The 112,618-nt window shown below is 43.1% G+C and overlaps 2 protein-coding genes across 2 annotated transcripts; one reads left to right on the plus strand and one right to left on the minus strand.

Annotated features, from left to right (window-relative positions):
* Positions 1-24,876: 24,876 nt before the first annotated feature.
* Positions 24,877-67,785, plus strand: LOC121586313 (sorting nexin-27-like). Its single transcript, XM_045226300.1, has 13 exons — positions 24,877-25,231; positions 38,379-38,610; positions 43,990-44,182; positions 45,754-45,818; positions 45,940-46,044; positions 50,602-50,680; positions 51,006-51,169; positions 52,720-52,809; positions 53,170-53,319; positions 53,494-53,622; positions 53,858-53,917; positions 63,198-63,246; positions 63,923-67,785. The coding sequence occupies exons 1-13, from the start codon at positions 24,921-24,923 to the stop codon at positions 63,988-63,990; spliced, it is 1,695 nt and encodes a 564-aa protein (XP_045082235.1). The 5' UTR covers positions 24,877-24,920; the 3' UTR covers positions 63,991-67,785.
* Positions 67,786-71,640: 3,855 nt separating this feature from the next.
* On the minus strand, positions 71,641-100,809 carry LOC121586314 (neuronal acetylcholine receptor subunit alpha-7-like). Its single transcript, XM_041902913.1, has 10 exons — positions 100,460-100,809; positions 97,739-97,878; positions 97,473-97,517; positions 97,215-97,324; positions 97,023-97,102; positions 91,946-92,113; positions 91,612-91,806; positions 89,809-89,895; positions 87,257-87,366; positions 71,641-73,826 (listed from the first exon to the last, which is right to left on the minus strand). The coding sequence occupies exons 1-10, from the start codon at positions 100,509-100,511 to the stop codon at positions 73,131-73,133; spliced, it is 1,683 nt and encodes a 560-aa protein (XP_041758847.1). The 5' UTR covers positions 100,512-100,809; the 3' UTR covers positions 71,641-73,130.
* Positions 100,810-112,618: the final 11,809 nt, after the last annotated feature.

The raw sequence follows: 112,618 nt of genomic DNA on the forward strand, positions 1-112,618 counted from the left end.
TATACAGTGGGGAGAACAAGTATTTGATACACTGCCGATTTTGCAGGTTTTCCTACTTACAAAGCATGTAGAGGTCTGTAATTTTTATCATAGGTACACTTCAACTGTGAGAGACGGAATCTACAACAAAAATCCAGAAAATTACATTGTATGATTTTTAAGTAATTCATTTGCATTTTATTGCATGACATACAGTGGGGAAAAAAAAGTATTTAGTCAGCCACCAATTGTGCAAGTTCTCCCACTTAAAAAGATGAGAGAGCCTGTAATTTTCATCATAGGTACACGTCAACTATGACATACAAATTGAGATTTTTTTTCTCCAGAAAATCACATTGTAGGATTTTTAATGAATTTATTTGCAAATTATTGTGGAAAATTAGTATTTGGTCACCTACAAACAAGCAAGATTTCTGGCTCTCACAGACCTGTAACTTCTTCTTTAAGAGGCTCCTCTGTCCTCCACTCGTTGCCTGTATTAATGGCACCTGTTTGAACTTGTTATCAGTATAAAAGACACCTGTCCACAACCTCAAACAGTCACACTCCAAACTCCACTATGGCCAAGACCAAAGAGCTGTCAAAGGACACCAGAAACAAAATTGTAGACCTGCACCAGGCTGGGAAGACTGAATCTAGGTAAGCAGGTAAGCAGCTTGGTTTGAAGAAATCAACTGTGGGAGCAATTATTAGGAAATGGAAGACATACAAGACCACTGATAATCTCCCTCGATCTGGGGCTCCACGCAAGATCTCACCCCGTGGGGTCAAAATGATCACAAGAACGGTGAGCAAAAATCCCAGAACCACACGGGGGGACCTAGTGAATGACCTGCAGAGAGCTGGGACCAAAGTAACAAAGCCTACCATCAGTAACACACTACGCCGCCAGGGACTCAAATCCTGCAGTGCCAGACGTGTCCCCCTGCTTAAGCCAGTACATGTCCAGGCCCGTCTGAAGTTTGCTAGAGTGCATTTGGATGATCCAGAAGAGGATTGGGAGAATGTCATATGGTCAGATGAAACCAAAATAGAACTTTTGGTAAAAACTCAACTTGTCGTGTTTGGAGGACAAAGAATGCTGAGTTGCATCCAAAGAACACCATACCTACTGTGAAGCATGGTGGTGGAAACATCATGCTTTGGGGCTGTTTTTCTGCAAAGGGACCAGGATGACTGATCCGTGTAAAGGAAAGAATGAATGGGGCCATGTATCGTGAGATTTTGAGTGAAAACCTCCTTCGTAAGAAGCATTTCAAGGTCCTGGAGTGGCCTAGCCAGTCTCCAGATCTCAACCCCATAGAAAATCTTTGGAGGGAGTTGAAAGTCCGTGTTGCCCAGCGACAGCCCCAAAACATCACTGCTCTAGATGAGATCTGCATGGAGGAATGGGCCAAAATACCAGCAACAGTGTGTGAAAACCTTGTGAAGACTTACAGAAAACGTTTGACCTGTGTCATTGCCAACAAAGGGTATATAACAAAGTATTGAGAAACTTTTGTTATTGACCAAATACTTATTTTCCACCATAATTTGCAAATAAATTCATTAAAATTCCTACAATGTGATTTTTTTGATTTTTTTTCTCATTTTGTCTGTCATAGTTGACGTGTACCTATGATGAAAATTACAGGCCTCTCTCATCTTTTTAGGTGGGAGAACTTGCACAATTGGTGGCTGACTAAATACTTTTTTCCCCCCACTGTAAGTATTTGATCACCTACCAACCAGTAACAATTCCGGCTCTCACAGACCTGTTAGTTTTTCTTTAAGAAGCCCTCCTGTTCTCCACTCATTACCTGTATTAACTGCACCTGTTTGAACTCGTTACCTGTATAAAAGACACCTGTCCACACACTCAATCAAACAGACTCCAACCTCTCCACAATGGCCAAGACCAGAGAGCTGTGTAAGGACATCAGGGATAAAATTGTAGACCTGCACAAGGCTGGGATTGGCTACAGGACAATAGGCAAGCAGCTTGGTGAGAAGGCAACAACTGTTGGCACAATTATTAGAAAATGGAAGAAGTTCAAGATGACGGTTAATCACCCCCGGTCTGGGGCTCCATGCAAGATCTCACCTTGTGGGGCATCAATGATCATGAGGAAGGTGAGGGATCAGCCCAGAACTACACGGCAGGACCTGGTCAATGACCTGAAGAGAGCTGGGACCACAGTCTCAAAGAAAACCATTAGTAACACACTACGCCGTCATGGACTAAAATCCTGCAGCACACGAAAGGTCCCCCTGCTCAAGCCAGCGCATGTCCAGGCCCGTCTGAAGTTTGCCAATGACCATCTGGATGATCCAGAGGAGGAATGGGAGAAGGTCATGTGGTCTGATGAGACAAAAATAGAGCTTTTTGGTCTGAACTCCACTCGCCGTGTTTGGAGGAAGAAGAAGAAGGATGAGTACAACCCCAAGAACACCATCCCAACCGTGAAGCATGGAGGTGGAAACATCATTCTTTGGGGATGCTTTTCTGCAAAGGGGACAGGATGACTGCACCGTATTGAGGGGAGGATGGATGGGGCCATGTATCGCGAGATCTTGGCCAACAACCTCCTTCCCTCAGTAAGAGCATTGAAGATGGGTCGTGGCTGGGTCTTCCAGCATGACAACGACCCGAAATACACAGCCAGGGCAACTAAGGAGTGGCTCCGTAAGAAGCATCTCAAGGTCCTGGAGTGGCCTAGCCAGTCTCCAGACCTGAACCCAATAGAAAATCTTTGGAGGGAGCTGAAAGTCCGTATTGCCCAGCGACAGCCCCGAAACCTGAAGGATCTGGAGAAGGTCTGTATGGAGGAGTGGGCCAAAATCCCTGCTGCAGTGTGTGCAAACCTGGTCAAGACCTACAGGAAACGTATGATCTCTGTAATTGCAAACAAAGGTTTCTGTACCAAATATTAAGTTCTGCTTTTCTGATGTATCAAATACTTATGTCATGCAATAAAATGCAAAATTAATTACTTAAAAATCATACAATATGATTTTCTAGATTTTTGTTTTAGATTCCGTCTCTCACAGTTGAAGTGTACCTATGATAAAAATTACAGACCTCTACATGCTTTGTAAGTAGGAAAACCTGCTAAATCGGTAGTGTATCAAATACTTGTTCTCCCCACTGTACAGTGAGGGAAAAAAGTATTTGATCCCCTGCTGATTTTGTACGTTTGCCCACTGACAAAGAAATGATATAATTTTAATGGTAGGTTTATTTGAACAGTGAGAGACAGAATAACAACAAAAAAACGCATGTCAAAAATAAATAAATATCAATATAAATTGATTTGCATTTTAATTAGGGAAATAAGTATTTGACCCCTCTGCAAAACATGACTTAGTACTTGGTGGCAAAACCCTTAATGGGAATCACAGAGGTTAGACATTTCTTGTAGTTGGCCACCAGGTTTGTACACATCTCAGGAGGGATTTTGTCCCACTCCTCTTTGCAGATCTTCTCCAAGTCATGAAGGTTTCGAGGCTGACGTTTGGCAACTCAAACCTTCAGCTCCCTCCACAGATTTTCTATGGGATTAAGGTCTGGAGACTGGCTAGGCCACTCCAGTACCTTAATGTGCTTCTTCTTGAGCCACTCCTTTGTTGCCTTGGCCATGTGTTTTGGGTCATTGTCATGCTGGAATACCCATCCACAACCCATTTTCAATGCCCTGGCTGAGGGAAGAAGGTTCTCACCCAAGATTTGACGGTACATGGCCCCGTCCATCATCCCTTTGATGCGGTGAAGTTGTCCTGTCCCCTTAGCAGAAAAACACCCCAAAGCATAATGTTTCCACCTCCATGTTTGACGGTGGGGATGGTGTTCTTGGGGTCATAGGCAGCATTCCTCCTTCTCCAAACACGGCGAGTTGAGTTGATGCCAAAGAGCTCCATTTTGGTCTCATCTGACCACAACACTTTCACCCAGTTCTCCTCTGAATCATTCAGATGTTCATTGGCAAACTTCAGACGGGCATGTATATGTGCTCTCTTGAGCAGGGGGACCTTGCGGGCGCTGCAGGATTTCAGTCCTTCACGGCGTAGTGTGTAACCAATTGTTTTCTTGGTGACTATGGTCCCAGCTGCCTTGAGATCATTGACAAGATCCTCCCGTGTAGTTCAGGGCTGATTCTTCACCGTTCTCATGATCATTGCAACTCCACGAGGTGAGATCTTGCATGGAGCCCCAGGCCGAGGGAGATTGACAGTTCTTTTGTGTTTCTTCCATTTGCGAATAAACCCACCAATTGTTGTCACCTTCTCACCAAGCTGCTTGGCGATGGTCTTGTAGCCCATTCCAACCTTGTGTAGGTCTACAATCTTGTCCCTGACATCTTTGGAGAGCTCTTTGGTCTTGGCCATGGTGGAGAGTTTGGAATCTGATTGATTGATTGCTTCTGTGGACAGGTGTCTTTTATAAAGGTAACAAACTGAGATTAGGAGCACTCCCTTTAAGAGTGTGCTCCTAATCTCAGCTCGTTACCTGTATAAAAGACACCTGGGAGCCAGAAATCTTTCTGATTGAGAGGGGGTCTAATACTTATTTCCCTCATTAAAATGCAAATAAATTTATAACATTTTTGACATGCATTTTTCTGGATTTTTTTGTTGTTATTCTGTCTCTCACTGTTCAGATAAACCTACCATTAAAATTATAGACTGATCATTTCTTTGTCAGTGGGCAAACGCACAAAATCAGCAGGGGATCAAATACTTTTTTCCCTCACTGTATGACGATAAGCGGTTAAGAGGCAAGCCGTAATTTTGATTAAGACATGAGCGAGCTGAGACAGATGTAGCCTATATGCCGCCTATTTGTTCAGCACTTCAAATTGACAGCGACATAATTCAGAACATAATTCTTACAGTATTCTCCCTGTACACCAAGTCCGAATAGTAGACTAAATTAACAGGGGCACATAAGCAGACAATGAAAGCTCTTACAATGGGGGCAGGTAACAATATTCAATTATTACAGTTCTCTAAAACTGGCTATAGGCTAGATGTGCACAACCAAGTCAGAACAGTAGGCTAAGTTCTGAGGGAAAGGGACCACATTCTTAGGGTGAGGCATATGGGCTACTAACTGCTTGCTACACAATATACACTTAGTATTACTTTCTTAGCTACAGTATACACTTCTCCCTGGCATATTACATCACTTATGCAGCAGCATGCTAAACATATTTATGGACTCCCCATTGTTGTGCTGTACTCACTTGAACAGGAAGTTGGCACGGCAGTCCTTCTTGTGGGCAAACTTCTCAATTACTTTGTCATCAAAGTCTGGCATTCTCTGGCTGAAGTCATGCTGGATTGACAGCATGGCCAATGCATTTAACCTTTTCTGGCCCATGGAGTTGTGTATGAAGGTTTTTATCCTTTTAATGGTGGAAAAGTTTATCTCTGACTCGCCGGTTGTCATCGGAGTGGTGATGATGATTTTGAGAAGAGAGACTGTCTCAGACAAGGCCTCCTGCAGGTTGTTCTCGTAGAGTTTTTTCAATAAAGAAAGTTCTGTCTTTCCAGTGAGCAGCTCAGGATGCCGGTAGACAGTGAACAGCTCCCTTTTCAACTTATCCTGGTTGCCCACAGGCCGTAGCTTGGTAGCACACTGGAGTTCTGCAGTCGGAAAGGAATCCTTCAGTTGTGTTTGGACACCACTTACATTACCACTCATCGCCGCTGCCTCGTCGTAGGTTTGTGCAACCAGCTTCTCCTTGACATTCAGTGGTTCTAGGACTTGTTTGATGGTGTTGGAGAGGCCAACACCAGTTTTGTCCTTCACAAAAACCTCTCACACACACTGTTGTCTGGTAAGATGTAGCACAGCACTATTACCATCTGTGATTTACAGGAGACGTCAGTGGTCTCGTCTGCCTGTACAGACGCAAAAGGAGTCTCAGACACCTCCTTAGCTATAGCTTCTCTGTACAATTCATACATACAACCCAAAAGTTCATTTTTGATCGTGCTTGATGTACCCTTAAAAATTGGTTGGTCGTCATAATGCCTTTGTAGCCTGTAATCTCCTTCACGTATGCTCTCAAAAATACACCTGAAAACGCCTGGGTTCAAGGAGTCGGCTGACTCGTCATGGCCCTGCAGTGCTGTCTCACAATTGCCACACAACTTAATGCATGCTATAATTCTGGCAAGCATGTACCTATTCTCCTCCGTTTGTTGGTTGTGAAGGTAGATGGCTCGTGTATATGCGGTGTCTAGCTGAGCCACAATGTTTGATTTCCCCACTAATCCCAGTTTAACAGTGTTGTCTATATGTGATGCACAATTCTCATGTTTTGAGACCCTTTCAGACAGATGTTTTAAATCCTTTAACCCAGACTTGGACCGCACACCCTCTCCGCTGAATAGTAGGCAGGGGAAGCAAAATAGTGATTGGTTTGCGACGCTAGCACTGCTTCCTTCCAAACCACTCATTGTTGAATTTGCAATTTCCGACTTGTTGTGTAATGTTTATGTCCAATGAGCACCGAGACGATTTATCTCTATTTTCTCTTCATATGACAAGGATTGAAAAGGATTTGCCAGTAGATTGTTGACTTGATTCATGATGACTGCTAACTTCTAGCTAAGATTTTGAAAGTATGATGCTGACATGATCAGTCCAATCAAAGCTACAGTAGATATAACGTGATTTGACGTCATTTTATCTGCGGCCAATGACCTTGAGCCTTCTTGGATGGGAACTTCTAATGTAACTCTATGGCAGTATAGGATTATTTTATGTATCATTAAGGCAAATGTAGGGAGATGCCAAAGGTAAAATATAATAAACATGTTTGATATTTTATAATCCAGATGCATGCTTAAATAAGGAATATAGCCATGTAGTATATGCTGTGTTTTAAATGAATGTATGTGCTCTTTCACAAAAGCTCTCAACAGTATGCGTTACATTAGTTCTTTTTTAAGAAGGGGCCTAAGCCACGCAGCCAATACCTTCATATAGAAAAAAGCATTCATGACCTTTTGGAGTGGACATTGTGTGACAGCTGGACGTTGAAAAAGAAGGATGGTGCAGAACTAAAATAAGTTAGGAATTTGCCATAAGGGGGTAACTGTATTTGCCATGTACGCATGTTTGTGCATTTGTATGTGTATAAAAGGGATGTCTAAGCCAGAGAGAGACAGTTGTTCCATGGAACATCTCGGCATTTGTTATTAGATAATAAAGGTCTAATTTTTGGATTCACAAGCTCCCGTTTCTTGAGAGATATTTTTTAGTTAATTACTTTTGAGTTAAATATTTCTACGACATAAATGGCGAGCGTGGCCAGGAGTTGGAAACAGGGACCAGAGACGGTGAATCTGCGGTTGTGAAACGGCTTGGACGGACCATACAAACAAAAGCGGCCGCTTAAAAAAAAAAAGGTAAGCCAAGTTCTTACTTATATAGTATAAAGTTTGTGTGGTTCATTCCCGGGCCCGGCCTCAGCTGCACTATACCAAGTAGGTCTCTCCAAATTTAAGAACCAGAAAATTAGAGAATGGGAGCTTTTGGATTTAAAATGCATGTTAAATGATGAAAAGCCTCGAGGGTTGCAATAAGTAGAAAATAGTTTAAGTAGATCAGCTCGGTAGATGGATGGTCTGCTTGGGTTGGTATGAGTCAGTCATTGTGGTTGAGTGGGGTGGGTTATCTGTCTCGTTTGAGTTGATCATTTGGTCAGTATGATTGCATCTGTTTGACAAAACTGACTGTTTTGACGCGTCTTGTACTCGTCGGTGTCATTCGGTTGTTCGTCTGAACCGTTTGTTCAAGTCATTTGATTCAGTTGTTCGTCCTGCTGGTCATTCTGTTTAATCCATTGTGATTTGATTGGTTGTGGTCAAGTTGGATGATTCATCTGTCTCATTCGGGTTGCTCAACTGGACAGTCTGATCGATCTGTTTGATTCGATTGCTCAATTCGTGCATTCAATCATCGGGGTCACTCGGCTACTCATCTGATGCGTCTGTTCGATTCGGTCGATTCATTTGATTCATCTTGCTGATCACTTTGTCTGGGTCATTTCGGCACGGGTGGCTGTCCATCTGGTTGAGCGATTAGAGAATAACATGTTAGAAAGCCCTACGATTAACGCTTTAAAACGTGTCGGAGAAGTGAATCATTTTTTAGGACTGCTTAGGTAGGCTAAATCCTGTGGAAATATTGCTTTTTCTCTGTGTCGAGGAAGTGAATCAGAGAAGAAAGGCAGAATTTACAGGTCGCTTAGGAAAGCGTAGGATAGGTATAAGTCCGGGTGTGTCGAGGAAGTGTATCACCTAGGGGGCTAAATAAATATAAATCCTGCATAAAACTGTTTTCTTGTGTCGAGGAAGTGTATCAAGAAGGGGTTAAGTTTACAGGTAACTTAGAAAAGTGCGTGAAAGAGTGAGAGTGCAAGTGAGTGTGAAAATCTCTGTCCTTGGTGGGGAAAGGTTGACGCACCTTTCCTGGACCGTTACTTAAGTGTAACCTGGTAGGAAGGACGCACCCGGTCTCACACCAGTAGAGAAAGAGTGAATGGTGTGTGGATGCTCATAGAGGTAGGAACACACATAGCTGAGTGATTTAAAGCTAAGATAAAACACTAGCAAGGGGAAGATTCATGAGTTGTCCACACAAAGGAAAAGTGGACATCAGAAATATTATTTTATTATTACATAAAGAACATAGCTGAGTGATTTAAAGCTAAGATAAAACACTAGCAAGGGGAAGATTCATGAGGTGTCCACACAAAGGAAAAGTGGACATCAGAAGACATTATTTTATTATTACTTAAAGAAAATACCTGAGTGATTTAACGCTAAGATAACACACTAGCCAGGGGAGTATTCATGAGTTGTCCACACAAAGGAAAAGTGGACAATAGGAGTTATTATTATTATATAAAGAGACTGTCGAATGCCCATTAGTAATAAATAAGTTCTGACCAAACAATAATCAAGGAAGCACAAATAGTTTAACAATAAAAGTGAATACTAATATAAAAAGAATTAAGAAGGAGAAATAAAATAAATAAATAGGACAAATACTAAAATAGATTAAAAAGGAAGTTAAAAAATAAATAAATAATAATAATAATAAATAATAATATATATATATATATATATGATATACACTGCTCAAAAAAATTAAGGGAACACTAAAATAACACATCCTAGATCTGAATGAATGAAATAATCTTATTAAATACTTTTTTCTTTACATAGTTGAATGTGCTGACAACAAAATCACACAAAAATTATCAATGGAAATCAAATTTATCAACCCATGGAGGTCTGGATTTGGAGTCACCCTCAAAATTAAAGTGGAAAACCACACTACAGGCTGATCCAACATTGATGTAATGTCCTTAAAACAAGTCAAAATGAGGCTCAGTAGTGTGTGTGGCCTCCACGTGCCTGTATGACCTCCCTACAACGCCTGGGCATGCTCCTGATGAGGTGGCGGATGGTCTCCTGAGGATCTCCTCCCAGACCTGGACTAAAGCATCCGCCAACTCCTGGACAGTCTGTGGTGCAACGTGGCATTGGTGGATGGAGCGAGACATGATGTCCCAGATGTGCTCAATTGGATTCAGGTCTGGGGAACGGGCGGGCCAGTCCATAGCATCAATGCCTTCCTCTTGCAGGAACTGCTGACACACTCCAGCCACATGAGGTCTAGCATTGTCTTGCATTAGGAGGAACCCAGGGCCAACCGCACCAGCATATGATCTCACAAGGGGTCTGAGGATCTCATCTCGGTACCTAATGGCAGTCAGGCTACCTCTGGCGAGCACATGGAGGGCTATGCGGCCCCCCAAAGAAATGCCACCCCACACCATGACTGACCCACCGCCAAACCGGTCATGCTGGAGGATGTTGCAGGCAGCAGAACGTTCTCCACGGCGTCTCCAGACTGTCACATCTGTCACATGTGCTCAGTGTGAACCTGCTTTCATCTGTGAAGAGCACAGGGCGCCAGTGGCAAATTTGCCAATCTTGGTGTTCTCTGGCAAATGACAAACGTCCTGCACGGTGTTGGGCTGTAAGCACAACCCCCACCTGTGGACGTCGGGCCCTCATACCACCCTCATGGAGTCTGTTTCTGACCGTTTGAACAGACACATGCACATTTGTGGCCTGCTGGAGGTCATTTTGCAGGGCTCTGGCAGTGCTCCTCCTGCTCCTCCTTGCACAAAGGCGGAGGTAGCGGTCCTGCTGCTGGGTTGTTGCCCTCCTACGGCCTCCTCCACATCTCCTGATGTACTGGCCTGTCTACTGGTAGCGCCTCCATGCTCTGGACACTACGCTGACAGACACAGCAAACCATCTTGCCACAGCTCGCATTGATGTGCCATCCTGGATGAGCTGCACTACCTGAGCCACTTGTGTGGGTTGTAGACTCCGTCTCATGCTACCACTAGAGTGAAAGCACCGCCAGCATTCAAAAGTGACCAAAACATCAGCCAGGAAGCATAGGAACTGAGAAGTGGTCTGTGGTCACCACCTGCAGAACCATTCCTTTATTGGGGGTGTCTTGCTAATTGCCTATAATTTCCACCTGTTGTCTATTCCATTTGCACAACAGCATGTGAAATTTATTGTCAATCAGTGTTGCTTCCTAAATGGACAGTTTGATTTCACAGAAGTGTGATTGACTTGATGTTACATTGTGTTGTTTAAGTGTTCCCTTAATTTTTTTGAGCAGTATATATAGGTCATAAATATGAATAAAACGGCAGTAGAAATACTGAGTGCTAGGTATCCCTTAGGTAAGGGAGAAATAGCAAAAACATCTGAAAAATGGGAGAAACGCACCAGGAAAATGGGCACCAAATGGCCAGAAGGAGGAACATTTGATGTCACAGTGTGTGAGGAAATGGAAACACTGATAAAAAAACATAAAGCAAAAAACACAGGAAAGAAGAGAAGCGCCAAAAGAGAAAGAGAAAAAGAAGTACTCATCATGTTCAAAATGGAAGGAGAAGGATTGCTAAAGAACATGCAAGAAGCCAGAAACATGTTGAGAAAAGATGATGAGAAAACAAACAAAAAGAAAGCTGATTGGTCTGTGGGACCTCCACCACATGTTTGTGGACAATATCCCCAGGTGTCCGGAGTAATATCAATAAAAGGAGAAATAGAAATGGAAGAAGAAAGACCTTTGTTTACATCCTCCCAAAGGATGGAAAACGACTCAAAGAAAACAGAAGGAATCAAGCGAAGGGCAGAAAACAAGCCAAACAGATTGGAGCTGATGTAGAAATGGCAGATATTGAAGCAACAAACGAACTAATAGAGAAAGAAATGAACAGGATAAGGAGAATGTTGAGAGAAAAGGAAGAAAAAGAGAGGGAGCAAAGTGAGGTAAGACAGCGGACAGGCAGAGAGCTAGAGGAGGAAGAAGGAGCAGCAGCTGAAATATGGGGAGATTGTAATCAAGGTGTAAGGGAAGAAAGATTGCGGAATAGGAGAACATTAAGAAGACCTGAAAAATACAAGGGACAATATCCAATTCTAATAAAAGGTACCCAGGCTCACTATGTTCCGTGGGGATCACAGGACCTGGAAGGATTGGTTGCCCGTCTGCCAGATTTGCATGATGGGGCAGGAAAATGGATTTTTGAGGAACAAACCATGGGGAAACTGCTGGCTGTGGGGGATCTGAAGGCACTGTTGGCAAGGGTGGTTGGAAAGGCAAAAATGGAGGATATACTGGGGAACAGTGACCTGAGTAGAGAAGTGAGTGACCCACAAGGAGATGGGATGGACTTGATTCACACCGCCCTGAAGTCTGGCAAGCACTAAGACTGGAATACCCGACGAGAATTGACCCCAAGTCACTGAAAGGGGGGACACTGGGAGAAACTGAGAATCCAGCTGCCTATCTACATGAACAGATGAAACGATGGAGACTGGAAACAGAACGAGATCCAGAAGGGGACCCACTGATGACAACTCTATTCCGAAACTCAATAATAGAGGCCATGCCCCAATCAGTGAGGAGCAGGCTGGAGGATGTGGCGGGACTGACCTCAAAGACACACAAAGAATTCTGTGACCATGTGATTCATGCAGTAGAAAAACACAGAAAGGATGAACAGAGACTTATGGAGCAGGGGAGAGACAGTCAGAGGAAACTGACTCAACTCCAATTGGAAGAACTGACAAACAGAGGGAAGAAGAAAATCCAGGCCCCAGTAACAGCACCTGCGAATAAAACAGGAATGATGGCTGCGGTCACTCCAGAAGAGCCATATCTGCCTCCCGCGCCACAGGCCCAAGTACAACCCACAGCACCAGTAGTGAATGTGTATGCACAACAACCCTGGCAATGGAATAATAACAATAAACAGCTAAAATGTCAGCAAAATAATCAGAAAGGAGGAAATCGGGGCCCACAAGGGCCAACTGGAATTTGCTGGGGATGCCAGCAGCCAGAGCATAAAAACCAAAATAATTGGAAGCAACCTGACGGCTGGCAACAAAATCAGCAACAAATCCAAGGTCCTGTGAATCCATGGGCAGGGCCCAATCATGGGTACTAGGGGTGCCCAGAGAATCTTACCGGGGAGGGTCAGTTTCCAATACTAACTACACGAGCTGATCAAGAACCTATGTTGCAGGTTCAAATAGAGAACAGAGGCACACCCATGATGGTTGATACTGGAGCCACTTACACCTGTGTAAGTCCAAATTATGCCTCACACCTCCCCATGTCTGGCAAATATGCCAAAACTATAGGATTCTCAGGACAAACGCAGTTAATTCCAATGACAGCTCCAGTTCGCCTGACAGCGGATGACAAATCCGCAACCCTCCCTATACTTGTATCAGAACACACCCCTGTCAATCTATTGGGAAGAGATGCCCTATGCAAAATGGGTATACAAATTCAATGTTCCTCTGAAGGGGTAATAATAGACAGGGCAGGGTTAAACTTACAAATGGTAATGAAACAGGATACAGCAAATGTCTATTGGTTAGGGGATATTGAGACAGAAGTAGATAGGGTAGTCAAGAAATGGGGTAGGTTTATTCAGGCTCAGATACCAGAAGCAGAAAGAGGAAAGTCAGAATTTCACTGCACCATGCAATATGATCCTGTTGTGTCGAGAAAACGTTGCTAATTATGCTGTGAGACCAAGGAAATCCGCTGACGCTGTACTTTGATCATAAAGGTTTATTATATCAGAGTATTCCAGCTTCAATTTATGGATGTCTGCAGACACCCGGAGAACAGCCGACCCAAATTCAAATATGCTATTCTCACCGTCCTTTGTCCCAAACCATAGTATATATCCTATGTAATCTGATATGGGTGTTTTCCCTACAGACCACTCCCAGGAGTCCACACAACAGACTTCCTCTGCTTTAGGGTGCCCCTCTAAAACTGCTCTCCAGATGTCTCCCTGGGCCAAATTAACATTCTCTAAGCTACCATTTGCAAACATTAACAAAGTCATAAATTCCTCAGATACTACAATCCCTATCGTGATGATCTTTTAGAGCAACTGTGGTTGTTAAATGCAAATGGAAAATCAGTACCTATAATGTCTCAGTACATAATTATAGGAAAACAAGGAGCAGCGATGGAGGTGACGGACATGGATGGCTCAGACTTTGTAGAAAAATAGTACAATGTTTCTGAAGCTACCACACACATTACCTTGCTGGTAAACAAGGGAATGGAGGCCAAGGATTTGGGCCCCATGATGAAACGAGCAAAAACAATTCAATGGAACAAGACAGAAAATCCACTGATTTATCACTCAAAAGATAATGATCAAGATACACCATACTACAAGAATGACTGGGGACCCAAGGGAAGTGGAAGTTACATCCCAACAGCTAACACAGCTAGGGGAAGCAACAGAATTTGAGGACCAGCATGTAGTGTCGAGTTAACGTTGCTAATTATGCTGTGATGACAAGGAGGACCCGCTGACGCTGTATTTTCATCATAAGGTTTATTCATAACAAAGGGTTACAGCGTCGATTTACAGATACCTGCAGATACCCGGAGAATAATCGCCCCATCTCTAATATGATTATTCTGCTTCTCCTCTGTCCTAACTGTGGTATATATGCTATGTAATCTGATATGGGTGTTCCCCTACAGACCAATCCCAAGAGTCCACACAACAGACTTCCTCTGTTCTATGGTGTTCATCTAAAACTTCTCCCTCTAAAACTGAATAAACATCCTCTCAGGTTCCACTTGAAAACATTAGCAAAGTCATAATTCTTCATACACTACAAGCAAAAACAGGAAATGCAGAAAAACATACCTCATGAGGTATGGTCACAACATGATACAGATGTTGGATTGGTAAAATCAGCAAGTCCTGTGTTTGTCAAAACAAAGCCAGATGTTAAGCCCCCTTGGAGGGCTCAATATCATATGAAACCTGAAGCAGAAGAGGGCATCAGTGCCACAATTGAGGGACTGATAAAATCAGGAGTACTGATAGAAACGCAAAGTTGTTGTAATACACCTTTGTTGCCGGTCCTTAAAGCAGATGGGAAAAAGTGGAGGCTGGTACATGACTTAAGGGCCATAAATGATATAGTACAAGATTGGCCTGCTGATGTTCCAAACCCTCATACGCTACTCACCAATGTTCCCCCAGAAGCCAAGTACTTCACAGTGATTGACCTATGTGGAGCATTTTTTAGTGTGCCCCTGGCAGACACTTGTTTGCATTTACCTACAAAGGTAAGCAATACATATATACTCGGACGCCACAGGGATTTAAGCATTCTCCTCATGTGTTCAATCAGGTGTTAAGAACAGATCTAGAAGATCTAATACTTGAAGGAACATTGATCCAGTATGTGGATGATCTGTTGATCTGCGCTGCCTCCTTAGCACAATGCCATGCTGATTCTATGAATGTTTTAAAGCAACTGGCAGAAGGAGGACACAAGGTGTCAAAAACGAAACTTCAGTACTGCCGATCTCAAGTTGAATATCTAGGAAGAACAATTGCACATGGAACAAAGGCGATAGCACCAGGACAACTGGAAGGAATCAGCAAGGCACCACTCCCTCAAACAGTTGCTCAGATGATGACGTTCTTAGGGATGACTGGATTCAGCTCAGACTGGATAGAGGAGTATGCGATTAAAACTGCTCCTCTGCGAGAAATCATGAAAGAAGCAGGACAACTAGACCTCAGAGCAAGCCTGGAATGGAACAGTGATGCATTGACTGCGTTTGAAACAATGAAGAAGGAGATGCAGTCAGCTCCGGCTCTAGCAGCCCCAGATTACACAAAACCATTCTTGTTGTATGTGGCAAACAGATGTGATAGGTATGCAACAGCGGTACTTATGCAAGAGACATGTAGTGGAAGACGAAAACAACCTATTGCGTATTATACAGTGGGGAGAACAAGTATTTGATACACTGCCGATTTTGCAGGTTTTCCTACTTACAAAGCATGTAGAGGTCTGTAATTTTTATCATAGGTACACTTCAACTGTGAGAGACGGAATCTAAAATAAAAATCCAGAAAATCACATTGTATGATTTTTAAGTAATTAATTTGCATTTTATTGCATGACATAAGTATTTAATACATCAGAAAAGCAGAACTTAATATTTGGTACAGAAACCTTTGTTTGCAATTACAGAGATCATACGTTTCCTGTAGGTCTTGACCAGGTTTGCACACACTGCAGCAGGGAATTTGGCCCACTCCTCCATACAGACCTTCTCCAGATCCTTCAGGTTTCAGGGCTGTCGCTGGGCAATACGGACTTTCAGCTCCCTCCAAATATTTTCTATTGGGTTCAGGTCTGGAGACTGGCTAGGCCACTCCAGGACCTTGAGATGCTTCTTACGGAGCCACTCCTTAGTTACCCTGGCTGTGTGTTTCAGGTCGTTGTCATGCTGGAAGACCCAGCCACGACCCATCTTCAATGCTCTTACTGAGGGAAGGAGGTTGTTGGCCAAGATCTCGCGATACATGGCCCCATCCATCCTCCCCTCAATACGGTGCAGTCATCCTGTCCCCTTTGCAGAAAAGCATCCCCAAAGAATGATGTTTCCACCTCCATGCTTCACGGTTGGGATGGTTTTCTTGGGGTTGTACTCATCCTTCTTCTTCTTCCTCCAAACACGGCGAGTGGAGTTTAGACCAAAAAGCTCTATTTTTGTCTCATCAGACCACATGACCTTCTCCCATTCCTCCTCTGGATCATCCAGATGGTCATTGGCAAACTTCAGACGGGCCTGGAAATGCGCTGGCTTGAGCAGGGGGACCTTGCGTGCGCTGCAGGATTTTAATCCATGACGGCGTAGTGTGTTACTAATGGTTTTCTTTGAGACTGTGGTCCCAGCTCTCTTCAGGTCATTGACCAGGTCCTGCCGTGTAGTTCTGAGCTGATCCCTCACCTTCCTCATGATCATTGATGCCCCACGAGGTGAGATCTTGCATGGAGCCCCAGACCGGGGGTGATTGATCGTCATCTTGAACTTCTTCCATTTTCTAATAATTGCGCCAACAGTTGTTGCCTTCTCACCAAAATGCTTGCCTATTGTCCTGTAGCACATCCCAGCCTGGTGCAGGTCTACACTTTTGTTTCTGGTGTCCTTTGACAGCTCTTTGGTCTTGGCCATAGTGGAGTTTGGAGTGTGACTGTTTGAGGTTGTGGACAGGTGTCTTTTATACTGATAACAAGTTCAAACAGGTGCCATTAATACAGGTAACGAGTGGAGGACAGAGGAGCCTCTTAAAGAAGAAGTTACAGGTCTGTGAGAGCCAGAAATCTTGCTTGTTTGTAGGTGACCAAATACTTATTTTCCACAATAATTTGCAAATAAATTCATTAAAAATCCTTTCTGGAGAAAAAAAATCTCAATTTGTCTCTCACAGTTGAAGTGTACCTATGATAAAAATTACAGACATCTACATGCTTTGTAAGTAGGAAAACCTGCAAAATCGGCAGTGTATCAAATACTTGTTCTCCCCACTGTAGTTCTAAACTAGATTCTGTTGTCCAGGGATATCCACCCTGTTATCAAGGTCTAGCTGCATTACAATATGCATATGACAAAGCGTCCACAATTACTATGGGATACCCGGTAACAATACATACACACCATAAAATAGTGGAACTAATAGAACAAGGGAAGTTTGTCCTTACCAATGCTAGAACTTTAGAATACATGACCCTATTGACCTATCCAGATGTTTCCATTAAACGATGCAGTACAGTAAACCCAGCTGAAAGAATCCCCTTAGAGTTTGAGGGGCAAGCGCATGACTGTGTAGCAGATTCATTGACATTTACTCGACTAAGGCCAGACTTAAGAGTCAACCCCACTGTCCAGCCTGGGGGAAGAGTGCATATAAGAGTATTTTGTTGATGGATCCTGTTATAAAGATAATGTGGGAAATCATGCAGGTTATGCAGTAGGACAAAAACAAGGAGAATATTTCAAAGAGGTGATAGCAGAATACTGTCCACAGCCATGCTTAGCCCAGTTGGCTGAACTAAAAGCACTCACTGCAGCTTGCATCCTAGGAAAACGAAAAACTGTTAATATCTATACTGATTCAGCATATGCACATGGGGTGTGTCATTTATTTGGGGCAGTCTGGAAGCAGCGAGGGTTCAAGAAAAGCGATGGTACACTCATACAACACCACGAGCAGATTGTGGAATTAATGTTGGTGTTAATGTATCCCACTAAATTGGCGATAGTGAAATGTCAGGCGCATAGGAAAGGAAAAGGATTTATAACCAAAGGAAACAATGCAGCTGATGAAGCTGCAAGAAAGGCATCTAGATGCACCATCCCAGTGTTAACAGCACCAATGGTCATTATTGAATCCATACCACAGCCAGATGATATAATAAGGATGAAGGAAAGAGCAGGACCTTATGAACAGACTATGTGGCACCAAAGAGGGGCCACTAAAGATATAAAGGGATTATGGAGGTCTCATGAAGGAACCATAGTAGCACCCATTGTGTTGCTCAACTTACTGATAACTGATGCGCATGGTTTTGACCATTGCGCAAGGGGGGAGATAGTAAGGAAAATTAAAAAACAAGGATACTGGTCTCCATACCTACAGGCAACAATAGATGAGGCATTAGCAAGATGTGAGGTGTGTGCACAAAACAATGTAAGGAAAGGAATAACAACGCCTATAGGGCACATACCATTTCCTGAAGGACCATTTCGACACTTAGTCATGGACTATGTAGATATGATAAAAAAGGTAAATGGCAAAAGGTACATGCTAGTGATCATAGATAGATTCAGTAGATGGGTAGAAGCGGTACCCTCAGTAGATCTAGGATCAGGAACAGTAATCAAATTTCTAACCAGAGAAGTAACACCCAGATTTGGAATACCAACAGAAATCAGTTCAGACAATGGATCAGCATTTATTCAGAAAACAGTGAAGCAAGTATTACAGCAGCTAAGGATTAAGCAAAGACTAGGGTGTGTGTATCGGCCGCAATCTCAGGGGATGGTTGAGAGAATTCATGGTACCCTCAAGGCTAAACTGAATAAAATCTGTGCCAGTGCAAAGCTCAATTGGGTGGATGCACTACCACTAGCGTTGATGAGTTATCGCATGCAAACTAACAGAAATACGCATCTAACCCCGCATGAAATGCTTATGGGTCGACCCATGCCAGTGCCAGGTCTAAGAGGGCCCTACAAAGGACCCTCATTGGAACAATTATAGATGGAACTTAAAGCATATGTAAGACAACTAACTGCTATACATAAAGTGATCTATCTCCAGGAAAAAGGGCGAGAACCGGAACCTGGACCAGAGGAGCCAGGGCCGGTGATTCCAGGAGATCGAGTCCACATCCGAGTGTTTCGCAGGAAGTGGAATGAGCCCAGGAGAGAAGGACCATACACGGTGATCCAAGCGACGCCCACAGCAGTACAGGTGGAAGGAAGCACGACGTGGTACCATCTAAACCACTGCACCAGGGTCCCAAAGAGAACCGGTCTGCCGTCGGCGAGCCGTGGGGAAGCGGAGGATGTCGAGGCACCAGATGGAGTCCAAGAAGCAGAAGCAAGCACGAGTCCAAGTGCCAACGTCGAAGGACAACAGGCACTCCCTCCTGAAAATCCGGAGAGTAGGGAGGTGGGGCCTGATGATGTGGGGAATACTGCTGATAGGATACCTGCCATGGCAGATCCCCCAAACACAAGCAGAGACCCAGGGAATGGAGGGACAACAGGAGAAGGAGGAGGAAGCAATTTTTCTACCATTGAAGGAAGAGACTCCTCTGCTGTTGAGGAAAGGGAGTTTCCCACAATTGACTTCTTTGCCCTCACATGGTCTCCGACAATTTAAGAACTGTTGAATTGCTCTAACGGTACTAGCAGTTAACCTAGGAGAGATGGTGGTGAGTCTGCCTACAACTATACAATATTCCAGAAATAGTCTTACTGAGCCAGGAAGAATTGTTGTTGTGAATAAAGAACAAGTATCGCATACAGGATGGCCTAGATTGGGGAAATGTCAGATTGAAGGATATGCAATGTTTAGAATAAAATGCCTAAAAAATCATTGTGTAGAAGTAGAGCTAAAAGGGAATGGACATGGAAAAATAATGGATATAAAACAAGCCAAACATCTCATGATTTCATCAGTACTTAAGAAATTGGTTCCTGAAGCTAAAATAAGAAATAGAATAAAAAAGCACGTACCCTTGGAAATAGCTCGAAACAGTATTTCTATTCCAGCCCAAGTACTGACAGCTATGGAAACTCAAAAATCCTTTTCAATACGTAGGATAAAACCACTGCCAGAGAAATCACTTTGTGGGTGGGCTAATCATCAAACAAGAGGAGAAGCAATCTGGGATGAATATGGCTTCCAAATAGAAGTTAACAAAGGAGACACTAGTTGGGAAATTACTTTAAAGGAATTGACTCAATAAAATAAATCAAAGTACATATTGGAAATAGTTAGCGTTAAAGGGTTAGAAGGGAATAGTATAACAACAATGGGCATTGATCCTATTTCCAAACACCAATCTAGACAGGAAGAAGAACCTGAAATAGTTAATGTAACTATGATCGCTACCCAAGGACCACTAATTACTATAGCAGTAGAACCAACAAAGACAGGATTAGAAAAAATAGAAACAACTGGTTTTTTCCCAAATGTATGGGATTCTTTAACTAATTGGGGAAATCAGGAAAATAGACAATCTCCTTCAGCCCCAACAGTAATACCGAAAGTAATGAAAGCATCAACAAAAATAGAAAGGCTATGGGAGGGAGCCATGCAAAATGATTGGTACAAATGGGCACAATATTCAGCTAAAATAATTAATAGAAAAACTAATTGTTTAGTATGTGCTCCTTCTCCGTTAAAATAATTGATAGTAATACCAAGTCCACACAGTTACAAGGACTGTGCTAACTTTAAATGAAGCTACTGTCATCTTAAAAGAGGAGAAAGGCCCTACTGTCCTGCAGAATGTTTATCATTTTTGGGAAATCCCTATCATTACAGATTCTATAATCAAGTAGGATGGGGAGAGTGGTGTAAAAAAATAGATATCAGAATAGAGCCCAGAAAAATGGAAGCACCGGAAAAAATACCGTATAGACTATAATCAAAATTATGAATGCTACAATAAAACGGATGGGGAGCACGATTTGGGAAAATGTAAGGGAAAGTGTGAGACCACATGGCACCTAAATAAAGATATGGCAGCAGGATCAAGTACTGGGGTAATAGCTACAAATGGAGGGCCGGGTGACCCTGGGTAATGTGAGAAGCAAACACTGGCAATGCCATTGATTTTTCTTATGAGGATCAATCGGTGGCAGTGGCAGATTTATTTTGGGTATGTGGAGAACAAAAGATTAGAGCTACTTTGCCTAAAGGATGGAAGGGAGTATGTTCTAGAGTACAAATGCTTCAGGAGGTGGTTATATCAGAGAGGGAGGTAGACAAAACAACAAATAGGGATGCACAGAATAATAATAAAAGGGTAAAAAGATCATATGAACATGACCCCAATGTATATTTAGATGCAATAGGTCAACCCAGAGGAATTCCAAATAAATATAAGGCAAGAGATGAAATTAAAGCAGGATTTGAATCAATATTTGTCTGGATTTCAACCAACAAAAACCTAGAATGGATCAATTATATTTATTATAATCAACAAAGGTTTATTAATTACACAGACTCTGCATTATCAGCTCTAGGAGAGCAAGTACAGGCTACTAGTAGAATGGCATGGCAGAATAGGCAGGCTCTAAACTGGCTATTAGCGGGAAAAGGTGGAGTTTGTGTTATGTTTGGGGATGAATGTTGTACTTTTATCCCCAATAATACTGCCCTGGATGGTTCTTTCACTGAAGCAATGACTAAGCTCAAAGGACTACGAAAAGAGGTTAAGGATAATGCCCGTGTATGATGCTCATGTTTGGGACTGGATGGAATTAACTTTGGGAAAATGGGGTGCAATGTTTACAAAAATGGCAATAATGATAGGAATATCACTTGTAGTGATGGGAGTAGTGTTTTGTTGTATACTACCTCTGTTAAAATCACTTTTGATTCAAACCACAGTAAAACAAATGACTGTACAGACCATTGTTACTAGTTCAGCCAAAGAAATAAACCCAGTTCAGGGAGTTCCAGGACAGTATGTAAATGACTATGGGAAATGTTGTAATGTTAAAGGAGGACCAATGGACTGTCCATTTGGGAATCCTGAATGTTTGTATGGAGTCGTTCCTGGGGGTGGGTGGGCTTGCCATGGTTACAAAGCCCAATAGAAAAATTTGGAGGTTAATTTAGAGGAAAACCTTCCAGACTTGTAACCAATTCCTGACTGGGCTCTGGGTCCTCATCAGGATGGGTCAAGTAATGAGGAAGATATATTGGTTTAAATATATGCATGTAAAATGTAACCACATATGGCAAGGCTAAGAATAAGTAAATGCACATGCTTACATTCATTAAAAAAATTAAACTTTGTATATTTGGGACTTGTTGGAAGTTCCAAAAGTGGGTATTATATAGGAATATTTTATGTATCATTAAGGCAAATGTAGGGAGATGCCAAAGGTAAAATATAATAAACATGTTTGATATTTTATAATCCAGATACATGCTTAAATAAGGAATATAGCCATGTAGTATATGCTGTGTTTTAAATGTATGTATGTGCTCTTTCACAAAAGCTCTCAACAGTATGCATTACATTAGTTATTTTTTAAGAAGGGGCCTAAGCCACGCAGCCAATAGAATGATAGAATGAGAGGCTTCACATAGAAAAAAGCATTCATGACCTTTTGGAGTGGACATTGTGTGACAGCTGGATGTTGAAAAAGAAGGATGGTGCAGAACTAAAATAAGTTAGGAATTTGCCATAAGGTGGTAACTGTATATGCCATGTACGCATGTTTGTGCATTTGTATGTGTATAAAAGGGATGTCTAAGCCAGAGAGAGACAGTTGTTCCATGGAACATCTCTGCATTTGTTATTAGATAATAAAGGTCTAATTTTTGGATTCACAAGCTCCCGTTTCTTGAGAGATATTTTTGAGTTAATTACTTTTGAGTTAAATATTTCTACGACAGCAGCACCCAAGGGGCTTGAATTTTCGAGCTCGCCCCGTAGATTATGCGGTGATGTATTGTCCCCATGAGTGACAGAACACTGAGCCAATCACAGCGCAACTAGAGAACATTACCAACCCCTATGCTCTGTATTTCGGCTGGCTGCCCCACCACCACAGAAAGCACTGATCTAGGCTGAAACACCTGCGTTTTGGAGCTGCCTTACTCAAGAAAGCAAAAAAGAGACCATGTTTGTATGAGGCTTTATTAACTAAATATTTTTTACATTGTTTGCAAACTGATATGTGAAACCAAAAAATAATAATAAATAACCTTTTATTTTATTGTATTTTTTATAGCTAAACAGATGGGGCTCACCTGAATGACATGTCGCCACTGCATTGAAAGTGGCTAATATTGCGTTGATTTGATCACAATTGCCACAGTAGAGCAAAATGTTGATAGTGTGAACTAACTGTAGAAAGTTGAGTGAAATTCAATCTTGTGCTTCTCTGCAGGGACTCATTTCTTCTGCGTGGCAGTCCGAGGTGAGCTGCATGCTGCGAGCAGTTTAGAGGGAACATTGGTTTTGAACTATACTGTCCCGTCCTCCTAGGCTGCTGACCTGGTGCATTATCAGATGGGGCCAAAGTAGTGGAATAGTGATGATGTTTGAATATTTTTTTTCCCACAGTGTCCTGAATTCCTACTACAGAATAGTAGGCTGATACACAGTCAATACAGTAGGTGGCGGCATGCACCTGTAACATTTTGTTTGCAGACCGCCATAATACCGAAGAAGAGCACTAGTAGTGGTTCATGCTTGGCGACGCCATGGGCGGCCCTTTTCCTTCCTTCCTTTGTGTGTGGTGTGAGAGTGCCCATTTTATTATGTTGTTGGAGATAAGTAAATACTATATGCATATGCTGCATGTAGTTCACTACTCCCCAGCACTGCAAGCTAAATGTATTTTATAGGAGGTGTTATGGCCCTGGTCTCTAAGGGGTAACAGTAGAGTAACCATTGCCTTGTGTTTCCCTTTTCCAGCCATGCCTCAGTACTACTCCTACTCCCCAGCTGTGGGATCGGGCAGTAGCAGTCTACACTCCGACTTGGGAGGGGAGGGTCACTGTTGTGCGCATATGGGAGTACACCAGCAACTACATCAGAGGGTAAATGCCACCTAATCTTCTAATTTAGAAGAGGATGCTGCACTATAGCTGGGTTTAGACAGGCAGCCCAATTCTGATATTTTTCCCCTAATTGGACTTTTGACCAATCACATCAGCTCTTTTCACATCAGCTCTTTTTCAGAGCTGATCTGATTGGTCAAAATACCAATTGGTGAAAAGAAAAATCAGAATTGTGCTCCCTGTCTAGACCATCAAAATAACGCACATCTAACAGGCTTGAAATTGAATTTAATAGCAATGTGAGAGCATTTACTCACAAATCTTTATCCATATTTACAAATCATTTTGCATTTATTAAAATGTTTTAGAAATACAATTCAAGAGGTGTTTGTGTGTGGATAGTCAATTATACTTGTGTGTTGTGTTTTGTTTATGGTACACATTTGTGAGTTGTACTCTATCTCCATATGGGGTCTCGTGATGCGATCGAGGGGCGGGTTAATAACGAGGAGATAGTCTGAGGGTATTTCTGAGGGAGTTCTTTTACGCTGGCCGGGTTGAACTGTAATCACTTTTGCATGGGAAAACCATAGACATTAAAACCAGGGGAAAATATAATCCAACTACGTCACTTTTGTTCTGAGCCGACTTCGCGATAGGACAGAGCGGGGCACTTGGTTCACACCCGGGAGGTAGCCCATCCCCGGTTCCAAATAGAATGTAATCAACTTTCAGCCGGTGCAAAACACGCCTACACGGGCGAGATTAATCGAACTCTCTAATTATACTTGTGTGTTGTGTTTTGTTTATGGTACACATTTGTGAGTTGTACTCTATCTCCATATGGGGTCTCGTGATGCGATCGAGGGGCGGGTTAATAACGAGGAGATAGTCTGAGGGTATTTCTGAGGGAGTTCTTTTACGCTGGCCGGGTTGAACTGTAATCACTTTTGCATGGGAAAACCATAGACATTAAAACCAGGGGAAAACATAATCCAACTACGTCACTTTTGTTCTGAGCCGACTTCGCGATAGGACAGAGCGGGGCACTTGGTTCACACCCGGGAGGTAGCCCATCCCCGGTTCCAAATAGAATGTAATCAACTTTCAGCCGGTGCAAAACACGCCTACACGGGCGAGATTAATCGAACTCTCTATTGTTTTGAATCCACTAGACACCGACTGGAGGGGGTAGGCTTTGAGTAGAAGATGGCGGATGTTGAAGGCGATGAAATTCGGTCGGCTCTCCCTTCGGCTTCCAGTAATGGACCCGCTGCAGGTTCGGTAGTCGGTACCGGAGGCCAAAATGCTACCCAGGTGACGTCAGGTCCACGGATGGTTAGAATTGTAAAGTCGGAATCAGGATATGGATTCAACGTTCGTGGACAAGTTAGCGAAGGAGGACAACTGCGAAGCATCAATGGGGAATTGTACGCCCCTCTTCAGCATGTCAGTGCTGTTTTGCCTGGAGGGGCGGCGGACCGGGCTGGCATATCAAAGGGTGACAGGATTCTTGAGGTGTAAGTCAGCTTTCTTTACCCATAATAGCGGTCGTTCGCTAGCTACCATATCCACCAAGCCTGGCTAGTTAACGTTAGCAAGCTAGCTAGCTACGTCTAACCTAGCTAGCTAGGTTAATTGTCAACTCTACCTCTGATTTTTAAAACTAGTTAGCTAGCTGTCCAGAGTCAATATACTCAAAATATATACATAAGTATGTGGACACCCCTTCAAATTAGTGGTTTCGGCTATTTCTGCCACACTGTTGCTAACAGGTGTATAAAATCGAGCACACAGCCATGCAATCTCCATACACAAACACTGGCAGTAGAATGGCCTTACTGAAGAACTCAGTGACGTTCAACGTGGCACTGTCATAGGATGCCAACTTCCCAACAAGTCAGTTCCTCAAATTTCTGACCCGCTAGAACTGCCCTGGTCAACTGTAAGTGCTGTTATTGTGACGTGGAAATGTCACACAAGCTCACAAAGTTCACCGCCATTGGACTCTGGAGCAGTGGAAACGTGTTCTCTGGAGCGATGAATCACGCTTCACCATGGCAGTGGTTTGGCGGATGCCAGGAGAACGCTACCTGCCCCAATGCATAGTGCCAACTGTAAAGTTTGGTGGAGGAGGAATAATGATCTGGGGCTGTTTTTCATGGTTCGGTCTAGGCCCCTTAGTTCCAGTGAAGGGAAATCTTAACGCTACAGCATACAATAACATTCTAGACCAGGGGTAGGCAACAGAGATGCAGTGCCTTAACCCTAACCAACCTGGAAGACCAGGTGTGTGGAATTTAGTCAATCAATGGGCTCCTGAGTGGCGCAGCGGTCTAAGGCACTGCATCTCAGTGCTTGAGGCGTCACTACAGACCCCCTGGCTGTATCACAACCGACCGTGATTGGGAGTCCCATTGGGCGGCGCACAATTGGCCGTCATTGTAAATAAGAATTTGTTCTTAACTGAATTGCCTAGTTACATAAAGGTAAAATAAATAAAATCACTGAACTGATCAATTAGCTCAGTTGGTCAGGTGTGGTGCCTAGTTGAAACAAAATCCTGCCAGTACCTGCGGCACTCAAGGAACAGGGTTGCTTACCCCTGATCTAGACGATTCTGTGCTTCCAACTTTGTGGCAACAGTTTGGGGAAGGCCCTTTCCTTTTTCTGCATGACAATGCCCCGTGCACAAAGCGAGGCCCATACAGAAATGGTTTGTTGAGATTGGTGTGGAAGAACTCGACTGGCCTGCACCGAGCCCTGACCTCAACCCTATTGAACACCTTTGGGATGAATTGGAACGCCGACTGCAAGCCATGCCTGATCGCCAAACATCAGTGCCCGACCTCACTAATGCTCTTGTGTCTGAATGGAAGCAAGTCCCCGCAGCAATGTTCCAACATCTAGTGGAAAGCCTTCCCAGAAGAGTGGAGGCTGTTATAGCAGCAAAGAGGTGCCCAACTCCATAGTTATGCCCATGATTTTGGAATGAGATGTTTGACCAGCAGGTGTCTACATACTTTTAGCCATGTAGTGTATTTATCTGGGGAGGACATAGCTAGGTAGCACAGTTGTCAATGGACAATTATCATTGTTAGTTGCTGTAAATATGTACAGTACCAGTCAAAAGTTTGGACACACCTACTCATTCAAAGGTTTTTCTTTATTTTTACTATTTTCTACATAGTAGAATAATAGTGAAGACATCAAAACTATGAAATAACACATCTGGAATCATGTAGAAACCAAAAAAGTGTTTAACAAATAAAAATATACAGTGCTATGAAAAAGTATTTGCCCCCTTTCTAATTTTCTCTACTTTTGCATAATTGTGATACTGAATGTTATCAGATCTTCAACCAAAACCTAATAAACCTCATTGTCTTGCTGCATGACCCAGCTGCGCTTCAGCTTCAGCTCACAGACGGATGGTCTGACATTCTCCTGTAGAATTCTCTGATACAGAGCAGAATTCATGGTTCCTTCTATTAAGGCAAGTCGTCCGGGTCCTGAGGCAGCAAAGCATCCCCAAACCATCACACCACCACCACCATGCTTGACCTTTGGTATGATGTTCTTACTGTGGAATGCAGAGTTTGGTTTTCGCCAGGCATTACTGGAACCATGTCGTCCAAAAAGTTATACTTTTGAATCATCTGTCCATAGAACGTTCTTCCAAGAGTCCTGATGATCATCCAGGTGCTTTTTGGCAAACTTGAGTCAACTTTTTGGACGATGGGTCCCATTATGCCTGGCGAAAACCAAACTCTGCATTCCACAGTAAGAACATCATACCAAAGGTCAAGCATGGTGGTGGTGGTGTGATGGTTTGGGGATGCTTTGCTGCCTCAGGACCTGGACGACTTGCCTTAATAGAAGGAACCATTAATTCTGCTCTGTATCAGACAGGAGAATGTCAGACCATCCGTCTTTGAGCTGAAGCTGAAGCGCAGCTGGGTCATGCAGCAAGACAATGATCCAAAACACACAATCAAGTCTACATGAAAATTGCTAAAAAGCCACACATTTGAAGTTTTGGAATGGCCTAGTCAAAGTCCAGACCTAATCCCAATTGAAATGTTGTGGCAGGACTTGAAACGATTAGTTCATGTTTGATAACCCACACGTCACTGAGTTAAAGCAGTTGAGTGAGTGGACCAAAATTCCTCCACAGCGACGTGAGAGACTGATCAACAACTACAGGAAGCATTTGGTTGGAGTCATTGCTGCTAATGGTGGCACAACCAGTTATTGAGTGTAAAGGGGCAATTACTTTTTCACACAGGGGAATTGGGTGTTGCATAAATTTGTTTATGAAATAAATATGTAATTGTTGTGTTATTTGTTCACTTATGTTCCCTTTATCTAATATTAGGTTTTGGTTGAAGATCTGATAACATTCAGTATCACAAATATGCAAAAGTAGAGAATTAGAAAGGGGGCAAATAATTTTCATAGCACTGTATTTTAGATTCTTCAAAGTAGCCACCCTTTGCCTTGACAGCTTTCCATTATCTCAACCAGCTTCATGAGGTAGTCACCTGGAATGTTTTTCCAACAGTCTTGAAGGAGTTCCCACATATGCTGAGCACTTGTTGGCTGCTTTTCCTTCACTCTGCCATCCAACTCATCCCAAACCATCTCAATTAGGTTGAGGTCGGTGATTGTGGAGGCCGGGTCATCTGATGCAGCACTCATCACTCTCCTTCTTGGTCAAATAGCCCTTACACAGCGGTGTGTTTTGAGTCATTGTCCTGTGGAAAAACAAATGATAGTCCCCACTAAGCGCAAACAAGATGGGATGGCTTATCGCTACAGAATGCTGTGGTAGCCATGCTGGTTAATTGTGCCTTGAATTCTAAATGAATCACTGACAGTGTCACCAGCAAAGCACCATCACACCTCCTCCTCCATGCTTCACGGTGGGAACCACACATGCAGAGATCATCCGTTCACCTACTCTGCGTCTCACAAAGACACGGCGGTTGGAACCAAAAATCTCAAATTTGGACTCATCAGACCAAAGGACAGATTTCCACTGGTATAATGTCCATTGCTTGTGTTTCTTGGCCCAAGCAAGTATCTTATTCTTATTGGTGTCCTTTAGTAGTGGTTTCTTTGCAGCAATTCGATCATGAATGCCTGATTTATACAGTCTCCTCTGAACAGTTGATGTGTCTGTGACTTGAACTCTGTGAAGCATTTATTTGGGCTGCAATCTGAGGTGCAGTTAACTCTGCAGCAGAGGTAACGCTGGGTCTTCCTTTCCTGTGGCGGTCCTCATGAGAGCCAGTTTCATCATAGCGCTTGATGGTTTTTGCAACTGCAATTGAAGAAACTTTCAAAGTTCTTGAAATGTTCCGTATTGACTGACCTTCATGTCATAAAGTAATGATAGACTGTTGTTTCTCTTTGCTTATTTGAGCTGTTCTTGCCATAATTTGGACTTGGTATTTTACCAAATATGGCTATCTTCTGTGTACCACCCCTACCTTGTCACAACACAACTGATTGGCTCAAACGCATTAAGAAGGAATGAAATTCCACAAATTAACTTTTAACAAGGGACACGTGTTAATTGAAATGCATTCCAGGTGACTACCTCATGAAGCTGGTTGAGAGAATACCAAGAGTGTGCAAAGCTGCCATCAAGGCAAACAGGGCTACTTTGAAGAATCTCAAATATGAAATATATGTTTATTTGTTTAACACCTTTTTGGTTACTACATGATTCCGTATCTTTTATTTTAATAGTTTTGATGTCTTCACTATTATTCTACAATGTAGAAAATAGTAAAAATAGTAAAAATAAAGAGATAGATGTGTCCAAAGTTTTGACTGGTACTGTATATATTTTTTCTTGTTTCATTCACACCTTTTAATCACATTTCATAGTTTTAATTAAGATGGTCATACCATGCATGGATCATTTAGCTATTTGATTTAGAATTTTAGGACCCCTTTAGGTATAATTATTGTATTTAAAATAAAATATTGAGTTTGGACTTTACTACTATAGCCCATAGAAACTAATTAAATAACGCCTTCATAAATGTGACCCACTGTCTCTTCAGTCTTATGTTCCAAAATTTGAAATGTTTTAATTTATTTTTACATTGGATAAAAGTACAGACTCAGAGGTTCAAAATGGCATGTCATTCACTGTAGTTTGAGAACATGGGGAAGTAATGATGCTTTAAAAGTTGATTAAACTTTTATAATCCCATTTAGGAGAAAAGGGCATTCAAACATTTTGGTGTGATTTTCACACTTGCTCTACATTAATCCTTGGGAAACATATGTTTAGAAAAGGAATACTTTCACCAAATTGCCAAAATGGATTCTCTGAACATTCTCAGTTACCCCATTAGGCAAACCATTTACAGTATTAAATTGGCTATTGTTGTATAATAAAAATAACCTTTCATATTGAGCAGCTACAGTGCTGTTTGTTTAAACCCATTTAGCATCATTCACACCCTCTAAAACTCTGGAACTACCCATCTCTTAAATAATTAACATTGGAACACATGCAAATGTTGCCGTGTGCTAAAGCAGTGAGGTAGTGCTTAAAAAAACTATGAAAATATTTCTAGACTGAGAGCATATTTCTCAGCTGCCGTTTGGAGCAGAACATGTAATGTCCATGGCCTTTTCATTGCAACAGGCCTGATCTTCTTAAAAATATGTTTGCCGGGTTGTGTCCAGTCCGGGGGATGCTTTCACATCTCTGGGAGGAAGGACGTCAACATTGCACAGCAGCTGAAACCTGGTTCCAACTGAGTGAAAGCTCCTTGGCCACAACAACACCAGGTTCTAGACCATTAAAGCTGTAAAGGAGGAAAGCAGACAAAAACAGACAAGACATTAAAACATTGCATACCAGCAACAACATTAATTGACCCCCAAGTCCAAGCAATAAGCTCAAAGTACAAAGACAAATTACCTGAAGTGTTGCTTGTTCACCCTCGATCATCTCCTTGTACTGGTGGCGGAGAGTAGGTTTATGCTGAAAGACAAATACCAGAAAAATAGGTTAAAACATGAATTAATTAATGTCCTATAGCTTGTTATTGCCAGACTGCTACAGTTGTACTAAAGTGCCTTGTACACACTTAACCGGCTTCCAGCCCAACAATGGCAATGCAGACACAAGATAACTAGCTAGATTTAGAAAACATTTATCTTCATAATTACCAGCTGGCAAGATGTAAATGGTATGGCTATTTTCGGTAGCAAGCTAGTTAAACATGACAAACTGGCAAACATGAAAAAGATTATCGTCATGCATGCCTTAGCACCTCAGCAATCAACATTCACAGCAAAATGCAACTGGCCACCTCCGCTAGCTGTCTTAACATTGCTTCGTCCCGCAACAAGCCATTTTGTAAACATTGGCACGTTGCGGGACGAAGCAAGCTATAACTGTATCTGTATGCAACTCTCTAGCTAGCTAACAATTGCTAGCAATGAAAATGACTTTTTGATACAGTTGAGACAATAACGTAGCCATCTTGGCATTTTAACTGTAGACTTTTACCAGTGTATAGCTTATGATGATTCACGGCAGACTGAAACACTTTCAAAGTAATCCTTCCCAATCTACTTCAACCAGTGCAGACTGCTTTAGCCACAGAAGACAGAGCTGCGTTGATACCAGCAGCTGTATTCAGGACAACACTGGTATTGAAAGCTGTAGCTGCACTATCTCAACCAATGATGGCTAGGCAAGATTCAGTATTTTTTGGGGTATTTTTCCTCCCCAATTTCGTGATATCCAATTGGTAGTTATGGTCTTGTCCCATCCTGCAACTCCCGTACGGACTCGAGAGGCGAAGGTCGAGAGCCATGCGTCCTCCGAAACACGACCCTGCCAAGCCGCTCTGCTTCTTGACACACTGCTCGCTTAACCCGGAAGCCAGCCGCACCAATGTGTCGGAGGAAACACCGTACAACTGGCGACCGAAGTCAGCTTGCAGGCGCCCGGCCCGCCAAAAGGAGTCGCTAGAGCACGATGGGACAAGGACATCCCGGCCGGCCAAACCCTCCCCTAACCTGGACGACGCTGGGCCAATTGTGCACCGACTCATGGGTCTCCCGGTCACGGCAGGCTGTGACACAGCCTGCGATCCAGTGCCTTAGACCTTCCACTCGGGAGGCGTTTTCTGTGTTTTTAAACAGCTTTGTGATTTCACATTTGATTTACAGAATACTTATGAGTTTAAGGCACAGGAAAGTTCACAGATTCAAGAAGGCATTTGTGCAAAAAAAAACACATTAAGATGAAAAAAAAAAAACATTTACGTTCAAATGCCTCCTGTGAAGTAGTGACGTGTGACATATGCCCCGCTTTCTGTAACTGGTCACAAATGGCAAAGACTGAAAAAAAAGTTTCTTAAGGAATAAGGTTTTGAAGTGTATGGTTTACCTTCAGATAAGTCCCGTGACACTTGTGGGGGTCGTAGTGCAAAACGGAGAACACCATCCTGTTCTCCCCTTTCCAAAGTAGGGTCAGATTAGTTTGTAGCTCAAACTGTTCAGATGCTTCAAACAGAAGTCTGCACATCAGCGTTGCCGAATTCAGATGAGTCCTGTGGGGCTCGGACACTAGACATTTTTGTGAGAAGACTGATTTCTGGAATGTCTCATGGTCTGACAAACACCGCTGTAGCTCGACCATCTTCCATCGCAGATTCGGAAGGCCCACATAGGCGGAAGCAGATTGAGACGCAGCCCATGCCAAAAACTATGTCTAGCTTAAATTGACAGATTTATTTACAGTGGGGAGAACAAGTATTTGATACACTGCCGATTTTGCAGGTTTTCCTACTTACAAAGCATGTAGAGGTCTGTAATTTTTATCATAGGTACACTTCAACTGTGAGAGACGGAATCTAAAACAAAAATCCAGAAAATCACATTGTATGATATTTAAGTAATTAATTTGCATTTTATTGCATGACATAAGTATTTGATACATCAGAAAAACAGAACTTAATATTTGGTACAGAAACCTTTGTTTGCAATTACAGAGATCATACGTTTCCTGTAGGTCTTGACCAGGTTTGCACACACTGCAGCAGGGATTTTGGCCCACTCCTCCATACAGACCTTCTCCAGATCCTTCAGGTTTCGGGGCTGTCGCTGGGCAATACGGACTTTCAGCTCCCTCCAAAGATTTTCTATTGGGTTCAGGTCTGGAGACTGGCTAGGCCACTCCAGGACCTTGAGATACTTCTTACGGAGCCACTCCTTAGTTGCCCTGGCTGTGTGTTTCGGGTCGTTTTCATGCTGGAAGACCCAGCCACGACCCATCTTCAATGCTCTTACTGAGGGAAGGAGGTTGTTGGCCAAGATCTCGCGATACATGGCCCCATCCATCCTCCCCTCAATACGGTGCAGTCGTCCTGTCCCCTTTGCAGAAAAGCATCCCCAAAGAATGATGTTTCCACCTCCATGCTTCACGGTTGGGATGGTGTTCTTGGGGTTGTACTCATCCTTCTTCTTCCTCCAAACACGGCGAGTGGAGTTTAGACCAAAAAGCTATATTTTTGTCTCATCAGACCACATGACCTTCTCCCATTCTTCCTCTGGATCATCCAGAGGGTCATTGGCAAACTTCAGACGGGCCTGGACATGCGCTGGCTTGAGCAGGGGGACCTTGCATGCGCTGCAGGATTTTAATCCATGACGGCGTAGTGTGTTACTAATGTTTTTCTTTAAAACTGTGGTCCCAGCTCTCTTCAGGTCATTGACCAGGTCCTGCCGTGTAGTTCTGGGCTGATCCCTCACCTTCCTCATGATCATTGATGCCCCACGAGGTGAGATCTTGCATGGAGCCCCAGACCGAGGGTGATTGACTGTCATCTTGAACTTCTTCCATTTTCTAATAATTGCGCCAACAGTTGTTGCCTTCTCACCAAGCTGCTTGCCTATTGTCATGTAGCCCATCCCAGCCTTGTGCAGGTCTACATTTTTATCCCTGATGTCCTTACACAGCTCTCTGGTCTTGGCCATTGTGGAGAGGTTGGAGTCTGTTTGATTGAGTGTGTGGACAGGTGTCTTTTATACAGATAACGAGTTCAAACAGGTGCAGTTAATACAGGTAATGAGTGGAGAACAGGAGGGCTTCTTAAAGAAAAACTAACAGGTCTGTGAGAGCCGGAATTCTTACTGGTTGGTAGGTGATCAAATACTTATGTCATGCAATAAAATGCAAATTAATTACTTAAAAATCATACAATGTGATTTTCTTTCTAGATTTTTGTTTTAGATTCCGTCTCTCACAGTTGAAGTGTACCTATGATAAAAATTACAGACCTCTACATGCTTTGTAAGTAGGAAAACCTGCAAAATCGGCAGAGTATCAAATACTTGTTCTCCCCACTGTATATTACTTATTGACGCGTGGGTGTGTCAATACTCTTCATGATTTAAAATCTAGCTAGCAAATAGGGGTGTAACGATTCGTTTTAACAACGATTCGATTTGTATCACGATTCGTGGTTGTCGATACGATTCAAGGACGATATTGGTTCATTTAGAACGATACGATCCGAAACGATTCAGTGACTTGAAATCGATTCAGTAACCTTTTAGCCAAAAATTCAACCAGTGTGACTGAAATAAATACCTGGATACTGGACAGTGCAGGTGAAGTTTCCTAGATTCCTGTTTCTTGTAAGGACCGCAATGGTGGCTTGATAATTTCTCGCTCGTCGGCTTCTCCTCTGTCGTCCGCCATGCTATGTTTTGTTGTCTTTGCGCCTTTGCGCTGCTGCTGGCGCAGGGCGATGATGTCACGGATAGGCAGACTGAATCGAGTAATGTTTAAAGCCTTTATCATTAAAAGTGCTAAGAAAAAACGTCCATATAAAGTCTGACGTGCTTAAATCCAATGGGTTATTTCCTAGTATCGATACAATCGATTTATTACATTTTAAAACGATGTTAGATTGATATATGTTGTCCAAAAGGCCAACTCGCCGAGCACAGATTGATGTAGTTGGATCATAGGAATATAAATCGATACATCGATGTAGTAGATGGATCGTTACACCCCTACTAGCAAACGTTAGCTAGTGGTGCACAACTCCAGGATTTTTGGAGTCGACTCCAATTCTGACATGCAGAAATAGATGAGCACGCATACACACCACCTCATTTATTGCAGAGTCCTACTAGGAAGACTACATTTGCATTCTATGGACTGACATGAGGAAAATGCTGGCCATTTGCTCATCAACTTAGCATATAAAAGGCCTATTTTTGTTTGAATATAGGTGATATGTAGGATCTAGAATATTTCTGATATATCTGCTGTGCGCAGCCTTGACAGATAAGGTGAATGCACCAATTTGTAAGTCGCTCTGGATAAGAGCGTCTGCTAAATGACGTAAATGAAATGAAATGAATCCCATGGGATGATGTGGCGCACTCTACCCTGATAAGCCTATTCTTTGCAATGTTATAGCTCTCTTCAGCTCTTAGAGACATTGGCTATGTAATTATTATCCAAGCATGTACATTATTTGAGAGAAATTCTAACACAATTCATTTTTCCAAACTGCCCCCCTGTAATTCTTTTTTTCAAATTTAATTGTCTCTTATGACAGAATCCTGGAGGTTTTTATTCTAGAGGTGAAGATATTTCAATGTCATGTCTGCCGGCCACAATCCTCTCCCTCGCTGGCTCGCCTGCTCTTTTCTATTCACAATGAAAAATGCTAGTGTGTGTTTGGTCTTCGTTCTGTTGCGTGTAGAATAGCTCAGCCTGCTGATTGATAGCCCCTACTTTAGTGAACTTGCGTGAGACATTGCAAGCCAAGAAATGACAAAAACAGCTTTGCGATAGCCTATACATCATTTGATTACTGATGCACGGTTATGACTGTCTGCCTACTGGCCGACATGCCTGGCTATGCCCCTCTCCCTCCCTAGCTCGCTCTTTCTTTGCTGTGAAAGATGCAAGAGTTTTTTTCTCAGAAGTAGCTTACGGCAACTAGTTCCCTCCGTTGCAAAAATACTGAATCTTAGGAGTCGATTCCTAGCGGAAACAGTCGATGATTATTTTTGGAATCGACTCCCCACCACTAACGTTAGCTAGCAAATTGGCTAACTAGCTAGTTAACCTCACTACAGCAGTTGGCCGACACATCATCTGTAAGTAGTTAGCAAACCTTAGCTAGCTAGTACCCTTGCTAATTACGGTACAGCTTGAGCTAGCTAATTTGGCAGAGGTAGAGAGCTACGTTTGCGCAGTCGGTAAGTGATCTTAATCCTATGATCATGAGCTGAGTGTCAGTTGTTATTGGTTTTTTGCTAACATTAAGTTAATAAAAGGATATGTGAGATTATAAAGACAGGGCTGTCTCTCACTCCAGTGTCCTCAGGATAATGACAGTGCGGAGGTCAGTTATTCAACATGTCACTCAACCAGCTGTAGACAGTAACCCACTTAGCTGTGTGTGTTTTTGGGGGGGACTGTCTGACAGTCTACCATAACCAGGCTAATCACCCCAGTGACTTTATGTAGCCAGTAAATCATGCTTTGAAGTGTGTGTGTCCGTCCTATGGGGTGCTTGTAGTGTGTAAGTCTGTGTGTTTTCCCCTGCCATGGGCATTGTTATTGCCCTATTTCAGAGTGTATTTGTGTGCAAGTCGGTGTGTCTGGGTGGAGTTGAAACAGGCAAAGGCTGGACCCTTGAGACATTGTACAACAGTAATGTTTTTTTTGGCAAGGCCAGCACCTCAAGTCAGAATAGCCTATTTTAATCAAAACCTCGGAGAGAATTAACTTTTCATACCATCCTTTAAAAAAATGAGAGGTTTCAAAGGATATGATATTCCTACACAACATTACTGCATTTATGTAATTGCAGAAGCAGTGCAGTCCATTCAGGGCACAGATGTTTCTGCTTTTATTTGAATATTAGTTTCCCTTACTCTTGAGGAACATGAGTGGAAAATGGAAATTATACCAAACGTTTCTCTCTCAATGACAAAGCGAGAGAAAGAATGAGGAACAAGGTAGACCCAACTTGCGGCATCAACAGGTGTATGCGTCCCAAATGGCACCCTATTCCCTACGTAATGCACTACGGGCCCTGGTCGATATATAGGGAAGGAGGTGCCATTGGTATTGCCTTCCTAACACTAGGCTATATTTATATCATCAACTAGCCACTCTGCCTGTGTCATGTGATCAGTAGTGTTCATGTGACACATTAACCAGCTACTACTGCTTTCCCAGTGATTGGAAATAAACTTGATGTGTGTAGTCATCAAGTTATTCCCCCAGTGCTGACACCTCTAGCTCACATGTCAGTGGATCAGGCCTATAGGTTGACCAAAGTTGGTTTTGTTTGCGCATGCACACACACTGTTTTACTAGATGGCTTTAGGCTGATGTCAATCCCTCCTATTGATTGTGCGAAACTTAAAATGTAGGCAACGTTTTATTTTGCGATTTCAATTAATTTAGATCCACCCTTGTCAATGAGTGAAAATGTCTTATGAAGTAGCGTAGTAACAAGAAGTTGGACAACTCTTTCTTGGTACTGTCCCTTTTTATTTTGACTTCATCCCTATTCAGTTCCCTACCTTCTCGTTTCTATTTATGGGATTCATGAGATACATTTTGCAGATGCTTCACTGAATTGTTTTTCTGATCGATAGAAGGATTAGGTGTTACATCAAAGCTGTGTTGCGGAGAGAGGTTATCCTACACCAGGGATGGGCAACTGGCTGCCCTCAGATCAATCGAATCGAAATGTGGTTGTGCATCAGTCCCTCATGATTTTGTGGCCCCCACCCCCGTCAGTTGCCTACCCCTGACCTACACCCTCTATCCCTTTTTGTCTCCCATTCTTTTGAGTCCCCCTGAATAAGCTTGAGGAAAATTCTAATTTCCCCTCTAGTCTTGTTGCCTTTCGCTTTCTCTTTCATATTAAAGTCATTTTTTCTTCCATCTCCGCCCCACCTCTCAGCCTCTGTCTCAATCACCCTCACTGTTGTTTGGTATTACTGAAATTAATAAGTAATGATGGAAACAGTGTGTATGGCAGGCAGGTGCTCCCCTGCCCACCCTCCCTCACTCCACCCCCTTGGTTCTAAGAGGCATATTAGCCAATACACCTGATGCTGCTGCCATCTGGCCTCAGTACTGAGAGTTATGCTTGGGCGGTATACGGTAGGGATGTGACATTGACAATTTCGCTTAACGTTTAAACAGCCACTTTTTTTTAAATCGTGTTTCCATTAAAACTATTAAAAAAAGGTGTAGCATATTAAGCTGATTAAACAGCATGATCATTACACAGGTGCACCTTGTGCTGGGTACAATGAAAGGCCACTCAAATGTGCAGTTTTGTCACAACACACAATGCCACAGATGTCTCAAGTTTTGAGGGAATGTGCAATTGACAAGCTGAATGCAGGAATGTCCACCAGAGATGTTGCCAGAGAATGTAATGTTAATTTCTCTACCATAAGCCGCCTCAAACGTCGTTTTAGAGAATTTGGCAGTACGTCCAACCAGCCTCACAACCGCAGACCACGTGTATGGAGGATAGGCCTAACCAAAAACTACCACCATGAATAGGCATAACATGAGCACCACTGATCCCCTCCTGCCATCTCTCTCTCACTCTCTGCGTCCCACAGTAATGGGGTGAGCGTGGAGGGGGCCACCCACAAGCAAGTGGTGGATCTGATCCGGGCCGGGGAGAGGGAGCTGGTGCTGTCTGTGCTGTCTGTGCCTCCCCAGGAGGCAGACTGCCTGGAGGCCGGGGACGAGAGCGCCGCCCAGCTCAGCTACGACTACAGCGACAAGCAGGCCGTGCCCATCTCCATCCCCACCTTCAAGCACGTGGAGCAGCACGCCGAGAGGTTTGTGGTGAGTTAAAAATAGATTATAGTGAGGTTTCTGGCCAGCCTTGTTTGCTACAGATGTGGGCTTTTAGAAAAGTTTTGTCAATGTGTCTTTTGCAGTGCAGAGTACGGCCAAGCCAAAATGTGTAGGCCCGTGCCAGTTAACACATGTACAATGCAACCTATATTTATCCCTTCCCAGTTAAAGAATGTGTACGTGCAGGGCTCTAAATTAATTGTTAGCACTGGTGCTCCCAACAAAAAAATGTAGGAGCACAATATAACATTTAGGAGCACCAGAAAATATGATTTTTTTAAAATATATTGAGATCTAGGCTATATGAGTTCTAGCTACTTTTGAAGCACATGTTGTGCCCAACAAAGTAATCTGTTTTGCGGAGAACGCGGACAGAATCAGACTCCAGACATTAAAATTGAACGTATTGAATTTAGTAGGGAGTCAACTAAAGGTATTGAACCATGTTAATCATAAGACATGAACGAAATCCATCAGTGATTCGTTTTTTCCTGCAACTTTCTGAAACAGCACAGGAATGCCATTTGTGTGTGCGGTGCGCTTTGATCTACACTTTGTGTAGCTGTTAGTGATGATGCTAATGATAACCTTCTTCTGGTAGAGATGGAAAGGCATTCCCAAAAACGGTCTCAATTAAATGGTAACTACAAAGTAGCCTATGCCTACCTGGCAGAATATCATTATTATTTGCATCAATCTATTGACAATTTGTTTTGCAAACTTTGCAATCACATGAGCACTACAGAAACATCGCTAACAACACTCTTGCTGGTGGGCACTCAATGTTTTATATTTTTCCCAGACCTCAAAAGTATTCTCCTGATGTGGTTTAAGCATTGTTGTGGACTTAAAACATTACATTTAGTTTTTCTATCACAGAAAATGTGAAAAACAAAATGGAGAAACTGAATTTTGGGGGGGGGAATAAAAAATGTATAGGGCCCTACAAAAGTCCGGTGGACAGTTATTGCCCGGATGCTCCCGTACTGCCCGGATGCTCCCGTACTGCCCGGATGCTCCCGTACTGCCCGGATGCTCCCGTACTGCCCGGATGCTCCCGTACTGCCCGGATGCTCCCGTACTGCCCGGATGCTCCCGTACTGCCCGGATGCTCCCGTACTGCCCGGATGCTCCCGTACTGCCCGGATGCTCCCGTACTGCCCGGATGCTCCCGTACTGCCCGCGTCTGAGTGAAGGAAGCTGGGTGAACAGGCCATGGCTGGGGTCCCTGATTTATCTTCTTGGCCTTCCTGCGACATCTGGTGTTGTAGGTGTCCTGATGGACAGGCAGTGTGCACCCAATAGTGGGCTCAGCTGAACGCACCACCCTCTGTAGCATCTTGCGTCCCGCGGCGGTGGAGTTGCCGTGATGCAGCCCGACAGTATGGTCTCGATTAGTGCTCCTGTAGAACACTGTGAGGGCCCTCTGGGACAGGCTGAATTTCTTCAGCATCCTGAGGTTAGTCAGTACTTTGTTGAAGCACCTTTGGCAGCAATTACAGCCTCAAGTCTTCTTGGGTATGACGCTACAAGCATGGGACACCTGTATTTGGGGAGTTTCTCCCATTCTTCTCTGCAGATCCTCTCAAGCTCTGTCAGTTTGAATGGGGAGCATCGCTGCACAGCTATTTTCAGGTCTCTCCAGAGATGTTCGATTGGGTTAAAGTCCGGGCTCTGGCTGGGCCACTCAAGGATATTCAGAGACTTGTCCCGAAGCCATTCTTACATTGTCTTGGCTGTGTGCTTAGGGTAGTTGTCCTGTTGGAAGGTGAACCTTCGTCCCAGTCTGAGGTCCTGAGTGCTCTGGAGCAGGTTTTCATCAAGGATCTCTCTGTACTTTGCTCCGTTCATCTTTGCCTCGATCCTGACTAGTCTCCCAGTCCCTGCCGCTGGAAAACACCCCCAAAGCATGATGCTGCCACCACCATGCTTCACCGTAGGGATGGTGCCAGGTTTCCTTCAGACGTGACTCTTGGCATTCAGGCCAAATAGTTTAATCTTGTTTCTCATGGTCTGAGAGTCTTTAGGTGCCTTTTGGAAAACTCTGAGCGGGCTGTCATGTACCTTTTACTGAGGAGTGGCTTCTGTCTGGCCACTCATTTACATTTACAATTTTAGTCATTTAGCAGACGCTCTTATCCAGAGCCACTTAGTTAGTGAATGCATATGTGTGTGTGTGTATGTATGTATGTATGTATGTATGTATGTATGTATGTATGTATGTATGTATGTATGTATGTATGTATGTATGTATGTATGTATGTATGTATGTATGTATGTATGTATGTATGTATGTATGTATGTATGTATGTATGTATGTACAGTGGGGAAAAAAAGTATTTAGTCAGCCACCAATTGTGCAAGTTCTCCCACTTAAAAAGATGAGAGAGGCCTGTAATTTTCATCTTAGATACACGTCAACTATGACAGACAAAATGAGGAAAAAACATCCAGAAAATCATATTGTAGGATTTTTAATGAATTTATTTGCAAATTATGGTGGAAAATAAGTATTTGGTCAATAACAAAAGTTTCTCAATACTTTGTTATATACCCTTTGTTGGCAATGACACAGGTCAAACGTTTTCTGTAAGTCTTCACAAGGTTTTCACACACTGTTGCTGGTATTTTGGCCCATTCCTCCATGCAGATCTCTTCTAGAGCAGTGATGTTTTGGGGCTGTCGCTGGGCAACGCGGACTTTCAGCTCCCTCCAAAGATTTTCTATTGGGTTCAGGTCTGGAGACTGGCTAGGCCACTCCAGGACCTTGAGATGCTTCTTACGGAGCCACTCCTTCGTTGCCTGGCTGTGTGTTTGGGATCATTGTCATGCTGGAAGACCCAGCCACGACCCATCTTCAATGCTCTTACTGAGGGAAGGAGGTTGTTGGCCAAGATCTCGCGATTCATGGCCCCATCCATCCTCCCCTCAATAAGGTGCAGTCGTCCTGTCCCCTTTGCAGAAAAGCATCCCCAAAGAACTATGTTTCCACCTCCATGCTTCACGGTTGGGATGGTGTTCTTGGGGTTGTACTCATCCTTCTTCTTCCTCCAAACACGGCGAGTGGAGTTTAGACCAAAAAGCTCTATTTTTGTCTCATTAGACCACATGACCTTCTCCCATTCCTCCTCTGGATCATCCAGATGGTCATTGGCAAACTTCAGACGGGCCTGGACATGCGCTGGCTTGAGCAGGGGGACCTTGCATACGCTGCAGGATTTTAATCCATGACGGCGTAGTGTGTTACTAATGTTTTTCTTTGAGACTGTGGTCCCAGCTCTCTTCAGGTCATTGACCAGGTCCTGCCGTGTAGTTCTGGGCTGATCCTCACCTTCCTCATGATCATTGATGCCCCACGAGGTGAGATCTTGCATGGAGCCCCAGACCGAGGGTGATTGACCGTCATCTTGAACTTCTTCCATTTTCTAATAATTGCACCAACAGTTGTTGCCTTCTCACCAAGCTGCTTGCCTATTGTCCTGTAGCCCATCCCAGCCTTGTGCAGGTCTACAATTGTATCCCTGATGTCCTTACACAGCTCTCTGGTCTTGGCCATTGTGGAGAGGTTGGAGTCTGTTTGATTGAGTGTGTGGACAGGTGTCTTGTATACAGGTAACGAGTTCAAACAGGTGCAGTTAATACAGGTAATGAGTGGAGAACAGGAGGGCTTCTTAAATAAAAACTAACAGGTCTGTGAGAGCCAGAATTCTTACTGGTTGGTAGGTGATCAAATACTTATGTCATGCAATAAAATGCAAATTAATTACTTAAAAATCATACAATGTGATTTTCTGGATTTTTGTTTTAGATTCCGTCTCTCACAGTTGAAGTGTACCTATGATAAAAAATTACAGACCTCTACGTGCTTTGTAAGTAGGAAAACCTGCAAAATCGGCAGTGTATCAAATACTTGTTCTCCCCACTGTATATATATTAATTTTAAAAAAAATATTCCCCCGTGGGAAACGAACCCACATCCCTGCCGGCCAAACCCTCCCCTACCTTGGACGACGCTGGACCAATTGTGCGCCGCCCATGGGTCTCCCGGTCGCGGCCGGCTGCGACAGAGCCTGGACTCGAACCAGGATCTCTAGTGGCACAGCGCCTCCCCTGGCCTTAGACCACTGTGCCACTCAGGAGATGGTCACTCTACCAGAAATGTCTGATAGGTGGAGTGCTGCAGAGACGGTTGTCCTTCTGGAAGGTTTTCCCATCTCCACAGAGGAACTCTAGAGTTCTGTCAGAGTGACCATCTGGTTCTTGGTCACCTCCCTGACCAAGGCCCTTCTCCCCCGATTGCTCAGTTTGGCCGGGCGGCCACCTCTAGGAAGAGTTTTGGTGGTTCCAAACTTCTTCCATTTAAGAATGATGGAGGCAACTGTGTTCTTGGGGATCTTCAATGCTGCAGAAAGTTGTTGGTGTGTGCCTTTCCAAATCATTTCCAATCAGTTGAATTTACCACAGGTGGACTCCAATCAAGTTGTAGAAACATATCAAGGATGATCAATGGAAACAGGATGCACATGAGCTCAATTTCGAGTCTCATAGCAAAGAGTCTGAATACTTATGTAAATAAGGTATTTCTGTTTTTTAATATTAATACATTTGCAAAAACTTTCTAAAAACCTGTTTTTGCTTTGTCATTATGGATAAGGGCGTATGAGGTTCTCATGTAGTGGGAAAGCTGCATCTCCCTGGAAAACGTGGACTTGGCGTTGTTACCTGGCAGGACAGCTGATGGTGGTAAATCGAAGGTCTTCTGCAGCAGTTTGGATCCAAAATATCTATCTTGAAACACTCGGCGGTATGCCCCTACATCCGTCTGCGTATCTCGCCTATTTTATGTCTTGCTAGGTAAAGTAAATCTAAGTGAGACTCATTACGGAGGGAAAAGATCATGTAAAGAGAACTGTCATCACTTGGCTTTGTTTCTTTTTTGTTGTGAGTCGCTAATGCACATGAGTGGAACACTAGATACAACGCAAATTAACGGTTGTCTTTGGGACTAAATTTCAGATTCCACCTGCCCGACTGTTCAGTTTGTGTCACAGGCCATCGGGCAACCGTTAATGTCAACCCCTGAACCATGACTAACGAATCTGTGCTCGGGGAAACAACTGCAGGCTACAGCGAAGCCTTATTACAACAATTATCTTGGTGATTCTTTTTTTCTTCTAGGCGCACTGGTGCTCCCAAATTAAAAGTCCAGGTCGCACAGCAAAAAATTTAGGAACATATGTAACTAAAATGGTCGCACTTTAGAGCCCTGTGTACATGTAAAAGATGAGACAAGTGAATACGGTGCATAATTTCCCCAGTGTTCTGTCATATGATGCCTTCCCATTCACCTCGGTCTGTCCCCTACAGGTGTACAATGTGTACATGTCGGGCAGGCAGCTGTGCTCCAAGCGCTACCGGGAGTTTGCTATCCTGAATCAGAACCTGAAGAGGGAGTTTGCCAGCTACACCTTCCCCAAGATCCCTGGGAAGTGGCCCTTCTCCCTGTCTGAGCAGCAGCTGGACGCACGCCGCAGGGGTCTGGAGGAGTATCTGGAGAGGGGTGAGGTGGGAGAGGAGAATAAGGGAGCAAAGGTAGAGAAGGAGGTAGTGTACCTGTAGAGAAGTGAGGAGAGGTAAATAAGGAAAATACTCACAGAAGGTTCAGGATGGCAGCTTAATTCCCTTCAATAATGTGTAACGCTGACATGCGGATAGTGCCTATAGCTCCAGCACCACAGGCATCATATTACACAGATGTATATTTTACGTATACACTGAGTATACCAAACATTAAGAACGCCTTCCTAATATTGAGTTGCACCTCCCTTTTGCCCTCAGAACAGCCTTAATTCATCGGGGCATGGACTCGACTAGGTGTCGAAAGCATTCCACAGGGATGCTGGCCCATGTTGACTCCAATGCTTCCCACAGTTGTGTCAAGTTGGCTGGATGTCCTTTGGGTGGTGGACAGTTCTTGATACACACGGGAAATTGGTGAGCCTGAAAACCCCAGCAGCGTTGCAGTTCTTGACACAAACCGGTGCGCGTGGCACCTACTACCATACCCCGTTCAAAGACACTTAAATTTGGCCTCCCGAGTGGCGCAGCAGTCTAAGGCACTGCATCGGGTTCGATCCCGGGCTGTATCACAACCGGCCGTGATCGGGAGTCCCATAGGGCGGCGTACAATTGGCCCAGCGTCGTCCGGGTTAGGGGAGGGTTTGGCCGGGGGGGTGAGCTTTACTTGGCTCATCGCGCTCTAGTGACTCCTTGTGGCGGGCCGGGCGCCTGCAGGCTGACCCCGGTCGACAGTTGAACAGTGTTTCCTCTGACACATTGGTATGGCTGGCTTCCGGGTTAGGTGGGCGGTTGTTAAGAAGCGTGGTTTGGCGGGTCATGTTTCGGAGGACGCATAACTTGACCTTCGCCTCCTGAGCCCGATGGGGAGTTGCAGCAATGAGACAAGATCGAAAATTGGGGCGAAAAAGGGTGTAAAATACAACAACAACAACAAAAGACACTTAAGTTTGTCTTGCCCATTCACCCTTTCAATGACACACAATCCATGTCTCAATTGTCTCAAGGCTAAAAAATCCTTCTTTAACCTGTATCCTCCCCTTCATCTACACTGATTTGAAGTGGATTTAACAAGTGACATCAATAAGGGATCATAGCTTTCACCTAATCAGTCTTTGTCATGGAAAGAGCAGGTGTTCTTAATGTTTTGTATATCTGGTGTATGTTACTATTATTATTATTATTATTACGTGGTATTACACCCCTTCCATCTGTCAGTGCTGGAGATTAATAGTCAGTTGAGGAGAGATGAGATAATATTTAGCACGGGTTTTATTTTTGGAATGCCTGTGTGAGTTCATTGGAGGAAAAAGTAACACATAGCTGAGTGTTTGGAGAAGTGAGAAACCACGTATGCTGTAATGCAGTGTGTTGAACTTCGAGATAGAGAGCTGTCTCCTGCAGACGGATCGCGAATCATTGCAATACTTGTTGAATGCCCTTGAATGTGTATGTACCTCTTATATAACTGCAGTGACCATTGTGTCATACTTCAAAGTGTGCACGTGAATGCAATATGGTAAGATGACCTTTTGCTCTCTTCTTCTTCTGTAGTTTGTTCAGTGCGGGTGATTGGGGAGAGTGACATCATGCAGGAATTCCTGTCTGAATCAGATGAGGTACGTTTGTGCAGGCAGTTTCCGTAGCTGTGTGTGTTTGCAAGAGAGCGTCTTAAAATATATATATATATACACACACACACGCACACTGATGCTCACTCTTCCTTTCTGTGTTTGTCAGAATTACAATGGCGTGTCAGACGTGGAGCTGCGGATAGCCCTGCCAGACAAGACCACCATCTCGGTCAGGGTGCGCAAGAACAGCACGACTGACCAAGTCTACCAGGTATAGAGCAGTGCTGTGTTCCTCACTTCTAGTCCTAGAGGCAGGGCTCTAAGGTGTGACCATTTTGTTTGCGTATGCTCCTAAATATATTTGCTGTGCGACCTGATGTTTTTATTTTGGGAGCACCAGTGTGCCTATTGAAAAAATCACCCAATTGTAATGATTAGGCTTCGCTGTACCGTTGTTCCCGAGTGCCCTAGAGAAAATGGTCTCTGCCTAAACTCCTCAGACTAGCCAATTATTCAAGCCATTATTGGAGGGACAGCACAAAGCACGAATAGGGCAGAGAGGGAGAGGATTTGGCAGCCCCTGATAGGACCGGGCTGTGGTGCGTGCATTTTCCACCTCTCAAAACATGGTGCTAATAAAGTTAACAAAGCACTCGCTAGCTACTGTAATGAATAGCTACAGTGCCTTCAGAAAGTGGTCATAACCCTTGACTTATTCCACATTTTGTTACAGCTTGAATTCAAATGGATTAAATTGATTTCTCACCCATCTACACACCCCCATAATGACAATGTGAAAACATGTTTTTTGAATTTTTTTGAATTGCAAATGAAATACAGCAATATCTCATTTACGTAATTCACACCCGAGTCAATACTTTGTAGAAGCACCGTTGGCGGCAATTCCAGCTTTGAGTCGTCTTGGGTATTATCAGCTTTGTACAGATTTTCTCAAGATCTGTTACGTTAGATGGGGAACGGCGGTGAACAGCAGTCGTAGTCTTTCCACAGACTTTCAATGGGATTCTCCCTGTCTGTAATACCAACATGTTTCAAGCAGACCACCAAAGTCCCTGTGCCCAAGAACACTAAGACCCGTAGCACTCACGTCTGTAGCCATGAAGTGCTTTGAAAGGCTGGTCATGGCTCACATCAACACCATTATCCCAGAAACCCTAGACCCACTCCAATTTGCATACCGCCCCAACAGATCCACAGATGATGCAATCTCTATTGCGCTCCACACTGCCCTTTCACACCTGGACAAAAGGAACACCTATGTGAGAATGCTATTCATTGACTACAGCTCAGCGTTCAACACCATAGTGCCCTCAAAGCTCATCACTAAGCTAAGGACCCTGGGACTAAACACCTCCCTCTGCAACTGGATCCTGGACTTCCTGACGGGCCGCCCTCAGGTGGTAAGGGTAGGTAACAACACATCCGCCACGCTGATCCTCAACATGGGGGCCCCTCAGGGGTGAGTACTCAGTCCCCTCCTGTACTCCCTGTTCACTCATGACTTCATGGCCAGGCACGCTCCAACATCATCATTAAGTTTGCCGACGACATCATTAAGTTTGCCGATGATCAGGTTGTTGCCTGATCACCAACAACGACGAGACAGCCTATAGGGAGGAGGTCAGAGACCTGGCCGTGTGGTGCCAGGACAACAACCTCTCCCTCAACGTGATCAAGACAAAGGAGATGATTGTGGACTACAGGAAAAAGAAGAGGACTGAGCACGCCCCCATTCTCATCGACAGGGCTGTAGTGGAGCAGGTTGAGAGCTTCAAGTTCCACATCACCAACAAACTAACATGGTGCAAGCACACCAAGACAGTTGTGAAGAGGGCACAACAAAACCTATTCCCCCTAAGGAGACTGAAAAGATTTTGCATGGGTCCTCAGATCTCCCCTCCGTCTTTTATGCTGCTGCTACTCTGTTTATTATCTATACATAGTCACTTTAATAACTCTACCTACATGTACCTATTACCTCGACTAACCGGTGCCTCCACACATTGACTCAGTACCGGTACCCCCTGTATATAGCCTCGCTATTGTTATTTTACTGCTGCTCTTTAATTATTTGTTACTTTAATTTCTTTATTTTATTTTATTTAATGTATTTTTTGGGGTATTCTTTCTTAAAATTGCATTGTTGGTTAAGGGCTTGTAAGTAAGCATTTCACTGTTGTATTCGGCGCATGTGACAAATAACATTTGATTTGATTTAAAGTCTGGGCTTTGGCAGGGCCACTCAAGGACTTTCACATTCTTGTTCTCAAGCCATTCCAGCATTGCTTTGGCTGTATGATTGTCCTGTTGGAACAAATCTTTGCCCCAGTCTAAGGTTGTTTGCACTCTGAAGTGGTTCTCAAGGATTTTCCTGTATTTGGCTACATTCATTGTTCCCTCTATCCTTACCAGTCTCCCAGTCCCTGCCGCTGAATAGCATTCCCATAGCATGATGCTGCCACCACCATGCTTCACGGTAGGGATAGTGTTAGACGGGTGTTGAGCTGTGCCTGGTTTTCTCCAGACATAGCGCTTTGCATTCAGGCCAAAGAGTTACGTTTTTGTCTCATCAGACCACCAAATCTTTTGGCTTATGATCTGAGTCTTTCAGGTGCCTTTTTGCAAACTCCAGGCGTGCTGTAATGCATTTTTCTCAGGAGTGGCTTCGGTCTGGTCGCTCTCCCATAAAGCCCAGATTGGTGAAGTGCTGTAGAGACTTGTCCTTCTGGCAGGCTCTCCCATCTCAGGCAAGGAACTCTGTAGTTCTGTCAGTGGTCATTGGGTTCTTGATCACCTCCCTGACCAAGGTCCTTCTTGCTTGGTCGGACTTTCAGCTCTAGGCAGTCTGTCGTTCCATATTTTTCCCATTTCTCAATGATGGAGACCGCTGTGCTCCTGGAAACTTTCAACACTTTAGAAATTGTTTTATACCCTTCCGCAGATATATGCCTCATCACAATTCTATCTCAGAGATCTACGGACAGTTCTTTGGACTTCATGGTATAGTTTCTGCTCTGACATGCGCTGTCAACTGTGGGACCTTATCTAGACGGGTGTTTCTTTCTAAATCATGTCCAAACAATTGAATTGGCCACAGGTGGACTCTAATCAAGTTGTAGTGACATCTCAAGGATGATCAAAGGAAATTGGATGCACCTGAGCAAAATTTGGTGTGTCGTAACAAAGCGGTGTGAATACTTATGTAAATTCGATTTCTTTAAGTTTTAATACATTTCAAAACAAATGTAAATCTTTTCACTTTGTCATTATGGGGTATTGTGTGTAGATGGCTGAGGGGGGGAAAAAAACAATGTTTATCCATTTTGAATTCAGGCTAACAACAATGTGGAATAAGTCGAGGGGTATGAATACTTTCTGAAGGCACTGTAGATGCAGTTATGACGATTACAGAAACTGTGCAATGCTGGTGGACATGTTATTCGCCATTCTCTTGATTGATGGGCCGGCGCTGCTTGTAATAGACTTACGCGCCCTCATCTCTGCATTTTCAGCGCCACAGCCAACTTTCAACTGCTGGGCTACTGCTGTAGCTACTATTGTGGTCGCCAGTGTTGACAACAGAAATGCTACGGTCACATTTCAATAACTATCAATGTCGTTTAAAACGAGGTAGCTTACCTTTGGCTGGCTGTCATGTTCCAGTAAATTAGTTTATGATTGCATTTTTCAACTGTGACTATTATCCAACAAAGTAGGTAAGGTTTTAGCCACCATTTTAGCCCCCGCTGTGCATGGAAATGTAAAGCACAAGCCATTGATCATATAGGCCTATCAAGAAATAGATTTTTATTTCTAGTAGCAGATACCTATATTAATGAATAAGCAGGTCCATCTTATTTCTGGTATTAAGCAATGGGCTATCGATATCATACAAAATATTCATCCTTTTCCTGGCTATTTCTATGGCCTTTGCTATAGTAATATGCTGCAGTACCCTTTAAAGAGTGTATAATTTTCAATGTGATGCAACTCGATAGTTAAATAGTGCTTTAACACAATGTAGAAACCCAATATTCCACCAGTGACTTTGTAGTAAAAATAACATGTTTTTGTATCAACATTTTAGCTTTTAATAATATTCAAATGTCTTTACAAGTTATATATTAGTTTCTAGGGTACAACGTGCTTCAAAAGTATCTAGAATTCATATAGGCTATCAGTCAATTAAAAATATATTTTCTCTGGTGCTTATACGTTTTATGTTGTGCTCCTAGCTTTTTTTAGGTTGGAAGCACCATTGCTACCAATGACATTTTTTTAAATGTAAAGCCCTGCCTAGAGAGCAACAGTGTGTGCTGGCTTTCCTTACAGCCCTACAATACCTGGGGCCTGCGTGGCCTGTATTCACAAAGCATCTCAAAGTAGGTGTGCTGATCTAGGATCAGGTCCCACCGGTCTTATTATGAGATGAAAGGCAAAACTGATCCTGATCAGCACTCCTACTCTGAGACACTTTGTAAATATGGGCCATGTTCAGGAGACCGTAACATTACAGAACTTTCAGATATGATATGATTGCTGTGTCCGATTTATATGATGGGGACTCGTCAGCTCTATTAATTTAATTTCTATCTGCAACATTCAGTACACCACTGATACAAGTATATAAAAGACCCTGGTTATTTGAATCATCTGGTGGGTTAATGCTAGGCTGGGACAAAGGCTTGCACTCACAGGACCAGAGTATATAACACTAGATCAACATCAATGCATGCATGGCTCTTATGGGGCTTAAATATCAGTAACTGATGGGCCGCCACTGTACTTTCCCTCTCTCCATCCCCAGGCTTTAGTGATGAAGGTTGGTATGGACAGCATTATGGCCAGCTACTTTGCCCTCTTTGAAGTCATCAACCACTCCTTTGGTAAGACCATCCGTTTATTCATTCATTCCTCTGGAGTCCACAGCTAGTCCATGGACCTACCCTTTCACCTTTACTCTTCTGATCAGTACAGTTGCATCTCAGTAGTCTAAAGTGGCTTCCTCTCCATGTCTCCTTCCCTTCAACTGCACCGATCTAAAAATTGATATAGAAATTGAAATTAAAGTAGGCACCAAAACATGTTTCCGCCATGTCGTCTCCTCACAGCCTGTGTTTCCAGATCTGTGCTGACGACGAGAAGGAGACAACTCAAAACCTCTCTAGTCTATTGAGACGCACCCTTAACCTCCTCTCCCCCTTTCCCTAGTGAGAAAACTGGCCCCCAACGAGTTCCCCCACAAGTTGTACGTGCAGAACTACACATCGGCCGTGCCGGGTACCTGTCTGGCCCTCCGCAAGTGGCTCTTCACCTCTCAGGAGGAGGAGCTGCTCAGGGACAAACCTCTAGCCGTTCACTACTGCTTCCACCAGGTAAGGACTCTCTCGACTGTCCCTCCAACGATCTGTTGGCGGCTTAAAATACTCTAAACTTTGTAGTCCAGACCAATGTTCCCTCTAAGCTGCGTGCATTCACACAGCTCCCCTCGGACTGGCGTGCAGAAGAAATATCAGCCCATGCAGAGAAGCACGAGATTGAACTTCATTCAACTTTCTAGAGTTTTCACCTTTCGTTAACACTATCAACGTTTTGCTCTATTGTGGGAAGTGTGCTCGAATCAACACAAAATTAGCCGCTTTCAATGTAACGTACCGAAACAAAACGAAGTATGCAAGCCTTAGTATGCAAAACTAACTGTGTAAGATATTTTCTTGTAGGCAGAGCGAATTGGAGTAAGATTCGGTTGCATTGACAGGCACGACTCAGGCCCGTATTATACACAGACCGGTGCGCCATAACCAATTAGAGCTGCAGTAGGCCTATATGCAAATAGCCATTCCCATAGATGGATCTGTGCCATTCACTGGACTGTGTTTACAGCATGAGCGGCCCGAGTAGATGCGCTTGTTTTGAGATTAAAGTGAGAGCTGCATGTAGCCACTTGTGCACATTTGTTCATGTTCTTTGATAGTTAGTGAGTTATTAGCCCAGTTATATCTAATTTCTAGTCAACAATGGGGGAGTGGTTGCTTCCTACAAAAGCATAACACGTGTGCAATTCTAGCCATCTTTGAAAAGCGAGTCAGGTAAAAATAGCTTTTTTTATGTCTTAAAGGGGCAGTGTTGTATTTTGAGACTGTCTTGAATAAGCTAAGTAGCCAATAGGCAGAGGGTAGCATAATTTGTCTGATTCTCTGTAATAATGGTTTGGGAATAATAATGAATTTTATTTTGTAAAATGTTTTCTTGCATCAAACACCAACATTTTCAGTCACCTCCTTGTCTGAAGGACAAGTGGATAAACAGGTTAATGTCAAGCCCTGCATGTTATTATTTTCAAAAGTCTAATGGAATGTAGGCATTGAACACCACACATTGGCTGCTACTGTAGGCTGAATGATAGAACAGCTATTTATATGTTTAAATGTTATGGGATGCATTTCCTCCATTGTTTTTGACGGTAGGCCACTCTGGTAGGCCTACATTATGATCAAATAGCCACAGTAGCCAACTTGGCCACTGTTAAAACTGTAACTTAAAGCGGGTACAGCCTCAGTGTTCACAGTAAACGCATGCCGGAAGATGCACAGAATTCAGCAGACTTTAAATTTGCTCAGGGCCGAATAAAATGAGCGGGAACATTGTTCCAGACCTACTCTGTCATATAGCTAGCTATATGTTTTATTTGATGTTTGTTTTGCTTTTCAAGAGCTCTGAGATTCTGGGTCTGTAATGAAAAGCGCTATATAAGATGAAAAAATTATCTGGTGACTCTTATTACTGGTCCTGAGTCAGTGGTAGCCTACTGTCTCAATTCTGATCCGTGGTCAGTTTGAATGAGATTACATTTGCGTGCCGCTGCTCTGTGCTAGATTAGATGGAACGTGGTCTCTAACAAAAGCCCCTTTCTCTGTCTGCTAAGGCATTGGATGACGTGAAGAAGGGATTCATCAAAACAGAAGACAAGTCTTACCAGCTGACGAAACTGGCAGAGCAGCGCAAGATGGCCATGGTTAGTCCCTTTTCTAGTCTCTTGTTTCTATTCTCTTCCCATTGCAAGTGGTCCTCTGTAGCTCAGTTGGTAGAGCATGGCGCTTGCAACACAGGATAGTGGGTTCGATTCCTGGGACTATGCGCACGTAAAATGTATGCTTTTGATAAAAGCATCTGCTAAAAATTGCATATATTATAACTCGTATGTGCCTAACATAAAGTATGAGAATGTGTACAGTACGTGCCTTTCATGTTGCTGTTATATGTCCATTGCTGACATAAAATGTGTAGGTGTATTAATGTGTATATTGAATGTGTACGTGCCTGTTTGGTGCCTACTTGTATGGTTGATGGTGGTCTCTTGTCTTGTGTCTGTCAGTACCTGAGTCTGCTGCGCTCCTGTGAGGGCTACAACGAGGTCATGTTCCCCCACTGCGCCTGTGACTCCCGGAGGAAGGGCCACGTCATCACGGCCATCAGCATGCACCACTTCAAGCTGCATGCCTGCTCAGAGGACGGCACGCTTGAGGTGAGTGAGATTGGAGTATGTGTACACTGACTTATAGTGGTGTGTACACTGACTAAGAAGCGCTGCACACACCACACTATATCACACACAGAAGAAAATTAAAAACATGAGTGTGTACACGCTGGCTCATACTCTGTGTGTATGTACTTACCATTCTCTCTCCTGCCCCATCAGAACCAGGTGATAGCGTTTGAGTGGGCGGAGATGCAGCGCTGGGACAACGACGAGGAGGGCATGGCATTCTGCTTTGAGTACGCCAGGGGGGAGAAGAAGCCTCGCTGGGTCAAGATCTTCACACCATACGTGAGTCTAAAATACACAACAGACAAAACGCACTCGGACAGCTCACATAAAACACTGGGTTAAGATAATGGAATACAACAGGATATAGAAATTTAGGGTGTGGAGTCTGTCCCAAATGGCATACTACTTTTGATAAGGGCTCTGGGAATAGGGTGCAAATTTGGGTGTAGACATTGTTGATAAAAATCTATTTGGAGCAGTTCCTTCTAACAAAGTGCGTGTCGTCTCTCCCCAGTTCAACTACATGCACGAGTGCTTCGAGAGGGTCTTCTGTGAGCTCAAGTGGAGGAAACAGGTAAGAGTCGCACCCTTCCTTCTCCTCCAATACACAACAAGTTCTAATCTTTAGCAGTAATTTATGCTGTATCTGGAAAAGGACAGTCAGTTTCTGAACCCGAACAATGGCAAGTTGCCGTGGACCTGTCAGCAGAAAGTTTGAATTCAATAATGTTTTATATCGACTTTTCCCCCCCCCCAACCTAAATATGATAGACTGCTTGTGAATTCTGAAACATTGTAGGGCAGGCTACACATTTTTTTTTTTACATTACTTACAGTAGTTACAGTTCTATTTCTCGTGTGTTTCTGTTCTACTTCACATTTGTATGAATGTTTTTATAGTACCACTGATATTCATTACTGCATTGTTGGGAAAGGGCAAGCAAGAAAGGCATTTCATTGTAGGCTACTTGTGCACATGACAATAAAAACTTGATACATAGGCCTACTTCAATGTAAAAGATCAGCTGTTAAATTCGAATGTATACCAGTATTATAAATCATGATGCCTATGATATTGCAAAACTTGAAATATATACAGTACCAGTCAAAAGTTTGGACACGTCTACTCATTCAAGGGTTTTTCTTTATTTTTACTATTTTCTATATTGTAGAATAATAGTGAAGACATCAAAACTATGAAATAACACATATGGAATCATGTAGTAAACAAATCAACATATTTTTAGATTCTTCAAAGTAGCCACCCTTTGCCTTGATGACAGCTTTGCACACTCTTTGCATTCTCTCAACCAGCTTCATGAGGAATGCTTTTCCAACAGTCTTGAAGGAGTTCCCACATGCTGAGCACTTGTTGGCTGCTTTTCCTTCACTCTGCAGTCCAATTCATCCCAAACCATCTCAATTGGGTTGAGGTCGGGTGATTGTGGAGGCCAGGTCATCTGATGCAGCACTCCATCACTCTCCTTATTGGTCAAATAGCCCTTACACAGCCTGGAGGTGTGTTTTGGGTCATTGTCCTGTTGAAAAACAAATTATAGTCCCATTAAGCCCAAACCAGATGGGATGGCGTATCGCTGCAGAATGCTGTGGTAGCCATGCTGGTTAAGTGTTCCTTGAATTCTAAATAAATCACTGACAGTGTCACCAGCCTCCTCCATGCTTCACTGTCGGAACCACACATGCAGAGGTCATCCGTTCACCTACTCTGCGTCTCACAAAGACACGGCGGTTGGAACCAAAAATCTCAAATTTGGACTCATCAGACCAAAGGACAGATTTCCACTGGTCTAATGCCCATTGCTCATGTTTCTTGGCCCTAGCAAGGCTCTTCTTCTTATTGGTGTCCTTTAGTAGTGGTTTCTTTGCAGTAATTCGATCATGAAGGCCTGATTCACGCAGTCTCCTCTGAGCAGTTGATGTTGATGTGTCTGTTACTTGCAATCTGAGGTGCAGTTAATTGCCGATTTCTGAGGCTGGTAACTAATGAACTTATCCTCTGCAGCAGAGGTACAGTGGGGAAAAAAAGTATTTAGTCAGCCACCAATTGTGCAAGTTCTCCCACTTAAAAAGATGAGAGAGGCCTGTAATTTTCATCATAGGTACACCTCAACTATGACAGACAAAATGAGGGAGAAAAATCCTGAAAATCACATTGTAGGATTTTTTATGAATTTATTAGCAAATTATGGTGGAAAATAAGTATTTGGTCAATAACAAAAGTTTCTCAATACTTTGTTATATACCCTTTGTTGGCAATGACACAGGTCAAACGTTTTCTGTAAGTCTTCACAAGGTTTTCACACACTGTTGCTGGTATTTTGGCCCATTCCTCCATGCAGATCTCCTCTAGAGCAGTGATGTTTTGGGGCTGTCGCTGGGCAACATGGACTTTCAACTCCCTCCAAAGATTTTCTATGGGGTTGAGATCTGGAGACTGGCTAGGCCACTCCAGGACCTTGAAATGCTTCTTACGAAGCCACTCCTTCGTTGCCCGGGCGGTGTGTTTGGGATCATTGTCATGCTGAAAGACCCAGCCACGTTTCATCTTCAATGCCCTTGCTGATGGAAGGAGGTTTTCACTCAAAGTCTCACGATACATGGCCCCATTCATTCTTTCCTTTACACGGATCAGTCGTCCTGGTCCCTTTGCAGAAAAACAGCCCCAAAGCATGATGTTTCCACCCCCATGCTTCACAGTAGGTATGGTGTTCTTTGGATGCAACTCAGCATTCTTTGTCCTCCAAACACAACGAATTGAGTTTTTACCTAAAAGTTATATGTTGGTTTCATCTGACCATATGAAATTCTCCCAATCCTCTTCTGGATCATCCAAATGCACTCTAGCAAACTTCAGACGGGCCTGGACATGTACTGGCTTAAGCAGGGGGACACGTCTGGCACTGCAGGATTTGAGTCCCTGGCGGCGTAGTGTGTTACTGATGGTAGGCTTTGTTACTTTGGTCCCAGCTCTCTGCAGGTCATTCACTAGGTCCCCCCGTGTGGTTCTGGGATTTTTGCTCACCGTTCTTGTGATCATTTTGACCCCACGGGGTGAGATCTTGCGTGGAGCCCCAGATCGAGGGAGATTATCAGTGGTCTTGTATGTCTTCCATTTCCTAATAATTGCTCCCACAGTTGATTTCTTCAAACCAAGCTGCTTACCTATTGCAGATTCAGTCTTCCCAGCCTGGTGCAGGTCTACAATTGTGTTTCTGGTGTCCTTTGACAGCTCTTTGGTCTTGGCCATAGTGGAGTTTGGAGTGTGACTGTTTGAGGTTGTGGACAGGTGTCTTTTATACTGATAACAAGTTCAAACAGGTGCCATTAATACAGGTAACGAGTGGAGGACAGAGGAATCTCTTAACGAAGAAGTTACAGGTCTGTGAGAGCCAGAAATCTTGCTTGTTTGTAGGTGACCAAATACTTATTTTCCACCATAATTTGCAAATAAATGCATTGAAAAATCCAACAATGTGATTTTCTGGATTTTTTTTTCTCAATTTGTCTGTCATAGTTGACGTGTACCTATGATGAAAATTACAGGCCTCTCTCATCTTTTTAAGTGGGAGAACTTGCACAATTGGTGGCTGACTAAATACTTTTTTTCCCCACTGTAACTCTGGGTCTTCCTTTCATGTGGCGGTCCTCATGAGAGCCAGTTTCATCATAGAGCTTGATGTTTTTTGCGACTGCACTTGAAGAAACTTTCAAAGTTCTTGAAATGTTCCGTATTGACTGACCTTCATGTCTTAATGTAATGATGGACTGTCGTTTCTCTTTGCTAATTTGAGCTGTTCTTGCCATAATATGGACTTGTCTTTTACCAAATATATCCATCTTCTGTATACCCCCCCTACCTTGTCACAACACAACTGATAGGCTCAAACACATTAAGAAGGAAATAAATTCCACAAATTAACTTTTAAGAAGGCACACCTGTTAATTGAAATGCATTCCAGGTGACTACCTCATGAAGCTGGTTGAGAGAATGCCAATAGTGTGTAAAGCTGTCATAAAGGCTAAGGGTGGCTATTTGAAGAATCTCAAATATAAAATGTTTTTATTTAACACTTTTCTGGTTACTACATATAGCCTATTATTGAACATCAATGAGCAAATTTCAGGTCTGCAGAGCGAAAAACTTGAACGTTATCAAATTTCTGTGCAACGTCCGGCTTGCGTGTACTGTGAACACTGCTTTAAGTTAGTTTTAACAGTGGCCAAGTAAGTTAATGTGGCTATTTGATTATAATGTAGGCCTACCAGAGTGGCCTAACATCAAACAATGGAGAAAAATGCATCCCATAGCATTTTAACATGTAAATGGCTGTTCTATCATTCAGCCTACAGTAGCAGCCAATGTGTGGTGTTCAATGCCTACATTCCATGAGACTTTTGAAAAAGAAACATGCAGGGCTTGACATTAACCTGTTTATCCACTTGTCCTTCAGACAAGGTGACTGAAAATGTTGTTTGATAAAAGAAACCACTTTACAAAATAAGTCATTATTATTCAGAGAATCAGACAAATTATGCTACGCTCTGGCTATTAGCTACTTAGCTTATTCAAGACAGTCTCAAAAATATAACACTTCCCCTTTAAGACATAAAAAAAGCTCTTTACCTGACACGTTTTTCAAAGATGGCTAGAAATGCACACACTTTGTTCTCCTGTTAGAAGCGAACATTCCCCTATTGTTGACCAGAAATTAACTATAACTGGGCTAATAACTCACTAACTAGTAAAAAATCTGAACAAATGTGCACACGTGGCTACATGCAGCTCTCACTTTGATCTCTAAACAAGCGCATCTACCCGCGATCGCTCATACTGTAGCCTAAACACAGTCCAGTTCAAAGTGAATGGCCCAGATCCATATATGGCTATTTGCGTATAAAGGCCTACTGCAGCTCTGATTGGTAATGGCGCACTGGTTTGTGTAGAGAGTATGGGCCCTGAGTCGTGCCTGTCCATGCAATAGAATCCTACTCCAATGTACTCTGCCTACAAGAAAATCTCTTGCACAGTTAGTTTTGCATACTAAATCTTGCATGGTTCGTTTTGTTTCGGTATATTACATTGAAAGTGGCTAATATTGAGAGCATCAGCTGTGATCACGCTCTCCGTAGCCGATGTGAGTAAGATTTTTAAGCAGGTCAACATTCACAAGGCCGCAGGGCCGGACGGATTACCAGGACGTGTACTCCGAGCATGTGCTGACCAACTGGCAAGCGTCTTCACTGACATTTTCAACATGTCCCTGACTGAGTCTGTAATACCAACATGTTTCAAGCAGACCACCATAGTCCCTGTGCCGAAGAACGCTAAGATAACCTGCCTAAATGACTATCAACCTGTAGCACTCACGTCTGTAGCCATGAAGTGCTTTGAAAGGCTGGTCATGACTCACATCAACACCATTATCCCAGAAACCCTAGACCCACTCCAATTTGCATACCGCCCCAACAGATCCACAGATGATGCAATCTCTATTGCGCTCCACACTGCCCTTTCCCACCTGTACAAGAGGAACACCTACGTGAGAATGCTATTCATTGACTACAGCTCAGCATTCAACACCATAATGCCCTCAAAGCTCATCACTAAGCTAAGGACCCTGGGACTAAACACCTCCCTCTGCAACTGGATCCTGGACTTCCTGACGGGCCGCCCCCAGATGGTAAGGGTAGGTAACAACACATCTGCCACACTGATCCTCAACACGGGCGCCCCTCAGGGGTGCGTGCTCATTCCCCTCCTGTACTCCCTGTTCACCCAAGACTGCATGGCCAGGCACGACTCCAACAACATCATTAAGTTTGCCGATGACACAACAGTGGTAGGCCTGATCACCGACAACGATGAAACAGCCTATAGGGAGGAGGTCAGAGACCTGGCCGTGTGGTGCCAGGATAACAACCTCTCCCTCAACATGATCAAGACAAATTACATGATTGTGGACTACAGGGGGAAAAAAAGAGGACAGAGCACGCCCCCATTCTCATCGAATGGGCTGTAGTGGAACAGGTTGAGAGCTTCAAGTTCCTTGGTGTCTACATCACCAACAAACTATCATGATCCAAACACAGCAAGACAGTCGTGAAGAGGGCACGACAAAGACTATTCCCCCCCAGGAGACTGAAAAGATTTGGCATGGGGTCCTCAGATCCTCAGAAAGTTCTACAGCTGCACCATCGAGAGCATCCTGACTGGTTGCATCACCGCCTGGAATGGCAACTGCTCAGCCTCCGACCGCAAGGCACTACAGAGGGTAGTGCATATGGCCCAGTACATCACTGGGGCCAAGCTTCCTGACATCCAGGACCTCTATACCAGGCGGTGTCAGAGGAAGGCCCTAGAAATTGTCAAAGACTCCAGCCACCCTAGTCATAGACTGTTCTCTCTGCTACCGCACGGCAAGCGGTACCGGAGCACCAAGTCTAGGTCCAAAAGGCTTCTTAACAGCTTCTACCCCCAAGCCATAAGACTCCTGAACAGCTAATCATGGCTACCCGGACTGTTTGCATTGTCCCCTCCACCCCACCCCCTCTTTTACGCTGCTGCTACTCTCTGTTTATTATCTATGCATAGTCACTTTAACTCTACCCACATATTACCTCAATTACCTCGACTAACCTGTGTCCCCGCACATTGACTATGTACTGGTACCCACTGGCTTGCGAAATTATTCACCCCCCTTGGCATTTTTCCTATCTTGTTGCCTTACAACGTGGAATTAAAATGGATTTTTGGGGGGGTTGTATCATTTGATTTACACAACATGCCTACCACTTTGAAGATGCAAAATATGTTTTCTTGTGAAACAAACAAGAAATAAGACAAAAAAACAGAACTTGGAACGTGCATAACTATTCAACCCCCCAAAGTCAATACTTTGTAGAGCCACCTTTTGCAGCAATTACAGCTGCAAGTCTCTTGGGGTAAGTCTCTATAAGCTTGGCACATCTAGCCACTGGGATTTTTCTGCCCATTCTTCAAGGCAAAACTACTGCTCCAGCTCCTTCAAGTTGGATGTGTACCGCTGGTGTACAGCAATCTTTAAGTCATACCACATTCTCAATTGGATTGAGGTATGGGCTTTGACTAGGCCATTCCAAGGCATTATTTAAATGTTTCCCCTTAAACCACTTGAGTGTTGCTTAGGGTCATTGTCCTGCTGGAAGGTGAACCTCCATCCTCCCGTCTTAAATCTCTGGAAGACTGAAACAGGTTTCCCTCAAGAATTTCCCTGTATTTAGCGCCATCCATCATTCCTTCAATTCTGACCAGTTTCTCAGTCCCTGCCGATGGAAAAACATCCCCACAGCATGATGCTGCCACCACCATGCTTCACTGTGGGGATGGTGTTCTCGGTGTGATGAGAGGTGTTGGGTTTGCGCCAGACATGGCGTTTACCTTGATGGCCAAAAAGCTCAATTTTAGTCTCATCTGACCAGAGGACCTTCTTCCATATGTTTGGGGAGTCTCCCACATGCCTTTTGGCGAACACCAAACATGTTTGCTTATTTTTTTTCTATAAGCAATTGCTTTTTTCTGGCCACTCTTCCGTAAAGCCCAGCTCTGTGGAGTGTACGGCTGAAAGTGGTCCTATGGACAGATACTCCAATCTCCGCTGTGGAGCTTTGCAGCTCCTTCAGGGGTGTCTTTGTTGCCTCTCTGATTAATGTCCTCCATGCCTGGTCCGTGAGTTTTGGTGGGCGGCCCTCTCTTGGCAGGTTTGTTGTGGTGCCATATTCTTTCCATTTTTTAATAATGGATTTAATGGTGCTCCGTGGGATGTTAAAAGTTTCGGATATTTTTTTATAACCCAACCCTGATCTGGACTTCTCCACAACTTTGTCCCTGACCTGTTTGGAGAGCGCCTTGGTCTTCATGGGGTCGCTTGCTTGGTGGTGCCCCTTGCGTCGTGGTGTTGCAGACGCTGGGGCCTTTCAGAACAGGTGTATGTGTGTGTGTATATATATATATATATATATATATATATATATATATATATATATATATATATATATATATATATATATATATATATATATATATATATATATGAGATCATGTGACACTTAGATTTCACACAGGTGGACTTTATTTAACTAATTATGTGACCCTTGTAGCTCAGTTGGTAGAGCATGGCGCTTGCAACGCCAGGGTTGTGGGTTCATTTCCCACGGGGGGCCAGTATGAAAATGTATTTACTAACTGTAAGTCGCTCTGGATAAGAGTGTCTGCTAAATGACTAAAATGTAATTGGTTGCACCAGATCTTATTTAGGGGCTTCATAGCAATGGGGGTGAATACATATGCACACACCACTTTTCCGTTATTTATTTTTTGAAACAAGTTATTTTTTTCATTCCACTTCACCAATTTGGACTATTTTGTTAATGTCCATTACATGAAATCCAAATAAAAATCCATTTCAATTACAGGTTGTAATGCAACAAAATAGGAAAAGTGTGAAGCGGGATGAATACTTTTGCAAGGCACTGTATATAGCCTCCCTACTGTTATTTTATTTTACTGCTGTTCTTTAATTATTTTTAATTTTTACTGATCTATTTTTTACATAACACTTATTTTTCTTAAAACTGCATTGTTGGTTAAGGGCTTGTAAGTAAGCATTTCACTGTAAGGTCTACACCTGTTGTATTCGGCGCATGTGGCAAAAAAAAATTGATTTGATATTGCGTTGATAGTGTTAACTAAAGGGGAAAACTGTAGAAAGTTGAGTGAAGTTCAATCTCGTGCTTCTCTGCGCAGGCTGATATTTCTTCTGCGTGGCAGTCCGAGGGGAGCTGCGCGCAGCTTAGAGGGAACATTGTTGAACATGCAACTCCTGTAATGAAGCAGCTAATAAAATGCAATTTTAAAGCATTTGCCAAAATGCAATTAGTGGGAAAACAGTTGATATGAGAGAGAAAGTTGATATGAAAACCAATAGAACAGTAGACAAATTATGGTTAATGGCATGAGGAAGTCTTTATAAAATAATTGCCTCCACGTTTTTTGGTTGGATTTTTGCTAGGCTACTTTGAAGCAAGGTAAGACATACCTCATTATTTGAAGTAAAGTAAAGCATTCAGGTTTAAAATTATTATACTGGCTCAAGCTCACGTTTCAAAGTGGTGTCTCATTGACTTTAGCGTATGCACTCGAATGGCAAATGGAAAGCATGCATGATTTGTGAGATGAGGTTGAGAAATAAAATGGTAGCCCTTTTTAATCGTGGCCATCAAAGTTTTTAACACGTGATTGCTTTTAGAATTGTTGGGCTTATAACAGCTTCTTTCACTCCAGTACTAGCTTTTTTTAGGTGCTCTCACGCTGTCTGACAGCTGATAGGCTATTCTGCTCCTCAAATTAGGCTCTGTATGCTGTGCATGTGTGATGATAAATAGGATACATGACAACTAATGAATACACATGCACCAATTTTAATTCCACTAAATTAATGCAAAATCCCTGAACAGGATGCCATTTGGGACACAGCCATTGTCTTACAATGTTATATAAAAATACATGTTTTATTGTCACATACGCTGGATAGGTGCAATGAAATGTGTTACAGGGTCAGCCATAGTAGTACTGCGCCCCTGGAGCAAATCGGGGTTAAGTGCCTTGCTTAAGGGCACATAAACAGATTTTTCACCTTGTCGGCTCAGGTATTCGAACCAGCGACCTTTCAGTTACTGGCCCAAGAGTTTTAGACAATGGATTTTACAACGTTAGGCACTCTAAATGTCCATTTCCCTCTCTCTCTGCCGATGATTATTTTCTCACACTCTTTCTCCTTTCCCTATCCACATTTTAGGTTGAAAATGAGGCCTCTGACAAAGACAACCAGAACTGCAGTAACAACGGTAAGTGTGCTCTGGAAAGATCCTGTCAGCCTTGTTCCCCAACATAAACCACATGAACCCTTCACAATGCTACTGTTTCCAGTACATAGTGGATGTGAGAGGAAGTGAGAGATATAAAGATTTTATGAGTTAACAGTCCACTGACATGAAAGCTTAAAGCACCCCCGTCCAACACTCCCAGTAGGTAAGAATGAGTGAGAACAGAACAGAGTTAATCATCTCCTGAGACGAGGTGTACAGGAGTACATATACAAGTGTATGCTTATGAGCATAAAAGAACAGCAGCCATGTGATCCACATCAAGGTCACTTCACAAAGATGAATAGACACAGACTGATAGGTATTTACCCTGTGGGAGAGTTTGTGATATAGCAAAGGCAAATTAACAACAAAGGAAATGAATGGCAAATGCAAAGTGACCAGTAAAGGCAATTAACAGGGAAGACAAGTGAACAGCAATGGAATATTAATGGAAAAGGAAAGTGAACAGCAAATGCAAATTAACAGGAAATGTAAAGAGCAGCAAAGGCAAGTAACCAGCAAATTAACAGCAAAGGCAGAAGTGTAGAGTGGACACTGGACACAGTCTGCTCTGTTTGTTACATATCTATCTGCAGCTTTACTGTCAGGAAGTGAGAGGTTGAGTTTGGTTTCTTGAACCTTCTCTCTATTCTAGAATATCTCCCTGCTCTGGAGACACAGAAGGGATGGCGCCATCTAGGGGGCGAGATCGCCACATCCTAAATACTCCACCAGAATCGGCCCACTCACGCCATCACAGCCACAACCTAGAACGCCATCTGCAAAAGAAACAAAAAAAACTAAAAGAGAACTGAGGCGATTCACTCCCCAAATGACACTGGAAACCGATTTTTTTTTTTTTATCACACAAACCCAGGAATTCGCAGATCGATGACGAGCAATTAAGGGCAGCATATACTTTTTCCTCCATGCATCACCCCTGACATGGGGCGGGACACTATCTGAATTCTTCCACCCCACTGGTTGAGGAAATGGAACAGTACAGTGCTATTGGTATAGGTTAACAGCAGCCTGCTACGCCATTGGACAAAGGGAACACCTAGACGTGAAACGCCAGCGAGGAAGCCAGCCGACATCTGCGATGTGATTGTGACGGCCAGTTCTGCAACACGTTTGGTCTGAGCCAATGCTTTCAATGTGCCTCTGGTCTACTGAACTACAAGATGACATGCTGGGAAACAAGATAGAGGGTGGGCGGGACACCATTGTCACTGGCAATGCTAAACGGGAGAGAGCATTGTTTTCACTGATGCAGGACATAATCAGATTGTTTTCTCGGTAAGGGGGGTAAGAAACAAAAGGTTACCTGTCAAAAGCCTAGGAGGCTGTAGGCTATACAAATAGTCGCACAATCTGTATATAAGCTCCCAGTAATTAATTGGGTGGTTTACCCAATCAATTACTGGGAGCTTGTGTGTGTGCGTGCAACTCTATTTTTATAGCCTACAGTTTCCTCGCCATTTGTCAGCACCTCTACTAACTTTTTTGGGTGTGCGCCAGCTCATGCTTTTCAAAAGAATAGGAGACAAAAGTAACTGACTGGAGATGCAAGGGGGTTATTGTGTTCATAAAAACAGTACACTTATGTTTTAGAAAAACTTGCTAAAGTGATTGATTAATATAAGAGCTCAACAAATTACTTTCTTATTCTAACCGTGTAGTAAGTTAACAGTGGAGCTTCCTCCTTGGCTTCTCATCCTTGCTCAGTTTTTCAAATGTTCTAACCTATCTAATACACTCTTGTCTAGAATGTCTGTTGGCAGTTCACCACCACTGAAAGTGTGAACATTTATCCCCTTAAAATGTTTGCGGTAATTCAGTAGAATCTCCAAGTTCAGAGATAAAATTAAGTTTTTCATCAGTGGTGTTTCCATCTACTGAATGAAATCAGGGCTTGACTTTGGGAACTAAACGTTAAGAGAAACTAGAAACCAGTTAATATTTCCCCCGCTGAGTATTGATCGACGTATACAGACTGGGAGAAAGGGATGGAAGTACAGTGTGGTGTTGTGTGTGTTCGGGTGCAGTGCTTAGCGCAACCAGCAGAGAGCAGTAGAGTACTACTAAAGTACTACTCAGTACTACTGAGTCAGTGTTGAGCGGACCAAGTGAGGTAAAGGTCTTCCAGGACCTTCCATAGATATTTCTCCCCTGGGCTCTGTAACTCACCCACTAAGTACTGCTCTGCAGTTTGTCTATTAACCGTGTCAGGAGGACAGATGGTGCGTGTGTGTGCACCTGTGGCTGCGTGTGTTTCTGTGTATAAGCAAGTGCATTAATAGTGGGACCATGGCCACAGCAGACCGAGCAGTTACAGTTATGATGCAGGTTGTCTCTCTGTTGCCCCTCATTGCACCTTGTCTAACCAAATCGTCATAGTATTAGGGTGGTGTGAGCATGCGTCTCCAGTCTTTCCTCAGTATTGTTGATAAGGCGGTTGGCCGATTGGGACGTGGCCAATGGGGGCTTAGGTTTTGAGGCAGGTTAGGTTTTGAGGCAGCAGATAAAGACCAGGGTGGCGTCCCAAATGGCACCGATGTAGTGCACTTCTTTTGACCAGGGCCCATAGGGCTACATAAGCAATAGGGTGCCATTTGGGATGCAACCCAGAGAGGGTTATGCAGGGTGACAGCTGTGCAGATAGAGATGGATGGGAGGCATTTCCTCTCCCCTAGCGAGCGCTGCCTTGCAGCCTTTTCAGGCTGTGTAAGGTTAGCCCACATCCCTTCCATACCTCAACTATGTTGAAATGAAGGATATTACTGAAGTTTGACAGGTGTAAAATTGTACCATTCTTAATTGCATGGTTCTGCACTGCTTGCCTCCCAAAAAGAGAATTGCCAATGACAAAACGATACACTAGCATGTCCGTTATAAACGCCACTGCTGCATTCTGAAAGAAATGCTGAAGATGTGCAATTGAGGTGCTGCCTATTTGTTTTGACAGCCAGAGTAATAGCCAATTTAGAGATGGGTGATATAAAGATAGCAGATGCTCTACCAGAACGTGTGTGTTTTTGAGAGAGAGGGGAGTGACCACAAGCGTGTGCGCATGCGTGCGCCTCCTTTCGGTGTGCCAGTGTTCTGTTCCTCTACTCCAGGTTGGTCTGCCATCAGACTAGATGTGGTTGCCTTGGCAGCACTAAGCTGTCTGAGCATGCCCAGTCTAACATCGCCCCAGACCACATAACTGACTCACACTTATAACATATTCATGTTAATGTTTAATGTCATCATGATGGTATGGGTTCTTGTGATAAAGCATTTTACAGACTTCGGTGTACGTCCCTAGGCTGTAGCAGGTGCTGTCTCTTAGCTTTTATACCCTGGGAATACAGACGCATACACAGGTGCACACACTTGTATGTAGAGTGGGGGTGTCCTTGTCGTCAGTGGTCCGTCGTCATGGTAACAGGGAGTAGGAGCCGGCAAGATGCCAGGGATACTAAGAAGATGTCTTTGGCTAATTTACTCCGAGCTATAATAACGCTAGTCACCTGCACTTACTTTGCTGCATCTCTATAATGTCAGTGTACGTCAGTTGTAAGATAATTATCATGTCTCCCCTATCGAAAGCATTTCAAAGGTCAGTCACCCCTCTAACTTTTTGTTGCTGTATTATTAAAACGTCAGGGTCCTCCTCTGATAGCAGCTTGACACTGTTGTAGATTCAGCCACCACTACATTTCTATAGAGTAAAAAATATGCTTTTGTATAGACTCCAGTTACACCACCCTTCTGAACGGAACAACGCCACTCCAGGGCTACTTTCAGTAGCCAATTGTTGTCGAACGTTGCAGATAGAAATGTCATGAATTGAGCTGGTATGACTCCTTATTCTACATGTCAGAGAGGGGTGTTTGTTCTGTGTGATGCTGTATTTCTATTCCAAAATGTTGTGCCCTGCTGAACGCACCCCAGCATTAAAGGACATCACACACATCTCTCCACTTGAGCTAGGCATTCTAAACAACTAACTAACATGGTAGGCCTTTGTGTAGCTAAAACATTTATTTCTGTACCTTACGTTTCAGATGAGCAGGGCTTTTGTTCGATGGCAAGTATAGGCAACATTAAAACCTAGACGTGTTTGTCTTCTTCAGCATAACTTGTAAATTATTGCAAAAAATGTCATTTGGATAAAAATGCACTTTCTCTCGATTGAAAACGTATAATTTATTTCAGAAAATTATTGAAGTTGTGGGAAATGATAGTGTAGTGTGCTAGCGCCACTCTTGGTCATTTATTTTGTGTAGGGTATTTGGCGAAGCAAGAACTTAAATATACATTGAGTCAAGTTCTGGAAGTCAAGCAGTGTTGCATTTACTCAAACTAAAGACAAGAATTAACAACTGATACTGAAAATGGGTAGTTTTATATCTTAAAATATATGAAGGTTTACTAACCAATGTAAAAATGAAAAAAAAAAAAATGGTTTGAAAATGTAATGTAGAGTAATAAATTGTAACGATATTTTAAATAAAATGATATATTGAAGAAGTGTTCCACATTTTTTGTTTACTGTACATTTATTCCTGTTCATCCCTAGGGCAAAGACTAATTGATTGTGGTCACACACACACAACACACACACTCACACTCAGTCTTGTTTTACTAACCTTGTGGGAACACCCAATTGATTCATATTAAAAATCCTATTTTTCCTAAACTTAACATTAACTCCAAAACGGAAATTCTAACCCAACGCTAATTCTAACCCTAAACCCGCTAGAAATTGACTTTTTCCCTGGGGACTGACAAAATGTTCCCAGTTGGTCAAACTTTTGTTAGTTTACTATTCTTGTGGGTACTTCTGGTCCCCACAAGTATGGTTAAACATGTCCACGTGCACGCACGCTGAATGTTAAATGAAAAATCCATCCAAAATAAATAATTCCTATAAGTTAGTGTTAAATAACACTGTGAGAGCAATATTTTTTGTGAACAAATGTTTCAATTTGTCGTTATAATAAGGTTGGTAGCAACATGTAAAAATCGTTGTGGAAATCTGTTGCAGTTCAAGTCCGCTACATAACCCACAATGCAATGCTCTCTTTATGGGCTAGCTAGATAGCTAGCAAATGTAGCTCCACACAATAATATAAAAGTCACTATCACCATGTGAAGTAGCTAGTTGGCTGTAAAATCGCCTAAAACTGCATTATCAATTTAGGAGTCTACAATCTCACCATGTTCAACCTGCAGATCGATATGCCTCGCAGAGTGGATCCTGACATTCACAACTGCACCAATGCACCTGGACTGAAGGGGCAGACAAAAAGGTGGACCCTGTGTTAAATTACAAATTTCTAGAGGTAGGAATATCGCAAAAAAATATGATCAATGGCTCATTCGAGAGAAGACATGACATCAGCCAGTATTGAAATCTGACATGTATGATAGGCATTTTTGCCATCTAGAAGTCGTATTCCTATTAACTTCCATTGTAGTGAGAGAGGCTTTATCACAATGCTAAGTCATACCGGCCCTCCTGGGCAGGGATGGACTGGCCAAAGGGCAATTCTGGAAAATGCCAAGTGGGCTTGTCCATCTTTAGCCCAGTGGGCCTGTCTAAATTGTTTTGTGCAAAATTATTATTATTTGGCTAGTTATTGGGGAAAAATGGTCCGGAGTGTTAGAAATGGCTGGCCGATTTCTGGTCCTACTCTGTCCCTGCTGCTGATCAGTAACCGTTCTGATGTCGATCGCTCTTTCAAAAAGTCAGATTTATAAAACCTGTCAGAATAGTGCCCAAAAAGACCTGTAGTTAAGAGCACTGACAAATAATAAAAGGTCCAATGGGCACTCCATGCAAAGGTCTTTATTATACTGTCATTGTGCTGTCAGTCAGTCTGATGGCCCTATGACTTTAAGGCAGCTTGCTAGCACAAGCAAATGTGAAATGGACTCTTACCTGAGAAAAAAAAAAGTTACACAAATGATCTGAAATTTATCCTAAATCGCTCCCCTTTAGCCTTAACAAATGGCTTATTTGGATTTCTCATCATGGTAGAGGAATTTGGTTTGTTCAGGTAGATTATATAGGGCTCGGGCCATTATTTAGAAGATTAGAACAGTCTTCAGTGCGGCTCTGATCGAGAGGCTGCAGCTGTATGTCAAACCTGGAACCCCCAGTGGTAATGGGCACAAATGAAGTCCCCGGCTGAGTCCCAAATGGTGCATTATTCACTACAAAAGCTGCATTTACACAGGCAGGCCAATTCTGTTCTTTTGCCTATAATTGGGCAATAGATCGGAATTGGGCTGCCTATCTAAACGCAACCATTTAGCACTACTTTTGAGGCCAATGGGCCCTGGTCAAAAGTAGTACACTATATAGGGAATTATGTATTTACCTGACAGTACATTTTAGGTTATCAGTGATAAAGCAGGTACTTTTGTCTTCAGTCGGAGTTCAACATTAATTAGTTAATTAACAATTTTCATTAATTCTCTTGATTTTTATATTTTATTTATTTTCAATTGATCATGGACGTCTGAGCCACAATTTAATTCAACCCACGTGAACTTTGAACCCTGACCAAGCTAGCTGTTCCAGGTGAGATACTCTCCATCTGCAAGTCCATTTTACCTAAAGAATGATGTTCCGGACTTAATCAACAAAGACACACAGTATAAAAATCAACTGACCCATGTTTCAGTCCGCCTCGGAAACTGCCCAATTTTGACTTACGGCCAGACTACAGTCCCCTCATTGGCCCACTAATCGCCCGCGACCAGCTGGCCACTTAACCTTATGACCGCAGAGGTCTGGGACAGCTGAATGACGGTCAGCACGGTGAGTGAATGTGGCTTGGCAGGCTGTGTCCCAAATGGCACCCTTTTCCTTATGTGGTTCACCACTTTTGACCAGAGCCATATGGGCCCAAAGAGGGTGTAGGCTGGCATTTGGGACACATCTTTAATCAAGGCTAATGATGCGTCCCCAGGTGGGACTGGGTGGGTACAAGCATCAATCACTGTCCTGAGCAGGTCTGCCGCTCTCTACCTCGCGTCAGCGCTTCCGGCCGGCCGGTAATTAAAAGGCATTGATCAGCCGCACAACATTGGGAATATGGTCGTATTATACAGAACTGTCTGTGGGAAACTGAGCAAACGGTGGGGGTTTCTGAGAGGTCGTATTTTATAAGGATGTTGACTTACAAGCCCTGTGTATTCAGTTTGTGTAATGGATGTGTTTATGTGTGCTATGTAAATGGTGTGTTTGCAGTGTGTGCAGTATTTACAGTTGTGTGTGACTGGTGTTTATCGAAGTGTGCGTGCCACAGGCATGTGTTTGAGGTCTCTATTCGAGCTGTAGGTTTTCATTCCGCCCGTACGCTGCAGTAATGTATCTTTTTAATGTGAAATTGCAGCGCCCATTCACACATACTCAATCTTTCCAGGCGTGTACACTTCAATTGGCCATCTGGAGAAAAATCTCTTGCCGAGGAGAGGGCATTGGCTCCAACTGCTCGTTAACTGAGAGAGAAAAAACAACTGATTCGAAGCATACACATGCAAGCACACATTCCTCTACACACAAACAGCACGGACACACACACACACTCTCCCCTTATCTACTCTTCTTTTTTCATCTGAGTGAACCCAGTAAATCTGAGAGCTCAGAGAGTGCCAACGCTGCACATTTGCCGACCCCAGAGCCTCGGAAAGAGGATAGAAAGAGAATTACCCAATCAGACAACCTGCAGTGGAGAACAGCCACTATAAATATAGCCCCTCCATCCGTCTGACACTGAGTAACACGCTGAAGCTCAAACACTGACCACACACAGAGGGAGAGATAAAGAAAAATAGAGATGGAGGGGGAAAGGGATGAAGAGTGAGTGAAAGAGAATGAGAGGGAGTGTGTTGATTAGACGGAGACACCTGACAAACACACACAGCTCATGTTCTTTTTGTATACTGACAGAAAAACAGATACTGTATGGACTGGAGAGAGAACCACATAATATGCCTGAAACTTACACACATAATGAGCATCCCAGTCAATAGACGCTAACCCATTTGACATTGAAAATGTGCTTATACCAAAATGTACTATTAATATACTACATAGTTTGCATTATGGTGTATTGTGTGACTGAGTTATGCTTTGTCGAGCGGCTGTCTCCCTGGTCCTCTCTTATAAATCCATTGAATTAACGAGCATGGCCTCTCTACCCCTCCTTCCTCCCTCGCTCTCTCTTCCTGAAGGAGTGATCAATTAAAACCCTGTCCGGCGTGCGCTGCATGTCAGCACTTTCTCTGCCCCTGCTGTCATTTTTCTCTTGCGTTTATCAGCACCAGTGTCCGTTGAGGAAAGGAGGGAGGAAAGGAGGAAGGCAAGGATGGTAAAAAAAGAATACTTTATTTCTGGATGGGAAATGTTTCTATACGTGTGTGTGTGTGCCAGAGAGTCAGTCCGCCTACTCCCAGTTTAAGGTTTCCACTGAAGGGAGGAGATGAGTCAGTTTATAGAGCGAGCGAGAGATATGAGATCTTCCAGGAGCTGTCTCTGTGGTCTTTAAAATAACTATAGGAAATCTATTTTATTAAGTATATGTTGAATTTGGAAAATATGAAAATATCGAAAAATAAAACTCCCATCAATTATGCAGCAATTCTCAACCATATTGTGCAATATAAAAATGAGTGTCATTCCAATCAAGTCATTTGTGTGTTCATCTTGAGGTTTGAGGCTCACTTCCCTTTACATTCCTCTTAAAGTTGCTCACCTCACAATACAGTATATTAAGATTTCACTTTGGAGCTCAATGAGATCAGCCTTCTCTATTAGGACCTGCCTAATTCTATTAGGATGACTGTTTGATGGGTCATTATTGGATCAACCCTCCACTGTAACACAATTACTGGCAATTACACTGATTATTACGCACTAATGCAGTTGCCCAATCACAAGTAGCGCTGCACACCGTAGGACAAAAAGTGAAGATTGGTATACACTGGCAACCCACTGACAGATCAGACCTGGGGAAGGAAATGGGGCTGTTAAATGTGAATTCATTTAGTTCTTCAACCGATCGGAAAAAGTCTGCATGTTATTTAAGGCCTTTCAATTTGATGCCCATGAAACAAATGACAGAATGAAAGATTAGAGATTTATTCCTCTCATCCGCTTTGTTCTTCTGTCTATCCCAGAGATCTAAGCGTTCCCTTTGACAAGGCCCAGTTCAGTTTGTTTGACCCTCCCACCTTCGCTGTCACCAGGTAAAACCTCTGTGTTCATACACTCATTCCTTGTCTTTCCTTGTAAAAGTCAGTCTCTCCCCCTCCCTCCTGGTCCCCTGTTTCAGTAAATGATGCAGTCTTTCTTTGCCTTTTCTGGGATCTGATAGCAAATAAAACAGCCCTATCTGTCTCTTCCCCTCCCTCTCTCTCTTTATCTCTCTCTTTCTGTAAGTACTGCAATCTTCCCAATCTCAGGTTGAATTATCCCATGCTCCACTTTTTCCTTATTGCCCTTCCTGTTGACCTTCACTTCTTATAGGTCTTTGAAAAAGCCTCATAATTCAGTACAATTTACTTCACCCTATATAGTCTGTTGAACCATGTCTTTTTGGATTCTTCTCCCATAAACTCATCCCTCCCCATCTTGTTCCATTTCATCAGAGGTCATTGATAGAGAGACTTCAATAGACCATCTTGAGATGTACTATAGCCATCTCCAAAGAACCCCCCTCATCTTGACAGGAGGGTCTGTTGTCCCTGACAATAGCCCTCTTGGACTGAGCCCCAAATCATTCCACATCCTGCTCTTTCTCCACTACATATTTTCTCCCTCATTCTTTCTCTCCTCCTCTGCCCCAGCCTCTTCTTCCTCAGAAGAAGTCCTTGGAGGCGGCCTCGACAAAGTTGGGAGCGGACATGAGGATGGCGATGGTACAGATGATGTTGAACATACTGAAGGCCACCAGGCAGAGCCGGTCGATGACTGCTGCCGCAAACTTCCACTGGTCGGCCACGCTCTCTGTCTCATCCTGCTCACGGAAGCGGTCCGCCATGTAACGCACCTCCTCCAGAATAGCCTGGAGCTGGGGATCGCCTATACCCCCTGAGTACTGTCCTCCACCCCCCATTCCAAAGCCCCCGCCACTGGAAATGGTGCTAGGGCAGCCCACGGTGTCCGCGTTGGGGGTGGGGGGTGGTGGAGGGGGGCTGCCTGCTACTCGAGGAGGCCCGGCCGAAATGCTGTAACTCTGGATGTGATCCGGGAGCAGTGGGGGGTCGTCCAGGTTCTGGAAACCGATATAGAGCAGGTTTCCGTTGTTGGCGCTGGACTGTGCGTGAAGGTGGGGGTGACCTGCGTGCAGGGGGCCAGCCTGGAGAGGGGCCAGGTTCTGCGGGTGCAGCGGGTTGAGCTTGGGGTCTGGAGGGTTAGGGATGCTACCACTCTGGGAGCTTGAGGAGCAGCGCCGTAGGTGGGGGGCGCAGGGTGGTCGCTCTGGGTCATCATTCTCCCCTGGGCGCTTCATACGTAGGAACCATGCTACCCACTGTAGTAGGACCACATTAACCTGAAAGGAAGAGAAGGGAGAATCAATCAGAGAAGGATTTTATAATATAGATACATAGCATCTAGGAAGGAATACACCTACACTTACAAAGAGTAGTGCACTTGGAAATACACTAGGGGGAAAACCTTTCAGCCGGTAAAAGCTTAACACAGTGGGTGGTGTGTGCGGATGCTGGTATATTCAACTTGACCTTTTGTATTCAACACTACTTTCATGAGCATAAGAATGAAAAAATTGCCTAAGGGAGGAATTTTACAATGACCTTTTGGGGGATATAAAGATTCATTTAAATTCTAACCACGGAATGAAAGTTAGACACAGGCATCTGTCTCCCCCTTACGTATCTTTTATCCCTTTTTAAATCTAGACAAAAACCAGTCTTTACCATACCGTCTTCTTTATACCGTCTTTTCTTTATATCTGAAAGGGTTAGGGGGTTGTCACGTCTATACCCGTTCCTCCCCTCCGGCGTTCGACCTAGCCGGTATACTAACCACCGGTCCTGGGATCCATCATTACACACACCTGGCATCAATCATTACGCGCACCTGCACGTCATCATGAGGCACACCTGGACTCCATTACCGCCTTTTATTACCTCCCCTATATCTGGCACTCCCTTAGGTTCTTTCCCCAGTCAGTATTGTTCCTGTGGTTATGCATAGCAGTAGTGTCTATGTTGTCTCGTCCCATGTTTGTTGTTTTATTAAACGTTTCACCTGCACCTGCTTCTCGACTCACAGCGTCTTCGTCACAGGGGTAAAAAACGTGGTACTTTAAATCCCTCGAGAATTAGTCATCGTTGCGGTATTTTCTTAAATTCTGCCTACGGCTCTGTGAAAACCGAGCCATTCAAAAAGTCCCGGCTTTGGGACGACGCTCGCCTGGGTGAACCAATCACAAAGCTTCACAGTAATACTTTGGCATTCTCTCCGTTCACTTGCTCTTTATTGCTTGATGATTTCACCAGTAATTTCTCCTTGCATGTTTTGCTCCAATTGCTACTGTCTGCTGCTTCTATTATACATCAGTTGGCGAAGACGTTTTCTAGCAAGCTATCAATGTGCATAATATCTAACAAGTGGAAAGAGGCTAGGAAAGAAATATGAAATGCCGATCTGCGTTCTGAATGAGTGACAGCAGATCATCTGCCCGCTGCAAGTTTTGAGAACAGACACAATTCCGCTGCTTCTGGTCTGCGTCGCTTCCTTGGTTTATATACACTCAGTGGCCAGTTTATCACGAAAATGGTTCGCTCCTACAGACAGTGAGTCACATGGCTGTGGCTTGCTATATAAAACAGGCATCGAGGCATTCAGTTACTGTTCGATTGAACGTTAGAATTAGTAACCTAAGCGACTTTAAGCGTGGTATGATCGTCGGTCCAGGTGCTTCGGTTCCAGTATCTCAGAAACAGCCGGCCTCCTGGGCTTTTCACATACGACAGTTTCTAGGTTTTACCGAGAATGGTGCGACAAACAAAAAACATCGTCAGCGGCAGTCCTGTGGGCAAAAACAGCTTGTTGATGAGAGGTCGAAGGAGAATAGCAAGAATCAGTGGTGTGTAGAACGGCATCTCGGAACGCACAACTTGTCCACACCGGGTTCCACTCCTATCAGCTAAAAACAAGAAGTTTGTTTTTAGCTCCAGTGGGCACATGATCACCAACACTGGACAATTGAGGAGTGGAAAAACATAACCTGGTCCAACGCATCCCGGTTCCTGTTGCGTCATGCTGATGGCAGATTTTTATGTTGAATGGTCCGAAACAATCCACTCCGGTATAGTAGAAGGGTGGCTTGTACAGTCGCAGACAAGCAGGAGGTAGGTCTACCATCTTAGGAACTTCAGGTTTGGCGCACCATCTTTGGCATTGCAAACAGGTGTGCTGAAACTTCCGGATGGCCTCCCTTTCCCGCAGAATCCAGTATCTACGACGCAGTTCTGCCAGAACCCCCTCTGGGCCGGGATGGAGGAGAGTCCCGTTGAAATCTTGAATGAGTAGCTTGGTCAGCAGATGCAGATCAAGACGGTGGGGTGCATAGCATCCATCTCCAGGTGCTTTGCTCTGCACAGTCTACCACCAACTCTAAGGAGTCCTGAATCCTTATCGTACTCAGGAGACAAGGGACCCAGACAACTGTTAGAAGGTTTAGACCGGTTTGACATGAAGGCCTTGACCTCTTCAGGAAATGATTCCATCTGAGCTTGCTTCAGGAGGACGTTCTCTGTGGCTATGTAGTCTGCTACTTCGCTAGGTGAACTGGAGAGTGGATCGGCCGCTCCGTGTAGGGATCTAGTTGTTGCATTCATGAGGTCTTTCATGTATCAAACTTGCTGATATCTGAGAGCTGAGGACTGGAACTGACAGACATGTCCGCATAAGGTTGATTTCTTCAGTTTGGCTCAGGGCCAGCAGAAGGCAATGAAGGCCACTGATCTTCTGAGTGTTGGAGGAACTCAGGGCCTTGGTGCCATCGATGCGGTTGGGCCAGCTCTTTCAAGGTCTTGCACCGAGTGATGTCATCCGCCGGGTTGTTCGTGGTATCCAGATACCTCCAATTGGCTATATCCGTAAGGTTCTGAATCTCTGCAACATATGTTCCTACGAAATCCTTGTATCTACAAGATTCTGACTTGAGCCAATGAAGGACTGTGGTGGAATCGGACCAGGGGATGACTTGTCCGATGGGTAGGGTGAGTTTTGCTTGGAGGACACTGGCCAGCTGAGCCCCAGTGAATGCAGCACTCAGCTCCAAGCGTTGCATCAACAGCTGCTACTTTGGCGCAACGCAAGACCTGGCCAGAACGAGACCTGGTCATCCACAGTCTGAATGTAGTCAACAGAGCCATATGCTCTCTCTGATGCATCACAGAATATGTGGAGGTGCATAAGTTCTGGGGAGTTACATCTGGACAAGTTCAGGAATTTCTTGTTCCCAGACAAGCCATCTGTCCAGCAGGCTCTGAGGCTGAATGGGGTCGTCCCAACCTATCCCTTCTTTCCACATGTCCTGGACGAGTACCTTGGTTCAGGTTGTGACAGACGTGCACGCTGTAGATATTCCTCATTGTAAGTTTGGAATACTCCACAGTGCGGTGCTTGTATCCCAAGGAGTCTCTGAGGCATTTCTGGCGTAGCCCCAGGGTTGGTTCCTGGAGATCCGTGCTACTTTGGGAAAGCCACAGTTCGCTGCTTTCAGATCTGGCCTCGGACGATAGGTGCGCGATGACAACTGGTACATTGCTTGACCACTGGCATATCTCAAAGCCTCCAGTCTGGAGCAACTGCCGAAGTCCGTTAACAAGGTCTCTTGCTTCATCGGCAGACGGGATGCTTCGAAGGCAGTTGTCCACATAGAATGACTCCTCAACTGACTTCACAAGGTCTTGGTTGGCTCCTACATTGTCCTGAACGTGTTGCAGAGCGTAGATGGCACAATAGGACTACAAATTGTGCCGAATGGAAAGACCTGCCACTCATAGATGCTCGGTTCTTCAGTTCTATGCATGTTCTAACAGATGAAGCGTAGCACCGGTTTGTCAGCTGGTAAGAGACAGATCTGATTAAACATACCTTTGCCACCACTCACAGCTACGGCATGTTGACGGAATCTGAGGAGCACACCAAGCAGGGATGGTCCCAATGTTGGTCCAGGGAGGAGAAGGTCATTGAGAGACTGTTCTTTATGCTGGAACGAACAGTTAAACACAATCCTATCCTTTCCATTGTGATGCACAATATGGTGGGATTTAAACCAGGACCAGGAGTAAACCAGTAGGTTGTTCAGCTACCTTGGGTGGCACCAGTGACACGTAGCCTGCAGTCTGCAGCTTCTCGAGCTCCTGGCAGTACACCTCGGCGTGTTTTTGGTCTTTGGCAAGTCTTTGGTCCATGCTACGGAAGCTTGGCAGTACAGCTTCCTTTGAAGCATGGAGAGTTTCATCATTGACTCGACGAAGCAGGGGTGAAGCATAGCACTGAACGCCATCAACTTCTATCCTAGTGGTGGACGTCTGGAGTAGTGTCATGGCTTGCTGGTCTTATTTCTAGCGAGTCGCCAGCTTCTCACTCACATAGGGAAGGGTATCGATCTGCCAAAGTCGCTCCTCGTTTCTGAAGAGCTCGGTGTATGGCGAAACGATAGTGGTGAGCAGGCACTGTTGTTCAGCTGGTTCTGTGTGGACAAAGCTTGCAGGGACCAGCTGAGTTCGGTGTGGACAGTAAAGGGTCCACCAGACGGGCCTGTACAGACTGGCTGTATGGGTATCAGGAGGTGAGGCATGTCTAAACCATTCAGCAGCAGAGGTTGAGCTTGGTCCTTAGGCAGCTTACGGAGGTGGTCGTATCGCTTTTGGAGAGCTGCTACTGGGAAGGAGTGTTCGGAAAGGCCTAGGTTGTCTGCGGTGAATGCCTGACATATCCGATACTTCTTGAAAGGTTTGAGCAGGTGGGACACATCAAAGGTAACTGAGGCACCTTGCAGTTGCACAACGTCTTGACGAACTGTCCTGAAGGTGAGGGTCTCAGGTTCAGAAGTGAGGTTTAGTTGTTGAACAGCCTGCGGCAGGACGATGCTACGCTACGAGCCATTGTCGAGCACGGCGTATGTTTCCAGGGCTCGGTCTCCATTCTGAAGTAAGACCTTCACGACCTTCAGCATTACTTTCGCCTATTGGTTGGGTCTGTCCAGGTACACCTTGGTCGTAAGGACACTCACCATGAGCACACTTTTCTCGTTTTCCTGTATGTCGTCATGAAGGATTGTTAGGTGCTGCTCTTTACATGTCATGCAAGGTTGTCTGAGGGTGCAAGCATCAGCTTTGTGGGATTGTCCGCACTTCCAACAACTTTTTCCATCCTTTATCCACTTGACGATCTGTCCTGTGTTCAGCTTCTTGAACTCTTCACGAGTTGAGAAAGTGTTCTTTATTGTCACAGTGGGGACAGTATGGCTTGGGTTTGGATTTCTCCTTGGATTGAGCAGGCTCCTTGGGGTTTGGATCTTCGTTGAAGAGGATTGAAGCAGATTTCCCCTTCTGTCTTATGAAGGCACAGTGGTCTTTCTTGAATGGCTTAGGCATATCACATTGATAGAGTGCTGCGGCTCTGCTTGATATGCGCTTAGCCTGGGACTTCTTCTGCAACCAGGCTGCCAAGTCATGTAGGGTGTGCGTCTGGTCCGTGCCAGTCCTGAGGATGCCGCGATCGAAGCAGTACTCGACAAATTCATCCCGGTAGCTCTGTGGCATCTTGCTCCAGAGCCGGTCGACATGGGATCCACATCTGAGCTCATAGTCGTTCTGCCCCTTAAGGGTCCTGAGCATGCCTACCAGTGAGTGGATAGACAGGCCAAAGGTGTCGAAGACTTCTGCATCTCCGAACCTGACGGCAGGGGAGTTTAAAATGGTGGCTAGCTCACACTGGACGAGTTGGCAGGGCTGACCGTACTTGTCCTGCAGGGCTTATAAGGCAGCAGTGTAAGGTCTCAGGTTGTGCATGTAGGCCTTAGCGAGCTGGACTGCACTCTGTAGTTTCAGGTCGGCCAGAAGAACTTGATACTTACAGTGAGGGAAAAAAGTATTTGATCCCCTGCTGATTTTGTACGTTTGCCCACTGACAAAGAAATGATCAGTCTATAATTTTAATGCTAGGTTTATTTGAACAGTGAGAGACAGAATAACAACAACAAAAATCCAGAAAAACACATGTAAAAAATGTTATAAATTGATTTGCATTTTAATGAGGGAAATAAGTATTTGACCCCCTCTCAATCAGAAAGATTTCTGGCTCCCAGGTGTCTTTTATACAGGTAACAAGTTGAGATTAGGAGCACACTCTTAAAGGGAGTGCTCCTAATCTCAGCTTGTTACCTGTATAAAAGACACATGTCCACAGAAGCAATCAATCAATCAGATTCCAAACTCTCCACCATGGCCAAGACCAAAGAGCTCTCCAAGGATGTCAGGGACAAGATTGTAGACCTACACAAGGCTGGAATGGGCTACAAGACCATCGCCAAGCAGCTTGGTGAGAAGGTGACAACAGTTGGTGCAATTATTCGCAAATGGAAGAAACTGTCAATCTCCCTCGGCCTGGGGCTCCATGCAAGATCTCACCTCGTGGAGTTGCAATGATCATGAGAACGGTGAGGAATAAGCCCAGAACTACACGGGATGATCTTGTCAATGATCTCAAGGCAGCTGGGACCATAGTCACCAAGAAAACAATTGGTAACACACTACGCCGTGAAGGACTGAAATCCTGCAGAGCCTGCAAGGTCCCCCTGCTCAAGAAAGCACATATACATGCCCGTCTGAAGTTTGCCAATGAACATCTGAATGATTCAGAGTAGAACTGGGTGAAATTGTTGTGGTCAGATGAGACCAAAATGGAGCTCTTTGGCATCAACTCAACTCGCCGTGTTTGGAGGAGGAGGAATGCTGCCTATGACCCCAAGAACACCATCCCCACCGTCAAACATGGAGGTGGAAACATTAGGCTTTGGGGGTGTTTTTCTGCTAACTTCACCGCATCAAAGGGACGATGGACAGGGCCATGTACTGTCAAATCTTGGGTGAGAACCTCCTTCCCTCAGCCAGGGCATTGAAAATGGGTCGTGGATGCGTATTCCAGCATGACAATGACCCAAAACACACGGACAAAGCAACAAAGGAGTGGCTGAAGAAGAAGCACATTAAGGTCCTGGAGTGGCCTAGCCAGTCTCCAGACCTTAATCCCATAGAAAATCTGTGGAGGGAGCTGAAGGTTCGAGTTGCCAAACGTCAGCCTCGAAACCTTAATGACTTGGAGAAGATCTGCAAAGAGGAGTGGGACAAAATCCCTCCTGAGATGTGTGCAAACCTGGTGGCCAACTACAAAAAACATCTGACCTCTGTGATTGCCAACAAGGGTTTTGCCACCAAGTACTAAGTCATGTTTTGCAGAGGGGTCAAATACTTATTTCCCTCATTAAAATGCAAATCAATTTATAACATTTTTGACATGTGTTTTTCTGGATTTTTATGTTGTTATTCTGTCTCTCACTGTTCAAATAAACCTACCATTAAAATTATAGACTGATCATTTCTTTGTCAGTGGGCAAACGTACAAAATCAGCAGGGGATCAAATACTTTTTTCCCTCACTGTATACCGCTCGTTTAGGTGTCTGTGACTGCTCATCAGGTCATCTAGGGACATCTTGAGAAGGGCAAAGTCACTCTCTCTACCGCTCTCAAAGTAGGGAAATGACGGCTTCGGCATGCCGTATAATGAGGCAATCAGCTGATCCGTGCCAGGTGGGTAGGGTGCCATCTGTCCCGGGGCAGGATATGGTGCTGCTGGATTGGGATAGGGCACACCTAAACCTGCATGAAAGCCTGGTGCTGCTGGAGCTGGATAAGGCATGCTTTGTCCCGCAGGTAAGTAGGGTTCACCTGGAACAGGGTGTGGTGTGAATCCTGGTCTAGGGTATGGAGCCGCAGGTGCTGGTCCGGGGTACGGAGCCGCAGGTACTGGTCCGGGGTACGGAGCCGCAGGTGCTGGTCCGGGGTACGGAACCACGGGAGCTGGAGCTGGGTGCGGAACCACGGGAGCTGGAGCTGGGTGCGGAACCACGGGAGCTGGAGCAGGGTGCGGAACCACGGGAGCTGGAGCAGGGTGCGGAACCATGGGAGCTGGTGAAGAGTGTCTCGGGTAGGCAGGGAGAAGATGTGAGTCTTCATAGGCTCTGCTTCTTTCTCCTAGGTTGGCATGTCGTGGTTGTGTCAGTGGAACAGACACAAAGCTGTCACATTATTCATCAGACGGTGCTCATGAGGGGCTCCCCTGCTCTTACTGAGTCATCTGGGTTCTGACTACATCAACTCCATCATTTTCTTGATGAAAAGATGTAACAAGCTTGGCCAGCTCTAGCTCCTGTCAACGCTGAGCTTCTTCCTGTTGTCGCTGAGCTTCTCTGGCTTCGGCTGCTATGCGTCGACAGTCTACGTCGACGTTGCGATCTTGCTCTTGCTGACGTTGTAGGTCATTAAACTCCATGAGCTTCATTGTTTCCTCCAACATAGCTGCTTGGAGGTCGGATAGGTCTGGGAAGCGGCTCACCGATGCGTGGGCACTGTGTCTGGAGCTGGTAGCACTCCTCTCTGATCGGATGTCCGCTCCACTTCTCCTTCATCCTAATAAGGGGGGTGCCTGAGTTGTGGATAAGCGTTGTTCCTGGCGAGGGAGATATTCAACAGCATAATCACCCAGGTGAGCTGGGGGATGTCTTTCTCTCTGTGAACGGGCCCGCACGGATGGGTCAGGTGCATCCGTATGTGTTGGATCCATATCTTCGGGTGGTTTACTCAATCCGACTCTGAAGGACCATGAATTAGAGGGTGATGCCTCTGGAATTTATACACTAATTGAGTAGGTGAAGTTATGGAGATTGTACTACTATTAGAGACGGTGAGGGATAATTTCTGTGCTATGTCACTCAGCTGTGATTATCCAATTAATTAACTGTCCATTTATCCATACAAGATGTGGTCTGGAAATAATAATAAACAATGGCCTCAATACTAAGATAAGGCACATGTTCATTTAGCAATAACAAAACAAGATATACAGCTCTCATCTGTTATAATAATCCAATGACTGAAATGAAAATACAAGTATCTAGCAACATCAGACTAACCAGCTAACAATGACAGATGAAAATGTAGCTAACAATGTTAGATAGCAAAAAAAACAAGATACATAATGCTGTAACAATGAGGAAAATATTGTTAAACTATTGACAACTTCATCAGTAAAACAGGGGGAAAACAAATACATTGCTTACAGTTATGATATTCATGCACAGTGATATATAAATTGGTCAGAAAGGAAATAATGTCCAAAACAGAGATTTGTGTTCACAGCAGTAGGTGGCGAGCTGCACTTAGGAATGAACTAAACACTCTGCCAGCTTGTGATAGCTGTGACGTCATCACTGAGTTCTTAAAGGGACAGGCTTTCTTACACTAATAAACTGGCCACTGATTATAAATGTGCAGGGAGAGGATAAGCCTATTTAAGCATTTTAAAACACGTTTTTCTGATTTATTAGTATAATTCGATCCGACTATAAACTGTCAATTACGGATACGATTACAAGTATGGCCAGATGGGCAACCCCTATTCCCACCCCTCACAGGTGCAGGCTACGCACTGGGATGTATAAAACGGGGTATACGTGCAAGAAAGTGGTAAATAAAGGACTGTTTGAAATGGCTTTCATATAAACATTGCCTTATTCTCTTTACAGGTAACATATTGTGTTTTTTGTCTGAAATAATAGGTATTTGTTTCTTTAGCATGGATTGGGAGAGGGGGAGGACGAGTGTTCTACACCCCTAGAAAGAGCATATTAGACCAACAGTGTCCAGGGATGCATCCCAAATTGGACCTTGTTCTTTTTATAGTGCACTACTTTTGACCCAAAGACCTCTGGTCAAAATAAGTGCACTTTATAGGGAATAGGGTGCCCTTGTCCAAATGAGCATCTACTGTCCAGATGAGCCCTTAATTAGTCTCCCCTGAGCATGTTCATGAGCCAGGTAATAGTCTGATGTTGTGAACGGTGCCGGTTCGATGCCCTTCTCTGAACCCCAATCATTTACGTTGCCAATTGGCCAGCTGACTACCCAAAGTGGGCCATTTATCAGTGGGAAGACCTTGCGGATTGAACCAATCTGCAACCCATCCACTCTCATTCACCAAAACCCATTCTCTGAGTTGATGATATCAATAAATCTGTAAATGCCGTACCGCCAAACAGGGGAAGCTGAGATGTGCATTTGTAAAAGCTTCAAGGTATTACACAAGTTGAGAGACTGAGATACAGTGAGGGAAGAAAGTATTTGATCCCCTGCTGATTTTGTACATTTGCCCACTGACAAAGAAATGATCAGTCTATAATTTTTTATGGTAGGTTTATTTGAACAGTGAGAGACAGAATAACAACAACAAAATCCAGAAAAACGCATGTCAAAAATGTTAAATTGATTTGCATTTTAATGAGGGAAATAAGTATTTGACCCCTCTGCAAACCATGACTTAGTACTTGGTGGCAAAACTCTTGATGGCAATCACAGAGGTCAGACGTTTCTTGTAGTTGGCCACCAGGTTTGCACACATCTCAGGAGGAATTCTGTCCCACTCCTCTTTGCAGATCTTCTCCAATCATTAAGGTTTTGAGGCTGACGTTTGGCAACAAAACCTTCAGCTCCCTCCACAGATTTTCTATGGGATTAAGGTCTGGAGATTGGCTAGGCCACTCCAGGACCTTAATGTGCTTCTTCTTGAGCCACTCCTTTGTTGCCTTGGCCGTGTGTTTTGGGTCATTGTCATGCTGGAATACCCATCCACGACCCATTTTCAATGCCCTGGCTTAGGGAAGGAGGTTCTCACCCAAGATTTGACAGTACATGGCCCTGTCCATCGTCCCTTTGATGCGGTGAAGTTGTCCTGTCCCCTTAGCAGAAAAACACCCCCAAAGCATAATGTTTCCACCTCCATGTTTGACGGTGGGGATGGTGTTCTTGGGGTCATAGGCAGCATTCCTCCTCCTCCAAACACGGCAAGTTGAGTTGATGCCAAAGAGCTCCATTTTGGTCTCATCTGACCACAACACTTTCACCCAGTTCTCCTCTGAATCATTCAGATGTTCATTGGCAAACTTCAGACGGCCTGTATATGTGCTTTCTTGAGCAGGGGGACCTTGCGGGCGCTGCAGGATTTCAGTCCTTCACGGCGTAGTGTGTTACCAATTGTTTTCTTGGTGACTATGGTCCCAGCTGCCTTGAGATCATTGACAAGATCCTCCCGTGTAGTTCTGGGCTGATTCCTCACCGTTCTCATGATCATTGCAACTCCACGAGGTGAGATCTTGCATGGAGCCCCAGGCCGAGGGAGATTGACAGTTCTTTTGTGTTTCTTCCATTTGCGAATAATCGCACCAACTGTTGTCACCTTCTCACCAAGCTGCTTGGCGATGGTCTTGTAGCCCATTCCAGCCTTGTGTAGGTCTACAATCTTGTCCCTGACATCCTTGGAGAGCTCTTTGGTCTTGGCCATGGTAGAGAGTTTGGAATCTGATTGATTGATTGCTTCTGTGGACAGGTGTCTTTTATACAGTTAACAAACAGATTAGGAGCACTCCCTTTAAGAGTGTGCTCCTAATCTCAGCTTGTTAGCTGTATAAAAGACACCTGGGATCCAGAAATCATTCTGATTGAGAGGGGGTCAAATACTTATTTCCCTCATTAAATGCAAATCAATTTATAACATTTTTGACATGCGTTTTTCTGGATTTTTTTGTTGTTATTCTGTCTCTCACTGTTCAAATAAACCTACCATTAAAATTATAGACTGATCATTTCTTTGTCAGTGGGCAAACGTACAAAATCAGCAGGGGATCAAATACTTTGTTCCCTCACTGTAAGGCTAGAAACTGAGTAAGTCAAACACAAGCCTACAGACCCAATGTATTTTTTGGTCCAACAGAGAGGTATGGTACAGTTGATGAGAACAGACTGCGAAGGAGTGAGGAGATGTCTGTGTTTATAGTGATTGTTAGTGTAAGTGGTTCAGAAGGACAAATGCAGAGGGATGTGAAAATGAAAGGCATAATATGTCAAAATGAAAGAGATTGGAGGATGAAAATATGGAGAAAATTATAGAAAGAGACGTTGAAAGATTAACCTAGGACAGTTGAAGTGAAAGGCAGATAAAGAGGGTAGCAATTAAGGTGTCAAAGGTAGCACGGTAGCAAGTATTAATTGCATCCTGCTCTTGTTTTTGGTATCTTAGTTGTCACTGTGTTAGACTTAGCATAGGTGATTTTGATTATGTTTAAATATTAAAGTAGAAATGGTGCTGGAATAGTGGAGGCAGCTCATGTTTTCTTTGCGACTTGCGGTAACTCTCCGTGGTTCTAAATCAATAGTTGTTTAGTAGTCCGAAAATGTCGGAAACATTAACTTTCTTGACTATGCTCTCTGGTTTTGTGATGAAACAAAGTTGTGGTTTAATTAATTTATTTACTTCTTATTGTCTCGGCCTTAGACCTATATATCACGTTGGCAAGGGAAATGAACTAACAGGTTATAGAGCAAACAATGCAATTATGACAACACGTATGGCTTTTTTTCCTGGCTTTTCTTCCTCCGTGATTTTGTCCACACACCACTACTGGGTGGCATTGGCATTCCTCGCCTTTGCAACGATAAAAAAACACACTTCGTTTTTTTGACAAATAGTTACACATCATACATGTTTTTGTTTATTGAACTGTTTATCAACAATAAAACAATGCAAGTCCTTTATACTGCAAAACATACTGCATAAAAAATTATGTTAATGAATGTTTGAAGCAAATTGTTTAATGCAAATTGGCTTGTCCCAGTAGTGATGAGTAGAGTTGTAGTGACATGTTTTTGAGATTTAGAGAGATCTATTGATTATTTAGAATGCTAGAAAGTAAACAAAAGTTTTTAGGTGTTTAAAAGTTTAATGTCAATGATTTTTCCAGCTTGAAAATCACTCATTACAAAGAGATACAAGGACCTTGAGGGTTCCCTTTAGTGGCAAACTGTAATTTGGGGAAGGGTCTATATTAAAGAAAATTATTAGCTAATCATTATGAGCTAAATTTGAGGACTCCATTGATAATTTGGTGGGTCTAAATACAATGTGTCATTGGTGTTACTCAAATTAAATAAAGCAAAATTGTGAGCAAAATTATTAATCATATCACTTTAGTAAATCATTTTTAAAGAAAATTCTCAATTACCTCAAATTTGTCATTGGTGTTACCGTCACATGTTATCATAATGATACAAATTATTTAAAGTAATTAAGCTACCATATTAGTTTATTTAGAATGGGAAGATGTACCCAAATACATTTTAAATTAAATAAAAAAATAAAGAGAAATTATTCCCAAATGCCACTGCAGTTCAAGAACAACCCACAAGTGTTTGGCCAGTTGCAGCAAAGAGGAAATGGCTATACCAAAGGATGATGGTAAACCAAGAGAGTTAGCTTGTTAGCATTAGCCATAATGGGAAAAACTGTTGCATTGTGGTATACCAGGAGACCAGCCACGGAGGTGTTGGTGGGTGAGCACATGGGGGTAAGCGTGACGGGTTTTCCTATGGGAAATGCTAATAGTTAGTAATGACTGGCGGCAAGTAGGCTAGCGGTTAAGAGCATTGGGCCAGTAACCGAAAGGTCGCTGGTTTGAATACATGAGCCTCCTAGGTGAAAAATCTGTTTGTGCCCTTGAGTAAGAAACTTAACCCTAATTGCTCCTGTAAGTTGTTTTGGATAAGAGCGCCTGCTAAATGACTAAAATGTCAAATGTATCTGTCTTTGGGCAGCATGAGCTCTGGCCTTACCCATTTGGGCATCTGTCCTCCATTTGGGTCGTGGTGATGATACTGCAGCACCACCGTTGTAGCTATGACTGACATCCCAACAATTATCATAGTACTGGCAAAGTACTGTCCTGAAAGGGGGGCAGGAAAGAGAGAAAACAATTAGATTAGAGAGAGGACGCCATTTGTAATAACAATAATGCTAACAGTGGTTTTCTTGCTGATCATGACTTGGCATTTTTCTTGGGCTTTAATGGACTGGATTTGTGTTTTAGTTGTCAAAGGTGGGCAACTCATCTGTCTGGCTGCAGTGAGCTCACCATACATAATTTAGTCAATTACATTTAAGGACAAACAGATGGTTAGATTACCAGGGCCTGACCAACATTTGGGACAATTATTTCAAGCACGCACACACACACACACACGGCACACTCTAACACACATACAGTGAGCTCCAAAAGTATTGCGACAGTGACACGTTGTTTTGGTTCTATACTCCAGCACTTTGGATTTACTTCTACATTAATGTGGATGCTACCATGATTACGGATATTCCTCAATGAATCGTGAATAATGATGAGTGAGAAAGTCACAGATGCAAAAATATCATACCCCCCAAAAATGCTAACCTCCCATGTTATTGTAATGGTGAGAGGTTAGCATGTCTCGGGGGTAAGATATTTGTGCGTCTCTAACGTTCTCACTCATCATTATTCACGATTCATTCACGATTATCTAATCAAACCGCAAATGCATCCAACAAATTTGTAGTCACAAACTTGATGTAGTCATTGCGTGCTATGAATATGGGACCAAATACTTAACTTTTTTTCTACTTTAATATATACACTACCAGTCAAAAGTTTGGACACACCTACTAATTCAAGGATTTTTCTTTATTTTTACATTGTAGAATAATAGTGAAGACATCAAAACTATGAAATAACACATATGGAATCATGTAGTAACCAAAAAAGTGTTAAACAAATCAAAATATATTTTATATTTGAGATTCTTCAAAGTAGCCACCCTTTGCTTTGATGACAGCTTTGCACGCTCTTTGCATTCTCTCAACCAGCTTCTTGAGGTAGTCACCTGGAATGCATTTCAATTAACAGGTGTGCCTTCTTAAAAGTTAATTTGTGGAATTTCTTTCCTTCTTAATGCGTTTGAGCCAATCAGTTGTATTGTGATAAGATAGGGGTTATACAGAAGATAGCCCTATTTGGTAAAAGACCAAGTCCATATTATGGCAAGAACAGCTCAAATAAGCAAATCATTACTTTAAGACATGAAGTTCAGTCAATACAGAACATTTCAAGAACTTTGAAGGTTTCTTCAAGTGCAGTCTCAAAAACCATCAAGTGCTATGATGAAACTGGCTCTCATGAGAACCGCCACAGGAATGGAAGACCGAGAGTTACCTCTGCTGCAGAGGATAAGTTCATTAGAGTTACCAGCCTCAGAAATTGCAGGACAAATAAATGCTTCACAGAGTTCAAGTCACAGACACATCTCAACATCAACTGTTCAGAGGGGACTGTGTGAATCAGGCCTTCATGGTCAAATTCCTGCAAAGAAACCACTACTAAAGGACACCAATAAGAAGAAGAGACCTGCTTGGGCCAAGAAACACGAGCAATGGGCATTAGACCGGTGGAAATGTGTCCTTTGGTCTGGAGTCCAAATTGGAGATTTTTGGTTCCAACCGCCGTGTCTTTGTGAGACGCGGTGTGGGTGAATGGATTATCTCTGCATGTGTAGTTCCCACCGTAAAGCATGGAGGAGGAGGTGTGATGGTGTGGGGGTGCTTTGCTGGTGACACTGTCTGTGATTTATTTAGAATTCAAGGCACACTTAACCAGCATGGCTACCACAGAATTCTGCAGTGATACGCCATCCCATCTGGTTTGGGCTTAGTGGGACTATCATTTGTTTTTTAACAGGACAATGACCCAACACACCTCCAGGCTTTGTAAGGGCTATTTTACCAAGAAGGAGAGTGATGGAGTGCTGCATCAGATGACCTGGCCTCCACAATCCCCCGACCTCAACCCAATTGAGATGGTTTGGGATGAGTCGGACCGCAGAGTGAAGGAAAAGCAGCCAACAAGTGCTCACCATATGTGGGAACTCCTTCAAAACTGTTGGAAAAGCATTCCAGGTGAAGCTGGTTGAGAGAATGCCAACAGTGTGAAAAGCTGTCATCAAGGCAAAGGGTGGCTATTTGAAGAATCTCAAATATAAAATATATTTGTTTAACACTTTCTTTGGGTTACTACATGATTCCATGTGTTATTTCATAGTTTTGATGTCTTCACTATTATTGTACAATGTAGAAAATAGTAAAAATAAAGAAAAACCCTTGAATGAGTAGCTGTGTCCAAACTTTTGACTGGTACTGTATATAAGTTAATTATGCACTATGCACAAAAAGTGCTGTAATTTCTAAACGGTGCACCTGATATGGATGAAAATACCCTGCACTTTGAATGATAGTCATTGTATCATTTCAAATCCAAAGTGCTGGAGTACAGAACCAAAACAAAAAACTGTATGAGAACACACACCTATGAGAGGGATGGAATCTGAAGTGGCTGGCATGATCTCTGCCACCAACAACATGAAGACTGTGAGAGAGAGCAGCACAGTGATACCTGAAAAGAGAGGAAGATATTGAAAATGTATAAAACCGTGAGTGGCTGCTGAGCACGATCTCCAATTGACCTGACTAGGCTCTTGGGTAATAAAATGTGTGCGCTACATCTGTGCCTCAGTGCCTCGATCAGGATTGATCCCGGACGAACCTCAAGAAATCCACATTTGTAAAGATAAACCTTCTTATAGGCATCTCATTTGGCAAATATTTTATGGTCTTTGCCAGTCAAGCCAACGGTAATTGATTTCAACTTCATATGATTAGATTTGGTTCGATCTGATGCAAATTGCAAAGTGTGACAGAGTAATATACTCAAAGTGAATTACTTTTGGACATTATTTTCTTCAATTGCCCTTAGTAGAGCCTTACTTTTTAACTCACACATATGCTTACCCTATATTAGCAATCCATCTACCCCGGCTGTCTCTGCTCCCTCTCTCTTCCCAATCTCCATCTTCATTCATCAGATCTAATCTTCATCTCCTCCCATTACCTCTGTCACACTTTTCTTTTTTACCCACATTTTACAAGTGCTTTCTTGGCATAACTGGTACCGTACAGAAGCAAGCCGATAAAACAAACATCTTTCAAGTGAGTCGGCCCTGTTCGCTCAATAGATTAAACAAATGTCACTTCAAGAGTCGAGAGGAAATGTAGAATTTAACATTTAAGAATGTTATAATAAGAGATGGACAGTGGCTCTCATTTAAGGCCATATGCTTATCTTGGCAAACCTGGTTGATACCAAACTCCCAAGTCCTCCTGACTTCAGCATCTGGAGAGGCTCCTTTGATGTTGTCGGCACAATCAGTTAGTTTCAAATGGCACCCTATTCCCCATGTAGTGCACACCTTTTGACCAGAGCCCTTGTCAAAAGTAGTAGACTAGAAAGGGATTAAGGTGCCATTTGGGCTGCAGATAGTGCCTCAATAATGAAGGGGGCTGTGCTTTTACACTGGTTGGTTCCTCTCTACGTCTCTCTCGCTGAAACACCCACACACACAAATAGCCTGTGAGCGCTGCCCCCTTGCTTTACAACTGTTCGTTTTTAAATCCAAACAGCAAGAGGTCTCAACTTCCCTGGGCGGAATATTTTGGGGGTGATAATCAATCAGCACCAAGGCACAAAACTGGGCGCATTTCTACCCTTAACATGAGACTCGATTATAGTTTTTTTTTTTTTTACAGTCTCTCCACACCCTGATGGGTATTGGGTACATAGCTTGTGTTGTACAACATAACCTGGTATCAGCCAGGCTGTATCTTGGCACCTAATTCCTTAAAACCTGTTCATCAAGCATGGGGTCAAGCTGAATTCCTGGGCTTAATTACATCAATAGGTTAATTGCTGTGGTGTGTGAGGGATTATGCATATTTTCCTGTAATACAATGCAGTGTAATGCATCCTCAAATTAGGTTCAAGGTTTTACACATCCACAAAACTCTTCTAGTCCTCTTTGTTTTCCTCCACTCTTTCGTTTTCACCCTTTACTAGAATCAATCTACTCTCCCTCCCCTGTCATCTTTTCTCCACATCACCATCATTCCCCTCCCATCCTCTTCTTATTCCTCCCTTCACTCTCCAATGGCTTTCCCCTTCTCCTCCTCTCCATGCTGCTGTCCTCCATCCTCTCATCTCACTGTTCCTTTTAGAAAAATAAAGTAATTAATAGTCTATCACTCTTGGATCATCCACCCTCTTCTCTCTGCTCACCCAGAGAGATCTTCTCCCCAGAGTCGGCAGGCAGTAGGAAGATAAGCAGGGTCATGGAGGACAGCAGCACACAGGGGATGAGCAAGTTTAGAGCGTAGTAGAGAGTGCGCCGGCGGATGGTCACAACGAACGTCACATCGGGGTAGGGCTCCTTACAGCAGTCATAGAACACCTCGCTACGAGTGCCTGGTACTCCTTGAGTGAGTAAAGAAAGAAAGAAATAATAAATTAAGGGACAGAATAAAGAGGGAATTTCCATACAAGTTCAAGTTGAGTTGACAATTAAGTTGAGCAATTGATAAGAAAGTTAGGAGGGCAGTCCAATCCCACTCACCCACTAGGTCCCATTCCCCGTTGGACATGTACCCGGAGATGTCAGCCTCATTCATTTGTAGGTCCATCAGCCAGCCATCGTACGTCCACGAGCCAAACTTCATCTCACACTTTTGGATGTCGAAGGGGAACCAACGTACGTCCACGTTACATGTGCTCATAAAAATCCCTGACATACAGGGAAAGAGATTGATAAAAAGGGATGCAAAGAGTGAAGTATGGGAGGTATACACTGAGTGTACAAAACATTTGGAAGCTCTTTCCATGACATAGACTGACCAGGTGAATCCAGGTGAAAGCTATGATCCCTTATTGATGTCACTTATTAAATCCACTTCAATCAGTGTAGATGAAGGGGAGGAGACAGGTTAAAGAAGGATTTTTAAGCCTTGAGACAATTGAGACATGGATTGTGTATGCGTGCCATTCAAAGGGTGAATTGGCAAGACCAAAGATTTAAGTGCCTTTGAATGAGGTATGGTAGTAGGTGCCAGGCACACCGGTTTGAGGGCGTCAAGAACTGCAACGCTGCTGGGTTTTTCATGCTGAACAGTTTCCCATGTGTATCAAGAATGGTCCACCACCCAAAGGACATCCAGCCAACTTGACACAACGGTGGGAAGCATTGGAGTCAACATGGGCCAGCATCCCTGTGGATCGCTTTCAACACCTTGTAGAGTACATGCCAAAACGAATTGAGGCTGTTCTGAGGGAAAAAGTGGGTGCAACTCAATATTTGAAAGGTGTTCCTAATGTTTTGTACACTCAGTGTAGACACCCCATACAGTGGGAGACTGTTAGACATTTTACTTGTTGTTCACTTACACTTCAAAAAATGTTACTTTGCATATACTGTAACTTCTTGTTCTGGCACCTATTTTTAAGCACTCTGGAGGAGGGATCAGTACCTAACCATAGTTAAACAGTACAAGTGTGAATGGCTACGTCCCAATTATCTCTCCCTATTACCAAAGTGTGCACTTGTTCACTTTCCTTCACTGATTTTAAAGGAAATTACTGGTGTAAATTCCCTCTAGCCCGGCCCCTGCCTCCACCAATCCAATGGCTTTTAGATTTGTGGGAAGTAGTGAATGAGTCTATACTTCAGGAGAAAGAAGATATATTGGTGGGACGCACCCAGAGAGTGCAAAATATAAAAAGTGGCACTGATCTCTACTCTGCAGACAGTTTATCCAGACTATAATCAGACCAACTTTTTCATTATACAGAACCACACACACAGACGGACACACAAAGTACTACATAATTGATGCACACAGAGGGAACCACACATACACACGGAAACACAAAGTACTAAACAACTGATGCACACAGAGATCGCTGGCAAAGCAATTACTGAAATGAACAAATCAAGCCTGTTGAGTTTTACAGTAGTGCACGCAACCAAAATGCCAAAGTAGTCTTCCAAACAGCACTCAGAAATATTCATTATGAGTCACAAGACATGCAAATGAAAAAAACTTCGGAAAAACAGAGAAGGGGCTGAAAAGCTATTTTAATGGATTAGAAGTTGACAATCAAACCAAATTAAATCCAGCATTGATTATAAAACTTCACATAAACATCAAATTCCCAATGCAAGACTTAAAATGTAGTTTCATTCAATAGTTGTTTTTTCACGCTCATAATGGCATTGCTTTATAGTCTCTGAGCCGTGAAATTGTCAACAATGAACAGTCCAAAATACAATATACAATTCACCAAAACTCATGCAATTTCCTTACAACTGCACCTCTTTGTGCAGTTGTAAGGGCTCTGTAATAACTCATTATTTTCTCAAGATTCATTCAACCTAAAACTAAACTGATTAGCTAAAAGCTACATTTACTTCCATTTGCAATTCACTGCTCTCCTGCAGCTCTGTAACAGATCCTCTAAGCTAACAATTAGGTTATTCTAAAAGCTGATCCGACAAGCAACAATCCTTGACCAAAATGTCCTCTAAAAATGCAACCAAAATCTCAAGATTCTTTACTCCTAAAAACACAGTATATCTTAAAACTCTGGACAATTCCCTGAAAAACAACCTCTGCACAAGAAACAAGATGGATCACCCCAGCCTTCAAAACCTATTTCCTTCCTTTCCTTTAGTGTTTGTCCCAAACGGCACCGTATTCCATATATAGGGTGCCATTTGGAACACTGCCTTAGACACCATCCCGCCAATACACCATGCATCACATCTGAGCTATATATGAAAACTATTTCCAAACGTTACCATCCACCTAAAGCTCTATATCATATATCTCATCTGAGCTATGAAAACTATTCCTAAACATTACCAACCACCGAGAGCTCCAGAGGGTTGCTGCTGTTTAATTATTTACCCAGGAGTCAAGCTCCCGAACACTCCCTGGCATACAGAGCCCATAGTCTTTTATCTCCAGGCCAAATGGACCCCAGTAATTACACAGGCTTTTATGATGAGAGGCCAGATCAGATCTATGATAATCTGTATAGTATAGCCTCCTGTGTGTGTCACAGACTCAATTCTCCATGCACAGCATCATCATGACTGCGTCCCAAATGGCACCCTATTCCCTACATAGTGCGCTACTTCGACCAGCGCCCTTTGGACCCTGGTTAAAATTAGTGCACTATATAGGGAATAGGGTGCCATTTGGGACACTGCCCATATCGCCCCCTCTAAATTGGCTTTGGTTCAGCTGACAACATTTAATTAGCCAACTGTGTTTACATTCAACACCTCCTTATAAATAAACATATCCACTGAAAAAGAAATGATGGAATTTCTTTGCACCCATTCCTTGACTTGACTTCAAAAGGCCATTTCGGTTTAGTCTGGCACAAGGGACTGGATCACAGAAGTCTTTAATGTGGGGTTGGGGGAGAAGTCTGAGAGGATTCAACCAATTTGGTCTTAAAATATGAGAGGGGTAAATATCTCCCATATAGAAGAAACACTGCACCTTGGGATTTGTTGATACAGTAGCTGAGGATGCTGTTTCAAACATATCCAATATTGATGTCATAATTAAGAATAATCAGAAACACAGAACTAAAATCTTTCATCATTGCGTCAGATGCTCAATTAAGTTCTTGGGGCAGATGTGTTAGAAAAGATACTAGAACAAACAGCAGTAGCAGATCGGTAGCTCCACCCCCCTCCCTCTGCAAGTTATGGGCAAGTCTATGGGCCAAATGTCCCCTCCCCTTCAGAAATTCGAAAGATGCGAACACCTGCGAAATCATGATATATCCAAATGATCAGTGATGAAAAATCTGCCACCAAAACAAAGTTATTCGTCAGTTGTCGCATCCAACAGTCTGTTGACAGACACTATGATACCATTTATGTTATGTTACAAAAACAGATAGGGAGACACAGATACCCACTGATACAGAAAAGGACACTACCAAAGTAAAAAATATATACAGTGAGGGAAAAAAGTATTTGATCCCCTGCTGATTTTGTACATTTGCCCACTGACAAAGAAATGATCAGTCTATAATTTTAATGGTATGTTTATTTGAACAGTGAGAGACAGAATAACAACAAAAAAATCCAGAAAAACGCATGTCAAAAATGTTATAAATTGATTTGCATTTTAATGAGGGAAATAAGTATTTGACCCCTCTGCAAAACATGACTTAGTACTTGGTGGCAAAACCCTTGTTGGCAATCACAGAGGTCAGACGTTTCTTGTAGTTGTCCACCAGGTTTGCACACATCTCAGGAGGGATTTTGTCCCACTCCTCTTTGCATATCTTCTCCAAGTCATTAAGGTTTCGAGGCTGAAATTTGGTAACTCGAACCTTCAGCTCCCTCCACAGATTTTCTATGGGATTAAGGTCTGGAGACTGGCTAGGCCACTCCAGTACCTTAATGTGCTTCTTCTTCAGCCACTCCTTTGTTGCCTTGGCTGTGTGTTTTGGGTCATTGTCATGCTGGAATAGCCATCCACGACCCATTTTCAATGCCCTGGCTGAGGGAAGGAGGTTCTCACCCAAGATTTGACGGTACATGGCCCCGTCCATCGTCCCTTTGATGCAGTGAAGTTGTCCTGTCCCCTTAGCAGAAAAACACCCCCAAAGCATAATGTTTCCACCTCCATGTTTGAAGGTGGAGATGGTGTTCTTGGGGTCATAGGCAGCATTCCTCCTCCTCCAAACACGGCGAGTTGAGTTGATGCAAAAGAGCTCCATTTTGGTCTCATCTGACCACAACACTTTCACCCAGTTCTCCTCTGAATCATTCAGATGCTCATTGGCAAACTTCAGACAGGCCTGTATATGTGCTTTCTTGAGCAGGGGGACCTTGCGGGCGCTGCAGGATTTCAGTCCTTCACGGCGTAGTGTGTTACCAATTGTTTTCTTGGTGACTATGGTCCCAGCTGCCTTGAGATCATTGACAAGACCATCCCGTGTAGTTCTGGGCTGATTCCTCACCGTTCTCATGATCATTGCAACTCCACGAGGTGAGATCTTGCATGGAGCCCCAGGCCGAGGGAGATTGACAGTTATTTTGTGTTTCTTCCATTTGCGAATAATCGCAGCAACTGTTGTCACCTTCTCACCAAGCTGCTTGGTGATGGTCTTGTAGCCCATTCCAGCCTTGTGTAGGTCTACAATCTTGTCCCTGACATCCTTGGAGAGCTCTTTGGTCTTGGCCATGGTGGAGAGTTTGGAATCTGATTGACTGATTGCTTCTGTGGACAGGTGTCTTTTATACAGGTAACAAGCTGTGATTAGGAGCACTCCCTTTAAGAGTGTGCTCCTAATCTCAGCTCGTTACCTGTATAAAAGACACCTGGGAGCCAGAAATCTTTCTGATTGAGAGGGGGTCAAATACTTATTTCCCTCGTTAAAATGCAAATAAATGTATAACATTTTTGACATGCATTTTTCTGGATTTTTTTGTTGTTATTCTGTCTCTCACTGTTAAAATAAACCTACCATAACAATTATAGACTGATCATTTCTTTGTCAGTTGGCAAACGTACAAAATCAGCAGGGGATCAAATACTTTTTTTCCCTCACTGTATATATATATAATATCAACAGAGTAGGAAAGATAGAAAGAGAAAGGGACTCACCTGGAGGGAGATACTCTGCGAAGCCACTGGAGTTGACCAGCACGTTGGTCTTGAAGGTGGAGTCAAAGTCATCGTCTGCACTGAGGAAAGAGAAAGGAAAGGGTGGCTCAAACTCTGGACAGTAGTGTTTTAAAACCATAAAACACATGCATGTGATGCATGACGACGTGAATATGACCATAGGTGTATTACCTGTTGTAGAGGAGGATGTCTGGCGTCCACACCTGGTCAGTTGTGAACCGAAGGTTTTTCACTCCAGGGTATTCAGACTGGTTCCACTGAAGATAATGATCAAACCAGCTCTGGAAGACAGACTCAGGCTGGATATATTGGACATGGCAATTTAATTCAACTTCAACTGAATATATAACTAAGAAGGTCCACTGAGAAGGATACAATACATTCACTCTCACTCCGACAGCTGTTCACTTGAAGCTGTGCTGTGCTTACCATCCGAAGCCAGATGTTAGTGGTGAGGACCTGATTCTTCTCATCCTATAAGATGTAAATCATTTTGAGTCAATTCGTATTCTGAGGAGCTATATTGAGAGACCTGCCTCAAAGAATTCTGTGTAAGTATTGAAGTTGCAGTGGAATATTTACTTTAACAGAGCAGAGTCTGCACAGGTATAGACGAAGACACCAACAGACCGGTCGATGTACTGACTAGCAGACAGATAAAACAACATAAATGTAATATGAACATTGATCCCTACCACATCCATGATCTGCATCAGATTGATAGAGAAGAAGACTGTGAGGGAGTGTGAGTCATTGCCCACTGGCCTCTCCATACGATTGTAGTCCTTCAGAAGGTTCTTCAACAGGGTCCTCTGGTGAGGGCCCTGAACCGACACTGAGAGAAGAAGGGAGGAGAGGGAGATGGAAGGAAAGAGAGAAAAGGAGAGTAGAAGATTTCAGAAGAGAGGCGATATAGACAAAAGAGGGGGCATGGAAGGTATGTGGGATAAGTGAAGATGAAGAAGAATAGAGGAAGAATCAGGGGAAATGAGTGGAGGATGAGAGGAACCTCTGAGAAAGTTGTAAGCACACCTTATCAATGCTTAATTGGCTTAATTGATGAATAATCAAGCAGGTTTGGAAATGTAAAACCCCTGAAGCACTACAAATTTAAGTAAGCGTGTGTGAATCATTGAATAAGGCATGATGGTCAAGGGATTTGTTTCATGAAAGTGTTATACTCATTTATATACAGTCAGGTCCAAAATTATTTGCACCCTTGATAAAAATGATCAAAAAATAATGTATAAAATAAATTATACGAATACTGAGCTATATTGTATGCTCAAAACATTTGGGAAATTATATTATTTTATACATGTACAATTGCTCAGAGAAATGTTTTGTTTAACAAGTAATAGAAATACATCTAAAAAAGAAAGGGGTCATAGTTATTGGCACCCCTGTTTTCAATACCTTTCAATACCTCACCTTGCGAGGATAACGGCAATGAGCCTTTTTCAAAAATGTTTTATGAGATTGGAGAACACATCTTAGAGGGATCTTAGACCATTCCTCCGTACAGAATCTTTCCAAAGAGCTCTATTTTCATGTCATCTGACCATAGCACCGGTTCTAATCCAAGTTCCAATGCCGTTTAGCAAACTCCAGGCATTTACATTTGTTGGATGACATGAAAATAGAGCTCTTTAGCCACACACACCAGTGGTGGGTTTTGCGTCGAAATAAAGATTCATATGCAGAAACGAACCCTGTACCTACTGTAAAATATGGTGGTGGATCTTTAATGTTATGCAGCTATTTTGCGTCCACTGGTCCTGGTGCCCTTGTTAAGGTCAACGGCATCATGAACTTTACGCAGTACCAGGACATTTTAGTCAAAACCCTGGTTGCTTCTGCCAGTACCTGGTTGCTTCTGCCAGCAAAACACTGACACCAAGCAAACATCCAAACCCACAAATAAATGGTTAATTGACCACAAAATCAACAGTCTTCGGACAAACCTGTGGTTTGAATTGAAGGTGGCAGCCCATAAGTGCAAATGAAGGATATCAAGGATCTGGAAAGATTCTGTATGGAGGAATGGTCTAAGATCCCTCCCAATGTGTTCTCCAATCTCCAACTGTAGCTAGTATTGACATTATAATAAAAGTTTCCATGAAATAGCTGCCCGTGTTGGCTGCCGAGTTAGAGTAGTATCCTTAGCTAGCTAGTTAAACACATACAGACATGCATTGCCAAACAACGCTAATTCCACCTTCTGGTTTGGAGTATTTTAACAAGGCTCAGTGGCTGACGACTTCAAGGTCTATGCTGTGTGAACACAAAAGAGATTGACTGCCGACACTCTGTTCAGAGGTGCTAAGTAAGTACTGTGGGCAGGCAAACGTTTAACAATCCTACCGGTGTGTCAGCTATAAAGTCTGTGCGTTTTAAATTTTTTAGATGTTGACTTAGCATATTCTTGTATCGTCTTGTCTGCTGTATTTGCTTTTATATTTTAACCTCATAACCCCATGACCTTAGTCCTACTATTTTGCCCTATATGTGTTTAGTTGTTGCGTGTCATTTCAGATCCATTTGGTGTACAAACAGATATTAAGCGCTCTTTCAGTGGTCTGTATACTTCTAACTGTTATCCTTTACCACTGTGTGTCAATAGTCCCAAGGAGACATTTAATTAATCATTTTTCACCGGGAAAGTAACAAGAATCTCTACAAAAGTTACAGTCAGGAAATTATTCATGATTTTGCGTTGAGAGGAAAGTTCAGTAGCTCTTTACCTAGTTGCAGGGCAGGCAGCCTCTGATATAATGTAATAATAACTCTCCTCTCCCTTAGCAACCTATCTCTCCTGCTGCATACAGCTACTCTGCTCTCTCTGCTGCAGCAACATGTCCATACATAACAACATAACAAGGAAGCAAGATAGAACCAGATCTATAATGGTGTTCAATTGACATGCCACCATTGATAATTGTCTGTTCCCTGCTGCTTCAATCCCATTGATACTGCACTCTCTGTCCACAGAGATTTTGGGGAAAATAGAGGGTGGAAGAGTGAGGGAGGTTGTGAAATTTATGATTGCAGCATTTTCTCGAATAAAGCATGTCTCCCCATCTCTCTCGCTTTATATACCAACTCTCTCTTTCTTTTTCTGTCTGTCCCTGCAACAGACAACATGTATTTTACATTGAGGACCACGTCACATCAGGTCCTGAATAACTGTAGACTTCTGTATTCACTAGGCACACAGGTAGGCATGTACACACAGACCAACATAAAACAAGAGCACAAACACTTAGAGAACACAAAAATACTCACACACACACATACACAGACACTTCTCAATCGTCCTCTCCTCCTTTCCAGTGATCCTTTCCTATTCTTTCCCTCTGGCTTTGTAACTCTAATCTTACAATGTAGTCAGAGAGAGTAAATAGAGGCAGACCTACCCTGGACCAAAGCAGATAATCCACAAACAACCAGAGCCACAGAGCACCACATTTCTAATGGATAGGGATAGGAGAAGAGCACAGCTGAGACAGACCGGCTTTGGAGGTTCCTGGATATAGGGATAAGAGAATAGGAGGAACGGACAGGAAGGTTGGAGTCAGAGGCAGGAATTCGCCTCCACAAAGCATCAGAAGGAATTAATGAGTTAGTCAGAAAGAAGGGTAGAGAGAGAGCAGGACAGAGAGATAGGGGGTAGGCAACGAAGTCCAGAGCCTAAGCTCACGCACGCCGTCTGGAAAAATGCAGTGAGTGAGTGGAAGAGAAAAACAACTGATTGATTCTAGACACAAGTCAGCTCTCCCCCCAGTCTCTCTCTTGCTCTCTCTCTCTCCTTATCCCCCCTCCCTAATTGTGTCCCTCTGCTTCCCTGGGAGGTGGAGCCAAGGAGGAGAGCGTGAGAGGGAATAAGGGATGGGAGGGGGGAGCCTATATCTGCCTCAATTGACCTTTTTAAGAACAATAGTCCCACCTGATTGATTTGTGTATTCATCTTAATTGACAAAGTGTGTGCGTATGTGCATACAAATATGCCTCTGGTCCAATTTCCAGATTTGTCTGTGCTGCACAGTGATATACACAGTCTACTGGAGCAGAGAGTTGATGGAGGAGAGAACTAGTCTGTGTGTGAGCGAGCGAGGTGATAGATAGGTGAGGGATTTGGCTGGGTTGGGGGGGGGGATAGCTCCGTCGGCAGGACGGATGGACTCTTGTCTAATTGAGAAAGTGCTGGGCTCTGCATGGGGGCCCAGGAATGTGCGTAGTTAAACTCCACTTCTCATTCGTTCTCATGAAGTGCTGATGCAGGAGAGGAGAGAAACTGAGACAGGGAAAGAAAGAAAGGGACCGTATAATAGATTACACTAATACTTCTGCTGCCCTTTGCTATGCACGGCTCATGGGGGGGTTGTCAGACATCCCGTGTGCCCTAGAGGCACAGATTCACGCATGGGTGCACACAATGAAGAATGGCCCGTAGAATGGGGGACAAAGCATCGGTATCGGTGAAGTAAAGAAAACTGCACCAAGCATGAAACAACAAGGATATACAGGTAACTGCCAAAATAAAGGAAACACCAACATAAAGTGTCTTAATAGGCCGTTGGGCCACAACGAGCCGCCAGAACAGCTTCAATGCGCATTGGCATAGATTCTACAAGTGTCTTGAACTCTATTGGAGGGATGCGACACCATTCTTCCATGTGTTTTGTTGATGGTGGTGGAAAACACTGTCTAGGTTGCCCCTCCAGAATCTCCCATAAGTGTTCAATTGGGTTGAGATCTGGTGGCTGACACACACCCTTTAAACCCCCTATGCTCCTTTGAGACCCTCTTTCAATTTTTATTTTTTTTAACCTTTATTCAATTTTCGGCCTAAAATGACATACCCAAATATAACTGCCTGTAGCTCAGGACCTGAAGCAAGGATATGCATATTCTTAGTACCATTTGAAAGGAAACACTTTGAAGTTTGTGGAAATGTGAAATTAATGTAGGAGAATATAACACATTAGATCTGGTAAAAGATAATACAAACAAAGAAAAACGTGTTTTTTCTTAATTTTTTCAGAGACAGCAGGGGTCAAACTGTAGAACCCAGTTCCTACATTTGAATATAAAAATTGATTTTATCAAACAAAACATTTTATCTCTGGGACCCTCAGGAAGACAAATCAGAGCAAGATTACTGAACGTAAGTACATTATTTACCTTCAGAGGTGAACATATCAAACCAGTTGCTGTGACAAAAGTGTTTTGTTGTTGTGCACTATCCTCAAACAATAGCATGGTATTTTCTTGCTGTAATAGCTACTGTAAATTGGACAGTGCAGTTAGATTAACAAGAATGTAAGCTTTCTGCCCACATAAGACATGTCTATGTCCCGGAAAGTTGGCGTTGTTTACAACCGATCCTGTAGAGGTTAAGATTGATAGATTGTAGCTTCCATCAATGTAATTGCCTGCATCACTTCCAATCCCCCATATATTTTTTTGCAAATATATATATATATATATATATATATGTACAGTACCAGTCAAAAGTTTGGACACACCTACTCATTCAAGGGTTTTTCTTTATTTTTACTATTTTCTACATTGTAGAATAATAGTGAAGACATCAAAACTATGAAATAAAACATATGGAATCATGTAGTAACCATAAAAGTGTTAAACAAATCAAAATATATTTTATATTTGAGATTCTTCAAAGTAGCCACCCTTTGCATTGATGACAGCTGTGCACACTCTTGGCATTCTCTCAACCAGCTTCATGAGGTAGTCACCTGGAATGCATTTCAATTAACAGGTGTGCCTTGTTAAAAGTTAATTTGTGGAATTTCTTTCCTTGTTAATGTGTTTGAGCCAATCAGTTGTGTTGTGACAAGCTAGGGGTGGTATACAGAAGATAGCCCTATTTGGTAAAAGACCAAGTCCATATTATGGCAAGAACAGCTCAAATAAGCAAAGAGAAACGACAGTCCATCATTACTTTAAGACATGAAGGTCAGTTAATCTGAGAAATTTCAAGAACTTTGAAAGTTTCTTCAAGTGCAGTCGCAAAAACCATCAAACACTATGATGAAACTGGACCTCATGAGGACCACCACAGGAAAGGAAGACCCAGAGTTACCTCTGCTGCAGAGGATATGTTTATTAGAGTTACCAGCCTCAGAAATTGGAGCCCAAATAAATGCTTCACAGAGTTCAAGTAACAGACACATCTCAACATCAACTGTTCACAAGAGACTGCGTGAATCAGGCCTTCATGGTCGAATTGCTGCAAAGAAACCACTACTAAAGGACACCAATAAGAAGAAGAGACTTGCTTGGGCCAAGAAACACAAGCAATGGACATTAGACTGGTGGAAATCTGTCCTTTGGTCTGATGAGTCCAAATTTGAGATTTTTGGTTCCAACCGCCATGTCTTTGTGAGAAGCAGAGTAGGTGAACGGATTATCTCCGCATGTGTGGTTCCTACCGTGAAGCATGGAGGACGAGGTGTGATGGTGTGGGGGTGCTTTGCTGGTGACACTGTCTGTGATTTATTTAGAATTCAAGGCACACTTAACCAGCATGGCTACCACAGCATTCTGCAGCAATACGCCATCCCATCTGGTTTGCGCTTAGTGGGACTATCATTTGTTTTTTAACAGGACAATGACCCAACACACATCCAGGCTGTGTAAGGGCTATTGTGATAGAGTGCTGCATCAGATGACCTGGCCTCCACAATCACCCGACCTGAACCCAATTGAAATGGTTTGGGATGAGTCGGACCGCAGAGTGAAGGTAAAGCAGCCAACAAGTGCTCAGCATATGTGGGAACTCCTTCAAGACTGTTGGAAAAGCATTCCAGGTAAAGCTGGTTGAGAGAATGCCAAGAGTGTGCGAAGCTGTCATTAAGGCAAAGCATGGCTACTTTGAAGAATCTAAAATATAAAATATATTTTGATTTGTTTAACACTTTTTTGGTTACTACATGATTCCATATGTGTTATTTCATAGTTTTGATGTCTTCACTATTATTCTACAATGTAGAAAATAGTAAAAATAAAGAAAAACCCTTGAATGTGTAAGTGTGTCCAAACTTTTGACTGGTACTGTACATATACATACACATACAGTGGGGAAAAAAGTATTTAGTCAGCCACCAATTGTGCAAGTTCTCCCACTTAAAAAGATGAGAGAGGCCTGTAATTTTCATCATAGGTACACGTCAACTATGACAGACAAATTGAGAAAAATAAATCCAGAAAATCACATTGTAGTATTTTTTATGAATTTATTTGCAAATTATGGTGGAAAATAAGTATTTGGTCACCTACAAACAAGCAATATTTCTGGCTCTCACAGACCTGTAACTTCTTCTTTAAGAGGCTCCTCTGTCCTCCACTCGTTACCTGTATTAATGGCACCTGTTTGAACTTGTTATCAGTATAAAAGACACCTGTCCACAACCTCAAACAGTCACACTCCAAACTCCACTATGGCCAAGACCAAAGAGCTGTCAAAGGACACCAGAAACAAAATTGTAGACCTGCACCAGGCTGGGGAAGACTGAATCTGCAATAGGTACGCAGCTTGGTTTGAAGAAATCAACTGTGGGAGCAATTATTAGGAAATGGAAGACATACAAGACCACTGATAATCTCCCTCGATCTGGGGCTCCACGCAAGATCTCACCCCGTGGGGTCAAAATTATCACAAGAACGGTGAGCAAAAATCCCAGAACCACACGGGGGGACCTAGTGAATGACCTGCAGAGAGCTGGGACCAAAGTAACAAAGCCTACCATCAGTAACACACTACGCCGCCAGGGACTCAAATCCTGCAGTGCCAGACGTGTCCCCCTGCTTAAGCCAGTACATGTCCAGGCCCGTCTGAAGTTTGCTAGAGTGCATTTGGATGATCCAGAAGAGGTTTGGGAGAATGTCATATGGTCAGATGAAACCAAAATAGAACTTTTTGGTAAAATCTCAACTTGTCGTGTTTGGAGGACAAAGAATGCTGAGTTGCATCCAAAGAACACTATACCTACTGTGAAGCATGGGGGTGGAAACATCATGCTTTGGGGCTGTTTTTCTGCAAAGGGACCAGGACGACTGATCCGCGTAAAGGAAAGAATGAATGGGGCCATGTATCGTGAGATTTTCAGTGAAAACCTCCATCAGTAAGGGCATTGAAGATGAAACGTGGCTGGGTCTTTCAGCATGACAATGATCCCAAACACACCGCCCGGGCAACGAAGGAGTGGCTTCGTAAGAAGCATTTCAAGGTCCTGAAGTGGCCTAGCCAGTCTCCAGATCTCAACCCCATAGAAAATCTTTGGAGGTAGTTGAAAGTCTGTGTTGCCCAGCGACAACCCCAAAACATCACTGCTCTAGAGGAGATCTGCATGGAGGAATGGGCCAAAATACCAGCAACAGTGTGTGAAAACCTTGTGAAGACTTACAGAAAACGTTTGACCTGTGTCATTGCCAACAAAGGGTATATAACAAAGTATTGAGAAACTTTTGTTATTGACCAAATACTTATTTTCCACTATAATTTGCAAATAAATTCATAAAAAATCCTACAATGTGATTTTCTTTGCTCATTTTGTCTGTCATAGTTGACGTGTACCTATGATGAAAATTACAGGCCTCTCTCATCTTTTTAAGTGGGAGAACATGCACAATTGGTGGCTGACTAAATACTTTTTTCCCCCACTGTACATACAAACACACATATACAGTGGGGAAAAAAGTATTTAGTCAGCCACCACCGTGGGATGTTCAAAGTGTCTGATATTTTTTTATAACCCAACCCTGATCTGTACTTCTCCACAACTTTGTCCCTGACCTGTTTAGAGAGCTCCTTGTTCTTCATGGTGCACTTGCTTGGTGGTGCCCCTTGCTTAGTGGTGTTGCAGACTCTGGGGCCTTTCAGAACAGGTGTATATATACTGAGATCATGTGACAGACCATGTGACACTTAGATTGCACACAGGTGGACTTTATTTAACTATTTATGTGACTTCTGAAGGTAATTGGTTGCACCATATCTTATTTAGGGGCTTCATAGCAAAGGGGGTGAATACATATGCACGCACCACTTTTCCGTTATTTTTTTCATTTCAGTTCGCCTATTTTGTATGTGTCCATTACATGAAATCCAAATAAAAATCAATTTAAATTACAGGTTGTAATGCAACAAAATTTGAAAAACGACAAGGGGGATTTATACTTTTGCAAGGCACTGTACACATATATATATATAGATATACATTTACATTTACATTTTAGTCATTTAGCAGACGCTCTTATCCAGAGCGACTTACAGGAGCAATTAGGGTTAAGTGCCTTGCTCAAGGGCACATTTACGTCATTTAGCAGACGCTCTTATCCAGAGCGACTCACCAATTGGTGCGTTCACCCTATAGCCAGTGGGATAACCACTTTACAATTTTTTTGGGGGGTAGAAGGATTACTTTATCCTATCCCAGGTATTCCTTAAAGAGGTGGGGTTTCAAATGCCTCCGGAAGGTGGTGAGTGACTCCGCTGTCCTGGCGTCGTGAGGGAGCTTGTTCCACCATTGGGGTGCAGAGCAGCGAACAGTTTTGACTGGGCTGAGCGGGAACTATGCTTCCGCAGAGGAAGGGGAGCCAGCAGGCCAGAGGTGGATGAACGCAATGCCCTCGTTTGGGTGTAGGGACTGATCAGAGCCCGAAGGTACAGAGGTGCCGTTCCCCTCACTGCTCCATAGGCAAGCACCATGGTCTTGTAGCGGATGCGAGCTTCAACTGGAAGCCAGTGGAGTGTGCGGAGGAGGGGGGTGACGTGAGAGAACTTGGGAAGGTTGAATATATATATATAGATATATATATATAGATATATATATATAGATATATATACACACGTGTGTATATATATATAGATATATATACACACGTCCTTTTTTTTTCAAATATATTTTCCTTTATTACTTTCTAACCCTACCACCCCTCCCCTAATTGGAGTAAACTAGTGAACACTTACAGTGGGGAGAACAAGTATTTGATACACTGCCGATTTTGCAGGTTTTCCTACTTTAAAATCATGTAGAGGTCTGTAATTATTATCATAGGTACACTTCAACTGTGAGAGATGGAATCTAAAACAAAAATCCATAAAATCACATTGTATGATTTTTAAGTAATAATTTGCATTTTATTGCATGACATACGTATTTGATCACCTACCAACCAGTAAGAATTCCGGCTCTCACAGACCTGTTAGTTTTTCTTTAAGAAGCCCTCCTGTTCTCCACTCATTACCTGTATTAACTGCACCTGTTTGAACTCGTTATCTGTATACAAGACACCTGTCCACACACTCAATCAAACAGACTCCAACCTCTCCACAATGGCCAAGACCAGAGAGCTGTGTAAGGACATCAGGGATAAAATTGTAGACCATCATAAGGCTGGGATGGGCTACAGGACAATAGGTAAGCAGCTTGGTGAGAAGGCAACAACTGTTGGCGCAATTATTAGAAAATGGAAGAAGTTCAAGATGACGGTCAATCACCCTCGGTCCGGGGCTCCATGCAAGATCTCACCTCGTGGGGCATCAATGATCATGAGGAAGGTGAGGGATCAGCCCAGAACTACACGGCAGGACCTGGTCAATGACCTGAAGAGAGCTGGGACCACAGTCTCAAAGAAAACCATTAGTAACACACTACGCCGTCATGGATTAAAATCCTGCAGCGCACGCAAGGTCCCCCTGCTCAAGCCAGCGCGTGTCCAGGCCCGTCTGAAGTTTGCCAATGACCATCTGGATGATCCAGAGGAGGAATGGGAGAAGGTCATGTGGTCTGATGAGACAAAAATAGAGCTTTTTGGTCTAAACTCCACTCGCCGTGTTTGGAGGAAGAAGAAGGATGAGTACAACCCCAAGAACACCATCCCAACTGTGAAGCATGGAGGTGGAAGCATCATTCTTTGGGGATGCTTTTCTGGGGACAGGGCGACTGCACCGTATTGAGGGGAGGATGGATGGGGCCATGTATCGCGAGATCTTGGCCAACAACCTCCTTCCCTCAGTAAGAGCATTGAAGATGGGTCGTGGCTGGGTCTTCCAGCATGACAACGACCCGAAACACACAGCCAGGGCAACTAAGGAGTGGCTCCGTAAGAAGCATCGCAAGGTCCTGGAGTGGCCTAGCCAGTCTCTAGACCTGAACCCAATAGAAAATCTTTGGAGGGAGCTGAAAGTCCGTATTGCCCAGCGACAGCCCCGAAACCTGAAGGATCTGGAGAAGGTCTGTATGGAGGAGTGGGCCAAAATCCCTGCTGCAGTGTGTGCAAACCTGGTCAAGACCTACAGGAAACGTATGATCTCTGTAATTGCAAACAAAGGTTTCTGTACCAAATATTAAGTTCTGCTTTTCTGATGTATCAAATACTTATGTCATGCAATAAAATGCAAATTCATTACTTAAAAATCATACAATGTGATTTTCTGGATTTTTGTTTTAGATTCCGTCTCTCACAGAAGTGTACCTATGATAAAAATTACAGACATCTACATGCTTTGTAAGTAGGAAAACCTGCAAAATCGGCAGTGTATCAAATACTTGTTCTCCCCACTGTAGGTCTCTACTTCCATCTTATACATACTATATACATTTTATGGACACAGTCTATTTTACAATAGTTATATATTTTTTGTTTTTACTCCTGTCCTTCCTCTACTCTCAACCTCTCCCATCTATTTCTGATGTCCATCCGGTTTGATTTGTATTTGCCATATCTTTCAAACTGTGCTCTTTCACAACAGTTCTTAACCTATAACCTGTATACGTTTTACAGACACAGTATGTTTTACATTAGTTATCTTGTTGTTATTAGTCCCAACCTTCAGCTCCATTCAACCCCTCCCATCTATCTCTTAACACCATCCATATTGGATTTCTATTTGCCATATATTTTTCAACTGTGCTGTGATGTTTCACAAAAATTCAGAACCTTTCTATTCTCATTGTTTCTACAGATTGTAAATTGAAAATAAACATTTTTGCTAAAAGTATTATTATATTATTGATCGATTGACTATGACTTTTCAGATCACCCAGTAGAGCTATCTGCAGGGTTAGCTCCAGGTAAATATTGTAATTCTTCATCCATTCCTGGACCTGTGACCAAAAACAAGCTACATATAGACAGTACCAAAACAAATGATCTAATGGTTCTGTCTCTTCCCAGCAAAATCTGCAGAGCTGGGAAGGTTGTATCCCCCATACAAATAACATTCTATTGGATGGCAAGAATTTTGTATAATAATTAACATTGAAAAAAAGTTTTGAATCCGGCGTCGTTTTGCATATAATTTCATAAACCATGTGCCATGGAATCGGTAGGTCAAAAATCTCTTCCCAACTATTTAGGAAAAGTGTCTATATGGCACGGCTGTCCATCCTCTGGTCCTTAAATGAAACTGGTATACTTTTTTATTCATCACACTTTTCTTTAACCAATTATGATCTTTAATGCAGGGCCGACAGACAAGTTTCTTACTTTTTCCTCCTTCCACTTTCCTCTTCCATTTTTACAGTAATGCTGCAATTAGTTGGTTGTAATTTTGGGTAGAGCAGACATTTTCATATGTTTTTGTTAGCTGCATGTGCGACATAACTTCACCAGTCCTACCTATTATATAATTTATGAAGATAATACATTATTTTATTTTTTTATTCAAAAAATAATGTTTTTTTTATCTATTAGTATATTTGAGTTTAACCACAATATTTGTGGTATTATTTGTTCTGTCGTTTCTGGTGGATGAAATTGAAATTGCAATCAACTTTCTATGGCTTGTTTAGAAATAATGATATTTGGGAGATGATTTCCTCTTTCAAAGTTACTGAGATCTCTTCTTCTAGCCATGGTAGCCAAAATAATGGGAAACTGGGCATTTTTATACATGACCCTAAGCATGATGGGGATGTTTTAATTGAAATTGCTTAATTAACTCAGGAACAACACCTGTTTGGAAGCACCTTCATTCAATATACTTTAAATCCCCTATTTACTTTATTTTGGCAGTTACCTGTATTGTGCACAACTGTAATAGATCATGTTAGATGATTCCTGTTGAATCTACATACTTCCATCATTTGAATGTGTACAGAATGAACTAAAGTCTGATTAAAATATGGTGTCTGTCCTATTACGCACTATTATATTGTGCCAGAATCAAAACCATAACACCTTAGCTTTAAAAATATGCATGGCAGCCACTGGGGTGTGGGTGACATCTGGTGGTTTGTACAAAAACTACATTCAAGATAACTATTTCTGACCAACCTGTGATGAGGTGAGGGGAAAGGAGAGGAAGAGGGGAGGAGAGGAGGGAAGTGAGGAGGAGAAGATCAAGAGAATACTCTGGTCAAAAGTAGTGCACTATAGGGAATAGGGCATAGCCGCGGGAAGTAAGAAGGACTAGTGAAGGCCCAGTGCACTGCTTTTGTGAGACATTTAGTTAAATACCTTTATTTTTCATATTCAGATTTTTCTGGGGATGCTGTAGTACCCTCAGCACCCCTACTTCCCTTGGCTATGGAATAGGGTGCCATTTGGGACCCACACCATTAGTCATTGTGCTGTGGGTTTTTAATTACTCTCTTGATTGGATTAGGGCGTTATACTACGCTGACGGCACTCCCACTTAATAGGGTATTATCGACAACAAATATATTATCATATATCTGTGGCCTTGACTTCTCACTTTTCAATGTAGCCTTTTCCCGATGGATTATCTCTCAACAAATGCCTTTCACCTGTCTCATTGCATTCTTCTGGTAGGCTACTATATAAATTTGAGAGGTTCTTGTTCTAATGTTTCTTGTCTTCACTAAGGATGCCTATAATAAGTGAGGTTGAGTCTGTCGCTTTGGTGTGGCTGTTGGATTCCTGTACTATAGTCAAAGCATAGCATGGAGCGATGGGAAGTGAACTGTAGTGTTTTTTGGGTTCAGCTCCCAGTCCCAGATTGCATACCCTGGCTGTGTACCCTTGAACAGAGTACTTACCCTAATTAATCTATTTTACACCCAGCTGTATAACTGTAATACGGGCTAGATGATTAGACCTCCGTGTACATCTCTCTCTCTCTCTCTCTGAGTAATTACACAATACCTGTCTTTATCCTCTACTCTCCACCCCTCCTTATTGACTTCCTCTGTTAACTGGAGCCCCATCTGTAAAATATGAATAGATGTCAGGCTAAAGGGTGACATATTTAATATTTCATAAGCCCATAAGTATCAGATATCTGACTCTCAAACCAACTTGATTAATCTGCCATATTTCTATAATCTCCACCCCTGCGTTGATACGCAGGACCATCACTCACTCTCTTAGATTAAATGGGAAAATATCAAAATTGCCAGCTTGGAGAATAAAACCCAATAAAATAGTAATGCCTATCCCTCAATAAAACAAAATGTAAACTATGTTTTCCTTCTTCAACACACACAGACATGCAAAAGGAGAGAGAGGCGAAAGAGCTGTCAAACTTGATGAGAAATTATGTACCCGGGGACAACTGAAATTGTGGATCTTACAGTCATAAGCCCAGCTTAAACAAAGACGTCATGATGGACAACTTAATACTGGAAAATAATTAAATAAACGAGTCATAATACAATTGATATCCATGGACATATGGTTTATATGCTGCTGTATGGATTATAGTTCATAACCCTTACTTATGTCTGCTGGAAGGGAGCTGGATTGTTATGAAGTTATTTCTGAGAGAATTAATATATTTTGATCTGAATACAAGTAGTTTTGTCACCTAATTATCCTAAGGTAATAATACCCATGATCTATTTAACTGATGCTTCATTTAATTTGTGTTGACTTTAAGGAGATGGACTAAAGGACAATCTGAGGAAGTTAAAAGGAACAGGGCATTTAAGAGTTCTTAGCCAACAACAGTGGAATTGAAAACTTAATTGGAAGTAACTGAAATACGTGGAGAGGTAAGACTGAGCGGAATCAATTCGGTTTTAACAGTAATTTGGCAAGAAGATTTATGATTGTAAGATTACCAGGTGCTGCAATAACTTAAATGAGGGTTTTCTACAATAATTGTACAATATTTCTAGATCAATTTTTCTGACAGAATGACATAGTTTTTTTCCAACAGGTTTCCATTGTCTTATCATATTATCTTGGATGGAAAACCCATAGGGAAATTTCAATATAATGTCAACCATTATCACAGAGGAACATTCCCACTGGGCACAGACGTCAGTTCAACATCTACAGTATGTCATTGGATTTAGGTTAAAAGTTGGGTGAAAAAAAGACAAAATGCCTTTGACAACTTTTTGCAAATCCAATCAGTTTTCCACATTGATTCAACGTCATCACATAGTTTTGGGGGGTTGAAATGACGTCGAAACAACGTAGGATTCAACCAGTTTTTGCCCAGTGGGTTTGTGGTCATGTTTACTGTGAACTGTGAATAGTATGAATGTCTTCTGTGAACTCTCAGCATTCCGCAGGCATATCAACTTCCCCTCTTTTACAACAGAGTTTGTGTTTTTATATGCTTCCCTCTCATACAT

Source organism: Coregonus clupeaformis, chromosome 17 (assembly GCF_020615455.1).
Source record: "Coregonus clupeaformis isolate EN_2021a chromosome 17, ASM2061545v1, whole genome shotgun sequence".
In the NCBI taxonomy this organism is placed as follows: Eukaryota; Metazoa; Chordata; class Actinopteri; order Salmoniformes; family Salmonidae; genus Coregonus; species Coregonus clupeaformis.

What these genes read in the sequence shown, in the direction of transcription:
- LOC121586313 (XM_045226300.1), top strand. Translation starts at nt 24,921, where the DNA reads ATGGCGGATGTTGAAGGCGATGAAATTCGGTCGGCTCTCCCTTCGGCT. An exon ending in AGCAGCGCAAGATGGCCATG is followed by an intron (nt 52,810 to 53,169) that starts GTTAGTCCCTTT and finishes TGTGTCTGTCAG; the next exon opens with TACCTGAGTCTGCTGCGCTC. An exon ending in TCAAGATCTTCACACCATAC is followed by an intron (nt 53,623 to 53,857) that starts GTGAGTCTAAAA and finishes GTCTCTCCCCAG; the next exon opens with TTCAACTACATGCACGAGTG.
- LOC121586314 (XM_041902913.1), bottom strand. Translation starts at nt 100,511, where the DNA reads ATGTGGTGCTCTGTGGCTCTGGTTGTTTGTGGATTATCTGCTTTGGTC. An exon ending in ATTATCTGCTTTGGTCCAGG is followed by an intron (nt 97,879 to 100,459) that starts GTAGGTCTGCCT and finishes TTCTTCTCTCAG; the next exon opens with TGTCGGTTCAGGGCCCTCAC. An exon ending in GAGGACAGATGCCCAAATGG is followed by an intron (nt 73,827 to 87,256) that starts GTAAGGCCAGAG and finishes TCTTCCTTTCAG; the next exon opens with GTTAATGTGGTCCTACTACA.